This window comes from Hemicordylus capensis, chromosome 1 (assembly GCF_027244095.1).
Source record: "Hemicordylus capensis ecotype Gifberg chromosome 1, rHemCap1.1.pri, whole genome shotgun sequence".
NCBI lineage: Eukaryota > Metazoa > Chordata > Lepidosauria > Squamata > Cordylidae > Hemicordylus > Hemicordylus capensis.
The window spans coordinates 258,999,963-259,128,756 of NC_069657.1; the positions used below are offsets into that span (position 1 = coordinate 258,999,963).

At 44.0% G+C, this 128,794-nt stretch overlaps 1 long non-coding RNA gene across 1 annotated transcript; it reads left to right on the forward strand.

Moving 5' to 3' along the window:
• The first annotated feature begins 4,799 nt into the window (after positions 1-4,799).
• Positions 4,800-73,094, forward strand: LOC128351119 (uncharacterized). The gene is made up of 4 exons (XR_008319602.1): positions 4,800-4,958; positions 52,231-52,295; positions 56,075-56,201; positions 72,686-73,094. It is a non-coding gene; the product is annotated as an uncharacterized LOC128351119 (long non-coding RNA).
• Positions 73,095-128,794: the final 55,700 nt, after the last annotated feature.

Below are 128,794 nucleotides of genomic sequence, written 5' to 3' on the forward strand. Positions count from 1 at the left end.
CCAGATTTTCCAGGCTTTTGCCCCAGCCTACCCCCCCCCCCAAATCTGAAAGAGAAGAAGACTGAAGAAGAAAGAGTAGACCCAGAGACCAGACCACAGAAGTGGACAACTGGACACACAACGTGGGTGAAGCCCTAGACTGAGTGAGTGTACACACATTCGCTCTCTCTCTCTCTCTCTCTCTCTCTCTCTCTCTCTCTTTCTCTCTCTCTCTTACACACACACACACACACACACACACACACACACACACACACACACGTCTCTGTATACTTGGGTTTTTTTTCTTGTTTGGAGGAACGTTTGAGGATGCAATTGAATTTAAAAAGTTGTGTGTTGTTTAGTTTAGAAGAGGTTTAAACAGGGGTTCTGTGTGGGAGGGATCACCATTAGCTAGTACTAGTAGGTGGTTAGAAGGGTAGCGTAGCCTTGTGGTTTAAAAAAAAATTCTGTCTTTTTTTCCATTTTATAGATTTTTTTTTTTTTTTGGCATTTAAAAAAAACAGAAGCCTGACCTCCAGCCCTCTATGCCCATAATATATCAGTATTAATATTCTCTGCCCAGCAGCCTACAGGCTCTGAGTAGGCAGGAAGGCACAGACTCTAGCCTCCTCCCTGAGCCCATTTACCCCCCACCCCAGCATTCTGAGGCCATGGCAAATATTAACCCTAAATCCACTAACCCTTTCGCAGAGCACACACGCACAGATATACTATGCTTCCCCCCTACATAATTTCAAGTTTAGCAGTATATATATTATGCAATTCAGATGCCTTGGATCGTTTGTTGTTGTGCCTGTATTTTGGGGACCTCATGGATGGGAACAGGACAGGTTAGCTCTCTCTGTGTGTATGGACTTCTTTGCAATGAAGATTGGGTCATACTGTGACTTCTGGCATCATCATCATTTTGTGCTGGTGCCACAGGCACCGATCCATTGCAGAAATATCAAAAAATGCACCCAAAAAATTGTGTGCCATTGTTGTCATCATCACTCTTCTACTTGTGTAGGTGGGAGGGGGGGCCAAACCTTGCTGTTGCACTGGCAGAATGTTGTTTTGCATCCTTCCTTACTTAACCCACTTTTATGGCCGAGTGCCACAGATGTAGCTATGCCTATTGCTTGTGGATGAAAAATGCTTGGGAGAGGGAGGGCAGGGCACATGTGATGCTGTTGTTGGCCCTAGTCTGCTGCCCTAGTCTGCTGCATCTGTGATATCACGCTTGCTTGCTTGCTTGTTGCTGGCTGCTGCTGTTACCCTGCATTGGGAGGGGGTGCGTGTGTGGGGCAGTGCATTTCATTGTTGTTGTTTCACACTGTTATGTGTAGATCAACTGCATTTCTGTGGTGGGGGGATGGTAGGACACAGTGGATGTGGTAAGTGACACAGTGGATGTGTGTGACCTTTGGAAACCTTGTTCTTTGCAGAGCTCTGCTGTTGTTGTTGATGTGTGCTGCATCCACCCTATGAGACGATGGGGACAGACAGTGCCCATTTCTGCTTGTTCGTGCCTTCTAGGAGTGCCACAGTGGGTTGGGCGGTGGTACCCCAATGAGTAACTGCTACCATCCAGGTTTCAGAGTGATTGGGCAAAGTGCTGATTTTTAAAGAATTTCTGAAGTTTGTGCCTCTTTGGGGCAGATTCAGGGCAGAAAAGGGGCTTCAAGGGCAAAAGAGTGGGTCAGGTGGTAGTGCCCCAATGGGTGCCTGCTACCATCCAGATTTCAAAGGAATTGGTTAAAGGGGTGATTTTAAATGACGAAAAATTAGTCTCTAAGATGTATAAGCTAGGGGTGTGCAATTCGGATTTTCGGTGTTTCAGCTCGGACCCGAGCTGAAACACCCCCGTTCTGTTCTGTGGCCGAATATGGGCCTCCCGAATCACCCCCCGATTCGGTTCGGACATGAATTTATTCGGGTCCAAATCCGAATCGATTCGGGGCAAAAAAGCGGGTCCCAGAAAACCACCACTGAGGTTTTCTGAGTGTGGATTCTATGATAGCAAATGAGATTTTCAATGAGACACCATGAATCCACTCTAATTTGCTATCATAGAATCCACACTCAGAAAACCTCTGAAACAACAGAACCCTGTACTCCATGGGTTAGAAACCCATGGGGGTGGTTGGCACCCTATGTGCACTACACCACCACTCTCTCTGGGCCACCCCAGCACACCCCAAGTGCACTTATGGGGCTGCTGAAAGCTCCATTATAACTTATGAGGAAAAACCTTAAAGACGCGTGAACTTCAACAATTCCCCAAAAATCAGCCCTCTGCCCAAATCCTTTGAAAAAATTCAGGTAGCTTCTTTGCCCCTACCTGGCACTACCACAAACCCCACCCGGCACTAGGACACCCCTTTCCCCCCCTACGTGAAGCAATACACCCTTAATGGAGGGAAACCTTAAAGACGCGTAAACTTCAGAAATTCACCAAAAATCAGCCCTTTGCCCAATCCCTCTGCAATTGGGGTGGTAACCTCCACCCATTAGGAACTACCACCCCACCCCACCCTTTTGACCCAGATCCCACGTTATGCCCCCTATCTGCCCCAAAGACACTAAAACTTCAAAAATTCACCAAAAATCAGCCCTTTGACCAATCCCCCTGAAATTTGGGTGGTAGCCTCCACCCATTGGGCACTACAACCCCACCCCTCTATTTTGCCCCTGGCACCCATAATTCAAGCAGACATCACATCCAACCTTTTTGCATTGAAGTCAATGGGATGCAAAAAGGCGGGAAATTCAAATAGACGTCATAGCTCAAAACGGAGGGGGGAAAAGAAGGCAAAAAAATGGAGGTCTGATTCACCCGAATTTTCGGGCCCGAAATTCGAGTGATTCGGCTTGTGCCCGAAATTTCTCGGATCTTTTCGTGGGTGATTCGGTTCGGCCCCGAATCACCCAAAATTCACTGTTTTGGGCACATCCCTAGTATAAGCTGTTGCTTTTGGAGGAGACAAGAGATGAAGTGGTTAAAACGACTATGATAAAATGGGCTCAAGATGTGGGTCATAATATAGATATGGCAGCTTGACAAAAATTATGGAAAATGGATTTAAAGTTCACTGCATGTTATACTTTGATTATAAGATGATGTATAGGTGGTATTTGACACCCAAAAAATTAGCATTAATGTATAAAAATGTTCCAAACAAATGTTGGAAATGTGGACATTGTGAAGGAACTTTTTTTCATATGTGGTGGTCTTGTGGGAAGGCAAAGGCCTTTTGGGATATGATATATAATGAGTTGAAGAAAATTTTTTAAAATGACATTTCCTAAGAGGCCAGAATCCTTCCTGCTGGGAATAACGCAAGGAGAGTTTTCCAGAAGAAACTTAACATTTTTTATTTATGCAACCATGGTGGCCAGAATTGTATATGTGCAGAAATGGAAGGAAAATGAAATGCCCTCAAAAGAAGATTGGTTGATAAAAATTTTGGAATATGCTGAGATGGCAAAACGTACAATACTGATAAGGGATGAAAACTTTTTCTAATATGGACCTTTCAGCAGGGTTTGAAATTTAGTAATAATAGCAGGTTGGGTAGAGCAAAATTGAGTTTGCAATGTGTAGGATATATGTTTTGAATTACTATAGCAATGGTTGACTTGTATAGTTAATGAATCGCACAGATGGGTGAGCGGGAAGTCTTCATTTACTTAATTAGATGTAACGGGATTGTTAAGATATTGTAAAAACCAATAAAAATTTTAAAATAATAATTTAAAAAGAGAACTCTTCTTAAATGCTAATATTCTATCTGTTTGTCTGTGTCCAGCAGATACATTGGGCTTCAGAATGAGGTGGACAAAAATTGCCCCTCCACCCTAGCACCGACAGCATTAGCAGCATGAGTGCTGTGTTAGTGTGGATGTTAGATAATAACTAATATTATTATTATATTATTATGAGAAATTAAAATGAAACCACAACAATTCTCTTAAAACACTACTCTTAATCTTGAATGTATTAATAATGGACCTTTACATTGTGCTGAGAATCTTACCTTGTTACTGAAATCCCATCCCCACCCCACCCAATCACCGCTGAATTCTGAAATGTCATTGCTGCCGTCAGTTTCTGAGAATGTAACTTCCTGTTTTTAAAGAGTTAAATGTCATTGAAAAACTGCCTTTTTTCCTGAGTAAATTTCAGAAGGTTGCATCCATCTGACACTTTGCTCATTTCCATTCCTTATTCTCTCAACATGAAATCAGTCCCATCCACACTCCTGAAATAAATTAGACTTGATAATCTTCATCTAGCTTGCCATTAAAGAGATCAGAAGTGCTTCAGGCTAGAGATGGCCTTACTGCTGATGAAATGACCCTCACAGGTTTTAATTACAATGTGATCTAGATATGAAGTGTTAGATCACAATCATTTCCTTTTCAATACTGTTTTTTCAACACCCCTCATAACATAAAGTGATGAGACTCCCCCCTGCACCGTCTTTCAGGTTACCATAGCTGAAAAACTAGCTGCTAATGACATTTCACTGCTGTCAGCAAAAGGTTTTGTGATATATTTCTTGTGCATATAATGATAAAACTTTTGAAGGGCTAACCCATTCTGGGCCCTCCTAGGACATTTAGTTTTGTGAACTACCATTTTCAATGCCGTTTGTATTAATGCTGGCCCTAAAGTATTCATGAATACATTTCAAATTCAAATATACTTTTGAATACACTTCTGCTGTTTCCACTGCTAACTGCCGTTCTTTTCCTGGAATGCACTGGGGAATTATGACATAGGAACCTTCCCTGGTGCATTCTGGGGGAAAATGGCAGGGGGCAGGAGCAGGACACTGGGAAGAGCAACAGTGCTTCAAGTGCTGGGGCTGTTGCCAGCAGGAACACAGCATTTGCTGAAAAAGAAAGGAAATGGAGCGCTTCTGCAATGACCACCACCACATCAGTAAGCCTGCCAGTTCCATAAGAAGGTACTGAAACATTCATGAGTCTCCTCATTAAACTAATGTAGAATCCGTCATTTTTGCCATATGTAAAACACATAGTGAAAATGGGGGCAGGAGAGGTTCAGACCAGCACTACGTGTGCTTTGTTATCCTTCCAGCGTTATAATTAGGGCCTTGGGCCAAACCCTAGAACAGGGCTGCTCAAATTTGGCCCTACTGCAGATGTTGGCCTACAATTCCCATAATCCCTGGCTATTGACCATGGTGGCTGGGGATTATGGGAGTTGTAGTTCAAAAACAGCTGAGGGGCCTCAGTTGAGCAGGCCTGACCTAGAAGCATATCATCTTTAGAACTATTTTGCAATGGGCATGGGTATCTGCAGATGGGGCAGGGTTGGAACTTGGATTCTAAGTTCATTCATCATTTTGCACCAAAGAAGATTATGAATGAACAAAGATGAGCAGTGATAGTGGATTCTTAGTTCATTCATCATTTTGCACCAAAGATGATGAATGAACATCTTTGTTCATTCTTCTTCTTCTTCTTCTTCATCATCATCATCATCATCACCACCACCACCATTTCTCACCAAAGATAATCTTCTTTGGTTCAAAATGATGAATGAACTTAGAATCCACTCTCATTTCCCACCAAAGAATCTACTCTCAGAACACCTCAAACATTGAAAACAACAAAACCCAGTACCCCATGGGCTTGTGGTTTTGGGGGTGGTTGGCACCCTATGTACACTACACCACAACCCACTCTGGGCCACCCAAGTAAAATTATGGGGCTGCTGAAATTCCCATTATTCGCTATGGGGGGAAAGCTTAAAGACGCACCAACCTACAAAATATTTTAGAAATCACCCCTTGCACCAATTTATTTGAAATCTGGGTGGTAGAAGGCACCCATTAGGGTACTATCACCTGACCCACTCTTCTGCCCCCGGAACACCTTTTCTGCCTCGAATCTGCCACAAATAGACATCAACTTCAAAAAATGGCTTAAAATCACCCCTTTGCCCAATTTCTTTGAAGTCTGGGTGGTAGCTTCCTTCCACCCATTGGGCACTACTACACTCACCACAACCCACTCTAGGCCACCTTGGTGCCCCGCACATGGAGTTATAAGTAAGGCTGCTGAAATCCCCATTATTCCCTATGGGAAATAGTTTAAAGACTTCAAAAATTGTTAAAAATCACTGTTTGCCCAATTTCTTTGAAATTTGGCTGGTAGCTTCCACCCATTGGGCACTACCACCCACCCCACCTCTTTTGCCACCAGAACTCCCTTTTTGTCCCAAATCTATTTGGATTCAGAAAACTGAGGTACAAATTGAATCTGGAATGATTCGGGGGGGGGGGGGGTCAGATTCCGGGGGCGGGGAGATTCAGACCCAAAACAAATCAGGGGTGATTTGGTTTGGGTACAAATTGAATCAAAACATTGATTCGTGGACATCCTGAGTTAATTGTATCGATGTTTGGTAGTTATTTTATAGTGTAAACTGTTTTTGATTGACAGCAGCAGTGGACATACCCCTGCTGGTGGAAAGGAGGAATCTCTCTTGGAATGCTGAGGGAAGGCTGATGATAGTTAAAGAGAGGGACAATTAAGATCAGTTGGTAGGTGGAGGAGGAGTAGAGAGGAAGGGAATAAGGATCTGAAAGCTTGTTTTGAACCTTATATCTTGAACTGATGGGACTTCTCTGGTACTGAGAGGAGGTGGTGAGGAGTGGCAGGTGGTTTAGACTCCCCTCTGAAGCATGCTAGATCTTTGTTCAAGGAGAGCTCTGAAGGAAAATTGAAAAGAAAAGAAAAAATAGAACAAGCTACACACAATCCCAAAGAATAGAGACATAGAAAATAAGGCCTGGTTCAGACATAACACAGAACCGTGGGTCCAATGAACCTGCTGTTCCGCTCCCCCACCCTCCTGTCCATGTTCAAACATGCAGGAGAGCTGCCTCTCTGCAGTCAGCGAGACTGCAGAGAGCTGGGGGAGCTGGCTCTGTGGACTTCTTTCTTTCCTGAAGGACAGTCTGCACAGCAAATCGGACCTGAGGGAGGGAGGAGCTTCCTCCCTCAGCTATGGTTCCATGGGACTCAAACTGTGGTGCCAGCATTCATATGTAACACTGGCACCACAGAAATGGAGTTTGCAGTGGCAAAACTCCGCTCTGACCGAAGTTTCAGTGGATTTTGGAGAGGGAAACCATGGGTCGCTTCCTCCCACAAACTCTTTCCCCCCTAATTCAGACATTCAGGTTAGGAAACTAGAGGTGAAGGGACCCCCAGTTTCCTGTTTTGTCTGAACTGTGTGGAACTGTTTCTGCCAATGTATGTGTAACCAGAGTTAATGAAACAGTTATATGTGAACACCTCTTGTAAGTGTAACCATCAGGCTTGAAGTATTGTGATAAAACATATAAAAATCTTGTTGTTAAATTTCATCAAGAGCTGTTGATGATTCCACACCCATGTTATCTGAAGAGAAAAAACCTCTGCCATGCTACTACAAAGAAAAAGGGAAGGGAATATTGAACGCAGATACTGAGTTTCTTTGAAATCTGAGTGGTGGCACCAAAAAGGTTCCTTGGCACTGGGAGAATTGTCTCCACTAGCAGCACTGGAGATCCTCTGTGTAGTTGCCTCCTTGCAGCTACCATATTTATTTTCTTGCCATATTCTGGATTGCAACGTCAGTCCGGGGCATTATGGGAACAATGGCAGCTGCCAGAAAAATATGGAGGCCCACTGAGAGCTGCTGCCCACCCTCTCCTTGCAATGACAGTGCAACTGGGGCACTGGGGCCAAATACAGTGGCTGCCAGAAGGTGGCTGTGCAGAACACCTCTACTACCTGCCTACCATGGCCACACAGTGGCAAAAGCTGGTTTAAAAGGGGGAGGGGACAGAGGGGGAAAGGCATGAAAATGAATTTGATTAATGAAATGGGGAAAATTGTATGAATAAACAGCTATGTTAAAAATGAATAAGTAAATGAAAGTAATTTCAAATAAGAAAAATGAAAAGCATAGGAGCAGCAAGCAGAAATGGGGGGTCCCTCAGAATATGCACTGGAATGAACACTGAAGCTTTCCATTTTTTCAGTGAGATGTGCATTCAGATTCACATTTGCATGTTTGCCCCCTTCCAAGAGCATACAAAAGTTTGAGCATTCAGCCATTGATAATTTCCCCCCAATGTAAACTATATTTGATAAAACCAGGCAGAAGATGGTTTGTTTGCAATGGGAGAACTACAGTCTCTGCAATAGAACTTGGACTTGTGGATTTGAGTAGCACCCTTCTTTAGAACTCCAAGGCTCAAATCCATAAAACTTGCCAGACCCTCCAGTAACCAAATTCATTGAGCTCCTGGGCAATCCAATGCAACTGTAGAACTCTTCAGGCAGTTGGCAGGAGAACTGTGTACGTCATTCTGTCAGACCTGAATAAACGCACGTGTCTTGGCTTCAGCCCATGGTGACTGCTTCTGGCATTTATTTTTGGCAATTAGGGATGCTAAGACTGAGAGTGAGCAGTAGGAATTCTATGCAGAGGTCTGATGATTTGTGAGAAACTTATAGTGAAGGACTCGTGTTTACAAGACATTAAGTGACAAGACCTGGATAGTGGTGCAATGATATAGATTCATGGCATGAAAGTGGACATCTATGAAGCTTGAAGTATGCTCTTTCCAAAAGGTATCATATTTCTACTGTCTGCATAATTGTGAACATAATAAGAGACTGATTTACACCCACACTTCAGCCTCTGGGAACTCCTATAACCCTTTAATTATATATGATGTTGTGCAGTTGAGTCAGTGTTGACTCCTGGAGACCATAGAGCCATGTGGTTTTCTTTGGTAGAATACAGGAGGGGTTTACCATTGTAATGGCTCCAAAAATATAGGAAAAACTCTGCCTGGTCCTCAGTCCGCATATGATCTATCTATAGTCCTTGCCCTTAGAAATCTGAGTTGCTTCTTGTAACTCCGCTCCCCATCAAATCCTAACTCAAGTGTATTATGAATTCCAGTATCACATCTAGAACCAGGTCCCCATCACTCAAGGACAAGACAAATTTGTCAAAGACGGGTAAATGAAGTATGACAAATCTGTTCATGTTTAATGCCTGCAGTGGTGCCTCATGACAGTTATATCAGTGCCGCTAATATCCCCAGAGCTATGCTAAAACACTAATTTGGTGACATGTTTCCATCCTTCACTTTCAAGGATGACTGGATGTAGATTCAGTCCCCTTCTTACCTGGAGGGTGAAAATCGCACTTCTAAGACTGAAACTTCAGCAGATGGCCTGAATATCCCCCGACTCTGCCAGAAACAGCACAATGTATCTCTCTGAATGTCACTAAGCCTGAAGCAGCAGCCCTTCATGCAATATATTTCCTCTCCCTGGGAACTTGGGGCCCTTAACGAATTGAATAAATTATGCCTTACTTGAGCACTGGAATTAGACACTCTATAATTCTGTATGACAAATGAAGAGCTTTTCTTTGAGGACTACTGTATAATGTTATTGGTACTATTCAAAAACTAAGATTAAAAATATATAGGATAATCAATCCAGTGGCACTTGCACATGCTAATTCTAAGCCAGGGCTTCACAGTTTTGGCCCTCCAGCTGCTGTTGGGTTCCACCTCTCATCACCACTGACTATTGGCCACTGTGGCTGGGGATGATGGAAGTTGTAGTCCATTAACAGCAGGAGGACTGAGGTTTGTGCATTTCTAAGCATAACTGTTTGCATGGGGTGGAGTTTGAGATCACATATGTTTGTTTACTTCTTGTAGGTCTGTGATGTGCATAAACATTCCAGCATTACCATTGGAACACTGTTGCTTTCTCATGTAGAACCAAAATAATATTTTCCCTGTTTCTCTAATATTTTGTTAGTTATTTACATAGAGGTAGGCTTTCTGCAGTATCTCCGCATTCTTGGATCCCTACAACTCATGTCAATGAATTGTGAGTTTGTTCCCAAGTGATGGTGGAAATATTGTACATTAGTTAACTACTTGAAACTTGGGTCATCTCCTTGCAGCAGACTACACAGTTGAATATTCAACATTGGGTCAGTTCACACAATACTGTTTACCAGTCCTATCCACTAAGGGATTTTTAAAAAGCACATAGGTCCTGCCTACTCCACTTGGCATGCTGTTCCTCTCTGCACACTGTCATGTGGAAGGCAGAACATCTGACTGCCCCAATCCAATAGTTTACATGCTTTTGATACATTGAGTGCCTTGAAGTTGGTGTCAATTCTTAGCGACTTCATAGATAGATTCTCTCCGGGATTATATGTCTTCAACTTGGCCTTTAAGGTCTTTCAGTGGTGAATTCATTGCTGTCGTAATCGAGTCCATCCATCTTGCTGCTGGTCATCCTCTTCTTCTCTTTCCTTCAACTTTCCCAAGCATTACGGACTTCTCAAGGGAGCTGGGTTTTCACATAATCCGTACAAAGTATGATAGTTTGAGCCTGGTCATTTGTGCTTCGAGTGAAAATTCTCAATTGATTTCTTCTATGATCCATTTGTTTGTTTTCCCGGCTGTCCATGGTATCCTCAAAAGTCTTCTCCAGCACCAAAGTTCAAAAGCGTCAATGCTCTTTCTATCTTGCTTCTTCGGAGTCCAGCTTTCGCATCCATAGTGTGTCACGGGAAAAACCATTGGCTGAACGATTCTAATCTTTGTAAATATAGACACATCATGGCATCTAAATATTCTTTCCAAGACCTTCATTGCAACCCTACTGAGTGCTAGTCTGCAGCGTATTTCTTGACTGCTGGATCCTTTACTGTTGATGGTTGATCCTAAAAGGCAGAAGCTATCCATCACTTCAATGTCTTCATTATCAATTCTGAGGCTGGTTGCTATTCCTGTTGTCATTAGTCTTCTTTACATTTAATTGTAGTCCAATTTTTTCACTGTGCTTCTTGACTTTCATTACTAGAGCTTGCAGATCATCAACATTCTCAGCTATCAAAGTTGGGTCATCAGCATAGCACAGGTTATTGATATTTCTCCCTCCAACTTTAAAACCATGCTCATCTTCTTCCAATCCAGCTTCTCTCAGTATATGTTCAGGATATAAATTGAATAAAGAAGGAGAAAGTATACAGCCTTGTCTTACTACTTTGTCGATCTAGAACCAGTCTGTTTCACCATGTTCTGTCTGGACTGTGGCTTCCTGTCCTGTGTATAGGTTTCTCATGAGAACAATGAGATGTTCTAGGATGCCCATTTTCCTACAGATATTCCACAACTTGACATGGTTGATGCAATCGAAGGTTTTTCTGTAGTCAATAAAGCACATATTGACTTCTTTTTGGTATTCTTTGGCTTTCTCAATAATCCAGCATGCATCAGCAATGACGTCTCTTGTTCTTTGGCCTTTTCTGAAACCAGCTTGAACATCCAGCATTTCCCTTTCCACTTAGGGCTCTAATCTGCATTGGATGATCCTGAGCATTATTTTGCTAGCATGTGAAATTAAGGATATTGTGTGATGATTTGCTCAATCTGTTAAATCTCCTTTCTTTGGTATGGGTATGTAGACTGACCTCTTCCAATCTGTTGGCCACTGTGTTGTTCTCCAAATTTGCTGGCATAGTTAGGTTAGAGCAGGGCTGCACAACTTTGGCTCTCCTGCAGATGTTGGCCTACAATTCCCATAATCCCTGGCTAGTGGCCACTGTGGCTGGGAATTATGGGAGTTGTAGTTCTAAAACATCTGGGGGGCCTAAGTTGAGCAGGCCTGGGTTAGAGCCTTGACTGATTCTTCTTTTGTTGCCTGCCATATTTCTGTAGCAATTCCATCAATTCCTGTAGCCTTCCGACTTGGTAATGGCCAGAGTGCTGATCTAACTCCATCTTCCCGTACTAGAGGTTCTTGCAAGTAGGGAATATATTCTTGTATCTTGGATGCTGACGTCCCTGCCATACAGCTTTTCACTACTCCTTCCATCTCTGTTTGATCTTCACTGAATCAGTTACTACCTGTCTTTTGGCATTCCTTAACATACCAATTCGAGGTTGGAACCTCCTTCTGAGTTCAGAGATCTTTTGGAAAACTTGCCTTGTTTTTTTCGTGTCTATTTCCATACTATATTTAAATCACATGATTGTGGCAGTTTGGATATTCTGTCCCCAATGTAATTATGCAGAGAAGAACAGCATGCTGGGTGGAGTGGAGTGGGACATGCTGTTATCTTGTTTTTGATTGTGTGGTGGACTGGCCCAGCAGATGGTATTGTCTGAACTGGTCCATAAGGGATTGGGACACTATTTTATTGTAGTTGAAATCTATTGCAGACCACCATACCAAGGACACAATGTAATTTCAACATTTGAATGAGCTTCTATATATCTTTGCAGAAAGCATCATATCCCAGTGTAGTCCCTTGTTCAGAAGAACTAATTCATCTATACTCACCCCCCAGCCTTGATGAGATGCAGGAGTACCTTAAACAAACAAACAACAAACTTTAATGCAGCCACAGGGGGCTCTGGTTTCGATTGTAGCAGAGATGTGTGTGTATGTGCCTGTGTGCTTAACTTTCCACCTTTTAAAAAATTTGGATGCAAACTTGATATCCTTTAGGCAAAACTATTTAGTCCCTGTTTACTTCAGAAGTATTCTTATTAATTATTATTGCTATTTTTAACAGCCAAATATGTCTCCTACACAGGCATCAGGTAGAATCAGAGGGAGAGAGAGAGAGAGAGAGAGAGAGAGAGAGAGAGAGAGAGAGAGCGCACACTTCCCATGCCTGCCACCTTTTAAAACCTAAAATCTTCAAGCCTGGGGAAAGGCTGACCATGCATCCCTTATGAAATGGATCAATCAGAACCTTACAAAAAAGGGTGACCACCTATCCTTTATGAAATACACCAATTAGAACCTTACAAGTCATTCTAACTGCAAAGAGCGAATCCAGGGAGACGATTCAAAGACTAAGTTCTCATTTTACTTGCCACTGAAATTAATGCTTGCCAAAAGAACACCTAAGCGCTACTTCTACAGAGTTTGTTTGATCAGGAAATCCAAACAAAAAGTAGTTGAAGGGACCACCCAATCTGGATTGGGTGCTCCAGGGATACTTTGGGGCAGGTGATTTTTTGGCAGGAAAAGAGTACAGAAGGAAAGGATTAACCCTGATGGCATCAAAGATAAGAACTGTAGTTCAGAGGAAGAACATCTACCTTGTATACAGAAGGTCCCTGGTTCAATCTCTGGCATCTACAGTTAGGGCTGGGAAATATCCACCTAAAACTCTGGAGAGCTTCTGCCAGTCATTGTAGACTATACACTATAGTGTAGACTGTACTGAGCTAAATGGACCAATGGGTTGACCCAGTATAAGGCAGCTTCCTTTGTAACAGTCCAGATGCGACCCCACTGTGGCTGCTTTTGTTTAAAAGAGATAGTGCCAGAATGAAGCATTTAACATGGAGTTTGGCCTTAAGGTTTCCTAGTTTCAGAGTCTCCAAAATTGGAGCTTGGCCCCTGGAAAGTGGTAGTAGCCATGTCAGGCAAATTCTGCATTATTTCAGGGGGATTTGATGAAAACATGCAATAAGAAATGTTCATCAAACCTTGAAAAATTAATCCCATAAAACTGGAAGGTATAATTAATGTTGTTATGTGAACATTTCATGTTGTTATGTGAAATTTTCTAGTAAAAATTCATACTGTGCTGGCTTTAGCCTCATACCTAGTGACACCACCCTTTCCCAACCTGTTATATTTATATTTGGTTCATAAGAAGATTGACCAAGATCTAGAAATAATACAAATAAGTAATTATGGTAGATGCAATGCATTAGCCTTTTTATGGCAAAATCTGGATGATACTCTGAATGGCCAATCCTAAACATGTTTGGGAAGGGAGCGGGTACTCGGTACACATGTTCCCCCTCAACTCAGTGTGACACTTCCTAATCACTCAATGGCTGGTTCATCCAAACTGCAACAATGTACTCGGATTGGTGCCTTTTAATTTATTCATAAATGATCTAGAAGTAAGCAGTGAAGTCTTGGCCAAATTTGCAGATGACACCAAGCTATTTAGGGTAGTGAAATCCAAAAGAGATCACAAGTTGCTCCAAAAGGCTTTCTCCAAACTGGGGGAGTGGGACACAATTCCATGCTACAAATCATTAGGAAGGGATGGACAATAAAACTGCTAATATCATAATTCCCTTATACAAAACTATGGTGCAGCCACATTTGGAGTACTGCATACAGTTCTAGTCACTGTACCTTAAGAAGGACACTGTAGAACTGGAAAAGGTACAGAAGAGGTCAACCAAGATCATTAGGGGCCTAGAGCACCTTCCTTATGAGGCAAGGCTACGACACTTGGAGCTTTTTAATTTAGAAAAAAGACATAAAATCATGCATGGTGTGTAGAAAGTTTATAGAAATTTCTCTCTCACACACATAACACTAGAACCAGGGGTCATCCCATGGAACTGATTGCCAAGAAATTTAGGACCTACATACTTTTTCACAAAACACAGAAATAATCTGCGGAATTCTCTGCCAAGGGATGGGGTGAGCCTAGATGGCTTTAAGAGGGGTTAAATGGAGGACAGGTCTATCAATGGCTATTAGTCTGAGGGTTGTAGGCCACCTCCCGCTCCAGAGGCAAGAACCTCCCTGAGCCATATTTGGAAGGGCAGTTTATAATAAATAAAATAAAATAAAGATGCCTGTAGGTATGGGTTGCAGGGGAGTAACAGCAGGTGAGAAGATATGCCCTCAGCTTTTGCCTGTGGGCTGCTTGAAGGCATCTGGTGGGCTACTGTGTGAAACAGGATGCTGGACTAGATGGGCCTTGGGCCTGATCCAGCATAGCTGTTCTTATGTGAATCTAAACTGCAAACATGTGAATTAAAAACTGCATTAATGCAGTGTTTACTTCATGCATTTAGAAATAATGTGGGTGTGGTTCAGATCACTCACCCCCACACAGCTTGATGTCAGTGGAATGGTGCATTAGGTGAAGAAGATATTCATGCCCACACTCCTTCCCTGCATATGTAGGATGAGCTGGTCAGAGTGTTATCCGAATTCACGCACAGACATTTTACAGAAACAAGTTTGAACTATTGTCAATGAAATTACTGAATGTTTTGCTCTTTAGGAACATGATGTCTGACGGTGCAAGCACAGTTGTATGCACAAACACAATTTGAAAAAGCACCTGATGAAGTCTTTCCCTTCCTTCCTTCCTTCCTTCCTTCCTTCCTTCCTTCCTTCCTTCCTTCCTTCCTTCCTTCCTCAAGTACAATACTGTTGGGGGTGGCACACAAAGATAATAAAATGGTAAAACAGCTAAAGTCATGTAGAATTAATAAAAACTAGCTTAGCCCATGCAGAGCATCTGCATGCTAATACTTGATTGCTCCCCTCACCCCCTACCACAGCCCCCCTCACCTCAAAGATCTCGCCACCTTCACCTGAGATGCACTCTTGCTTCTCCTCCTCTGTCCGGTTGCTTCCATCCTCCTCACCCCTCTTGGTCAATCCTCTATCTCTTTACTCCACCCCCCTCAACCCTCTTGGTCGTGGCTGCAGTGTTGCTGACGCCTATTGGCCAAGCTGCAGCCCCCTATCCCCAGAGACCTCCCAACCCTCACCCGAGCCCTGCTCCTGCTTCTCCCCACAGGAGGATCAGCGGTTGACCGGCTCTTCCTCGCTGTCACCACTGCCATAGCTGCTCATTCCCCTGAGGCTGCTGACAGGCCCAGGTCTGTCCCTTGTCTGAATCCATCCCTCCACCAATGGCCTCTGTAGTCCCAAACAGTAGCAATGGTTGACTAGGCCCTTCCTTGCTGCCAATAGGTGCTGCTATGGCTTATTCCTCTCAGGTCACTGACAGTCTCGGGCTTGTCCTTCGCACTTCCTTCTTTCTCTCTTCCTCTCCCTTCTTTTTCTCTTTTTCTTTCTCCTCTACTCACTCTTCCCCTCTGTATTTCTTCCCTTTCTTCCCCTCTCCCTTCCTGAGTTAACAGATCTTGTTCATCTTGTTCCCTCATCTAATTCACACAATGGCAGGCTGCTCCTGAAGGGGCTCTTCCCCTCCCCACAACCCCTTTCTTTACAGACCCCTACCCACTATCCCTTTTTATATATGGATTCCTCTCCTCTACAATCAAGAACATCTTCCAGCCAGTAACAGTTGCATTCCAACTGTCCTTAACCATCACAGGCTCCTCCCTATCTGCATATGAAATCCGCACTGCCCAATCACCACAGTAGCACAGGCTCCTTCCCCTTATTTGCATTTGGAATCTCCACTACCCAATCACCATGGTGCTTCTGCTCTCACAGGCTCTTCCTCCCCATCTGCATATGGAATTGCCACTGCCCAGTCACCATGGTGCTTCTGCTTGCAAACTCTTGCGAGAGCTGCCACTCATGGGATTAGCCATGGGTACGCCTTAGAGAATTATATATAGAGATCAGTTCGAAGACATGCATGGCAGCATGCTGGCCATTGCCTGGAGTGGGAGGCCAGCACAGTACCAGTTCCCCCATCCATTTCTCCCTTTCTTATCTGGGCCTCTAGATGGGAATTTGCTTGAGTTGGAAGCTTGTGCAAGTTCACCTAGGAGTGGGAGGGTAGCAAGAAAGCTCCATTGGGTTCTTTGGTGACACCTCCATTAATAGCTGCAGTCACATAGGAAGGGGTATGTGTGATTAAGGATGCAGGAAAATGAATTCTTTGTTTTCTCCATATTTGCATTTCATATTTATACTTGACAGTTTTAATGTTAATGGGTAAGAATAGATAAGTGTTGATATCACTAACCACATGGCACGCTAATGAGAAATAATTCCCATTGCTGACAATCAAAATGTACAGAAGGCAAAGTAATGGGAAATAATTTACATGTATCTTAGAACTCTTAAACAAAGTGCCTTTTGAAAAGTAAATATAAATGTATATACACTTCCTGGTTATATTTTGACATGCAATGTGGATAATATGTGTTTTAACAGTTTGTAATAACAGTAAAGATTCACTGTCCACATTTTGCATTTGATCATCTTTTGCCATTCAACATTTATTTTTGGACACACCATCATCTTATGCAACTCTTCTGCAACAATTGAATTAATACAAACAACACAGCAAAGGGCACCTGCCTTAAATTCATTCATCCTTGTGGCTCAGGTGAGGACGTATCTGTCCACCATGTGCTGTTGTTTTGCTCTTTTTATAATAATATTCGGCATAATCTTATTTCTCCCCTATCACTGGCCGAACTGCTGAATTTTATGCCATATTCCTTCTTGTAGATAAGAAACCTTCTGTCACCCACAATGCCAAGTTTTGTGTGGCAGCTGTTAAGATCTGCCAGTAGCTAACTTCTAGTCCTACTTCCTAGATGCTGCTACAAGAGGCTTCTATGTTGGTGTACTCTGTATGACTGAATTCTTATCAATGTAGTATTATTTGTTTGTATGTAATCTGATCAATGATTGTAATAAAGCTATTCATTCATTCACATACAATTAATGCACAAACCAAGTGGTGTTGTATTTTTGAAAGTTTTTGACATGCTGACCCCTCAAATGCTACTGCGAGTGCACATTGGCTAGTGGAGTGGGCGAAAAAAATGAGTGGTGGAGTGGGAAAAAAATGGTTGTGTGCTCAAAATACTTTAACAGAAGGGCTGTGTTACTCTTGATACTCCCTAGAGGTGTGCATGGAACTGGCTGGCCCGGTTTGGTTCGAGTATGGACCAGAATCTAACCTGACTGGGCTGGTTTGATTCCTCACCCCCTCGATCCCCCCTGGTTCCATTCGGCTGGGTTCACGAATATTTCCCTCCGATTTCCCCCCCCCCATTTGAAGTTCCTCAGGGCAGTGGTGGTGTGAGGGGGTCCACAGAGGTCCATCCTCCCGCCAGGTTTTGAAATGCCCCACTCTGGCCTTTTCAGCTGGTTTTTCAGAGTTCGGTGCATCGCCCAAAATGGCAGCCACAGCGCATGCGCAAATTCTGTTGGTGTACCGTCCACTCCGCTGCCCAACTGACTCCCTAACTGAGCTGACGGAGCTGGTTGCGGGGTTGGTGTTGGAGTCTCCTAGACTTTTGGTGCTGGGGAACATCAATATCCACTTTGGGGCTGGCTTGTATGGTGCGGCTCAGGAGTTCATAGCGGCCATGACAACTATGGGCCTATCCCAATTAGTTTCTGAACCAACTCATGTTGCCGGCCATGCACTTGATTTGGTCTTTTGTTCGGATCAGGGGGGTGTTCTATGGGTGGGGGATCCAGTGGTTTCTCCATTGTCATGGACGGACCACTACCTGGTTAAGGTTGGTCTCACAGCCGCAGTCCACCCCTGCAGGGATTGTGGACCTATTAGGATGGTCCGTCCAAAAAGGCTGCTGGACCCAGTGGGATTTCAAAAGGCCTTGGAGGATTTTGATGTTGGTGTGGCCGGTGATTCTGTCGATGCCCTGGTAGGAACCTGGAAAAGGGAACTCAACAGGGCAGTAGACACGATTGTTCCTAAGTGTCCCTTCCGACCTGCTGCAAAAATGGCCCCTTGGTATACTGAGGAGCTGTGGGGGCTGAAGCAGTTGGGTAGGCGACTAGAGCGCAAGTGGAGGAGAATTCGGTTTGAATCTGACAGGATTCAGCATGTGACCCATTTGAAGGCTTATGTGGTGGCAGTGCGTGCAGCGAAAAAGAGATTCTGGTCTGCGCGCATTGCGGCTGCAGGTTCACGTTCGGCGGAGCTATCCCGGGTTGTGAGGAGTTTGGTTTCTGCTCCTTCTACTTCCAATCAGTCCCCGGAGTTGCTCTGCTGTGATGCCTTTAATGGGTTCTTTGCATATAAGATCTCTTGTATCCGGGCTGACTTGGACTCCACTATTTCTGCAAGGTCTATGGAGGAGGTGTCCAGCAATCCCTTTTGCAGTATTAGATTGGATCAATTTAAATCTGTGACTCCTCAGGATGTGGACAAGCTGCTTGGGGCACTGCAGCCTACCACCTGTTCTCTGGAGCCTTGCCCAACTTGGCTGCTTCTGTCTAGCAGGGAGATTGTTGGAGGTGGCCTAGTTAATATCGTAAATGCATCGCTGAGGGAGGGTAGGGTGCCCCCCTGCCTGAAGGAGGCAATGGTTAGACCACTCTCAAAGAAGCCTTCCCTGGACCCCTTAGCGATGGACAGCTACAGGCCAATCTCCCTTGGTTGGGCAAGGTGATTGAGAGGGTAGTGGCCGACCAGCTCCAGGCAGTCTTGGAGGAAACTGATTATCTAGACCCATTTCAAACTGGCTTTAGAGCTGGCTATGGGGTTGAGACAGCCTTGGTCAGCCTGACGGATGACCTTTACCAGGGAATCGACAGAGGGAGTGTGACTCTGCTTGTTCTTCTGGATCTCTCAGCGGCGTTCAAAACCATCAACCATGGTATCCTTCTGGATCGCATGGGGGAGTTGGGGATAGGGGGCACTGCTTTGCAGTGGTTCCGTTCCTATCTCTCAGGTAGATTCCAGATGGTGGAGCTTGGTGACAGTTGATCCTCAAAACAGGAGCTGTTATATGGAGTCCCTCAGGGCTCCATTCTGTCACCAATGCTTTTTAACATCTACATGAAACCTCTGGGAGGTTTGGTGCTGGGTGTTATCAGTATGCTGATGACACCCAAATCTACTTCTCTTTTTCATCTTCAGGAAATGGCACTCATTCTCTAAATGCCTGCCTACAGGCAGTAATGGGCTGGATGAGGGATAACAAATTGAAGCTGAATCCAAGCAAGATGGAGGTGCTCATTGTGGGGGCTCAGAATCTGAGGGGTGAGTTAGATCTTCCTGTGCTGGATGGGGTTACACTCCCCCAGAAGGAGCAGGTGTGCAGGTTCGGAGTACTCCTGGACCCAGGCCTCACCCTGGTATTTCAGGTGGAGGCCATGGCCAGGAGTGCTTTCTATCAGCTTTGGCTGATTCGACAGCTGCGCCCATTCCTTGAAGAGGATGACCTCAAAACAGTGGTGCATCAGCTGGTAACCTCCCGGCTTGTCTATTGCAATGCGCTCTATGTGGGGCTGCCTTTGTACGTAGTCTGGAAGCTTCAGTTAGTTCAGAATGCGGCAGCCAGATTGGTCTCTGGGGCAACCTGGAGAGACCATACGATGCCTGTTTTGAAACAGTTACACTGGCTGCCGATATGTTTCCGGTCAAAATACAAAGTGCTGGTTATTACCTTTAAAGCCCTGAACGGCTTAGGTCCGAGATATCTTAGAGAGCGCCTTCTTTTACATGATCCCCACCGCACGTTAAGGTCATCCGGGGAGGCCCGTCTCCAGTTATCACCGGTTCGTTTGGTGGCGACTCAGAGGCGGGCCTTCTCTGTAGCTGCTCCTGGGCTGTGGAATGCACTCCCAGCAGAAATTTGTAATCTTAATTCTTTACTGACTTTCAAGAGAGCCCTTAAAACTCATCTGTTTGGCCTGGCCTTCCAGGGTTTTTAATTAGTTTTAATTGTTTTAATGTTAACCTGGTTTTCAGGGTTTTAATTGTTTTGATAGTTTAATTGTTTTTAAGCTGTTTTTAAATTGGTGTTTATATTTGTATTTCTGTTTTAATTGTTTTTAATGATTTCTGTTTTTTAATTGTAAACCGCCCTGAGCCAGCTCGGAAGGGCAGAATAAAAATCAAATCAAATAAATAAGTAAATAAATAAATAAATGGTTTCTGCGAGGCCCTGGGCCATGCCAGGCCTCACAGAGGCCATTTGCGCATGTGCGGCGGCCACCATTTTGGGCACCGCGCCATTTTATGGAGGCCTGAATGGGCCAAAAAAACAGCAGAAAAGGCTGGAGGGGGGCATTTTGAAGGCTGGCGGAGGGAGGGGGATCCTCCGTGGACACCCCCCCACCCCAAGGAGCTTCAAACTGTAAAAAAATATTTCCCGAATTCCCCCCCCCGATGTCGAACTGGTTCGCGCATCCCTAATATTCCCCACTTATTTTAGTGCTAAATACTTGGATGTTAAATAGGTGTGGACAACACAATCTAGAAATGTTACTTGCTAGTACATGAAATCATGCAAAGATCAGCCTGCGTGGAGGATGTATCTTAGACTCTGCATCCTGTGCTCCGCTGCGTGAGCCTCTAAATACTTCGAAGGATTAGATGAACCAATTTTTGACTGCCCAGCTCTTCGTCCATTGTCATTTGGATGAGAGGTGGGGCTTTTTTGTGGTAGGGCCAAAATGGTGGAATTCCTCGGGGGGGCGAGCTCTCCCAAGCTTCCTCTGTCCCTATCTTTATGCAAGTGCTTCAAACCTACCTGTTCAAGCAGGCATTTTAATTTTCCAGCAACCTCCTATTTCTTATTTTCCTGTTGTGATGAGCTTTTTTGGTGTTTATATATTAGCTAATTATTTTATAGTTTAATTGTTCTTATATTTTTCATAGATGGATGTTGCATGCATTGTTCTTTGGATCTGTGAGCTGCTTTGTATATTTAAAAAGCTGGATAAAAATCTATTTTATACCTAAATAATTAAAAGAAGAAGAAGATCCTATTGCTTCATAAGGAGCTGCTATGACCTGGCGTGGTATCTGGCCCCTTGCCCAATTGACAAATAATATACCCTATCCCTTTCCCTTCCTTCCCACCTCGTTTCCCTTTCATGACCTTCTACAGTATCTCAGTATTCTTTTTCTCATCCTAGTTACTCAGATTAAAACAGAAGGCTGGATTTCCAATGACTATGCAGAGGCCCAAAGATGTAACAATAGGGACATGGTTGAATTATTAGGATGAAGCTTATTTTCTTCCTGATTAATTGTTCTGACACCCAAAGAGATGACAGATCTGTTTTCAAATATCAAAAGTTTTTGTTCTCATTTTATTTCATTTTTCTCTGCTCTATTTCTATTTCCTGTCAGTGCTATCGAAAATGAGAAATCTTAATAAACTACTGGCACTATAGTGAACATAAATGCATGCATTTTACCAAGGGAGTACAAGGACAGAGAATGCACTTAATGCACTTGAAATGCTACTTCCCTACCTGTCACTGTGGGGAGTGTAGGTTGGGGTAAGTTCAGGAAGACAATTTAGCAAGCAAAGCTCGAGCGCTGACAAGGTAATGACACTCTAATTACTGCAAATGCCATGAGATACCATGTGCCCAGAATGCAAAGGCAAAAATAAATGTGCATCTTTCCTGGCTCGCTGAGATCTCTACACTGCTGCACAAAGGGGATGGCTTCAAATGCCCCCTATGTAGGATGGCCAGCACTGTGATGATGATGTTCAAATGAATTCTGTTTTGTCTTTAATTGGGATGCCTGTTTCTTGACTCTCGACTATTAGTGGAAAAGCAATGATTGTGGCCTCACAGATTTCCTTGTCTCCCTTTATTTAAAGAATTGGGTGGAAATATGATGCCCAGAGCAACGCATGAATATCCATGTCACAAGCTGGTTTCAGCATTTTCTTTTTAGTTTAAAAGTTCAGCATGAAATAACTGGCAAAGAAAACAGGATATACAGGTGGAGGAATGTGTTGCTCACTTACACTTTTCACTAACTAGCACACAAGCACAAGGATTGCCCATTCTAACTGGAAACTAGTGATACCACTAATTAGAGCCATGCACAAAGCAAACAAATATAGGCCAATGGCCAAAAGGTCCTATGCAATGTCACAACAATCTACCCTTGATTCATGTTCAATAAAAGACTCAACAGAAGTAAAATAAATAAATAAATTCCATCTTACTTATGACTGTAAAGAGGTTTTCACAAAAACAAACAAACAAACAAACAAACAAGGAAAGGAAAGGAAAGATTCCTATAGCCAGATAACCCCTCTTTTCTTATCTAGTTGTAGTTGGTGGAAATCACTGCTGGCCACCACCGAAATGGGAACATTTAGACACAGAGATTAAGACTTAGGAACACTCTACATCAACCATCTGTTGCTGTCTTGTCTGGATTCAGTCTAGATTCTAGCCCTTTTCAGAAGCAATCCTTCTGATGTATTGCCAACCTGGGAGGGGAAATGGGAGTGAAGACTCGCTGTGCCCCCAGAAACTGCATATCTAGTTTTTGTTTGCACAGGATAGAACTCAACCTGCAGAGGATTCCTTTGTGCTTTTTAGAATCCTGGTTGATGAGGGTTCTAGGTTGTTCAGAGGAGTCCTCCACCTCCATGCATTTAGCTCTGGCCTGTGCAAACACCAAAGGCAAGGTCATCGGGGATATGGCCAATAGGTGCACTGGGATATTGCTAGATGGCACACTCCTAATTCCCCTGCAACTATTGGCTCAATGTGGGGAGGCAGGATAATTTCCAAAAGGGGTGCCTGTCATGGCCAGACAAAGGTAAGCACCGAGACTGCAAGACATGGATCTGATGAAAACTAGAGCTACAGCAATGGTACCTCAGTAAACGAAACAGCATGTTGGTTTCACCTAATGTCATACTTCTATAGACTTCTGCCCAGTGGAGGACGCCCAGTGGAGGAGGAGGGCAGTAAGAGGATCAAGATTAATACTTTATTATGTTTACATGTTGAAAGCAGTAGCCAAACATACCCTGACCCCTCCAGATTATTTCCGCAATTGTAATGGCTGAACAATTTGCCATTACACACATGGGCATACTTGATTTTAGGGGGTTGTGAGAAACTGCAAGTCCATGGAGGACTTGTGAGGTTCCACACAATTGTTGGTGGCAACCCGCTGCATTTGAGAAATGTCATACTAGCAGAAAAATGCTACATGCTCTTTGTGTCTCTACAGTGAAAGTGTATTAGTGTTAGAAAAGTGAGTTTCCCTTTTCAAGGATGGTGCCATAACTCTTTCCAGAGTCTGAAATTCAGAAGAATCCAAAATCATTGGGTTGTGTTCTCTTATATGATGTGTTTTGTTCCTGGTAAGAAAGATACAGCAGGCAATATTTGAACACAAACAAGTTGTTTCTTTATTTTCGTGTTGTGTCAAAGCTTTTGCCTCCTTTCTCTTTTCCTTTCATTCTACCTCTCCCTTGCTTCTCCTTCCTCTTCCCTCCCTGTTTCTGGCTCTTCCCTCCCTATTTCCATGGCTCTCTTGGGATAAACTTCTGAGAAAGAAACTGGAAAAGGACTATAGCTATAAGGAGACACCATTTGTCAAAGAACTGTCCCAAAGATTCAGCAGCAAGTGACCTCTCACATATTAGAGGTACAATTTTCAAAGTCAAAAAGAGACTTACCTTGGCTTTGAAAAATGGCCAAGGAAAGTTCTTAAGTCTGGTGCATTCTAAAAGGGAAGGCAAAATTGTATATGGATGTTCTGAAAGTTTAAGACTGAAAAGATTTAAGACATTGACTCTAAGGTTACAGTCCTATGTATACCTACCTGGGAGTAAGCCACATTTAGACTCAGTGCAATCAGTGAGCCAAATGCAATGATTGGCCTATAAGTTCCTGAAGTTGCTCATTAGTTTAGGGTGTGAAAATAAGATCAAGACCTAAAATGTACATTCAGATGAATCTGTGGAGCTTGCATCTGAGTACCTTGCTGCTGATTTGCATTGAAAAGAAACAGCTGCTAGGAATTTTTAATCACAGCTATTTTTCACCACCCAAATACAGTGAGCCCAGGTGTATCCTCTCATTATATGATATACTGTGACAGAGTCTTTTTGAAGAAGCGTCAAGCATCTGCATTTTAATTGCTGCAGCCTGTAGGGTCAGCTGCAAGGGCATACCCAGGGAAAAGATCTCAGTTCATATAAATAGAAGGCACACCTGGTTTTAAACTAATGCAGAGAAACCATTCTGCAGGTGAATGAATGTACCTTAAAATTGTCCTCTTAACAGTAAAGCTGATGGTCTAATGCCTCATCGGGGCAAAAATATACTAAAGAGACTTGGATAGAGGGATATCAAAACCCTTTTTTCAAACCTCCCATAATGTGTTCAATCAACATGTGGGGAGTACAGGGCTGGCATCAAGTAATGGCCAAATCAGCACTGACTGGTGGCCCACGACCATCAGAGGACCGACTTCTTACTGACCAGTATTCCCTCTAAGGCATGTGCATGTGCATGTACTCACTTTGTTTTTTGATGTCTGCTCAGTTAATTTTAGATCCCGCTGAGGTTGAATCAGGAAGGCTCCACTCTGATTGCATGTGTGCACATGCTGCTTTGATACTGCCACCCAGAACAAAACTCATTCCACACACAGATGAAAAAAATTAGAGAGAACACTGCTACTGACCCCTAAGGCCCACCTTCCCAGTGCCTGTGCCACTGCTCCAGCCACAAGCAGCAATGTTAAATTAGTAGCATCCACACTGCTGTCCAGTGACCTCTCTTTTTCTTTCCTCCCACTTTTGGCAAGCTTTCTGGGTGGTGGTGGTGGTGGCAGCAGCAGCTCCTCCTCCTTCGGTGCTGCCATACATGGTTGGAGAAGTGGCACCATTTTAGAAAGTGCAGATGCCCCTCACTCCTGAGGTACACCATAGAGCTCGGGTATCTGGGAATTCTAAAATGGCATCATCACTTTCAGAGGCACTGATTAGTATTGCCAGGTCCAGATGGTGAAAAAAGTCGATAGCCATCACACACCAACACTAGGAATTGAAGATACTTTTCACCAAAACCGTCTCCAAGAAGATTCTCTATTCCTTCTAAGGAAGAAGAAGAAGAAGAAGAAGAAGAAGTGGGGGGGGGGAGAAGTCGTTTGGTCTCCCAAACAGTGGTATGTCCTCTATAAAGGTCCCTAGTTGGCAACCCTAGCACTGATGGAGCTGTGCTGCCACAACTCGCCAGTAAGCTTAGCTTACCCCCAGTGTGTGGGGGTATATTTTAGAGGCAACTGCAGCCACACGTCACATGTAAAATTCTGGTTACCTGGCAACTAGGACATACTGAAGAAGAAGCGACTAGGGATGTGCAAGGAACTGGCTGGCCTGGTTCAGTTTGAGTCCAGACCAGACTCGAACGAGACCGGCCAAATCTGGTCTAGCCCCCATCGAACCCGCCCCCCCGTCTGGTCCGAGTCCGGACATGTTTGCAAAAATGATCAATTTCTCAGGCCTCAGCGGTGACTTCAGAGGCCAGTGGGGGGAAGGGAAACCTTCACGGAAACACCCCCCCCAACAGCATACAGGAAGCCCCCCAAAGGGGCTAAAGGTACTTTTAATTCATTTAATTTTTTTAAAAATCACAAACATGTCCGGAGGTTCGGTTCCAGTCCGGACAGAAACGAGGGGGATGGGTTTCAGTTCAATCTCGAACCCCTGAACCTCCAGACCAAACCTCTGGACTTTCAAACCACTGGACTGGTCCACACATCCCTAGGAGCAACTGCCACTGCAGTTGCCCAGTAACTTTACCCAAAGCCCAGTGTAGTGGGGGAGAGCTTACTGGGCAGTGCCACTGCCTCCCAGTAAACTCTGCCCACATTGGGTTTTGGGTAAAGTTGCCCAAAGTTTGGGGAATGTTTGGGCAAATGCAGAGACAGCAGCTCCTTCTTCCTTCAACCTGCCTGGTTGCCAGGTAGCCAGGATTTTACATATGGCTGCATTTCAAGAGAAGCACATATTTGAAGGCTACCCAGGCTTTGGGTTGTAAATGCAAAGACATGAATACTCTGCTGCTCTATACAGCTCCATCCCGCACTATGAGGACCATGAGGCTGGCAGGCAGAATTTGGCATGGTGCTTTCCATGAGTGTGTGTGTGTGTGTGTGTGTGTGTTGATTTCCCAGATGATCCGGTTCAAAGCAGAGCCTGAGCATCTTCCTCTCAGTCAAATTACTGCTATCCATCTCACCCCAGGTAACTTGGCTGTTTTTAGGGCCAGGGAAAGTGGCTCGGTGGAAACAGTGACTGCTTTGCCCCACTAGTGCCTCAGAGGGCTGGTCTTGTATAGGCTTGGTCTGCCCTGTCAGAGGTGGATCTCTTGCCCCCTCTTCATCTGGGTTGCAGGGCAGGGTTTAATCTAAGCTCTCCCGCTCCCCCCCACACCTTTTGTACAAGCAGCCACTAGCACTCCACCCATCCTCTTTCTCCACATTTTTTTTGTAACTGAAAGAAAGAGAGCAGGAAAGAGGGAAAGGAAAATGATGAGAACATATTCTTTTCTGTGTTTTGTATTGCTGTATTGTGGTTGTCTATAACCTACATATACTATTTAAGTAGTGTTCAGTATGAATCAATAAATGCCTTTGACCAGTCAAGTAATTAGTACTATAACATACTATTAGTGTAACATTATGAAGATCGAAAGAAAACAATATTCTCTTTCATTTTCCATCTATCTATTTATTCACTTACTTACTGCATTTTTATACTGCCTAATACTCTCTCTAGGCGGTTTACAAAATAAAACTCTAGCCCCCTAGAAAGAACTTTGCTTCTGTTAAACTCCATATGCCCAGCTGCACAGAAATGTATTCAACACTGCACAATATTTTGGTGACACTGCATAAAGTGTGCCTGTCTGAACATTAGAGTAAATGAATGGGATGAATTGGTAATTCATGCTGAAGTATCTTAAATATCAAAATCTCTGCACATGCACAATTTGCTATAGTTTCCATTCCTTCTCTCTGTCCAGATATGCACAAGCAGTGATGTAATGACATTGACGGTGGCCTGTGTCTAGGTTTTCTGGCAGCCTGCTGCCACCACCACCATCACCATAGCCACTGCCTCACACTGCTGGCCTCAGCAGCCCCCCACCCCACCTGCCATTGACCTCCATGACTCTTGCTCACCACTGCTATTGTGGTTGTCTTGCTTCCCTTTGCTTGCCACAGCATGGTATGATGATGTCATTGTCATGGTGCTGGCTTGTGCTGGAACTGTGATGTCATCATATTGTGTCATGGCCAGCAAAGGGAAGCAAGCTGGCCACAATGGTGGTGATAAAAGGGGGGTCACAGAGGCTAGTAATGGGTGGGTGTGACAGCTGCTAAGGCCAGTGGTAGGTGGACAGGGGGCTGCAGAGGCTAATGGTGGGTGAGTGTGGTGGCTCCCACACTCAGGGAGGAGAGCTGGTCTTGTGGTAGCAAGCATGACTTGTCCCCTTTGCTAAGTGGGGTCCATCCTGGTTGCATTTGAATGGGAGACTACATGTGTGAGCACTGCAAGATATTCCCCTTAGGAGATGGGGGTTGCTCTGTGAAGAGCATCTAGGTTCCAAGTTCACTCCCTGGCATCTCCAAGATAGAGCTGAGAGAGATTCCTGCCTGCAACTTTGGAGAAGCTGCTGCCAGTCTGTAAAGACAATAATGAGCTAGATCGACCAATGGTCTGACTCAGTAAATGGCAGCTTCCTATGTTCCTCTCTCCCCACTGCCTTGGCAGTCAATGTCCAGAGGACATGATTGCTCCATTGCAGAACTGTCCCTGTGCACAAGCACATTGATAATGCAGTGCACACTGATAACACAGATTTTTAAAAGACGCAAAGGAACAGAAGGAACCCAAAGCTATGATAAACTGCACATGTAGGCATTCCAAAATCCATTTTAGAAATTCTCCCATGTTAAATTGGAAGCAAGACAGAAAGGAATATGGGGCAGAGCCAACTCACAGAACAATAACAGATCATCATATTGGGGGGAGGGGATCTGTTCATCCCTTCCTCCAAATTGCTTTCAAATGCCAAGTTTTACCAGCTTGAAAAGGTGCTAACAAGGCCTTTTCTTTCAAATTGCAAGTCATCTTATAATGCAAGCATTAAATCAACTGTTTTGTGTTCCTCTAGGAGAAAATGAGCACATATATATATACAGACACACAGAGCAAGTGGGAGTAGGAATTTTTGTACTGTTAATTGTGCAGGATCACTATGAATGAAAAACTGAGCTAAAGATACAGTGATAACAACAGATTTCTTCCTGATATTTGTGTGCTTCTTTCTCTTTCTGATTTTCACTCCACAATCAAATACAAAATCAAAAATCATGATCTAAAATAAAAAGAGTATTGGGTTATGTTGCCATCAGAATCTGAACAGATTGGTGGCAGGGATTGAATCCACTCTTAGTTAATTGAACCCAGTATTTGCGACTTATTCCTTGCCATTCACCCAAAGAATAATGTCTAATGCACACAGTTACTTATTATTGCTTCAGAACATTTGGAGGCAATTTCACCTTTTAATATACTAAACATTAATTTAATGTTTAAAAGAAACATGTCTGAAACTGTTCTGAAGCAATAATATTTAACTGTGTGCATTACACAGCAGAGGACATTTTCTCGATGAATTGCAAGGAATAAGTAGCATATGCTGGAATGAATGAAGCAAGAGTGGCCCCAGCCTCTGTCACTACTCTGAACAAATTCTGGTGGTAACAAAATTAAAAGTTTCTTTTTATTTTGGATCATAATTTTCATTTTGTATTTGATTGTTGAGTCAAGATCAGAAACAGAATTTACTTTCTCGAAGGAAAATAAGAGAACGTATTCCGTCCCTAATCCTTCTCAGAACTGTCTCCATTTTTGGCCACTCCATCTGGTCAGAAGGCGAGAGAGAGAGAGAGCGCACAAGCATCCAAGCTGCCCTGACAGGGATCAACTGCCATTTGGCTCCTCCCCATCTGGAACTGTCCCCATCATAGGCCATTCCTCCGTACCTGGCTGCATCTAGAGAGACCATGAGGTTCCCTCAACTGGTCTGGATGGGATCACTGCTATTTCACTCCCTCACTCCAGGCACTATATCCTGTATTCCACCTAGTCATTATACACATTAATATTTGAATTTCTTTGTTTTCCTCTTCCATCCTGCATTCTTTCTTCCATTTTTGTTGTGCTTGTTAAACCATGATGGCTGAAGCCTGTCTATCCCCCCCGCGCCCCCCCCACATTGTAGAGTGCTTTGAAGTGCTAAATACCATACCTGCCAACATTTCACAGATGAAAATGGGGGCAGGCCTGTGAATGTGTCGGGGGCATGGCCAACCAACCTGGGAGATGGGGCATACAATTGTGACAACAAGCATGCTTCAAATGGAAAGCAGGTGTAATGAAGTGTATGAAGAGCACGTCATTCCAGATTTATAAAAGCAGATGAGCCAATCTCATACGCATCAACATTTTGCAGATGAAAACATGGATACACTTATGAGAATCAATTATCATAACAAGGATTAGTGCCTCAGCCTCTCCCCCACCATTACATATTGCTGGATTCAATCTACTATATGCTGGGCATGCATAGTGTCTTAGTGTTGTGTATCCATTTATATGGAGGTGTACTAGAGGCATGATGAATACACCCACCCACTTGGAGATTTAATTTCTATATACTCTAGAAAGGGAGCTGAGTCCTGCAGAATGACAACTCTAGGAACTCATTAAAAAAATTGAACCAGGCACCCCAAAATGCAAAAATAGAGACAGTGAGGTCATTCACACAGTGTCTGACCAGGAGAGGGATCTTGGGGTAATGGTGGACAGCTCATTGAATGTGTAGACTCAATGTGCAGCAGCTGTGAAAAGGCCAATTCCATGCTTGGAATCATTAGGAAGGGGGTTGAAAATAAAACTGCTAATATCTAATATCATAATGTCCTTATACAAAACTATAGTGTGGCCAAATTTAGAGTACTGCATATAGTTCTGGTCACCAGACCTCAGCCAGAATATAATAGAACTGGAGAAGGTGCAGAAGAGGGCAACCAAGATGATCAGGGCCCTAGAGCACCTTCCTTATGAGGCAAGACTACAAAACCTGGGGCTTTTTCGTTTAGAAAAAAGATGACTGTGGGGAGTTTGAGGGGACTAGATGGCTTTAAGAGGCATTTAGATAAATTCAAATTTAAGAGGCATTTAGATAAATTCATAGAGATAAATTCAATAGCTACTAGTCTGAGGGCTACAGGTAATCTCCAACCTCAGAGGCAAGATGCCTCTAAATACCATTTGCAGGGGAGCAACAGTAGGAGAGAGAGTATGCCCTCAGCTCTTGCCTGTGGGCTTCCCAGCGGCATCTGGTGGGCCACTGTGTGAAACAGGATGCTGGACTAGATAGGCCTTGAGCCTGATCCAGCAAGGCCGTTCTTATAATCTTAATCAAAAACTGTGCATTACCCAGATTTGAGAGATGTGCTCCCAATTTTCGATTGTGTTGAAGCAAGGTAGGAATAAAACCTGGCTAGCCGTTCCTTCTACCTTGCTTCCACACAATCACTTCTATCCAGGTTTCCTCCTACCTTGCTTTGACACAACTGACAATGGGCAGCACACACAATTCCCAAACCTGTGTAGAACACAATTTTTGATGGTGTGAATGACCTCAGTGAATTAGCAGGGACAGATTCCAGAAAGCAGGGACCTTTGCTGGTCAATAGGGACAACCAGAGCCTATGAAATACATACATACATACATGATCTATAGGTGAAGTGCCATAGTAAAGATATTCAAGTTTTGTTTTGTGTAAACTTCAGCAGGCGCTTGAGGATGGGAAGTAGGGATATGCACGAACCAGTTTGGAGGTCCAGTGTTCGGATGGTCTGGTGGCGGTGGGGGGTTACGTTTAAGTAGCAGGGAGAGTGCCCATCCCCCCACTGCATCTCCCTGCACACGCACATGCACCGGCACGATGGTACAGTGCTGACTGGGGCTGCAAGGAGGTATGCAGCAGCCCCGCTCCAGCGTTTTTGGCACCAGCACCGGCAGGGGAGATGTGTGTGGGGGGGGATGGGCACCTTCCCTGCTTCTTAAAGGTACCCCCCCGCCGCTGAACCGTCAGAACACCGGTTTGTGCACATCCCTAATGCAAAGGGGAGATGAGAGATTTTAGTGGAGAGCTAGTCTTGTGGTAGCAAACATGAAACGTCCCCTTTGCTTAACAGAGTCTGCCCCGGTTGCATTTGAATGGGAGACTACAAGTGAGGACTGTAAGATATTCGCCTTAGGGGATGAGCTCTCTGGGAAGAGCTGCTACATAGTTGCATGCAGAAGGTTCCAAATTGCCTCCCTGGCATCTCCGAGATAGGGCTTAGAGAGACTCCTGCCTGCAAGCTTGGAGAAGCTGTTGCTAGTCTGTTTAGACAATACTGAGCTGGATGGACCAATGGTCTGACTCAGTAGAAGGCGGCTCCCTATGTTCCTAGTGAAAATGCTGCAATGATGAACTGCTGCAATTTGCTACAGCATAAAATAATAAAAGCTTAACTTCAAATATTTTCCCTAGAGCAGGTGAGCAGGAACACTAAGGATTTAATCTCTGAGAATTCATAAAGGGGTTGCAAAAGACAAAGACACAAAATTTGTGTCTGAGGAAATTCAGCAGCTGTGAATTTTTTCTTTTTCTTTTTGTATGTAGCTCCTAAGGACTATGAGCTTTAAATGAGTGCCTATAAATATCAATGTTTTTAAACAACACTCCTGATAATTTACACGAAGGTAAAATATCTGCCTCTGAATGCAAATCAGTAGGTAATTAACACGCAAAGACTTGGGAAGAGTTTCTCTTCCCTGTTCCTAAATAATCTCCAAAGACATTGATGAAAGCTAATTAAATTAATCAGCTTTCTCATTCACTCAAACAATGTTGCAGTTTCCCCATATATATATAACGCATGCAATGTTTTCTTAAGAGATATCAAAAATCAAGATGCTCATTTATCATGTTGCCCCTTCCAGGCTACATCTGTTGTTCATCACCATGCCTTTCATTTGTCATCAGTTGTCACAATGAATATTCTCAGTACATTTGCACGTCAATTAATCAGTTCCTCATTTCCCTGTGTGGCTCCCAATGCAGTGGACGGAGTAATCCCAAAGTTATGAATGCTAAAGTGTTCAGTCTGGTTCTCTTAAAGGAAAAATAATGATGTTCAGATACTTCTTCCATAGGATGCACATGTCACCATATCCTGTCTGCCTCCATAATGCAGATGATTAAGTGTTTTCATTTCAGGCTCTAGAGAACATCCTAACGGGTTGCCTGGCAGATACAAGTAAATTGAGGGAGAGGTGTGTGCGCGTGCTGTGCATGTGTTCTGTCTAGAAGGACTACCAGTCCCCAGTGTAATCCCTTCACTTCATTACTGACAATTACCTTGGGATGAAACCAAACTAACCTACTTCTTCTAGGGTCAATGAGGCTTTTTGATGAGCATCAGCAGGAGTGCAGACAGAGGAAGATCTCAAGGAGCAACTCCTCAGTTGCCTTATTTTGGGAAGGAGAGGACTTTTGGGAGTAGATACATTGGTTATTAGGTTTGACGGGGGAGAAAGACCCTTTGCGGAGAAGATATGGCCAGGGGTGTAACTATAATAGGGCTAGGGGAGACAGTTGTCTGGAGGCCCACTGCCTTGGGGGGCCCCCAGAGACAAGTCACATGACTGACTCCCCCAGCCACACACCCGCCTGGGCTTCCTTCAGTTGTATTTATCCTCTGAAACTGATGTGAGTGTTAAGACCTGGAGCTACCAGAACAGCATATCTTTCTCTAGTACCATTAAATGACTTGCATCGTCCACAATTTACCAAAGCTTAAAAAAAAATAATTTAGGATGATCAATTGTGGCACATAGGAGATATGTGTGTGTGTGTGTGTGTGTATCTATCTATCTATCTATCTATCTATCTATCTATCTATCTATCTATCTATATATCAATAGCACTTACATTTATATACCACTCTATAGCCGAAGCTCTCTAAGTGGTTTGCAATGATTTAGCATATTGCCCCCAACATTCTGGGTACTCATTTTACCGACCTCGGAAGGATGGAAGGCTGAGTCAACCTTGAGCCCCTGGTCAGGATCGATATATATATATATATATATATATATATATATATATATATATATATAGCCTCATTTAAGATTTCTTTACTTCATGAGCTGAGCTTCAGTGGGGGGGGGGGTGCATTTTAAAATCTTGTCTCTGGGCCCACTCCAACCTTGCTACGCCCCTGGACATGGCTTATTAGGTTTGGTGGAGGGATTTCAGTAAAATGAAGCAAGGAGGCACTCCTCAGATGCTTAGGGGAAATTTGCACCCCTGAGCATCAATACAACCTGAACAGCAATAGAACTAACGCTTTGAGATAGCACAGAACCCACTGCCCATCTCCACTAGGAGATGCTCAATGAGGCTGGCAATAATTTTCACTTCACAACACTTCAGGCATCACAATGTATTCAATTTGCCACAAAGACTTTCCCTCTCTTATATTAACAAACACCATGAAACATCAACATTTTGGAAAATTAATAGACTATGCAAGCATTTATTGCTTTATGGTGAAAAATAAGCAATCCTTTTTGATATATTTTTGCAATATTTCGATAGAAAACCTACATACAAATATCCCCTGAGAATATATAATGGGGATATTTTGCAAAAGAATGCTCAGCACATGAAAATTAATTGGCTTCATTATACCTTGAGAAAGTTCATTCATGATGAGTTTTGGTGATGAAAACTCAATCAGCTTTTCACATTACAACCGTAGTTTACACGTAATGAACATTATGCATAATTGTTATGTGTTGCTATTTTATAGACAACACCATTTTATGTTAAAATCCATTACATGTTTAGTCCATATTTGGTGTCTCAGGAGTGACCTTCTGAGTAGACTTAGTTGAATGTAATTAACATAATTTACATATCATCTTCATGAACTCATGAATGCAAATTTGAATTTGGTTAGCTCACTGAACTTACTCTATACTAGTAAATCTGACTGGGAGTTCTTCACATAGCAGGCTTTACCACAGGTTTTCTGCATGACTTTACTGTGAACTTGAAGTTGTCCCCCAAAAGCAATGAAAAAAGTTGATTTTTTTACCTCGGGATATAAATCAGGCTGCACTCTTAATGTGCAGTGAAAAACCCAAATTGTGTGTGAAGTGCTCCTTGATAGCTTGCAGGGACTTTGGGGTAAATTTGCCTGATAAGTGAGTGCACACACTCCATTCCAGAGGAGATGCACGCTAAAGGGCTTTAAAAGCCCTGTGTGAAAAACTCCCTGGAGGATTGCATCCAAGGATGTGGCTGGCTATTTGATGACACTTCAGCCATCCTTATCTCTGGGTCTTCATTACTTCTCCTTTCTATCAATTCCGCTCTCTTTCTCCTCTCTCCTAGATTCCCTTTTTCTCTCCGACTCCTCACACTGGTTTCTTCTTCTTCCCTCTATTCCTCAAACCCAGGCATGGAGGGAGGCCACTGGTGGTCCAGGTTCAGCCTGCTGCCATGTCCCCTAGCCCCATCCCCTGCGTCTGACATCAGACACAGGGAGCAAATGTTAGCCACGCCCCCTGAGTCTGACATCAGATGCAGGGGGCACAGTTTAGCTTCCAAACAGGGCTGTGAGGCCCCATTTGGGAGCAAAATCAACTAGCACCATGTTTGCAGTGAGGCAGACTCAGGTTTGTTGTGGTCAAGAAATGGTTAATAGGATCTGCAAGCTGCTCTAATTGCAAACTTGCAAACAGCACAATAACTCTTGTTCACTGTGGAATGCAGGCTGGGGCCCCTCTGATATCTCTAGATAACAGGGCGCTAGATAACAACACCTTCAAGGACACATCTGGAAAGGGGAGTGAAATAGTTTTAACTGTGTGCAGAGAAAAGGAGGAGGAGAAATGCTTAATTATAGTTAGCAGAGAAAATGTTTGATTGGTATAACTGTAAAATGATGCTACTTATTAATGAGGATTTTATCTACAATATGTAAATTGCTATGTATACAAAAGGCGAAGTCATGATGTAAACGGGGCTCAGCCTTTGGAATTTATTCCGCTGAGTCTTAAATTGCTAGCAATACATTCTGCTTTCTCTCAAACTGCTGGTGACAATCTCTGTCTCAAGAACCCAGGGGGAATTTCTGCTACAGTAGCATGGCCGGAGCAGCTTTCCCTGCCTTTAAAAGGCAGGGAGAGCTTCTCTTGGCCATGATGCAAATGAGGCGCTGGTTGGCCATGATGCAAATGATGCAAATGAGGCGCTGGTTGGATTTAGCTCACAAACGGGGCCACATGGGCCTGTTTGCGAGCTAAACTACACCCCTGCGTCTGACATTAGACACGGGGCGTGCCTGGGGTGTGAGGCACGGCCCCTGAAGGGCGGCGGCCTGGATTCTTTGAACGCATTTGCGCAATGGTGGCTCCACCCTTGTTCAAACCAGTTCCACTTTCAAGCCTCTCAAATCTTGCTTACTTCCCTTTGCTTGCTGCCCTCTCCCTTCTCAGATCCAGGATTTTTCAACCCTCCTTCCTTATGTCCTTTTGTTTGTCCTGCTCCTCACTAGGATCTGAGTTGATCAGTCAGAAGCATCGAGAGATGCTTCTGTCCTATTCCAATCCTTCTATGCATTAGAGCAGCTCAGCCAATCACTGCCAAAGGCTTCATCGTCACCAGCAGTGCCAGCACTACACAACCCATTAGTGCATTACAGTATAGTTAATGGGGTTGTGGTTCTGTTAATTATTCAGGCTATTTTTTCATCATGCACACAATGCAGGGGATGGTCTGGATTGCACTGAGCCAATAATCAGTGTTAGCTTAATGCATCAGGATGCGGGCGGGGGTGGGGGGCAGGCCTTACTTTTTAATGAAGGAGGAGAAATGAATTTAATGAAGGAGGAGAAAGAAAGAAATTGTTCTTTCTCTGAAGAAATCAGCTGCTTCTGGCAAGCCACTGCAGCAACATTTCAAATTGTCACTTTTCCTTCCCTGGTCCTATAAGGAGGAAAGGAAATAATAATGTCACGATGCTGCATCCTTTTCTTGGTGCATTACTGGGGTGGGGTGGAGTGGGGTGGGGTATGTGCCCTATAGTTTCAGGGTGTGCCCTATGGCTGTGCCCTATAGTTTCAGGGTGTGGCCATTTCCCTCCTCCAGCAATGAACCAGGAAAAGGTCATAATGTCATAACGTTGCTTCCTTTCCTGGTGCATTATAGGGTGAGGCCAGGAAAGCCAAGGTGCCTGCCCAGAAAGTAGCCAATTTCTTCAGATAAGCCAAATCTTTATTAAACAGTACGTAAGCCCACACCTTCCAAAACTGTTCAATACAATATTGACATGATTTTGACTTGACTTGTGACAAAATTGCCCAAAGGGCTGGCTACCATGGTCCTTTTCTTCTGATCAAATTTCTGCTGCCCAAAGCATGTCCTGCTTTCTGTTCTATGCCACTGATTTACCTACTCTGAGAGCACTTGTTTTTTTAATTTGCTATGTTCTTTGTAATTGCCTCCAGTTTATTGATTGTTTAGAACAGACTTCTACAGTTCCTCTTATTCACTCTCTAAATGAGTAAATATTATTTGTCATCTAAGGGCATATTTTAACCATTCTAGAAATATATATATTTTTGTCAATACTTTGCTGCATAATGCATATGGGCTGCTCAGCCCTAATGGACTTATTCAAGTGCAGTCAGTGATATACTGTAAAAGGTGGCTGAGGAATCCAATGGGAGTTATGTCTAGCTACAAACCTATGCCATTTTTGCAGTTCCCGTGTTCTACTAGGATCTGCTTTCAGTAAGTGTAAAGTACACCATATATACCTGCATGCTATAAAAATCAAATATATAGGTGGCTGTGTTGAACTTTTGACTCTTGAGCTTGACCTTTGGAATGTCCATGCCCACAATGCTGCTCACAGGGTGGCCAATACTAGAATGTCTAATACGGCTAAAGGATGGAGGGTTCACACTGCCCTCTCCAATAGTTTTATGTGTTGACCTCTCTAAAATTTAAGAGAACATCTATTTCACCATGAGCCTCACCGCCTGTTAAGATCATCTGGAGTGGTTTGTCTGCGGGTGCCACCAACTCGTCTGGCGGCTACTCGGGAACAGGCCTTCTCCATTGCTGTCCCTGGACTTTGGAATGCACTCCCTGTTGAGATAAGATCCTCCCCATCTCTGGCAACTTTTAAAAAGGCACTGATTTATTCATCCTGACTTTTAATTAGATCTATGATTCTAATTTTTTAAATGTTTTAATTTGTTTAATGTTTGCAAATTTCGGGCGGTATAGAAATATTTCAAATAGATAGATAGATAGATAGAGAAGGAAGGAAGGAAGGAAATAACAACTCCAAGGAAGTGGTGGCGCCCCATAGCTACTGGTGCTGTCTACCTTGTCTTTCGTTTTTGACTGTGAACCCTTGGGGACAGAGGACCATTTTGTTATTATTTTTCCATATGAACTGCTTTAAGAACTTGTTTTGTTGAAAAACTGTATGTTTGCCTACTGGAGGCATAACACTGGCCTGGAGGCATAACACTGGCCTACTGGAGGCATAACACTGGCCTGGACTTGAAAAGGACTGGGAAGGCTTTGGACTTTAAAGGCTGTGTGGTGGATGCTGAGAACATGGTTCTCAACATCATCATGGTTGTGCAAGCAGCACTTCCACAGGTTTCCCCATTAGGGACAGTGGGGAAACTTGTGGATTATGCCTCTGTAATGCTGTGCATCATGCCAGCCATTATTATTGCTGTTGTTGTTTTGTTCTGAGCCACCTTTGCTGCTTTGGGCTCCTAAGGAAGTGTCAGCAGCCTTATGCAAGTGTGCAAATGCTTAAAACAGCATCTCCACATTTTAGGAGCACTACTTCCATTATTTTCAGACAGAACACAGTCTGCAACCAATAAAAAATTCAGTTCAAAATAAATGAGGGAGCTATATTTTCTGCCTTCAGAATAAGCTATCCAGTCTCCCTCTAAAAGTAAGTAAAGCAGTCACATGCATATGTTTTAATATCTGCTGTATCTCAAGACTGTTTCTATCCCTAAGGTCATAATCTGCAACAAGCAAATGAGCCCCAAAATGCATTCCTGGTGGCTGGTTCATTTCCTGTAAAATAATGCTGTGCTCCATTCAGCAAGAAGGAAGTGGGCAGCATATGGATAAGGCAGTTATGACTAAGTGCCATTGAAGTCAATGAGACAAGTTAGTTATGACTAGCTTAAATCCCATGAATATCAATGGAGTTTAGTCATGACTAATTAAGTCTGGATGCTGCCCAGCAACTCCAGGTGATATGATAACATGGACACCCTTTATATATATTATATTATATTATATTATATTATATTATATTATATTATATTATATTATATTATATTATATTAATTTGATTTATATACCACCCTTCCTAAAGTAGCTCGAGGTGGTTTACATTAAAATAAAAAACCCCTTTTAAAAGCAGATTAAAATTAAAACTAAAACAAGATATAATTAGCAAGCCTGGCTAAAAAGATAGGTCTTGTTTACTTGTCCTCTCCTTTCTATCAATTCTTCTCTCTTTCTCCTCTCTCCTAGTTTCTCTTTACCTCACAGGCTCCTCTCACTGGGTTTTTCTTCCTCCCTCTATTCCTAAAACCAGATTCACTTTATGGGATAGGAGCCCCCTCTATGAGTTATGTGATTATGGAGGTATTAGAATGCCTTTGCCAACACACTGCTTCATGTTTGTTACATTCAAGGCTCGGTAGTAACTTGCTCTCCTGGGGGGTCTGACATATTCATATCATTTTTAACAAGTTTCTTTGTGGGCTGGAATAGACTGGCTTGGAAGGGCTGCATCATTCCGAGGGCTTGTTTATTAAATAAATGTGTCTGCTTGATAAAATGGCTTCCTCTGGCTTTGACAAAAATGATCAATGAAGCTCATTTCCTATAGCAGCAAATTCTGATGAAATTCTCAGTCTAATCCACCTAAAATCATTTACTCAACGAAAATTCATGCGCTTCAAACCATTCTGTCAATTAAATGCATTTCATCAAAGCAATGCATGTATTTCTGGTGACAAAGTGATTTGGTCAACAAAATACAGCTTGGCACAAGTACAAAAAAATTACTTAGAGGAGAGAGAAAGTGAGAAAGCACGAACCTCCGAAGCAGATGTCAGTGTGCACAAATAATATTGCTGCAAAAAAAAAAAAAAAAAAAAAAAAAAGCAAAGGAGCAAGAGAAGGAACTTAGCCATGGTGCTTTGCAGAAGATTTTCATGGACAATAACCACCTAATTCCCATAGGCAAAATTTTACCTTTACTAAGACAGGGCAAGCTTTTGTCAGCGCTGATGTAGAATGCAAGTAGGGTTCAAGATCTGCTTTGACATGTGACTTGCCACCTTTGTAAATTGAGGGGAGTTTCCTGTCCCCAAACTGAAATCCCAGATAGCCATTCAGTTAAAGCCCTTCTTCTACCTTCTCCTCCATATGTACACTGAACATGTGGAGGGGGGGAGTGGGACTGCAGGCACTGGCCCCACCCTCAAATTGCTATCACCTGCTTGCCCCACCCTCCCACCTCAACATGTTTGGCTGAAAGCCTGAAAGGACCAGCTAGTCACACGCATGGAGCTGTATGGGTGCAGGTCTGCAGGCTCTCCATACATTTGGGAATCCTGTGTGATCAGAGTTCCCAACTGAATGAACAAGCCTACATGCCTAAAGTTGTATTTGTGTAGGCCCCCACTTTTAGAGGTAGCGGGTGGAACCTCTGAAGCAGATGTCTGAAGCAGGCTGGCAAAAGCACTGATGCCAAGGCATGGTCCCTCACTCTTCATGTTCTGTCAGATGAGAAGGTATGAACAGGGCTTTACGTTGTTAGTGGAGGCTACTAGCACTAACATTGCTAGCTGACATATCTAGGCCCTGAGTTTCCCACACCACGCCCAGGAATACTTGGTGAAGTTCTCCCACTTGGTGAAGAAGGAACAAAGCGATTTCTAATCTCACTCCAGCTACACACTAACTAGGTGGCCCTAAGAAAGGCACAATTCTCTCAGCCACACCTCTCACTCCCCACCAACCTGGAATATGCAGATAATAATGGAGGAGAACTGGTCTTGTGGTAGCAAGCATGATTTGTCCTCTTAGCTAAGCAGGGCCTACCCTGGTTGCATACGAATGGGAAACTTAATGTGTGAGCACCGTAAGATATTCCCCTCAGGGGATGGAGCCACTCTGGTTCCAAGTTCCTTCCCTGGCATCTCCAAGATAGGGTTGAGAGAGATTCCTGCCTGCAACCTTGGAGAAGCTGCTGCCAGTCTGTGTAGAGAATACTCAGCGAGATGGACCTATGGTCTGACTCAGTATATGGCAGCTTCCTATGTTCATATTTATATTTCTTATCTTATAAAATTATATCTTATCCCTGCGAGGATCCAGATTTCTGGTCACAGAAATGTGCCATCATGGTTGTGGAGTATCCCTCTTCACACATACACTGCCATTTCTGTGAGCAGCCACAGAAAGCCAATTTTGTTCTGTCGGACAAAGGAAGGTGACTGACATGCCAGGCTGAGACTTCTGATCTGCTTTCAACACTTGTAATTGTGTGCAGAAGCATATAACAGCTACTTTGTTCCAAATACATTGATGCTGTTATGCATCTGGGCTCAGTTCAAAGTTATGTTTCTGAAATCTGAAACTCTTTATGGCCCGGGGCGGAGTTGTCTTTAGGATCAGTTGCCCACATATCAGCCTGCCCGACCATTAAGATCTGCTACAAAGTTCTGCTCTCTGGACTGCCAATAGCTGAGACTTGATTGGTGGGGACCAAGAAGAAGGCCTTTTTAGTGGTGGCCCCGCAACTCTGGACCCTATGGAGATTTGTCCTCCCCCTCCGCAATTTCTGTTTTTAACATCTGAAGGCTCACCTTTTTTAAAAAAAAAGTCTTCCCCTCTGTGATAAGGTTTTATTATGGTTGCTCTTCCATTTGTTTTTACTGCTGGTCTGTTTTTGTCATATTGCTTTTATTATATTTTATTGTTTTTACTTATTCGAATTGCTGTTTTGTGAGTTGCTTTGAGATTTATGAAAAACTGGATATCAATTTATCAAATAAATAAATAGATAAATCTTTGAAATGCACCATTAAAATGCAACCAGCAGTTCATAAAGATATTTCTAATTTCGGTTCTAAGTGGTTGGCTTCAGGTATGTTGGTGTTCCTCAGGAATAATTTCTCTAAAGCCAGTAGAGTTACAATGTCAGCATGCAGGAGGTCAGTACACAGTCTTTGGACGGCTCGTGCCATTACTTAATGCAGCGTTTGCTGTTTTCCTGCATCATTTACAATGATGTATAGTTTTTTTAAGAATGGCTGTCAGTCCATCTGTTACAGTAAGCCCTATCTTTAGCTACTGCCTTAGGTTCTTAACTGCTATTTGAAACCTTTGAACAGTGCTTACTTTTATGAGTTTAGAACAGGGGCTATAAATCCCTCTGTCACTGGAGAGGAAAGCAGAAGGTTCTCCTGTGTTCAACTTGCTGCATTGAGTAAAGTATATATGGCAAACAGAATTTACATATTTAAGTAATGATAGTTCAGGAGCAAAATTAAATCATTCTCGCTTCTCCTTGCACTGAGGCACATGAACTGGAACTGTAATAAAAGAAGAATCTCATCAACTAACCACTGGCCACCAAAGTCATTTGTCCGTTATTGACCCACAGCATAATTTAATGGTGTGGAAAACTGATACAAACAGAGTCTTTTATTCCTCTCTCTGGATTAGGAAAGCCTTTGTATGTACTTGGGGCGGGGAAGGCAAGGTTAAAGTAGTCTTTTGTTATTTTCTAGACAGGATTCTTTGCAATTCTTTAAGAACTGGAGCACATTTTGCAAACATCACACAGAGGCCTTAACCATACCCATGGCTGTGTTACTGCTGGCTCAATTGTCACCTGCATTTTCTACTGCATGGAAGCCAGAGATGATATGCATAGGAATGGTAACTGACATGTGTTTCCTTTTTCTCTACTTAATTGTTCATCCCAGCTGTTTCTGCTTATGTGCTGTGCGGGTGGTTAAGTTGAGAGCCAGAGTAACCTAGAGCTTAGTGCTAGAAGCTCTGGGAAAATGTCCAATTCATCCTCTCAGCCATAGATAAGTACAAGTTGAGGGAGAAAGCAATAATTTGATTTATGACATGGATTCATGATAGAGCTGTGGCCCCTAGTTGCACCCTATGCATCTCCTGAGGTTTGCATTTTTCTTGACATGCACATATTTCTGGAAACAGCGAAATATATGCATTCCTTGTTTAAGAATCAGTGCACACATGTGATTTATTCAATTTCTATATAGTATTTATGCATTTTCTCTAGCAAGCTAAGATAATAGTTTTGAATTTAAAAAAAATATTGAGGAATGTGACATGAAGTATTTCTATCTGTCTATCCATCCCCCAGAAGACAAGGGTAATTTTTAGCCTACTTTCCAGCAGGTTTATGAGATCATCCCACATTCCGTGTGTTTGTGTGTGTGTGTCCCTATCAATTTAGCAGTGCCAGGACCAATATGAACCAAAGTAGATACAGTTGTAGGGATACATAGGGACACCTCAGTGACATAGTTTCTGATAATGTCATCCACCCCAATTCAAGATGGCGGATGCATAAACATTTGAAACTCCAGTGGGCTAACTTGTGAACTGTCCAGCTAATATGAACCAAATTTGCAACAGCTGTAGGGGCATATAGGAACACCAGAACAGTGTAGTTTGTGATGATGTCACCCACCCCAATTCAAGATGGCAGATGTGCAAATGTTTGAGGCACAAATGGGCTAACGTGCACCGTTTAACTGATTTGCACCAAAGTTGGTCCCATTGTAGTGAGTGACACACAGGGACACCTCAACAGCATGGTTTGTGATGATGTCATCCACCCCAATTCAAGATGGCAGACATGTGAACATCTGAGGTACAATTGAACTAACTTGTGAACTGCCTATTCTAATTGAACCAAATTTGCTACAGGTGTAGGGACACATAGGGATAGCTCAAGGGAGTAGTTTGTAATGATATCATCCACCCTGATTCAAGATGGTGTATATGTGAATGTTTGAGGTGCAAGAGGGAACTGATTTGCACCAAATGTGTACAGTTGTAGGGACACATAGGGACACGTCAAGCACATAGTTTGTGATGATGTCATCCACCCCAGTTCAAGATGGCAGACACATGAACACTTGAGGCACAAGTGGGCTAACGTATGAACTGCCTAACCGATCTGGACTACATTTAGTCCACTTGGGATAATGAAAGGAAAGTAGGCAGATTAGTTCTTACTAGAACAACTGTTTCACTTATCCATTGGCCATGGGAATGTGCTGGATCACTTGGGTGGGTGCAGATACCCCACCTTTTCAATTAAGATTTGTTCTGCTTTCATTCATAGCCTGTCCCACTTATTCAGTTTTGTAGACCTTGTGCTTTGTTAGGGAGTTACTCAGTCTTTTATTTTGTATTTTATTTTAAATTTAATTGCTGCATCTTGTTGATCTTTTATTCAGTTTTAGTTAGTACACATTCTAAAGCTTTTATTCTTGTTTCATTGGGTTTAGGGTTCAACAAAACCTCTTAGCAGTAGCCTGAATTCATGAAAATAATTATAATCTGGGTTACTACCATTAACTGCATTGCTGCCAGGAACAGCTGTAATGTGTAGTGGCACCATCATCCTAGCATTCTGGTGCCTAGCAAGAGAATTGTCATGTGAGTGGTACCACTTCTGGGAGGTTGCTGATGCTGGTGTGGAAACTGCCTGCTCCAGGTATCAGAATTACATGGTGGCTGATCACATCATTCTAAAGATAGCAGACTTAGCAGAATGAGTAATCACTCAGTGGCCATTTCTATCAATCTCCATCTGATGCTTGTGAGGTATCCCAACTCTAAGACATGAGTATTCACAGTTTTGACAATCAATTCCTATCCTACCACAGATAGGCAATTTAATCCTATTTTGCAACAGGCAGTATAGATGTTCTGTTAAACAGATAAAAAATCTGGGTCCTGTAGCATATAGAAGGGGTGGGAAGGCTACCAGGAGCTACCCCCGCCCCCCCCGGCACCTCTTTGGCGGGAACTTTGGGAGTTACCAGCATAAACCTGCATCTTGGGGAGGCAGAACCAGTAACAAAATAGCAGTCTGTACAAATATCTAATCGCCTTAATTCACAGATAATTTTCTTGCTGGTCAAGAGGGGAGCAAGAGACAGTGCTTTGTGGGAGAAGAAACTAGAAAGTAAAAGCAATCCTGGTTGGTGTGTGTGTGTGTGTGTGTGTGTGTGTGTGAGAGAGAGAGAGAGAGAGAGAGAGAGAGAGAGAGAGAGAGAGAGAGAGAGAGAGAATGAATGAATGATGCCCACATGTTCCCACTCAGCCAGCCAATAGGATTCGAAGTATTGGCTGGAAGGAAGGGAGGGAGCAAGTACTTCAGATAAACCTGGGAGCTACCAATAACTCTTGACCAATTCCTGCCCCTGGTGTGCAGTTGAAGCAGCATCTTGTATGAAGGGGGTCAGAAATACCTTGCATCAGGGGCATAGCAAGGTTGGAGTGGGCCCAGAGACAAGATTTTAAAATGCCCCCCCCCCGAAGTTCAGCTCATGTAGTAAAGAAATCTTAAATGAGGCTGAATAATGGTAACAAAAAGCATAAATATATCTGTATCTATATCTGTATCTATATCTATAGCTATAGCTATCTCTTATGTGCCACAACAGAACATCTTCCTAAATTATTTTGTAGAAGGTTTTGTAAATTGTGGACAATGCAAGTCATTTAATGGTACTAGAGAAAGACATTCTGTTTGGGTACCTCCAGGTCTTAATACACATATCAGTTTCGGAGGATGAATACAACTGAAGGAAGCCCAGGCAGGTGCACGACTGGGGGAGTCAGTCATGTGACTTGCCCCTGCCCCCCCAAGACAGTAGGCCCCCAGACAACTGTCTCCCCTTGTCCTATTATAGTTACGCCCCTGCCTTGCATACATTTTTTTTAAAGACCTTACCACTAAGGGACCCCACTACAGAATTCCTTCATTTTTCTTGCCTTCTGCAGAATACACAGGGGTGTAGTGAGAAATTCTTCACTGGGGGATACAGATACCAAATATTATATTATAATTATTTATTTACACAGTCAGGCAGGTATTATTTCATCCAGACATCGAGTCCTTCCCAAGCACCTGGGATGGCTGAATTTTATTATCAATGTTGTTGCTGTTGTTATAGATATCGTTGCAGAATATAGGCTGTTTCCAGTAAAGTTGCTTTTTGTAATTGGCTGATGGTGATTTCTGTGGCCCCTATGGTGTTGAGGTGCTCTTCAAGGTCTTTTGGAACTGCACCCAGGGCCCCAATTACCACTGGGATTATTTTAGTCTTCTTCTGCCACAGCCTTTCAATTTCAATTTGTAGATCTTTGTATTTTGTGATTTTTTCTATTTCTTTTTCTTCTATTCTGCTATCCCCTGGTATTGCTATGTTGATTATTTTAACTTGTCTTTCTTTCTTCTCGACTACAGAAGCTGCTTATTAGTTAATAAGTGTTGCATCACTTCATCTGCTATTATTCCAGTTAATAATTTGAACACGGTTGGCTGGCAGGTTATCGGTCTATAATTACTTGGAACTGCACCTTTTGCTGGGTCTTTCATTATGAGATGAGTTTTCCCAGTTGTTAGCCGTTGTTCAGTATCACCTCCTTGCAAAATGTGATTGAACTGTTTTGATAGTTGTTTATGAAGGCTTGTTAGGTATTTAACCCAAAAGCCATGCAGTTCATCGTTGCCTGGTGCAGTCCAATTTTTAATTTTCTTTGCTCTTTCACTTATTAATTCTGGTGTTATTATAAGATCTTGCATTATTATTATTATTTTACACAGTCAGGCAGGTGTTATTGGCTGGTTTGTTTTATCCCGACATCGAGTCCTTCCCAAGGACCTGGGATGCCAGAATTTTATTGTATTCTGCTCTTCCTCCAAAGAACCCAGAGCAGTGTACTACATACTGAAGTTTCTCCTCACAACAACCCTGTGAAGTAGGTTAGGCTGAGAGAGAAGTGACTGGCCCAGAGTCACTCAGCTAGCATCATGGCTGAATGGGGATTTGAACTTGGGTCTTCCCGGTCCTAGTCCAGCACTCTAACCACTATACCACACTGGCTCATCAACATATGGGTTATGTTGTTTCTTATCTTGTAATGTTATCATAGGAGCAGTAAAGGAGGTACTAATTAGGGATGTGTGAATTGATTCGGGTACAAATTGATTTGTACCCGAATCTCGCTGATTCGGGCAATTTGGAGACAAATGGAGACAAATGGAGACAAATGGGCAATTTGGGCAATTTGGAGACAAATGGAGACAAATGGAGACAAATCATCCCTGTGGTCCAATGGCAATTCGGGCAATTTGGAGACAAATGGAGACAAATGGAGACAAATGGAGACAAATCATCCCTGTGGTCCAATGGCTAGATTTGGGTCCAAATAGAATCATGCCAGATTCGATTTTAATAGATTTGAGATTCGGATTCCTTCTGTTAATTTCCCCAGATTCCCAGCTTTAATTTAATTTAATTTTTTAAGCTAAGCTCTAGTCCTTGTAGCAGTGGAGCTATGGAGCAAAATGTGTTCTCACTATTTTTCAATTTTTTTTATTCTTTGATGTATGATAACTTTTCCTTAATAAATCCCTATGAAGATTCATTACACACCTCCATTTCTTCTTTTCATTTTGATTGTCTTTGGACAGTGCCAACTGTCAACTGCCATGTGCCAACTACACCCCCTCCCACCTGCAAGGCAGTGGGGTACTATTCAGTATATGTTTTAGGAATTTTTTTCAAGTGTTTTGACTCTTTTGTGTCTAACAACTTTTACTCATAATGAATCCCTATGAGGATTCATTACACACTAAAAACCTCAAAAATTCCTAAAATATAAATTGAGTACCCAGTGGCTTGTGGGGTAGTTGGCACATGGGATGCCACAAATTCCCCACCCCCACCCGCAAAGCAGTGGGGTCAAAATGAACAGAAGAAATGAAGGTGTGTAATGAAGACAACAAAGAATCTAAACACTTCAAAAATTCCTAAAAAATAAACTGAGTACCCCAGTGTGCGCGTGCATGGGGTGGTGGTGTAGTTGACACATGGCAGTTGACAGTTGACACTGTCCAATGACAGTCAAAATGAACAGAAGAAATGAAGGCGTATAATGAATCCTCATAGGGATTCATTATGAGGAACAGTTATTAGACACACAACAGTTATTAGAAGTGTTTAGATTAAACACTTCAATATTCCCAAAAAATGAACTGAGTACCCCAGTGCTGCTGCATGTACACAGAGGTCAGAATAGTAGCATTTTGGTCCAAAAGGATGCTCGGAACATTTTGAGTGTTCCGAGCTGAGAAGGGGGGAGTGTTGCAGGAGGGGGGTTGTAGTTGGCACATAGCAGTTGACAATTGGCACTGTCCAATTACAGTAAAAATGAACAGAAGACATGAAAGTGTGCAAGGAATCCTCATAGGGATTCATTATGAGGAGAAGTTATTATACAGCAAAGCATCCAAACACTTGAAAAATAGTGACTGCACATTTTGCTGCATAACTCAGCTTTGAATCCCCATTATTTCCTATGGTGGAAATACACAAAATTAGTAAAAACTAAAATCATTAAAAATCAACCAAGTGCCCCACTGCCTTGAAATTTGAGTGGTAAATGGTACCCATGGGGACCTACCCACCACCAAAATCTGGTGCCCTTAGGACTTTTATAAGTGGTACAAATAGATCCATATAAAATTGAATCAAATCCAAATAGAATCTGGAGTGATTCCAGGGGACAGATTCGGACACAAAACAAATCAGGGTTGATTCAATTTAGGCACAAATCGAATTGAAACAATTGATTCATGCACATCCTTAGTGCTAATGGTGCTTAGGAAACACCACCCCTCCTGCAATGTATCAGCAACAATAGCACAGGAAATGGAGAACATATTGTGACTAGGGATGTGCAGAACGTTCCGTTGGTAGAATGTTCCAAGCTCAGTACAGGATGTTTTGAGTGTTCCCAGTTTGGAACAGAATGTCCTTCAAATTTAGGACCATTCCGAGCTCAGAACAGAACCCCCCCCCCACCCCCGGTTCTCAGCTCGAAACACTCAAAATGTTCCGAGCACCCTTTTGGACCAAAATGCTGCTATTTCTGACCTCTGTGTACATGCAGCAGCCATTTGCATGGTGAGCACCACCATACAAATGGCTGGCGCATATGCACAGAGGTCAGAAGAGCACCATTTTTTAGTCCAAAATGGTGCTTGGAATGTTCCAACTCGGAACAGGGTCGTTCCATTAGAACAATTGCTTGACTGGTTGTTCCGACAGAATGTCCCACCCATTTGCATTCCATTCCAAGCTCAGAACAGAATGCATGGGGAGTTGCATGCACATTCCTAAGTGTGACTCCTCTGACATGCAAAATAAAGCATTTAAGATTGTTTAGACCTTGATCTCTTGTATTTGTTAACTGTGTTCACATTTCCTTGGTACGACCAATTGACTTTGTCCTATGTTGTATACCTAAACTGTATTTCTAGAAGCTGAGGTTTTAAATTACTGAAATGCTAGGAATTTGAGAACTGAAAGAAAGTTTAATGGGGGTGGGGGGCAGAATTATCATTTGAGAGCACTATTTGCCCCCTTGTTCCTACACCCATGAGAATATACCCTGTAGGATATTACAGAAGAGGTGATCTAAGAGGGTACCAAAGACAGCTGCTGCAGTAGATCTGGGTTCAGGTTCAGGGCCTCAGCACAGGACACAGAAACATAGGAAGTTGCCTTTTACCAAATCAGACCATTGGTCCACTGAGCTCAGTATTGTCTACTCTGACTGGCAGTGGCTCTCCAAGTTTTCAGGCAGGAATCTTTCCCAGCCCTACCTGGAGATGGCAGGGATTGAACCTGGTACCTTCTGCATGCAAACACATACTCTACCACTGAGCTACTACAGGTCCATCCCCTAAGGAAAATATCTCACATGTAGTCACCCATCCAAATGCAAGCCAAGACAGACCCTGCTTAGCAAGGGGGCAATACATGCTTGCTACTGCGAGACCAGCTCTCCACCCAAATGATCATGATGTGGCTAATTGTGCCTGTGTGCCTACACTAGGACCTTTATGCCCAGTTTTATCAACTGCTGTCTCAGACTAGCACTCCCATTTTGTCCAGTGGGTTATTAACAAGTAAAACAGCTTATGGAACCATATACCAGAGAAGAGAGCATTAAATGAGTTGTCTGTAGGCCCTGGTGAACAAAAGGAACAACAAAAGGCAAAAAGAGATGAAGTCAAACAGGCTTCCTTAGGGGAACTGTTCCATTACAATGCCACTCCTACTGAGAAGGCTGTGTACATTGCCACTTGGAATTATGCTACTCCATCAACACTATGTGTGAAATATAAAATACCATAGCTACCATTTTGAGTCATACCTGCCCAACAAAAGTGCTTTCCTAACCCCACATGGCTTGGGTTCTCCTTCCTGAAAGTCTCAAAAACCTGATTACTACATCTGTTCCTTGCGATACGTGGTGACAGCATTTCTTTGAAGCCAAAATGGTGGCACCTTGCCACAAAATCCCCCAAGAGCTCCCTCTGAAATTTATGGCTGGTGTCATCATTTACTGGTAGGGAATTAAAAAGAAACACACACAGAGAAAATCAACCTTGGCCTGTTTTGCCACAGACACATCTATCTTTAGCTTAAAAAGTGCAGGACCCATAAAAGGGTTTTGCCTGCATAACCCGCAGCTATAAATCACAGCTGGCAGCACTACCTTGGCACAATGGCTAAATGATACGTGCAGTCCACAGTTTAAAATGGAGGCCCTCGGGGGGAAAGAAAAACTGGATCTTGATGAGGAAGTACATTAATAAATACAAACACAGGGATTTCAATGGAAGGATTTAAGCAGCAGAGCATGGCAGGAATCTGCAGCTAGTGCTGCCTGAACGACAGGCAGCGAGTTTTGATTGAAAACGGGCTATTAATGGATACGGTTGAGACACAGTTTCAGTTTAAAGATGAACTGGCCGTAGAGCGGCAAATTGTGGAGCACTTATCCTGCTGAGCCATGTAATCAGGGAATGAAGTTGTAATTGTTGCTCTCCTTGTTTTGCTTCTTCTGGAGAGCAGGATATAGGATTCAATTTAACAAACAATTTGCCACAGGGGTCATCCCTGCTGAGTGGCAAAGCAAAGCTTTCTGGGGACTTTTCTTGCCTGCATCTTTGTGGCTTTAAAAACCTGTTGCATACTGGGTGACAAAAGGAAAGCGAAAGCCGCAGCAAGGTGGCTAGCATTTCTTGATGAACCCAAGCAGGGGCTCATCATCGGCACTCTCCGCTGACCCCCGCTCCCATTTTCCTGTCTAGCTCTTTTCTCCAACTCTCTCACAGCAAATTGGGTTGGGGCACGACTGAACCTTTTCTTCTCTTGGGAGCAGGGGTGTAGGGAGAACATGCAGGAATGAAGCGTCAGTATTTCTTGGCTTCTCTGGCTGTCAGAGTGGGCATGGCCATGGAGACGATCAAGGAGAGCGCCTGCACTTCTGAATTTGCAGCGACACCACTGCTTGAGACTGAGGTTCCATATTCTGCCTGCTTTGCCACCCCTCAGAAACATTCTACTGGAAAGGATAATCTCACAGGAAATCCAACAAGAGCCTTGTCTCCCCCTTCTATATTTTCTGCAGTGGTCACAGCCGAGCAGCCAAACTCAACTACTGCTTTTGAAAAATATTCAGCAGCATGCCTGTCAGGTCAGGGCCAATTCATACAATCTTTGTACTTGTGGCAAGCCCATTTCCTTTCAATTTAACTCAGAATGTGCTCAGATAAACCAGTTATCTGACTAAAGAAAGGCAGAAGAATAAAATAGGAAGGAGAGGGAAGTAAGGCAATGGGGCCATTCACACAACCTACTGGGCAGGTGGAGCGGTGTTGGGAGGCTTCTCAAACGTTGCCTTTCCCCCAGATGATCATTGTTTAGCTGGTGGGAGCGAGGAGCATGCTCCCACACAATCCCTGCTGCTCCATACATTGTGCAGCAGTGAGGATTGCTCTGAGTTGGGGATTCATCAACCTGGCCTCCGAGAATCCTACAGTGCACCACACATTAAGCTTAGTGCACTGTGGATTTCCTCAAGAGACGAGTGCTCTAGTTGCCCATCTCTGTGTCAGTGTGAGCTGCAAGCAGCTCACGCTGACACACGATCTTTGGAGCCAGGTTAAGGATGCGTTTCACCCTTAACCTCAGCTAAGAGCCGGGCCATGGGACTGGGTTTAGTGCTGCAGCACCACCGGGATCTGTGCCGGTCCCAGCGGTTCTTAAGCCTGGGCTTGGCTGCTCATGAGAACAGCTTCAATATGTATTTTGTCTTTTTGGCATTATTTGCAGGTCATTCAAATTCAGATTCAAGCAAGCCCAACCCTGTAAGCTCAGGATGAATAACAATAGAAAAAGTAAGTCACCAGGAAACAGAATAACATTTCCACCATGTTTCAACTTCATTGACATTTCCCTACCTGCTCTTGACTTAAACCAGAGCTCTGAAGACCAGCCCCAATGGGTAGGTGATCACAGTTGGTTTACAGTAGGAGTCAGTTCCATAAGTGGTAGGTGTTGGGAGTTGCCAGGAATGCCTCTCTGTGAGCTCTCCTCTCTGCCTGGACCTGATGCAAAGTTGGTATCATGAGGAAGGCATCTTCAGTGGTTCTCAGAGTGGTTCATAAGGGAGGAAGTGGTCTCTCAGGTATGTTGGTCCTAAGCCATTTAGGGCTTTATAGGTTAAACACAGCTCCCTGATTTTCTTCAAGAAGAAAACAGGAAGGAAGCACAAATATCAGAGGTCTGATGTAACATGCCCTTGGCAGCCTATTTTTATAGGTGGTAGGTCACTACATTCTACACCAGTGGATACTTTCAAATGGTCTTCAAGAACAGGCCCCCATCAAGTACTTTGTAGTAGTCTAGCCTTGAGGTGACAGAGGCATTATTAATTATGGTCACCAGGTACTTATTAGACAGAAAAAGTTACAGATTTCTCCTTTGGTAGAACTGACAACCCCTGACTTTTCAGGCATAGCTAAGAATCCAGAATCTCTTTAAGTTGCAGATCTTACACACAAAAAACAAGATCTTACAGATTAGTTTTAAGCTCCTACCCACAAAAAAGAGAGGAATTCCCTTGCAAGCATTTCAGTGGGCTGCATGGTAGTGTGGCAGATGACAAGCTGTGCTGAAATGTTCAGATGACCAGTCCTGATTCGGAGGTAACTGTAAAGGTGGAAGCAAGTTTAGTTGTATAGTGTATAGCAAGTTGTATAGTTTAGTTATATAGCAAGTTTAATTGTAAACCGCCCTGAGCCATTTTGGAAGGGCGGTATAAAAATTGAATAAATAAATAAATAATAGTGCTCAGTGCCTCAGTTTCCCACTTGTTCAGTGCTGTTAGCACAAAGTATTTGCATACATGCAGCAATATCTACTGTGGTGGCACAGAGAGCTACTAGGAGCTTTGGAGAAGGTTTCATATTTGCAAAGCCCTGAGAATCTGCTCATGCTTAACTAAAGGGCAGATCCATTGTAAGCATGGAATCGCAATGCAGAACAATCCCTGGTGTGCATGTTGGAAATGACTTCTGCCTGTTGTAATGGACGTCAATGTGAATCCCTTGATGTATTGTGCTTATTATAAAGCCCTTACTCCTTTTAATGCATTCCCGAAGCAAACACTCTGTAGGGGAAATAATCTCATTATAGTGAATCACTGTGATTTTAATGGGCATTTTACTTTTTTAAGAGGCCAACATCTGTTCTGCCTCTAAACTGAAGCCACAAAAAGCCCACGCACACATTTCAGTTTTATAACCAGCAACAAAACAAACAACTGAGACAAAGAGCACTCCACCTACAAGAATGATTAAATACATCCTGTGCAACGCACTGCATGTAGTTGGTACGATATTGCCCACATCTCATTTTAGCATTTGAGGCTCTGACAGGAATGTTGGCATGTAAGTGAGCAATAGTGTCTGAAGGCCCTCTAACAGACAGACTGTGAGGCTATTCTTACCATCGGCTAAAATTGGGCTAGGGGAGCCTAGCCCGATTTTAGCGGACCGTGAGAACCACCGGGCTCACAGGTGAGCCAGGTTGCCTCACAGTGAGTAACCCACTTCTGCAGCCTACCCCTTAGCCCAGGTTAGCGGAGTGAGTGCTCCACTAACTGGGTTTTCTGGATAGTGTGTTGCCACACTGCAGCACCTCATGAGGAGACCCCTGAACAGGAGGCTAAAAAGCAGCCTCCTGGCTCGGGGGTCTCTCCAGCATGTTCTGTGCACTTGTGCAGAGCATGCTGGAATTCCTGGGGGCCACGTGGCCCCCAAACTCCCAAGCCCCCGCCGGCTCCGTGATGGAGCTTGCAGTTGTGTGGGCGGCTGATCCAGCCACCCGGGGAGGGCTTAATGATCGCCTGTGGGGAGAGCGGGCTTAGCCCACTCTCCCTGCAAACCCTCTGGAGGCGGGTCTCACCGATCATGAGACCCGCCTCTGTGTCTTTAGCACAAATTGGTCAGTGATGGGCACCAGTGTTGCGGGGAAAACCCCTCTAGAATCTAGCCTTCCTGTTTGATTCAGCCACTGGCTTTCATCCTTCTATCGCCTGGATAGAGAATGGGGCATCTTGCCAGAACCAAAGAGGATTAGGCTCAATTCTCGCCGATATACTTGCTGTCCAACTGAATGGAGTCAAACAACAAGGGTGCGTTGCTCAAAAAAGCTTTTATTTCATGTCATGAAAGGCACAAGTATCATCAGAGAGCATCTGGCTGATACTGCGTGCCCAAGTCAACTGCTTGGAAGTTTTTATAGGTCTCAAACATACAAGCATATCAACAAAGCGATTAATACACGTTATTAGTTATTAAACTTACATATTTCAGAGGTGTCATCTAGAGCCTGAGAAGATGAGTTACTACCTGGCTTTTATGACAACTTTAATCCCTATGGTATCTCTTCGTACCAGCAAGACCCTCTTTCTGCTGACTGAGGAATTTAGCTAGTGCCGTATGTTTGACCACTCCTGGTACCTGTTATCTCTGGTGGGCCTCTCAACCCACATTCTTGAGAGGGGGCCTCCCGCTCTTGACTTTGGCCTCTGTTACCGAGAGGCTTCTCAACTCTGAATAACCTGCTAGCTTCATATTCCATTAGGGATATGAACCAAACTTTTGAGTTATACTTTGATACACACTTTTATATACTTATTTGTAGGCCTGGATTAAACAATTCGTTATAACCAGGAGCTGGAACCCTGACTAGGGGTAGTATATTTTCAACTTGAAAAATAAGATCACCTTTCCGATAATTTTAAAAAAATTAAATAAAAAGGAAGGAGGTCAGGTCTACCAGTTGATTTGAATGGGGCAGCCATGGGGATCATGGCAGTAGACCTGGCTGCTGGCACAACAGAGGCCAGGTCTACTCAGGGTCTTGTAGGCATGGCAGGTAGATCTGGCCTCCTGTGCTACGGTAGCCCTGGCTATTGGCAGCACAAAGGTAGCCAGGTCTATCTGCTGGCTTTTTTTCTTGGACTGCTAGCCCTGGTCACTGGCTTGAAGGTAGTGGACAAATGCTGGATAGATGGCCTTGCTTCAAGGGCATTCCTCTTTTTCATGGAAATGAGGACATGTCCAGGGGAAATTGAGACATCTGGGAGCTCTAACCCTGACTGAACATAGCCTTCCCTCACTAGATCAATTATCTGCATTTTCCTGTATTCCCTTCCATGTGTAAATTGGCTACCCAGGTTCCATCCTCTTATCTTTGTTGCATGTATGTCATGGTTGTACTACAACTCAAGTTGATGATTTGGAAAAAAAGTGGGGGAGGAAGAAAGCACAGATAGCTTAACTACTGCAGTATAGACTCTCCCATGGTTTCCAAAGCAGAAATCTAAGTGTTGGTGGTGGATGTACCCTGGAAGTTGGATAAACAGCCATTTCAATAGACCTCCTGCCCTAGACAGATGTCTTTTATGATAGATAAGCCATCCCTGCCTCTATCTATATTTATAGCAAGCTAGGAGGTTACCATCTGCTTTATTAACATTTTCCTGAAAGAGCCTCTTGCTTAAAAATCCCCACGTTCTTGCACCTCAGTTGGAAATTATTATTCCTAATAGCACTGAGCCAGCAATCAACATCCTCATTTGTGTTATCTTTCATCCTTTCCCCTAAAGGTTGACTGAGCTCTGTGTGGCTCAGCTGTTTCTTCTGCCAATAAACAGTTCCAACTGCCTCCAGATTTGTTGAAGTTGGCAACATCCAGCCATGGTGAGCACACAACTGAGGAGAAGACTGAACCAGGTAGAGTGGTCTGTTCCTAAAATAGAAATTGAAGCCACCAATGGTGGGGAGTCTATAATGACGTTATTGGAAGGTATGCTTCAAAATGAGAAACAGTCTCTGCTGACCAGGCCCTTTCCAGACTCTGCATTGTCTGCATGGGGCTAATTTATGTTCTAGACTTGCCATATTGCCAGTAATTTTGAGTGTTACCCAGTTCAGGATTTGACCTGAAGTTTGGGGGTTTTAAGGTCCTTCTCAGAGTCTCTGGGGAAGGAGCAAAATATATTAAAGTAAGGGGACAGAACTAAGGGAGGCAGGCTACTCTCTGCTTGGCTTGAGGAGAGTTTTTGCTATTAGCTCCACCTGATATGAGGCACAGTCCAGGCACTGCCCTCAGAACCACCAGGTGCCTACGTGGGGCACTACCCCACCCTATCCCATTCTGTTCCCTGACCGATGAGACATTACCCTTTAGCTCACAGTTTCTGCTCCTCAGACTGTCTGGGGACCTAATTAGGGGTGTGCAATTCGGGTATTCGGTGATTCGGTTCAGGACCCGAACCGAATCACCCCTGTTCTGTTTTGTGCCCGAATATGGGCCACCCGAATCACCCTTGATTCGGTTCGGATTTGGATTTAATCTGAATCTGAATCTGAATTGATTTGGGGGGTAAAAAAGGAGCCCAGTGGCAAAATTTTGGGGTGGGGTGGTAGTGCCCAATGGGTGGAGTCTACCACCCCAATTTCAGGGGAATTGGGCAAAGGGCTGATTTTTGGGGAATTTTTGAAGTTTTAGTGACTTTGGGGAAGTTCGGGGGCATAGCATGGGATCTGGGCAAAAGGAGTGGGGTGGGGTGGTAGTGCCTAATGGGTGCAGGCTACCACCCCAATTTCAGGGGGATCGGGCAAAGGGCTGATTTTTGGGAAATTTCTGAAGTGTTCATGTCTTTGGGGCAGATTGGGGCAGATTGGGGCAGAAAGTGGGGCCTGGGGCAGAATAGTGGGGTGGGGTGGTAGTGCCTAATGGGTGGAGGCTACCACCCCAATTTCAGGGGTATTGGACAAAGGGCTGATTTTTTGAGAATTTTTGAAGTTTTAGTGACTTTGGGGCAGTTTGGGGGCAGAAAGTGGATCTGCCCCAAAAGAGTGGGGTGTGAATTCTCATTCTATCATAGCAAATGAGATTTTTTTCAATTAAACAACTCTCATGACCCCACTTTCACTTTTTCACACTCTCAATTACTATGAATATGAGGAAGTAGTCAATTTAGCACACTTCACCTTATGAAGACAAACCTCAGAAATTCACCAAATTCACTGCAGATGCAGTCCAAATTTCTGAGAGCGACCCTCCAAGTGCCTTGCTGTGTCTCAAATGCTGCACTACACTTAGGAAACAGGCCTGATAAAGGTTGAGGCCAGAGTGTGGATGTCTTAACCTCTGGCTTAAATGATCCCTCAACCCTCAGGCTTGGCTCCTCTAACCCTACAGGACAATTTCCTATCTTCCTGGAAAAGGGCCGTGTGGAATGAATGGTCACTCCTCAGTTTTAACCCCTCCACCCACTTGCTATGGACCATGACCAGGCGAAAACAGTATAATGGACACTGAGCGCCAGGCTGACCTAGGCAGGGTTCCATCTTTCCTGTCCCCAGAAAAACTCAGGTACTCTGCCTCCCCCACCGCGTACCTGTCACAGCTAGAAATCCAAAGCCACAGAAGGGCTTATACTCTTGCCCGTTGGCATGTCCTTCCCTCCACTGTAATGGAAGGCAAATACAGAAAGATCCCAGTTGCAGTGAGACTCTGTCCCTGTGACACTGGGGAGGTAGAAACCACAGAACATGTATTCCTCTTTTGCCCCTTTGACAGAGACATTTAGCCAAGCTTATATTTCCGCTACTTCACAAGTACCCTGGCCACCCTAACCATGTCTACATCTGGCTGCTGCGTTCGGATGAAGACCCGGCCTTCACGTATAACACCGCCGAATTCTGAGTGGCAGCTTGTAGGATCCGCTGGGTCGTGACTGCCAGGCCGTTCCCTTACATCAGTTCTGCATAGTTTTAAACCACTATTTTTTCTTTTTTAGTGTTCCTATTTAGATGCCTTATTTTATATACTCAGTTTTAGCTTTTGGCATTTTATTATAATCTCATAGCTACCTTCTTGTCTAAGGATAGCAGCTTTATAGTATTATAATATAGCTTTATACTATTAGAGTAGTAATTTTAAAGTAATACAGTTTTATGGCTCCATAATTTGTTTTTGAATCACACTCTACTGTTCTTTCTTATGCTGGTCTTGGACCTTAATAAAGATGAATGATTGACTGACCACCACTCGCACTACTGCATCTGTGTGAACAGCATCAGTGGAGCTGCACAACAGGGCTGTTCTGCTTGGTTAGAAAGTTGCACAAAGTTGTATGACAGGATGCCAGTTATTAACATTGGATGTCCCACTGTGCAGCTGTGTTTGTTCAACTTCCCAACTGAAAAGAACAGCCCTGCTGCACAGCTCTGGTTAACAGATGCAGCAGCAGAGGCAGTGCCCCAACCACCTATGCTGCATTGCACAGTATGTGAGATGATAATGATATTGATAATGATAATAAATAATGCATTGAAATACAAATTTAAAAGGTCTCTGCCTACGAATGTGCACAAAACAGGTTTTCCTGGTTCAGTCCGAGTCTGAACTGGCTTGAACTGAACTGGGACATTTTGGTTTTGGCAATCCCGAATGAGGGGTCTGGCTTAGCTCGAATTCGAGCTGGTTTGGGACCAGTTCAGGAGTCCCAAAGAGGTTTTATTTTGTGTTTTTAAAATGGCAGACTTACTTCCTCCAAGGCCTTTGGGGGGTGCTGCTGGCAGCTGTGGGGGGAGGTCTCTGTCAGTTCCCTCTCCCGCTGCTGACCTCTTCTCAGTCACCCCTGGGCCATTTCAGCCCATTTTTCCAGCCGTTCCGGAACTTTCTGATGTGGCAGTGGCCATTTTAGATGCCACCGCACATGTGCCCTGGACATTTGCCTGGCCGGGTCATGACCCAGGACATGCAAATGGCTATAGCACATGCAAATGACCCAGGACATCCAAAATGGCTGCTGCCACATCAGAAAGGGCCAGAATGAAGATAGACACCAGGAACAATCACTGGAGGTACTGTGCGGGGGGTGGATAGCGCCAGTTACTCTCCCCCTGCTAAATAAAGAGAATCACCACGTTAAAAGGTGCCTCTTTGCCACGTTAGCAGGGGTTGGCAGTAGAAAAACAATTAAGGGAGGAAAAGGAAAGGAAATCCAAGAACAACAGAGGGTAGGATAAGAAGAGATGTATATGCGCAATACAGTCACATGTGCTTTGGTTCATTTGATTGTGGATGAGGACTAAGGGGTAAAGTTACCCCTGCTAACTGAGCAAAGAGGCATCTTTTAAAGTGGTGATTATCTTTATTTCGCAGGGGGAGAGCAACAGGCCCTATCCAGCCACAGCACAGCATCCCTCCAGCTGTTGCTGGGGTTAACCTTATGTTTTATTTTAGATTGTGAGTCCTTTGGGGACAGGGGACCATCTTATTTATGTATTATTTATTTTCTATGTAAACTGCTTTGAGAACTTTGGTTGAAGAGTGGTATATAAATATTCATCGTCGTCGTCGTCGTAGTATTAGTAGTAGTAAAGCCAAATTGGAAAAGGCAGTTCTGATGGGAGGGATTTCAACAGACACTTCCTATTGTCTTCCTGTTTGGGAAACAACAATCTTTTCCACATTTGGACATGCTTAAACTGTGGGTTTCAGCTTTTGAAATGGTTTGCTTCACAGGAAGCCCTTGCTGTTTCAAAGTAGAGGATTTGTTGCCATTATGATCTGGAGAACATCTTAAATTGTGCGGACAATTGCTGTGTTTTAGCAAAGTTAGTGGAATCTTTCCGACTTCATTAGAGTTGGTCAATCCATTTGTTACTCACAGCTAAGGTCAGGTTTAACCTCCAGATTACAGGAAAATGAGATCAAAGTCAGAGGTTTGGGAACTAATATTATAAAACTCTCTTTAAATTGGCTCAGAGTGTGCTTGAATTATTGAAAGAAACAGGAGAAGGGAAGGACTTCTAATTCTGGCTCTTTTACTGCTTTCAGGGAGGAAAGAAATCAGTGCAGGAATTTTCCAAAGGGAAGTGTGCTGTTCCAAAATTGTGCCCCCAAACAGCCTATAATTTGAGGTTCCACCTACCAGTTAACATCTTTATTATAGTTATTTATAGAGCTTGGTAAAAATTTGAATTCATTATTTTTTGGGCTTTAATTATGGCATGTTGAGGAAAGACAAAACTCTCACACACAGCCAAGCTAATGAAAAAACAGGTATTACCACTTTAACAACAACAACACTTTTCAAATGGCTGGTGGGCTGGGGATTGAATTATTCGTTTAAAGTGTCTTTCCATCTGTAAGATTGTTAAATGAGCCCAGTGATGGTGGTATTGCTTTTCATTAGGCATGTACAGAAGCCCTCTAAAATATTTTAAGCTAAGTTTCTGTGACAATGTCTAACTATTATATAATGTTACATATGGCTGGCAATGCAAGAGTCAATGGGTATAAATTATTTATTTTTATTTTGTTTATCAAACTTATATACCACCCCAAACCTACATCTCTGGGTGGTTTACAAGTTAAAACACAAGTTAAAACACAAAAGTAAAAACCTTAGAACAATTTAAAACACTGTTAAATAAAAAAAGTTTGGGTGAAAAGATAAGTCTTTAGGGACTTTTTAAAAATTGTCAGAGATGGGGAGGCTCTTTTCTCAACAGGGAGTGCATTCCAGAGTCTCGGGGCAGTAACAGAGAAGCCCCATCCCTTACTTACTTACTTACTTTATTTATTTATTTAATACATTTCTATACGGCCCAAAACACAAGTTCTCTGGATATTTCACAAAACAATGATAGTTGATTTCTAGTTGATCGTTCTTGCAGTACTGAGCTAAAGCCGTTAATGCTCTTCTGAGACTTATGGGGTCCTAGAGAGGATTGCAACATCGTCGGCATAGAGCAGGGAGGAAATGCTTTTATCCATCAGTTTGGGAGGTTGAAAGTCTGGGCTACTAAGGTGTCTCACAATGTTATTGATGTAAAAGTTGAAAAGGAGCGGGGCCAGGGTGCATCCTCTATTGACTCCCTTCTGTGTTGGGACAGGGTTTGTGATGTGCCCTTGTGGGTTGCATCTTACCTTGAGGGTCGTGTCTGCATGAAGAATACGGATCAGGTAGGGCAGACTTTGGTGGATAGAGGAGGCTTCCAACTTCTCCCATAGCTTGACTCGGGAGATGGAATCAAAAGCGGTCTTAAGATCGATGAAGGCAATGCAAAGGGAGGCTGAGTTGCTGGAAGAAAATTTTTCAATGAGGTGCTGAAGCACCAGACATCGATCAGTTGTGGATCTACCCTCCCTAAAGCCGGTTTGCTCCTTTACAAGCAAATTTTCTTGGTCTAGCCAGTCCTTAAGTTTCCCATGCAGATGTCTAGCACAAAGCTTGCTGATAGTGTTGAGCAAGCTGACAGGTCTATAGTTGGTGGGGCCCTCATTTCTTCCCCTTTTATAGGGAAATATAGGGAAGAATGAACAAAGATGAGCAGTGATAGTGGATTCTAAGTTCATTCATCATTTTACACCAAAGGTGATGAATGAACATCTTTGTTCATTCATCATCTTCTTTGGTGCAAAATGATGAATGAACTTAGAATCCACTCTCAGTTCCCACAAAAGAATCTACTCTCAGAGCACCTCAAACATTGAAAACAACAAAACCCAGCACCCCATGGGCTTGTGGTTTTGGAGGTGGTTGGCACCCTATGTGCACTATACCACAATCTGCTCAGGGCCACCCTCGTGCCCCCCCCGCAAGTGGAGTTAGGGAGGTGCTGAAACCCCCAATATTCCCTATGGGGAAAAAGCTTAAAGATGCACCAACTTCATTTTTTTAAAAAATCACCCCTTTCACCAATTTATTTGAAATCTGGGTGGCAGCAGGCACCCATTGGGGCACTACCACCCAACCCATTCTTCTACCCCTGGAACCCCTTTTCTGCCCCAAATCTCCCACAAAGTCATGCCAACTTCAAAAATTGTTAAAAATCACCCCTTTGACCAATTCCTTTGAAATCTGGGTGGTAGCTTCCTTTCAGCCATTGGGCACTACCACCCAACATAACCCACACTGGGTCACCCTGTTTCCCCCCCTCATGGAGTTACTGTATAAGGTTGCTGCAATCCCCATTATTCCCTATGGGAAAAGCTTAAAGATGCGTGAAATTTTTTAAAAAGTAAAAAAATCACCCCTTTGCCCAATTTCTTTGAAATTTGGGTGGTAGCTTCCACCCATTGGGCACTACCACCTCCCACCTTTTTGCCCCCACAACCCTTTTTTGCCCCAAATAAATTCAGATTCAGAAAATGTGGTTACAAATCGAATCTGGGGTGATTTGGGGGCAGAGATTTGGACCCAAAACAAATTGGAGGTGACTAGTTTGGGTACAAGTCAAATTTAAAAAATGATTCATGCACATCCCTAGTGTCAAGTTAATTAGTTTTGAGACCATTGCTGCATTTTTAAAGGTTAGAAACAGTCTTTTCACGTTCAGTCTGGAGGGGAGATAGTAGTATGAAACTAATCCGATAGTTTCTGTCTGTGCATTTGAGAGACAAGACAATGAGCTAATAATTGCCTGGCAGCTAGGCAAGTTGCAATAATCATATCTGGGAAATTCAAGAACAATCTGAGATATTTGTAGAATTGTATGGATATTTGATTGCAGAGAGCCCTGGAGGTGTCTTACATGTGGGGAATGAGTCAAACACAAGGGGACAAGGGGAGGGGCTGTTCAAGAGTTATTGAATTCAACTGTATTTTTAACCCTTTGTTGGTTCTTTACAATGAATTGGTCAAAAACCTGTCTTAAACTGTCCGTTTTTCTGCAATGACATTCAACTTGCCAAGGATAATGATTAAGGATTATGCTGAAATTAAACAGGCATTGCTGAGTTGCTGAGTGATGAGGTCAATCAACCAGTGAGGTTCATGGCTCGTGAGTTGAGCTGTTAACTGGTCACCATCTTGGCTCCGCCCTCCAAGTGGTGGTCCATGTTGCATTGCATAGTATGTGAACTATCTCCCTCTCCCTCCCTCTCTCTTGGCATACCCATTGCTAATACCATGTGTGGCAGCTCTCGTGAGCTGCCGGCAGGGGGAGAGGAAAGCAGTGGCACTGGCGGACAGGCGGGCGAGGCGGGAAACAAAATGGCAGTGCAGTGGTGGGGGGGAATAGGATGGCGATGGCGGCACCAGCGGACAGGCGGGCGAGGTGGGAAACAAAATGGCAGTGGAGGGGATACGATGGCAATGGCGGCGGCGGCGGTGGGTGGGAGAAAATGGTAGCAGCTTTGGTGGGTGGGTGGGGCGGGGGGAATGGTGGCAGCAGGCGGGTGGGTGAAGGAAATGGCAGTGGTGTGCAGGCAGGGAAACTAGAGGCGCAGATGCTCTGCGCCTGGCCCAGCTAGTTATTATTATTATTCAACTCAGCACAGAATGATGACTGCATTGGCTTATATTACATTGTGATGCAAAGATGAAGACAAGTAAGTATGTGCAGAGCACTTTCCTTTATTGTTTAAAAATGTTTTTAAAATGTATTTTGAATTTTATTTTGTTGTAGCTGTTTGTTTTTAATTTGTTTTTTTAATGTGCTTTCAATTGCATGTTTTATTCTATTGTTTTTTTGTTTGTGAGTCACCCAGAGAACAATTCTTATGGGTCAGCCAATAAATAAAGTTGTTTATTTTTATTTATTTATTTATTTATTTATTTATTTATTTTTGCATTTTTATACCGCCTCTCATTAGAAAATAACCCCAAGGCGGTTTACAAAAGTTAAAAACATACAATAAAAAGACAATTAAAACATCATGCTAAAAGTTAGTTAGTTATAAGTTTATTCGGTCATTGACCAGCAAACATTTACAATAAAGCAGTACGTATTTTACAAATAATATAACAAAACTTGGCCATAACAGAAATAATATCAGTGTCCTCATTAATTAAAAGATAATTTAAATAAAATTCATCAGACCGGCCAGGCAAATTGTCTAACATAGGAGATAAAAGTCTTAAACGGGGTTCCCTATAAAAATCACAATAAAGAATAACGTGCGAGGTGGATTCTATAACCCCTTTGCCACATGGGCAAAGACGTAAAAATAGCGGAACTCCCTTGAACCTGCCATCCAATACTGCTGTAGGAAGAACATTTAAACGTGCTAAAGTGAGGGCTCGTCTAAATTTAGGGACAAGCACCACATCAAAATATTTAGCTGGTTTAAGATTAATAGCTTGACTCCCTAAGTATAAGCCCTGCTTGAGCCATGCACCTTCTTGTTGAACTTCTATATCCAGGACACGTTGCTTAACTAACTTCCTGGCTTGCTCAATTCCTACAGTATGCAAATCCTCTATGGAGAGGCCAAAAGAGGAAAATCCATGCTAAAAGTATAAAAACATATAAAAACAGGCATAAAACAATACAACAGATAAAAACACCCACAGCAGCAGTAAAAATGATTATGTAAAAGCCTGGGTAAAAAGCCAAGTCTTTACAAGCTTTCTAAAAGCCGTGATGGAGTCTGAGGAACGAATGGCCACTGGGAGAGCATTCCAGAGTCTGGGGGCAGCAACAGAGAAGGCCCTGTCCCGAGTGCACGACAGCTGGGCCTCTCTCATTGTCGGCACCTGGAGCAGGGCCCCCTCAGATGTCCTTGTCAAGCGGGCAGCAACCCTTGGGAGCAGGCGGTCCCTCAAATACCTCGTTTATCATCATCATCAACAACAACAACAACAACAACAATAACGTAACTACAAGTAGCTCTCACATATCTGGGACTAGGGGTACTTGAGGTGGACCTCTCTCCAGGTCCACACTAAGTTGATGTCTGTCATCATTTTACTTATTAACTCCTGACTGTCAAGACTAGTACTGAATGGAGCAATAGTATATTTTTATCATTTTTTTGAAAAAATGGGAACAGAAAAGTTAATCGTTTCCAAGAAAGATGACAATCCCTAATCACATTTCCTGTGAAGAAGAGGAGATTCTAGACTCATTTGTAGTGGGAGAGGAGAAAGTAAAAAACACCCCCTCCCCAGAAATGTGTCCTGTGTCTCTCCCACTCAAGATTTTATTGGGTAATTATATGAGATGCTGCCCACATCTTGGATAAATCCATGAGTATAGGGATGTTCAAAATTCCAATAGGAATTGTGGTTCATCTTGTTTTTTTTTTTTATCACTATCCATTCTTCTGTCCCCACAGAAGTTTCTCCTTCAGGAATTCATGAAGAACTAGTTTTGTTTTTCAAAATGTGTAACTGCCTGTGATTGCTTCCATTAATTTGGCAAGTTGTAATGTGCATTTTGGGATACCAGCCGAGAATTTATGTGTGGAATAAAATAGTCCTCATAGTTGCATGCAATAATGTCACTAAATTAAAAAAAAAACAAAAAACCATCTAGAGAATTTTATTGAACACAATGGAAGAAATGCCTCTGGAATGTGTGGCTGAATGTTTTGATTAACAGTAGTTAATCAAGCCTTGCTTGTATCTTGCTCCAGGCTGTGATCAATGTCAGGCAGTTCTAATGCATCTAGTGCACTGCCTTAGTAATGTATACTGGAAAATTTTGCCCAGATACATAAAACTATTTTGAACATCACCTGAGATAAATGCAGATGACATTGAAATCCAACCCACATTAGCTAACCCCTTAAGTGCTGACTTGTATTTAACTCTCTTCTCTCTTTTACTTTTTAGTCTTCAGAGATAATAATTAACCAAATCCAATAGTGAGAAGATATTACTGGGAGCAGTTGATATTACATAATTAAAAGTATTGATGAATAGTTTATGCTTTTGCATGAGATTAATGTGCTTTTGTGCTTTGCAAGATGAGAAGACAGAGATATAGTATTTCTCTCTGTTGATTTCAAATCTTTGATCTAATGAGATCACAGCGATGCTCAACAGAAAGTTAATATAGGGAGGTTTCATAGTGTGGCAAGTAGACAGGATTTCCCAATTAATTTCAAGCTTGTCTACTAAGTTATTGGGAAAATCATTTCTACTCTATTCTTTTATTGTAGCCATCCTCATTATGAATGTATACATCAAATCAGAATGCTCTTGGGAGAGAGGGCAGTTATCTTGGCGGTATCTCTCCATTGTATCCAGTAGGTAGGGATGTGCAGCATTGGCCAGGATTTTGTCTTGGCGTGGATCCTAGCTATAGTTATTTTATGGGTGGATCTGCTGCAATTCAGAATTTGGTGGGGAGCGTTTGGTGAGGAGTTTCCCCTCTAACAGGGATTCCTAGATATTGTTCACTACAACTCCCAGCATTCCCAGCTGCAATGGCCTTTGGCTGGGGATTATAGGAGTGGTAGTCCTTTCTCCCATAAGAACTGGTTGTGTGTCTCTTTATTGTGCCCTGCACTGGGAGGAGTCGGGCAAATAGACACATGCAAAACAGTTTTAAAATTATAAACCAAAGAAAATAACTTTATTGTGGTACAATAGCTTCAGTGGTTTCTATTCTCTACAATCCAGGATCACATGTGTAATGGTTTCTGAAACAAAGTAACAACTTTTGTATTTACTTCCAATTAGTAGTACACCACTTCTTATATTTCAATCTGGTATTCAAAACTCTGGTACTTAAATAAGATTGTGTCAGTGTGTCAACGAAGGCTTTACTGTAAAGATATGGAGATATCTATTAAGGTAAAACAAACTTCTTTAGACTTTCAACACCTTTCCTGGGACACAATCTCCCTAGCTGCATAATCTGTATATTAAACCATACACTCCCAGAATTCACAAAGTGATAGTCAAGCTTGATTTGCAGAGGTATTCCCAGATATGTATAACCTAGCCACCAGCCTCCCAGTTCGACCCTCAGTCCTGCTCTATAGACCCTAACCAGAGATCCTCTCTCTAGCCCTTAACCATCCCAATCCCTGGCTCATCCAAGGCTTATCTAACTCTGGCTACCTCCAGCCCTATCTGAGAATGTCAGTTAGCTCCAACTGAATTTGACAGATACCTGTTCACTCCATTCCGAAGCCTAAGTTTAAGTTTCTTTTGATTGACAGTGTGCACTAGCCAATCACCACAGTGACTCACAGAGAATAGATGAAAGGAGAGGGAAACTGGATGGCAGTGAATAGGCACAGCATGAGAATGATATGGCAGCTGATAGGCACAGCAGCAGTACCATATGAGCGAGAAGAAGGCAGGAGAGAAGGAGAGTAGAAGGGGGCACCCAACATTTATGCAGGAGCTGTTGAGAGCAGAGATAGGATATGTGAGCAGGTGCAGAAATGTTCCCCTCGGACTTGGTAGTTTGTTATTCACCCCAGGTCACAGGGTAGCTAAGGGAAATCTCAAGAATGGGTGATTAAGCTTCAAGAACACAGGGGTGCACCAGAAATCTTTTGGCTAAAAAACCAATGGCCCACATGATGTCAGGGAAGATGAAGGGTGCTGCCCTTTCAGAAAGGCTGAAGTGCAGCTGTGGTGAAGGCTTGTTCCTCAACCCAACACACAGAGGGGGATGGGGAAGAGGTAGCGGCCAGCAGCGGTCCGTGTCTGACTGCCGCGGTGGTCCCGCTTGCCCCGCCCCTACACCTGATGTCAGACGCAGGGGTTAGCCATGCCCCCACATCTGACATCTCTGTGGGCCACAGAGCCCCATTCGGGAGTTAGATCCAGGCCAGTGCTGTGTTCGCAGCGTGGCCATCTAACTCCCACATGTGGCTGCACGGCCCCATTCAGGAGCTAGATCAGGGCCAGTGCTGCATTCACATCGCGGCCAGAAGCGTCTCTCCCTGAGAGAGAGCTGCTCATGGCCACACTGCGAATGCAGTGCTGGCCATTTAACTCCTGAACTGGGCCCCATGGCCCCACTCGGGAGCTAAACCAGCCCCCCTGCATCTCACGTCAGATGCGGGGTGTGTGTGTGTGTGTGTGTGTGTGTGTGTGTGTGTGTGTATCAGGGCCGCGAGGCATGGCAGTGGCCCGGGTTCTTTGAACCCAGTTGCCCAATAGTGTCTACATCCCTGTTGGGAAGTGATTTGCACTTCTCTTCCCTCTCTGCAAGAGCCCTATTTTGCTTCCAGAAATATGTTCCTGAGGGCTGTGCAGGACCTAGGTCTCTTAGGGGCTGTTCACTTGGAATCAGTGGCCTCTGGCCTTCTTATCTACATAGATGGGAAGACATAACCAACATCCCTTTGTGGGTTTCAGGGAAAACTGCATGAGCCAAACAGTGTAGGAATTATGTGGTAATTCCCCTATTAGTTTCCCCCCACAGTCTTACATGGGCAGGGCCTGGCTGTTGGGATGGATCCTATCCTAGTTGGTTGTCCACTGAATGGGAGATGAAGCACAAATTCAGAAATATGTTTGAAAAGTTTATTTAAAGCTTACCAATTCCAGCACAGCAATTGCAATTGTAGATTAGACAAGCAACAAAAGATTCACAACAGCAATGACAGACATAATTGAGGCAGACATTACCTAGAATTCGCTGGCTAATAGCTAGTCCACAATGCACAGCATATTAAGACACTAGCATAGTAAGATGTTTGCCAATGAATAGTGACCAACCTCCACAAGACTCCCAAAGGCCCATGTAGAAGGTGGTGACCCCAATTGCTAATATTCAGGAGCTTTTATACAATCTTGTACACAAATAATTCTTATGCTTTCTGTGATTGGTTGCATATCAAGAAGCTGTGTCAAGATTTTAGGCATTCACATGATTTAACTGTTCTATGATAGGTTCTTACAAAGGAGAAGCCCCCGAACCTCAAAATACTATTCATCCACAATATTCCTGATGTTCTGAAAAGTTCCTCCCAACTGTCAGTCAGGCTCATCTCTTAATTTCAAGCTGTCACTAAAGCTTATTTGATTTTCTACTCATGCCAGATTTACTGACATGTCATGGGTTACCTTATCTGGGCTATGAATAGACATGATGGCACTCTGACTTAGATTTTCTTAGAAATTACTTCCCTTACTGATGACATCTGTGTTCTAAGTTTAGGACACAAGACCCACACATGCTTGAAAACCAGGAAAAAGGGTACAGACATTGCTGAGAACTAACCAGCTACAATGATGTAACTCATGCACAGTCCTTGTGATAAAAATGGATCACACTAATTCCACAGCTTTTAATCAATCAATTTTTCTAACAAAAGACACATGGGATAGTGAATGTCCTTCAGAGCATTTAAACACACTATTAACCCCACATGTTAATTTTAAAAAAGGTTTTATTACTAGTTTAGGAACAAGGATCAGGAATAGAGGAGGAGGAGACTAGGCATATAAGAAAGTCAAAACTTGCAAATGAGCTCCTAGTCTTACAGGCCTAGTTTTCAGGAATACTAACAGGTTAGTGTTTCTAGGCCAGCTTAATCAAGGAGGAACAAACAGAGCTGGCTGCAGTTCACCAGAAGGAGAGTGAACAATGGGGAAGAGAGAGCTAGTTAGTTGTTTATTTACAATCTTAGATCAAACAGCAATAAAAACAAAATATACTCAGTGAAGAGAGAAAAAACAAAAAAAAAAACAACTAACATGTTATCAGATACATAAAATCAAGAACCTTTGGCAGTAGCTGATTGCTGTGCTCTAGCCTCTCTTAATTTGATCAGTGTATAACAGAATTTGGCCACCGCCAAGGATATTGTTGGGTCCCTATCTGGCAGAGAGAGCTGTGACTTTACCAAACCAGGTTGGACTAGGCAGAGCCAAAGTTATCATTACATTTAATCTGAGATGACATCGTTCAGATTCACAGAGCTAGGAACACAGTTGCTGGAGGGAATCAACCCCATTGGCAGCTTAATTGACAGACAAGGTTCTGGTGTCTCTGAGCCTTCTTGTTACATCTCCAAACAAAAAGGCTGGGGAAAAGAGGTCAAAACTTATTGGCTCTGGCAATCTGGACTGTTAGACCTATAGCCTTGCATGAAATGAGGTTGTTGTCATGCACAGCCTAGGGACATCCAGCTCAGGTTAGCTGCACATGAGAATCACTGGGATTGGGCCTCATCTCAGTGGGGGCAGTGATGCCTAGTCCCGCTGTTTGCCTCAGCTGTTAGCTGAAGTTAAGGGAGCAAGTTCTCCCTTACCCCTGGCTACTTGCTCGTGTGTGAGCATGAGCTGCTTCCAGCCTGGCCACACACAGAGATGGACGCCTAGAGTGTCCATCTCTTGGGGGAGTCTCTAGATGCAACATACGTGTCACTTGTTGCATTGTGAGATTCACAGAGGCCAGAACAACAAGTTCCAGCCCTGGATCCCTCCGCCCTGCTCTGTGCTTCATGAAACAGGACTGCTCTGGGCGTATGGAGCACACTTCCACCACTGATCCCTCGATTGTGGTGGAAGTAAGCTTTTTGGAGCCTCCCTCCCACTCTCAGAAATCATGAGAATCACCCCAATGCCTAGGAGAAGGCAATAGGAGGTGGGAGGCAGGTTACCTAGGTAACCAGGAGGAGCAGGGGATGATGGGAGTTGTAGCCCAACAACATCTGGCAATCCAAGTTTGAAAACCTTTGCCTTTCACAGAAAAAGATCCATTATGTTACATTTCCAGATCCAGAGTAAGAAACTTGAACTCTCACATCATTTAGCAGCGGAGCTCATGGGGCTGGACAATGAATTCAGCCCCTGGGGTGCTAGGGCAAGCCTCCCTGCCTGGGATACCATGTGACCCCCTTCAACTGCCGGAGCTGCATAATTCTTCTCATCCTCTTTCTTTGGTGCTTTGTGTGCCAACTGAGGTTTTAAAAACAGAACTGGAAAGGACCTGAGACCATAGAAGATACTAGTGACTCTAGCATCTTCTATAGTGTATGGGAACATCTTCTACATATTTAGCATCTTCGAAGTCTATAGCCCCTGGTGGCGCAGTCTATGAGCCCCTGGTGGCGCAGTGGTCTAAGTCTATGAGCCCCTGGTGGCGCAGTGGTAAAACTGCCGCCCTGTAACCAGAAGGTTACAAGTTTGATCCTGACCAGGGGCTCAAGGTTGACTCAGCCTTCCATCCTTCCGAGGTCGGTAAAATGAGTACCCAGAATGTTGGGGGCAATATGCTAAATCATTGTAAACCGCTTAGAGAGCTTCCAGCTATAGAGCGGTATATAAATGTAAGTGCTATTGCTATTGCTATAGTCTGTAGTTACCGCCTTAAGTGGCATAGCAGGGAAATACTTGACTAACAAGCAGAAGGTTGCCAGTTCAAATCCCCGCTGGTACTATACTGGGCAGCAGCAAATAGGAAGATGCTGAAAGGCGTCATCTCATAGTGCGCAGGAGGAGGCAATGGTAAACTCCTCCTGTATTCTACCGAAGACAACCACAGGGCTCTGTGGTCGCCAGGAGTCGACACCGACTCGACAGCACATTTTACCTTTACCTTTAAGTCTATAGTCCCCAACAGAAGAGAGACAAGCCAGTAATAGAGGAGCATCTGTTAAACTTTCTGTCTGAGTTTGGGACCAGCTCCGGATGGTGCTGCCCTCCAGCTTTTACTAGATAAAACCTCCTTTCTGTTGAGTCAGGATATGAATGCTGAAGGGTGCTAGAAGAGGGCCCCTCCCCAGCTGAACCTTTCCTGAAAGCTAAGATGTAAACAACAAACAGGCATGGGTCAACTCACAGGAGAATCCCTCTAGCATACAGATGATTCATAAGGCAGTGCAGATGTGATGGATTGAATCAAAACTTCCTGTCGTACTTGAGGTATATCCTTCCATGAATGAAAGAAGAGTTGTTGTCACGGTGGGGGCCTTGCATGAGTGCAACTTTCCTTCCATTCATGGACAGTATAAATTTGGATCCACCCCCAAGAATGTAAAACGAAAAATTAATCACCCTTTTATTCTCATTGATCTTTTAGAACACTCAGTACTACTTGTTTTTTGAAAGCCAAACCTGCATTCTGTACATTTACAGAGCCATACAAAAGAAGATGTTTTTCGTGCCTCATCTCTTTTTACCTCTGGGATGCCTCATTTACTTGACCCTGCTCCTGGTTGCTTCTCTAAGCCTTGCAGACACCCCCAGCGGTATCCAGGAAGACAACTGGCAGAGTAATTTTGTAGCACTTTTGAAGGTGTGATGGAGAAATATATTTTAAAAGCTTGTCTCATTAAATGACAGTTTACAGCAGTCAGGATAGCTGTGGGGCTTTGGATGGTGACAGCAACACAGTTTGGAAGAGATGGTGAGGAGAAAGGGGGGAAAAATAAAAGGATGCTTTACTATTCATATGTCAGCAGTAGTGGGTGCCTTCTTGTTTTGTTTTGTTTTGTAAAATAGGTCTGCACACTGATATATTCTCCTCTTTCGTGTTCTTCTGTTTTCCAGCCAGCCTGGCAGTATTATTACTGAGTGCTGATAGGAAATCCTTCTTTCTTCCTGGCAAAGGCCTAACAATGATGAGTTACTGCCAGACAACAGCCTTTCATCCGTTTTTGGAGGAATAGACAACAGCTCACCTTTGTCTGACTGCTCTGTTTTCTGGCAAGGGAAGACAATTTATGGAGGTTGCGACAATGGAAAGTTCAAAGAGCAGTTTTTCTTCAGCTGGAGAAGAATGTCTCCTTCATAATATGGCACCCGTACATCAATTAAATGGCTCAGAGGGGACTAAGTGCTGAGGTGAGAAACTGAATTTCCATTCTAAGGATGGATCATCTTGGAGAGAATTGAGGGTTTTTTTGCCCTGTATTCTCTGCATAAACATACTAAGTGATGATTGCTTAGAGACGGTGTGTCTGATTGCCTTGAGGTTGGGTGGTAGTTGGCACCCATGAGTGCCTACCACTCACCCTGATTTGAGTCCCCATTATTCTTCTCAGAACCTCTCAGAACCAGTTTGGGTTAGTTGCAGTTTTGTATTGATTCTCCTTCCAGCCACTTGTTAGTGCTGTACAATGTTTATTTGTCTTCCAGATACTTCTTAATCCAGTTTCACACTATCAAAATTTCTGCATTTCATGTCTTTCTTTGCCATTCCGACCATATTTTTCTTGGCTCTTGTTGCTTCCATTTCTCTATTTTTTTTATTTTAAAATCAGCTCTATCTGATTCACCAGCTGGCTGTTGTCACACTGCAGAACATGTCTGAGTAACTGAAAACTCCAGTTTGATCTTCTTCTGTTGGTAGTCTCAGATTCTTCATCTTTTTGTATTATTGGCTCATGAGAGTATCAATACCCTGCAGCAGTATTTCATTTGTGGCTTTATTCTGCCAAGAAGAACTGAGTGTTTGACATAAATACTTATTCCCAGCTAGATGAACCTTCATTGCCACCTTTAGTCAAGCTCCAGCTACTTGAGCCAACAGCAGTTCAGAATGAATTGTAAGCATATTTGTTCACAGTTTAATATATTTGCATATGTTGGTAGATTACTACAATGGACTGGAAGCAATGGACACTTTGCCAATTTTCTGTTCTCGATCTTCTTTCAATTCTCCAGATATGTTATTGCTGATCCAAGATAGCAGATTTGGGTCATATTCTCCAATGGCTTGCCACATACGATGTGCCAAATGCAGAATTGTGTGTGAAGTGCTTCCCGATAGCTCGCAGGGACTTTGGGGTAAATCTGCCTGATATGTGAACGCACACCCTCCATCCCGGAGGCAAACGGGCTTTAAAAGTCCTGTGTGAAAAAATGAGCTGGTGGGAAAGATATGCAAGATGAGCTCCACTCATGAGGCTGTATCTTTCAAACACAACCCACAGTATTGATGGCTGATTCAAGCAATTCAAATTTGAGCCCTAGATTTGAAGTTGAATCAAATCAGCTTGATTCAAATTGAATCAATCCAAATCAATTCAGCCTATATGGGTGGAGTGGGGAGAGAGGGAGAGCAGAGCCTCAATTCAGCATTGTTTTTAAAGAAAGAGGTGCTGGGGCACCAGGATATTAACTTTGATGCAGAGGAGGCTCATCCCTTAGGGCAGAGTGGGCGGTGCCCCCCACCAATCAGGCCCTACCAATTTTGGTTTACTTTATCTCTGTACTAACCTCCTGTCCTTCCCTGCAGCGTGCCTAGCCAAGCTGCAGTGTTTACATAGAGTGGGTGATGGTAATAGGCTCCATTGAACAAGCTGAGCACCTGTCAATCATAACTTACATATTAATGAGGCAGCAGCCAATGGGAAGGCTTGGCTTTGTTTTCGAAAGGTGGGCTGGGCTTAAAATGACCTAGAAGGACATTCTGAAGGCATCATGCTGATTGACAGCTCTGCCAATCAGAGTGGCCAGGGGAAGTCTTTGTCCTCATTTCCAAAGGAAGAAGGCAGCCATTTTCCTCACACAGCAGAGTGAGTTCTAATGTTCCATTCACTCTCACATGGCTGGTCAGTAGGCTCTGAACTTGTCCTTTCCCCACTCTGTGAGAAAAGACTGCTATGTTTGCTGTAGCCTGCAAAAATAATCACTTTTTAATTGTGAGTGAGTGAGAATAGAGTAAGTAAGGGGCTGTTTGCCTGCCTTATCTTGTTTCTCTTGGCTTCTGGCTGTAGGGTCTTTGTTGTTTTGTGGGGGCAGGCAGAGTGAAAAGGAGCTAGGAGGGGCTGCTTCCTGCCTGGCAGAGCACTTTTCCTTTACCAGGCTCAGTTGCAAAATTTTTGGTCTGGTGGGAGGAGAGCTGATCTTGTGATAGCAAGTATGAATTGTCCCCTTTGCTAAGCAAGGTCCATCTCCCTGGTTTGCAGTTGAATGGGAGACTACATGTGAGCACTGTGAGATATTGCTCTTAGGAAAGAGCATCTGAGGTTCCCAGGTCCTTCCCTCCCTGGCAGTCTCTCCAGATAGGACAGAGAGAGATGCCTGCCTGCAACCTTGGAGAAGCTGCTGTCAGCCAGTGTAGGCAATACTGTACTGAGCCAGAGGGACCAAGGGCCTGACTCAGTATAAGACAGCTTCTTATGTCGTATAGCAATACTGTCAAGGAGGTGATGCTACTGGTGACGTGACAGATCTGGAATGGAACAAGTGGGAAGAGGAAAAAGGTGAAGGGGAATTGTGGTGTTGAGGCAACAGGAATTAGTAGGAAGGCATTGTTGGGGGTGAAGTTTTATTTTGTGGAGTGAAGGAAAGTTGCTGGTTTCTTTAAACTTAAAGGAGAAACTATGAGGGGACTTCATAGTCCCCGGGAACCAAGCAATCAGTGAGAAAGGGTTCCAATCTGCAGGGGAGGAAGCCTTAAAAATGCTTACCTCTTTGGTAGACAATCGAGGGCCCCCTTCCTGGGTGGGTGAATCGCCCGCCCAGACAATTACAGGCTACTGCCAACAGCATGGAGGGTTGTGTGGGGGGGTACACCTTCCCAGCTTCTGGAGCTCCTAGAATGTATCATGCAAGAGCGTGGTGCATTATAGAGATCCTCCCGGCACTGGCCAGAAGGCTACTTGTGTGTAGGTGCTGCACAGAGCTGCGCAGCACCGACACATGATGAGCACTAAGCCCGGTTTATGGGTGCCCTCGTGCCCCAAACCCAGACTAAGTGGTGGACTTCCTAAGTGGGTTTGCTGCTGTGCCGCCACTGGGAGCCACACTGGACACCATTACAAGGATTTAGACAAAAGTCAAAGGAAGTTAAAAGACATCTCCGGCTAATTCACATTACTTCTTGCCCTTGAAATTACTTAGTTCTGGCAGTGCTCACATTGGATACGTTAACTAATCAGGAGTTTATGGTGCTAGGATCTGGCATGAATATTGACATATTCCTGCTATCCCGTCCATTCACATCTTCTCCAGCCAGCAGGACATTATGAACCACCCCACCCCCGCAATTCCCAAATGATCTCTACTTGATGAATTAGATGTGGAAAAACTAGAAGTGCAGTGTACAGCAGTTACTCCAAATGTTTATACCCATGCACTAAAATTTATCCCAGTGTGGCATGCCCTGATGAAAAGTCACATTCTTTGACTCCACATGTCTGCTGTCTAAATGATTTGAGCCAGTTTGTAATGGTCCATTTCAATAATTTATACATGATAATTTTGGAGATGGGAGATTTCTCTATAAGTAAATGTATCCCAGACTCAGAGCTCGTACACTAGAGATGTGCACAAAACTGTTTTGCCTGGTTTTGTTCGAATTCAAGCCAGATTCGAACTGGACAGACATGTTCAGTTTTGGCTCTTCTGAATGGGGTCCCAGTTCAGTTTGAATTCAAATTGCTTGGGCCCAGTTCGGGGGTGCCGGGTGCTGATAATTTTTTTTAAAGGTTGACTTACTACCACTGAGGGCTTCTGTGGCCTTGGGGGTGTGTGTGCTGCAGCTCTGGGGGGTCCCCCTCCCCTGCGAGCTTCCCCCATCTCCACACGGGCTGTTTTGGCTCTTTTTGTGTGTGCTGTGTAGTGGTGTGCCCGAACCGGTCCGGCAGCCATTCCAAAGAATGGCCAAACTGCCGGACCGGTCCGGCCCTGCCTGGTCCGGGTCCGGGTGGGGGGTATGTCTTTAAGGGCAGGGAGGGCTTGCTTAGCCCTCCCGCCTCCTTGCCCCCGCCAGCGCCCGTATTGTACAGTATAGGGGCGCTGGAAACCAGCCGCCCCCCCCCGCCGCCGCCGCCGCGGTGAAATAACCCCTAAAACCAGCCAGCCCTCCCTCCCTCCCAGCTAGCTGCCCGCCCGCCCACCCACTCACCCAGTCGCTCACCCGGTCGCTGGATAAAAAGCGAGAGGAGCTCCGGCACAGAGCTCCTCTCGCTTGGAAGGCCTCCAGCAGAATGGTGGCTTGCGCGCGCGCGCATGCGCGCGCCGCAAACCACGCCGTTCTCCGGAGGCCCGGTCTACCCGCCGGGAAAGGGCCGGGTAGACCGGGCCTCCGATCGCTGGGTAGACCGGGCCTCCGATCGCCGGAGGCCCGGTCTACCCAGCGATCGGAGGCCCGGTCTACCCGGCCCTTTCCTGGCGGGTAGACCGGGCCTCCGATCGCTGGGTAGACCGGGCCTCCGATCGCCGGAGGCCCGGTCTACCCAGCGATCGGAGGCCCGGTCTACCCGGCCCTTTCCCGGCGGGTAGACCGGGCCTCCGGAGAACGGCGTGGTTTGCGGCGCGCGCATGCACGCGCGCGCAAGCCACCATTCTGCTGGAGGCCTTACAAGAGAGAGGAGCTCTGTGCCGGAGCTCCTCTCGCTTTTTATCCAGCGACCGGGGTGAGCGACTGGGTGAGTGGGTGGGCGGGCGGGCGGGCAGCTAGCTGGGAGGGAGGGAGGGCTGGCTGGTTTTAGGGGTTATTTCGCCGCGGCGGTGGTGGCGGCGGGGGGGGCGGCTGGTTTCCAGCGCCCCTATACTGTACAATACGGGCGCTGGCGGGGGCAAGGAGGCGGGAGGGCTAAGCAAGCCCTCCCCGCCCTAAAAACAAGGCCCCCCTTCGGTGCCGGTCCGGACTTCTCCGGACCGTGCACATCCCTAGTGCTGTGGCCGTTTTTGGGCTGCTGTGCATGCACATGGGCCATTTGCATGTCCCAGGTCATGACTTGTTTATGCAAATAGCCCCCGCGCTTGCACGGCAGCCCCCCAAATGGCCACTGCATGTACAAAGAGTTGTGGGGAGATAGGGGAAGCCGGCGGGGGGGGGGGGAGGAAGAGGGAACCTCTGAAGATCTCCCCATGGACCCTGCATCACTCCCCTCAAGTCCATAGAAGCCCTCAGCAGCAGTTAGTCATCCTTAAAAAATACAAATGTTTTGGCATCTGGCACCTCCAAACTGGGTCCAAACCAGCCCAGGGTGGTTGGCTCGATCTTGAGCCAAGCTGGGCCAGAGATCGAGCTGGTTCACACATCCCTGTCATGCACACCACTGTTTTGGGGTGTGAGGGGGAAGGCCGGGATGAACCTACCTTCCCCCTCCCCAGACGACCTTCTGGCCCATCTTCTGCATGCTGCCATGCGCCCACACGATCCATGCTGCTCTGTGCAGCCTGGATCTCTGGAGGCCAGGACTCGTTTTCCCGGCCTCCTGGAATCTCTCAGTGCACCACGTGATGAGTGCAGTTCATGGGGGGATCCTCCTGGGAGTCCGGTGCTCTAGGTGCCTGACTCTACGTATGATCGGGCAGCCCTTGCATACACACAACCCCAGTGCCAGGGTTCAGGGTGTGCTCATGCCCTTAACCCTGGCTAAAGGCCTGGGAAACAGTAGGGTCAGGCAGGGGAGAGCCCCATGCTCCACATGAGCAGCCTAACCCAGGCTTGGGCTGCCCTTTGTGTGAACAGCTCTTAAGCCTTTTTAGTGCAGTGGTATTATAATAGCGCGATTATCCACTTAGGCGGGTTTTTCTCTTCCTTACCAATTTATTGTACCACCCTGAATAACTTCCTGGTTGCTGAAGAGATCAACAATCTAGTATATTTGGCTTAGATTATTGGTGCCTAGTTGTTTTCCTGCTGCTTGATTTCTTCCGCAGCTCCACATCCTGTTATTTCACATTTGCTGGATACTCTTCACATCCAAATGTAATAATGGTATTGCAATGAAGGCTGGTTCAGCAGTTTACTAAAGTAGGCTCACCATCTCTGCAGGCATGTATTCTTTTCTAATTGACTTTGACCAACATTCAAGATTGGATAGTCCCATGTCCCTTTTGATTTATGCATTGTTCAGAGGTAATTGGCTACTCAGGCAGTGCCTGCCCCATTACAGTGGTCCAGGATGTCTGTAAGTGGCCAGCTTTTCTCAGTAAAAGCTGGTATGGGTGGGGAGTGGTTGCCAGCTTTTGAAATAAAAACATTCTGCTACCTGGGAGCAGAGTTCTCTGGGCCTGGCAGCAGGGTGGAGTCAGGGGGCAGAGCTCAGCAGTTGAGCCCTTGTGTGTGTGTGTGTGTGGGGGGCAAACTAAGTAGTTTTTGGAGAGCCTGGAGTGGATCTCAGTGGTTTAGCATAGGTCCACAGGGCAGAACTTAGCAATAGCTATATTTTTACCTAGAATGCATAGTTAAAAACAAACACCCACCTGAGGAGGGGGGAAAAAGGCTTTGCCCCTTGTCTTTTCTGGCTATTAACAAAGATAATTGTTATGACTAATTAGTTACCTTTTAAAACAAAACCTATAAGGGTCCCCCCCCGCCCTTGATTGGTTGGCAACCTTTGTGAGGAGGAAAGTTAGACCAGAGTAGAAAGCACCATACATGATACCCTTAAAATAATGACAGGGAGAAATGTATTGTTGATAACCCAACCAGCACTCTCCCTCGCCCCCCTCAGTTGACTTTCACAGATCAGGACAGGGATGGTTCAAATCACAGATAATCACTCACGTGACATAATGCACAGCTTCTACACTAGTGATACCAGCTTACATACCACACAGCCAGTTGTGCACCCAAGAAGAATGCAATCTAGCTTGCTGCATGGGACTCACCAGCACATGGATGCTCCTGCCGATGGTGCGGGAGGCTCCCTGCATCCTAAGCACTGCACCAGAGCAACTGCAACCAACCAGTTTTTCTTTTTTAGTTTAGAAAAAATGTGACCGTGGGGAGACATGATAGAGGTCTATAAAATCATAGATGGAGTGGAGAAAGTGGATAGAAAGAAATTCTTCTCCCTCTCACATAACACTAGAACCAGGGGCATCCCATGAAATTGGTTGCCGGGAAATTTAGGACCGGCAAATGGAAGCATTTTTTCACACAATGCATAATCAACTTCTGGAATTCTCTGCCACAAGGTGTGGTGATAGCCAACAACCTGGATGGCTTTAAGAGGGGTTTGGATAACTTCATGGAGGAGAGGTCGATCAACGGCTACTAAGTTGGAGGGCTAAAGGCCACCTCCAGCCTCAAAGGCAGGATGCCTCTGAATACCAGTTGCAGGGGAGTAATAGCAGGAGAGAGGGCATGCCCTCAACTCCTGCCTGTGGCTTCCAGCAGCATCAGGTGGGCCACTGTGCGAAACAGGATGCTGGACTAGATGGGCCTTGGGCCTGATCCAACAAGGCTGTTCTTATGTTCTTATACCAATTCATACAGACTGAAATTCCATCTTTGTCATCACACTAGTGCTATAAATATGAATAGGATGCAAATGATGTTAGCATCATTCATGCAAATGAATACAAGGTAGGGGGGAAATTGCTCAGAAAAATCTCTTTCCTAGCCTGCTTTTATAGGCACATTCAGGCTAAGGAAGAGTTCTTTGCAACCCAAAAGCTCCCACAGCATTTTGAATGCTGCTGGTTCTAATGAAAAATGTCATTGTATTGACCTTATCTTCTTGACACGTATGCCTAAATCATGTTGGTTTCAAATACGGAATACAGATAATGAAGCAAAGGACTAGAAATTATTATTATATTTTAGGGTAGCCCTTAGTACTGAACAAATGTTCCTCTCCAGTGTAGATTATAATTAACCTTTAAGGGATGAGCCAGAATTATGGGGGGAAGGAAATGTACAAGAGTGCCTATTTAGAAACAAATACATATGTTCCCAGTTCTTAATTCAGCTAAGGAGATGGAAATTGGATAATTTAAAAGCATAGAGTTCTCTAAATGCAGCAGAATTATTCTTGATACCCAGACAAGTGTTTTTAGGGAAAGCAAGCCCATTTTTTATGATGATTATGACAAGGAAAGCTGTTTTAGGACTCCAAATTGTCTATGATGAAGAACCAACAGCGTCCTCAAAAGATTATTTAATTGCCAATTCTACTTACTGCAGAGGCTGTGATTTTATCCTGGTTTGCAGATGGATGGTTTGCTTTTATCTCTGGCTGCTCCCTTTTTCAAAATTGCCATAATTTTTTAATTGCTGCTATTTCTGTGATATTGATTATTGATGTAGCTGTTCCTTTTCTGTAGCTGCTCCCTGTGTCATCTGACATAAGCTTTCTGTGAGAATCCCAAGTGCTATAGCATAGGGATTTGCCTTCTTTCTTTGCTCTCTTTATTAAAAGCTTATTGACAATACCTATAAACAAATATTTTAAGTCTATGTTTAAATACCAACTTTCAGATTTGCTCTCATGTTTTTTCATGGCTTTGCCACTGCTTTTTTGATTTTTAATTAAAAAGGAAATCCATGCATTAACGTTCAAAGTCACTTGAAGTGCCAGTCACAGCAGAGGTGACTCTACAAAAAGTGTTTGGGTGAGTTAAGAGATGGCATAGGCAAATATTAGGGGAGCAAGGGGACTAATGTATGTTTTATGCATATTCAATATATATTTTATAGGACAGAGATAAATAATGGCTGATATCCCAACTAATGCAGCATTGGCGCTACAGGGGAAGAGGTGATTTTTGCTGATCTTCCTTCCCCTCTGATGCCCACTGTGCCTCCTGAAAATGTGTCCCAGAAGATCATGTGACCCTTAGGGACATATTTTGCAGTGGGGGTGGGGGCACAGTGGGCTTCAGAGGGAAAGGAAGATTGGCAAATACTCTGTTTCCCCGAAAATAAGACAGTGTCTTATATTAATTTTAGCCCCCAAAAATGCACTAGGGCAATTAGCAGTACATCAGAAATTACTGCTAGGTCTTACTTTCGGGGAAACAGGGTAGCACCCCTCCCTATAGGTTAGTCTGGCTGTCAACTTATGTTATTAATCATTTATTTAACTTCTTGATAAAGCTGGATACACCTGTTGTGAGAACCAGCAAATCTGTCTACAACACTCTTCAGATCAGGGGTCTCTAGACAACATTTTTTTCAATAGTCAAGAATGTCGCAATAATTATTCTCCATGATACAGACTGGTTCAGATGCAATACTAAAAAAGCAATCTGATATTTCTGATAGAGGGCAACTCTGCTGAATTTTAAAGTATTTGCTTTTCTTTGGATTTTGTTTCTGAGACAGCTTTGAAATTGCCAGTGGTTGTTTGCTTGCTATTTGAAATATAAAGATATTTTACTTTTTATTCACAGAAACAGGACTAGATTTCTCTGTTATACAACTGCTCCCTTAGATTAGGCCTAGCCTTCTACTCTTGGCTTCTCTGGATAGTTTGTTTCTGTTCCTGTTAACAGCTATGAGCCAGGGGCAGCAAAGGCTTTTGCTCTTCGCAAACGAGACATCTTTAACAGCCACCTCCAGGCTTTCTAACATTTTAATCCATGCTATAGGATTTTAATATACTGTGACTGAAAGCTGGGTAGCAGGAAATATTTTGGAAGCGCACCTGATACCCTTTGGAGATATCACAAAGCAAGTTGCCAGGCAGAAGCTAGTTAAAGATTTTTGTTCCCTTTCAGCGAAAAAATTCCAAGCTCCAAACTTATGCATGATACTGTTCACCTCACCACCTTCCTCACCACTCCTTTAGCCTCCCTGTTTTAATAAAGGTGCTTTAATAAAGAGTCGGATATAGATACATCAATCAATCAGTCAGTCAGTCAATCAATCAATCAATCATTCATCCATTAAATAGTGATGGTGGGGAGGCAGACCTCCTAATGTCTAAAGGTACCACCACACCACTGTGTTTTGATTGGAGCCTTGCAGAGCTGCATTTCATTTAAACACACCGTCCACAAACATCTCCTCTGTAATCACTGTGGCCCTTACTCAGAACTATGCCTCATTGGCATCAATGACACTGACTTCGAAGTACATCATGACCATGAATCAGTGAAAGATTAACTTAAAGCTATTCAAATCCTCACGAAAATGTGCAAGTGACCTTATCAGAGAAGGGATTATTTAAGGTGAGGGGGTTTCAAAAGATCCACACTGTTACATTAATCATTTTATTAAATGTTTGCTTGGCATGTGAAACATATCCCCAACAGAAGGTGGGAATGGAGTTGGAACAAAACTCATCTTGGCTGAGCAAACATTTGAAAGTGTTCTGTGGAAAAACCCATCTGTCCTAGGAGGTATCAAACTGCATGCATCAATGGTGCTAAAAATAATGTGATAGCTCCCTAATCTCAGAGTATTTTCTTTTTAGTCTCACATATTTAATATTAATAGAAAATCTAGATACAGATAATACATTTAATCTTCGTAGAAATATATATTGGTCATGATCCAGCAAAATCTAAGCATTTTCAAGACCCATACATTCAAATGGGAAAGGTAAGCACACACTTAAATCTCACTGATACCAGTGAGACTTGAAGGTGCTTTATTTTGGCAGGATTGTACCCATCGTGGATTGTACCCATCATGTTTGCTAGACTGACAGATCTTCTGTTCCCCAAGTGTCTATTCCTGCTTGATCCTGTATTGCCACTATGGACCCACAATCTAAAATACAGTTAGTGTGTATCTGGTCCATCTCCAGTTGCCACCAGTACGTCTGCTGGTGACCTGGAACTGGGCCTTTTCTGTAGCTGCTCCTGGCCTATGGAATGCACTCTCAGCAGATATCCACAGTTTAGGCTCACTGTTGGCCTTTAAGAGAGCCCAAAAACTTGTTTGGCCTGGCCTTCCAAGGTTTTAAAATTGGTTTTTAAAGTATTTTAATTGATTTTAAAGGGTTTTGAATTGTTCTTAGATTTGTTGTTGTTGTTTTGAGCACTGTGTTTTAAATGGTGTGTGTTTTTATGTTTTTTTTAAAACTTGTTGTACACCACCAAGAGCCTTTGGATGGGGCCGTTTATAAATGTAATAAATAAATAAATATGTAGGAGACAGTGGTGATTTTAAACCATATAACTCTCATGCAGCATCCATGAGTCATAGTTTTCTGTGATGCACAGACAAGTATATAGGCCAGGGCTTGAAAGATGCAATTTGGCTTCTTGATTAGAACCACAGAAGACAAATGGCATAGGCTCTGTCTCTAAGGAGGAATTGCCCAGAGGGTGACCGCAAAAGCTGAAGATCTGGGTACTGACCTTCCATCTCTAGCAATGACATTTCATCGGCTTGTACTTTCAAAAAGAACAGACTGGTAAAAAGATCTTTTACATTGGAGTAACAGGGGTATAACTGTTAAGGTCATATAGTAGCTTACATAAATTTGTCCTGTAATGAATCATTTGTCCAGATTTTCTAAAGTCTTATAAAGTGAAAGAAAAGTTCTGCAGCCTTTTATTGGTTCTGTTTCTGTTCCTTAATTTATTTGACCACCAGCTGGAGATGAGTGAACAGCATCACCAATCAAACTTTCTTTACTTAGTCTGGGTTACAGCAGGGAGATTGGGAAGGGTGCTATGGGTGAGGGAACTGGGGCTGGCCCTGCCCCCTGTTGCTGGCATTGTCATCAGAGGCATGGCCAGTGGCATCTTGGTGTCCTGAGCAGCACCAGTGCTTGAGCTGGCACTGGAGCAGAGTTTCTGATCATTTGAAGAGGGCCTTCCATATATCCACTACTTATAAGCATATGTGGAGGTTGGGTGTTGTGTGGTCCTGTTCCCCTCCATGTGTTCAAACAATGGCTGACATCCAGGTTAATGTTGCATGCATTGAAAAACACAGTCCCTCCTTTTCTCTGCAGATCTCCTGAAAGTACTGTATTATTCTAAGGGATGCAGGACCCTCATGGACATATTGAGCACAATGATCTGTAGAAGAAAGGAGGATGGGTAAAAATGGTTGGAAGTGAAGGATTCTGCACTGCCTCATGCCTCAATGACAGAGGGGGACAGACTAGTGAGTCAGAGGTCTAGAGGGGTCAAGACATTGGTCATTCCTCCTCTCTACTGCTCTGACACTATCCCTTTGATATGTAGATTGCTACTCTCAGGGACTTACTTACTTCCCGCCTCCCTTCCTTCTTCCTCCTTATTCCCTCTATCACACACGCTCGCCCCTCTCCCTGCACCATGTGTGCAGAGATGAAGAATCCACCTGCATCCAGCTAGCTAGCTAGATTAGAGATACTATCTCTCCACTTTTCTATCTAGAATGGAGTTCTCCAATAAAGACTCCTTATATTGATTTGAAACTATGAACTGGCTCCAAGTTTCTTTTGCTCTCAGCAAACATGCATTCTTGGGCAGACTCCACTGTGTTTTTCTTCTGTGCACTCTGCTGTAATAGAAGGGTATTTCTTACCAGAGAGAATTCCCAACAAAAGTAGCCTTCCCTTCATTGCATGTATGAAATGTCTTTGGAGATATGCAATGTTCATTTGGAATTGGATATCAGCCACTGTCTGTAAAGGGTTTGTGTGTAAGAGAAACTGTTTTCCCCCACCGACTTCTGCATACCAGGGGTAAGAATCCTGCTCTTGTTTGTATGGTGCCCATGCAGAGACGTATCCAGGGGGAGGCAGGCAGGGCACGTGCCCTAGGTGCCAGTTGAAGGGGGTGCAGAAATGCCTGTCGATCACATGCGCTATATATATATATATATATATATATATATATATATATATATAAAAATATAAATAATTTTATTCCCCCCCAGTCAGCCAGCGGGTGCCCCCCCAAAGATAAGTCACATGATCCCGACATGATTCCCAACTCCCCAGCACCTGCGCCCACTCATGGCCCGATTGCTACAGCAAGACCTGAGGAGCTGCGCCTGCCCTGCACACCCTTTCTCTCTAGGCTCCTTCCCCTTCCTGGCTGCTGCGTGAGAGGAAGGGGAGGTGCCTCTGAGATGGGGGCAGGACCGCGGGAGGGGGGCGAGAGAGCTGGACTTCGGCTGCCAAGGTGTGTGCTGCAGCCTGCGTGCAGGGCGTCCTCCTCTCCAACTCTGACAAAAATTTTAACCCGAAGGAGGGGGCAGAAAGTGACCAAGACCTACTCAACCCCACCCCGAGCACCATCGCTTATCCCACGGTCTGCCCCACATTTACAAATTGGACCCAGCCATCATAACAGAATGTTGATGCGCATTTTCCTTGAGAGCAGGTACACGTAAGCTAGCAGGGCGGGGCGGGGGGAATCCAAATATTATTTTTTGAAAACAAGAGGATCCGTGGTGTTTTTGAAGCACTTGGGGGAGATGATGAAAGGTCGCCTCTTAGCAAGATTCTGTTAATGGGGAGAAAGCAAGATTTCCTGCTCTTCCCCTCCCCCTTCCTTCCGGTCAATCAAATCTTCCTGGTGTTGACCTGAAATTCCCAACCAGTCCCCATCCCCGTTAAACGCAGTTCCTGCCGTTCTCAAGGAGTTTTATAGATCTTCGGGAGATTTGAAAAAATGCCAGGCTTAAAAGAAAACCGATCTCCTGGAAACTGAGTTTAAATGGATGGGATCTGAAACTAGTCAGTGTGTTGAACTGCTCCGAAAATGCTTTAAATTCAGGAGCGTTGTGTTTGCCCCCAACTACTCTTTGCTAAATGGGCATGCCTAGTTCAGGGTGGGAGAGAAATCCGCTCACACGCCATGGCAAGCAAGCAGCGCTCCTCCGCTGGTGACCATCTGTGTGACAAGAAGTCTCCGCTGTGGGTCACTACGCCTCACTTCTCCCTCCCTCCTCCCTCGCTCGCTCCTCTCAGTGCTGCTTGCTGAGTGCAAAAGCCGCCACCTCCAGCAGGCCGTCTCCACCCTTTTCAGACTGAGCTGACTGGTTTGGCTGGCTGCGCAGGCAGGCATGCTGCACAATGGGCAACAGCACTGGAGCTCTTCCTCTTGCCAGATGGGAGAGGGAGGAGGAGGCGACCACCTGCCTGCTTCTTGCGTTAAGGGGCGAGAAGAAAGAAAGGGGGAAAGGTGGCTGCCCGCTTGTAAGAGCTGGGCTGCATGGGTGGAGGGCGGCGGCAGCGCTCACATAGAGGGGAGGTGTGAGGATGGGGGAGAGAGGCATTTTGGGCTGTGGGGAGGGGAGATGATGACTGAGCTCCAGAGGCTCTTGCCTTCGGAGTTCAGTATGCTGTCAACCCTCCCCCCCCCAAGGCAACTCTGAGGACGGGAGCAAACACCCCCTCTAAGACAACTTCGTTTGTTTCACAAATCTAACATGGACCACAGCAACAAGTTGAGCTCCCATTTTCAACCCTTTAAATATGACCCTATGGTGAATCTCGCCACTGATCCTTTGCACACAGTCAGCTAGGATACCCGAAGAGGAAACTCCCATCCCTCATTTGCCTTTACTGACGCCACTCCCGTACAGCACAATCTAGGCTAGAATTTTCCACTTCTAATCCAGTTTGCTTTCAAGCACCAGGGAGCCCACTCCTGCAAGGTCCTTCAGCCCCCCCCCCCCCGCTGCCATGCTGGGCTCCAGTATGAGCCAGAGTATCACCTGGAAGGTGGCTGCTGTTGTTTTTCACGCTTTCTCCTGCTTTCCCCATCCCCTCATAATCTAGTGGCCAGTTGAATTGTACAGTTCATTTGTTCAATCATTCTTGTCTTAATTGCCTAAACATTACATGCCCAAGTACAAACAAAACATTAGGTTTTAGCCTAGGAAGACATTTGGAGAGGGGAGGATTAAAATGGTAGTGGTAAGATGTGGGTGATAAAAGGAACGTTTGAACAGAATTCTGCGGGTATTGTCCAAGTATCAAAATGTCATAGAACTGTTCAGAGTGAAAGTGATAGATTCCTGCTTGTAATCCTGGAGAACTGCTTCCAGTCAGCTGGATAGACTAATGACCTGACTTGGTACATGGCAGCTTTGTGTGTGCTTAAAGTCTGACTAGAATGCATATTTCCATAAGAGCATTTGAAACCTTTAAAGGATATAATGGTGTCTTCTCACATACAGAAGTTCCTAAACTGAAATGATACAAATATAAAAACTGCATGTGAGGTGGCCTTAACTTGTCTCCTTTAAATGTAGTCCATAAGTTACAATTTGCATGTAGTGCCATAATTTGCTAATTAAAAGATTAACAAGCTTGACTTGTATTTTTTAGCTGGTATTATGGTAAAGTTATCTGAAAGATGGGTGTCAGATATTTGGACAGGGGCGCAATTTCAGTGCTTGCCCTAGGTGCTATTTTCCCTAGATACGCTTCTGTGCCCATGTACCTTGTGAAACTCAGCTTCTTTAATAAAAGTCAAAGCCATTCATTTTACCAGAAGTTGCGTCTCTTTTAGCTCAGCTTCTGATTAACTCTTTGAACATGTAAACAGATCTGGGTGAAGTGAATGTGAGAGTTTTTATGCGAGGGATAACTAATTTAAAAACAAACCTTCAATTTCACATTCTTATGCCTTCACAATTACTCCTGGAACACCTTATCCTGTATATTGATGGATAGGGTTTATCTGGTCCTATAACCCCCTATAACTACCTAGGAGAACTCCATTTAGTTTGGCCCTCTCTTGCCAGTTTCCTCCAGAGGCCTGTCGGATATTCCTGTCTATAACTTGCTCTGGAACAGTTACATTCCAGATATCTGTAATTAAAGTGTCACCCTGAGCTATGGATCTCTCTTCTCATGCTGTGACTGTCTGGTCAGCTGACTCTCTGTTGGCTTGGTTCAAAGATCCTAGCCTTAGGAGGGAAGTTAACTGGTGATAGCTGAGGATTAACCAAAACACATTTGAAAACAGTGTGCCTATATTATATGTTGCTCAGTCATGCTTCGCTGCAAAGGTCAGAGGCGTGAAAAATAGCTCTTAAATGTCACAGTGAATTAGAGAAAGAGAGATGATTTAAATCAGGCGTGCTAATGGGCCAAAAGTTCTGATCAGCACATAGGAGCCCCATTAGAGAATATAAAACTCAGTCAACCAATTGATCCAAGCAGCAGCATTCTAGGCCTGCATCCTGTCCAATCCCCACCAAATAGTCCCTAGCCTCTCTGTTTTCTCTCCTCTAAATTATTTCAAGCCATATTCTGGCCTACATGTGCAAATCCACTCACATCCAGTTCCCTTTTTAAATATCTTTCTATATCTTTTCTGCCATCGCCTGTTTTTATAGCATAATGATTAAGAGGCTCAGTTACAAATCAGGAAACACCTGGGCCAAATGTTACCTCAAAGAGATCTTACCAGCTGGCCTAGGTAAGCCACTTGCCTCTCAATGCCTCCCCAAGCACTGTTTCTTGGCTGGTGCTGCACTGAAAACCCAGACGTGATAGTTTGCTGACAAGACAACCAGGGTTTCTTTGGCTGGAAGACAGACTAGAATGTGGAATAGCTCAAAAATGTCAAGCTCTCTTTCTCCTTACCTGGCCTGTCTTCCACATCTCTCCTGTCCATGATATTCATACAGTTGTGCCATTCCCCACCCTTCTCTTCCCAAAGTCCCCCCGAACAAATTAAAACATATTCCCCAAATAAAATACCAGGAAGTATAGGTAGCAGTTGACCAATGTTATGTAAAAAGTAACTGATGTTAAAAGAGCAATATGTTAAAATATTACATTAGCCCATCTTGGCTGATTAAGTTGGTGAGATCACAGTTAGAACATTAGGTCATAGAGGTAACTTGAAACACCTTTAAAAAAAAAAATCACTTGTCTCACTTCATTTTAACAACTACCATCTTACTAGCCTTATTTTGGCAAGCTGCTTAAGAATGTGGTGGCAAACCAGCTCCAGCATTTCTTGAATGAAACCAGACACTTTCCTTTTCAATTTGATTTCCAAGCTGGTTTGGAATCTAAAGCTGTCTTCGTTGCCCTGGAGACTTTCCAGACATGGCTTTTAATTCAAATCCACTCTGGATTAGAGTGTGCCAGCCCGCATATTAGTTTTGTTTACCTCAAGGTCCCTGCAGGCTATCAGGGATGAGTACATACCCTACTCTGCTTCACCCCCCCCCCCCAAATTACTGTTAAGAATTACTGCACATTCTTGTATGGCCCGAATTATGTCCGGGGCGGGGGGGAATCCTCTAATTTCAGTAGCTTCTTTTTGTGTGTGTGGAAAAGCTGAGCTTTCTGATATTCCCTGCTGCTTGTGTGGAGTGGCCATTGGCAATCATTCAGCTTTTTTCAAAACACAAAGAAGGGCAGTTTGACAGCTGCGTTGTCTGCTCTGAGTTATTTGCAATTGTGAGCATGGGGAACTCTGGGGGCGGGGGACACAGAATTCAGTTTGGGTGCCAGCTATCATTACTTCCCATCTCCCAAGCACTGAGCAAAACGTCATCTGTATCTAACTGAAAGTGAAGCAAGGGTGCTGGGAAAGGGGGAAATGTCCCCCCTCCCTCCTCAGAGGATCCGCTGCCACTGCCGCAGAGCAAGAGAAGTGTTGGAAGTTAAGGACTTTGCGCTGTCTCTTGTCTCAAAGACAGTGGAGAACAGACTTGTGAGTCAGAGGGCTAGAGGGTCAAGACATTGGTCATCCCTTCTCTACTGCTATGACACTATCCCTTTGGAATGTAGATTGCTGCTCTTAGGGACTAACTTCCTTCCTCCCTTCTCTTCCTGGTTCCTACTACCTTGCAACATGCAAGCAAGCTCCTCTCCCTGCACCATGTGTGCAGAGAAGATGCAGAATCCATCTGCATCCAGCTAGATAGATAGATTAGAGATCCTAACTCCTCACTTTCCTATCTAGAATGGAGTTCTCTAATAAATGCCTTATATATTGATTTGAAACTATGAACTGGCTCCAAGTTACTTTACTTTCAGCATACACGCATGCCTAACTAAATCCGCTGTGTTGTGGCTCTGTGCACTCTGCTATAATTGAAAAAGGGTTTCTCTACCAGAGATAATTCCCAACAAGAAGGAGGGGAGGAGCATGTAGGATGCTGGTTGTGCATAAGGGGGGGGGGACAGCCCCCTCCCTCCTCAGAGCATCTGCTACCGCAGTGGAGCAAGAGGAGGAGTGGAGGAACAGGCAAGATGCTGGTTTGCATCACTAGACAGTGTGTGATCACTGGGCAGGGGAGGCGGGTTGAATTGGAGACACCAGGGGAAATGCAAGTTTTCTGAAAAAGATTCAGTGGGGGAGCAGCTGCTTCTTCCCACTAAAGTCTCTGAGCTCTAAATAATAGACCTTTGTCCAGCTGGGATGTGCGTCTATGTCGGCTTCTCAGTTCACAAGCAGAAAGTTCCTTCATGAAGCTTCCTCCTCCTCCTCTCCCCAGCCTCATTCTGCTCCACTTGCAGTAGCACAGGTAGAGAGAGGCAGAAAGAGAGAAAGCTGCACAAAAACTTCAGTAAATTTCAGCAGCCCCTTCTCTTCATGACAAGCCACCTGGGATGACTGCTTCTTTATTTATTTTTATTTTATTTAATACATTTCTATACGGCCCAATACACAAATTCTTAACCCTCAGTTTCCTCTGCACTCTCTCCCTTTTGCTCCCTCTGTCAAACTAACAACAACAACAAAAGTATCTCGCCTGTGATTGGTTGGAGAAAAAACCCCTGAAGCCAGCTGTAGGAACTCACATAGGAAGAAGATCACAGCAACTGCAGAGAGGAGCTGACCTCATGCGGGCTGTCCCATTTAATCCCCAAAGTAAATATCTTGCAAATCTGCTGCGAAGTCGATTCGCTCTTCAGATACCCCAAGGCATAAAGCCATGTGTGAAAAACCTCCTGATGAATGACCTGCACTGGGAGATAGACAGAGAGAGTGTGACCCCTATTGATTTTCCTGCATCTTAGTGGGCAGTGAAGACTGTCTTATTTTAGCAGGTTTTCTCTGGCAGCTGCTTTGAAGAGTGACTGCTGCTGGTTTTGCCTTGATTGCTGCTTTAGCTTTGTGTGTTCATGCTTTTGTTGTGATTTTATTGGTATTTATTGATGATGTGGAGGTTTTTTGGTAGCTATCTTGATGATTTGCATAGAAAGGCAGGATATAAATGCTTGGCGTGAAAGCTTAAAAATAAATAAAAGTTGACCTACTTTTCAGGGCTGTTCTATAGAGCACAACAGCATAATGCATGTGAAGTTCTCTGAATGTTTTTTGAAAGCACTGCACAACAAAGCAGGCATGTCTTACAGGCCCTGCCTTTCCCTGCTGCCTTCACAGGCAGGATAGAAGGAGAGGAGGATTGTTGATTAAAGTGCTGGTGCCAGATCCTGGAAACCTTGCTTTAAGACACACACTATAGCAGGGCTGGGCAAACTTGACTCTCTAGGATGTTGTTGAACTACTGGAGATGATGGGGGTTGTAGTTCAACAGCATCCTGGAGGGCCAAGTTTGCCTGGCCCTGCTCCACTATAGTCACAGTTGGCACTTGAAAAAACAAACAAACAAACCTGCAATCATAAAATCTAAAACATGTAGAGCAGTGTTTCTCAACCTTTTTTGAGTCAAGGACCGCTAAATTCTTCGTGCAGAGTTTCAAGGACCGCTACATTCTTCATGTGCAGTTTCCCGGACCAGCAGTTAGTAAAGGGGTTTCAAATCTATCTATCTATCTATCTATCTATCTATCTATCTATCTATCTATCTATCTATCTATCAGACTTCTATACTGCCCAAAACTTGCATCTCTGGACAGTTTACAATTAAAATAATATAAGCATTAAAATAATTAAATTTGGAATCTTTTGCAAACATGGAATATTAGGGATTCTCAACCTTGGGTCCCTCAGTTAAACTCCCATAACCCCCAACCACAATGGCATTTGGCCATTATTGCTGGGGATTATGGGAGTAGAAGTCTACCAACGTCTGGGTACCCAAGGTTGAGAACCCCTGAATCTAAAAGCCTGGGTGAACAAATTTGTCTGCAGTATGTCTTCAGTATGTGCGGGGTGGGGGTGGAGGTGCTTGTGATTACTCAATGGAGAGGGGATGTTGGGCCATTAGAAAAATTCAAAAGCTACATTGGGCCAATGAAAACAACACACAAGCAAGCTTTTGAATTCCTCCAAATGCTTCATCAGGCTGGATGTCAAGCAAAGCAAAAAGGAGGTGAGGAGAGTAGAGCTGGGCAGGTTCAGTAGAGCCGGAAATCTACAGTTTAGCCCTCTCATGATGGAGGTGGAGTTTTAGCAGGAGTTGTGTACTCGCAGGGCCGGATCCAGACGACGTTAGTCACGACCACCCACTGAAATTAATTTAGTCATCTCTCATTTGTGTCAATGCTGCTTGGTCATGATCACCTTACTTGATCTGGATCCTGCTCTTAGATGTGCACTTTGTGAGGCGGACCTAATGAAACCCGTGCAGCTCCTCCAAAACTCCTTAAAAATGGTTACATGACAGGTGCTGGGAATTGTTTTTTTTTTAACGGTGAAAGAAAATGTGAAGAAGAGCGGTGGGGACCTGGCATTAAAGGGAAGGGGGTGATTCCGAGATGGCGGAGGGCGTGGGGCGTTGTAGTGGTGGATGCCTCATTTTCCTTGCTGGGGAGATGAGGCACTGTTCAGGGTGGGTGAGGCAATGGTGCACCGGACCGCACTCGGAAGGTCGCCTGGGTCCAAGAGCTGCCACCACTGTGCTTGCGCACCAGAGTGTAGCAGGTGTTCCCCCATCCTCTCTCACAACGCGCGCTTCTGTGTCCCCCTCCCAACTCCCCTTCGTGTGCCAATCACACCAGCCTGCCTTTGGGGCCACGCAGCTCATGTGGTCCCACATGCTGCCTGCGCATACCTGCGAGGTGAGCCAAGGCAGCCCTCCTCCCTCCCTCCTCTGCTTAGCCCTCACCATGGCATGATCCCGGCCAGAGGTTGTCCCCTGCACCCGTCGAGGTCATAAAGGGGACCGCTGTCTTCCACCAGCGGTGCAGACCAGGGGGTTATAGGGGCCGAGGGGCCACAACACCCCACCAATGCAAGAGGGAAACAGCGTTTCCTCTCAAGGTGCCTTGGCCGCAACAGGCAGCTGGTTTTAAATCGGTTTGGATCAGACACGAATCGTGCTGGGCATCAAATATCCAGGATCACTTCATTCCAGTGCCATTCATCCAATGACCCTTTTGCATGAACTCACAAAATGGTTAATTTGCCTGTTCCCCACACCATGCCACCTCCCTCCGCCGCTTAGCCCTCCTTGGTAAGCACGCTTGCTTCCCCTCCCCCGAGGAAGGTCCACCTGGACTCCCTTTCTGCAAAGGCCGAGCCAAGGCGGCCCTCCTCCCTCCCTCCACCACTTAGCCCTCAACACGGCATGATCCCGGCCAGAGGTTCCACCCCCGGCGAGGTCACAAAGGGAACTGCCGACTTCCACCAGCGGTGTAGACCAGGGGGTTACAGGGGGCAAAGGGACCACAACACCCCACCGATGCAAAAGGGAAACAGCGTTCCCTCTCAAGGCGCCTCGACCACAACAGGCAGCTGGGTTTCAATCAATCAACCATTGGCTGCAAACAATGAGCATGCAAGAACCAGCAGCCCTTCAAGTGGCGCCCACTGCCATACCTTTTCCTCCATGCCCCTGCACCGCATACAGTTTGAAGCTGTAAAGATAGGGAATAAGATAGCTGTAGGAAGATCTCAGCAGCCCATGGAGGCAAGGCACAAGAAGGTGATACTCTTCCTCTTCCGTGCCATGTGCAAAATTGAGGAAGTGAGTGCCTTGATTGCAGTTGGGGGGGGGGGCGGGGGGGTTGACTCCCAGTCAGGGACCGGCACTCAACCCTTCGGGGACCGGCAGCGGTCCAGGGACAGGTGGTTGAGAAACTCTGATGTAGAGTGCTTTTTTAAAACAAGGTATCCTAGGCCAGATGCTCACTGAGGTGAATGCATGAATAAATAGCTTTATTATGATCATTGATCAGTTATACATACAAGCAGATGATACTGCATTCAGATAAAAGCTGTGATACAGAATACACCAGCCTCTTGTAGCAGCATCTAAAAAGAAGGGCTGGAAACCTTCCTGAGCCTTTCTGGAAGGGCGGTATAAAAATTGAATAAATAAATAATAAAAATTAGCCATTGGTGGATCTTACAGCAGCTGCACAAAATTTGGCAACATGGTAGGAGATAGAAGGTTTTTTTAATCTGCCAGAAGAAGTGTGGCGTAAAATTCAGCAGTCTGGCTGAACGTGATAGCAGGGAAGAAATAAGACTGCCCCGGCTATCATTATAAAAAGGACAAAACAGCAGCACATGGTGGACAGATCTGACCTCACCTGAGACACGGGCAAAATCAACTGGCCAGAGGGGTTATCAAAAACCTTCCAGATAAAACTCCTGATGGTAAGGCATCATATCTTGCTCTGAGGAATACCCTTTGATGACTTGGTAAAGAAAGGGACAATAAGTAGCTAGCAGGTTCCCGGTTAAAGTCACCAAGGCGCCCTCTTATGGTTTCTGGGATGGAGCTTAAATCATTCTGATATTCAATGTCCAAGACCCTCTGAGGATCTCCTTGACTTGACTGTAATCTAGTAATGACAAATATTCAGTAGAAAGGCCAAGTGATGACAGTTTGCCCAATAGTGCTTGTGTCCAGGTAGATTGAAATCTGTCGGCCAGCATAAGAGGGATTAGTCCCGGAGGGGAGAAATTGATCCTAAGCCAATAACTGAGGAGTAAAATCCATGCTTTTGTTTCCACCCTCTGGAGGCCCATTTCCATCCTCAACACTACATTGGAGATACTGTACAACGAGGGGCCCTAAATACTGCTCTGATAAACTTAGATTGGATGATCTTCTATGGCCTATAATTAGGGTAGGGGCTCAATTGTGTGCTGTATAGAAGTTGGGCCAATGATTTAGCAGCAAATAGCTTTAACACTGCAGGGATAACCTCTCCACCTTTGGAGCAAAAGAATCTTAATGTTGCTGAAGCGCTCCTTTGTGCCTGTTGAGCAATGTGGACCATGTGGGCCTTCCATGACCCAGTAGCATGAAAAATCACACCCAGATATTTAAAACTATTGACCTGCTCTTTATGCCAGTTAAAACTCTTACGTCTCTTGGCAAAGACCATCACTTTGGATTTCTGGAAATTAATTACCAAGTGATTGTCCTTGCAGTAAGTAGCCAAGAGCCTAAGTGCTCTCCTAAGGCCCACTGGAGTTCGACAGATGATATCAACATTATTGCATACAGCAGGATTGGGATAGCTGCACCCACAGTAGTGGGACTCACTGAGGTGGTCAGTCTACAGTATGCCTTGGCTGCCCCATTTCAGACTGAGTTGGGGACTTAAATGATGGAGTACTCCTCCATACAAAAATAAATAAACAAACAAATTCCTGCACGTAGCAAATTAGCTGTTAGGGCAAAACCTTCTAGCATAGCTTTCCACTGATTTGCTAGATTTTGATGAAGAATTGTTTTTTTGGCATGCTAATATCCACCAGGGAGGTCCATCAGGTGAGTGTGGTATGGGCCACACATAAGTCTAATGTAATTAATTGTAAACCTCCCTGTGCCATTTTGGAAGGGTGGTATACAAATAAAATAAAATTTTAAAAAAAAATGCCTCCGCGAGGAGGACTAGATCCTAGATAGTGTGGGTAACAACTAGAGATGCTTATGAAATCCACCTCTATCAGATTTTGCTCTATATTTACTGAATATGTTTACTGGGGCAGAACTCAAAATGTTGGAACCATGGCTCTTCTGGGGTTGTATTTTGTTGCCAAACTGAAAATATATACCACAGTTTTGAGTAGAAAGGCCGCGGCAGGTATGTTATTAAAAGTTGTTTATTGCTGCCTGTGGCATTTACGCCAATGTGGCATTCATGCTAGCATTTAGGATCAAGCTTTAGTAAAATTTTAAGCATTCAACTCAACTGAAAAAATAATACATGATGTCCCTCTCTAACAGTGGCATTTAAGTTGCTGTGGCGTTTCTGCTGGGTTTCTGCAGTTTTTCAGCCTTTTTTTCCTTACTGTGGCTTTTACGCCAATGCGGCCTTTCTGTCCAAAATAACGGTAAATGAATATTTTTTTCCTTTTTATAATACCCAAAACCTCTTTCTTGGGTTTGTTTTTTGGATGTTTGCTGTTTTTTTACAACACCTGGATTGAGACATTTAATTTTATTTTATTCCTACAGCAGCACAAATGTTTAAAGGTTATTATTATTATTACTATTATAGTGGAAGGTCACATGCACATAATCCATTACTGACATTCCAAAATCCATAATTCCTATTGGAATTCAAAAAGAGCAGAAACTAATGGATATCAGAATGCTGAACAACAACCATGCAACAAGAATCCACTCATTCTAGTATATATGCATGTCTGCTTAAAATCAGCATGGGGAGTTGTGGCATAGGAAGATACGAGACAAACTGCATAGATATGTGATAAACTACCTTTCATCAGTTCTGTGCCTACTGGCATAGGCATGTTAAAATATTCCAACAACAAAAATTGGTCCTTAAAATGTAGTTAAGCCTTGCCACATGCAATTACATCTTGTGACAGTGGGAAAAGATCACTTGGATCATGGGGGAGGGGAGGGTAAGTTTTCTTTTGATAGGAGAATAACAACTTTCCTGTCTGTTGATTACCTCTTGGGACAATTGACACAGGGAGAGCAGAGGGCATGGCTAAAGAGTGTATTGATACTGGGGCCACTGAGGGACACATGGCTAGCCAGCCTGGTCCTATTCCTCCTATAATGGCTACAGAATACCTGGTTGTAGAACACTTAAAGAAGACTCTTGGATATTCTCCCAATTGTCTGTGTTCTCTCTATATTTTAACTCTTGTGCAAAACCATCTCCTACAGTCTGGACAAAGGACTTCTAGAATAAATGCACTTCCACTCTATTATGAACACTACAAATCCCATTATACAGTGTGCTTTTAATACGCATTTGAAGCATGTGTTGTGCCATGCAATAATGGATCTACTGGGGTTCCAAATATTCAGAACAAAATCTGTCATGTGGTTCCAGTTCAACCTCATAGATAACACCCGCTCCCCCCTTTTAAAAGGGGGATGTTGTTTTTTAGATCCTACTGCTTGGGACTACATAATGGCTCTGGAAAGGGAGAAAAGCCAGTAAGCAACCTGGGCCTGTCTGATAAGCCCATGCTGTTATCAGTGTTATTAGCCTTGCATTGCATTTGTTTGCATGACAGCTCAGTCATCAGACTAAAGTATAGGCAAAGGCAAAGTTGCATAATGTGCATCAAAATGGCATGGAGTTCTGCTTTTCATTTTGTGACATGAGTTTCTGAGCTAGGCAGGCAGGAGAGATGTGAGCAAAGAGTATGGTAATTTTAGTGTGAAAATGTACTAAAACTAGAGAGGATGGATCTCTCTGTTTCTGTTTGATCCAAATTTTGCTCATTTCTCCTGTTTCCATTCCATACTCTTCCAGTAAACCCCCCCAGATTTGTTTCTATTACTGCAGGAGAAAATCTGCATGTAAATATGTATTCAAATATATATCATTTCAAGTATTTTCACAAATTCCCTATTATTTTAAATGTTAAGCTGGTCTAAGGACCGTAATAAATTACTTACAAATTCCCTATCCAAACAGTTGGCATGATAATACATTGTGAAGTATGCACTTAAATGCGTGTTTTTTCACAAATGTATGAAATGCATAGTCTGTAGAAATTGACATATTTTATATAATCCAAGCAAGAAGAGTCCAGAACCACATGTTTCCTTGTAAATTTTGTCAAGAGAGGAATTTGGTAACCCCTAACTGAAACCTCTGGTTAAAGATTTACAAACAAGCTTAGGACTATAAAAATTACTGGGTTCCCGTTAGGGATGTGCCCGAATCTTTTTGGCGCCTCTTTGAAGAGGAGCCTAAATGATTCGGCTCCCTGCAGCTGAAATGTTTCGGCGCGGGGCAAGGGGTCCCCTTAAGAGGAGGCAGGCAGGCCCTACCTGCCCCTCCTGTGAGCCTCCGCTGCCCTGTCATGGTGCTGTACTTCATAAAGTTCTACCGTGACGCATGTGCTGAAACCATTTGTGGGGCCAGCATGCTGTTGTGGGCCCTGCAAATGGCATCAGCACCATTTGTGTGCCGATGCTGCGCGAGGGATGCTGGGAGCAGCATCCCATCACCGCAGCAGGCACCTTAAAGGAGAGAGCAGCATGGTAGAACTTTATGGAGTACAGTGCCGCGATGGGGCAGCGGAGGCTCGCAAGAGGGACAGTTAGGACCTGCCTGCCTCCTCTTAAGGGGAGCCCTCCCTGCCCCCTGGGATGTGCCCAGAATATTGCATGCACATCCCTAGTTCCCACCCACACATGAATGACGGAATAGCTTTATTACGATCACAGATTAAATTACAAAACATTCAGAGAAGAAATCTATCATACAATACACCAACAAAGTAAACATTTTATGGTAAGATCTAAAGGGTAGAAACTGTTTGTTGGTGGATCTTAACAACGGCTGCACAAAATTTAGCAACCTGGTGTGTAATAGAAGATTTCTTGCCTGCAAGGAGAAGTGTGATGTAAAATTCATCAGTTCGGCTGGGGTAATGTAATAACAAGGGAGTAAAGAGACTACGTTGACTGTCATTATAAAAGGAAGAATATAGTGTGGAATTAAAATAGTAATATAGGGTCGGTGTGCACATTAAGGCCTATGTTTGTCATGATGAGGTGTCCCTGTCAGTCCCTAGATGCTTTACAGCTTGGGGAACACTGGCTGGGGACTTCCTCTAGCTTGCTGACGCATCACCAGTCTTAACGGCTTCGCGGCTTGTTGTTGGGGGGGTGATGCCTTATGCAGATGCCTTGACATTAGAAGGGCAGCATTAGCTATAGGGCTGATGCTGTCTGGAACCAAGTTGTGTTGCCTTAAGCATCCTCGATGGGATGTGCATCATTGGGAAGTGAACCTCTAGTTACTGCACTGTAGCGGGTGGAGAGCCAATCCCCATTTTTTACTGTCAGCTTGACAATCAATAAAGTTCTGGCACTTTGACTCCACTAATGCCTCATGTCTTCACTGGTCTTGATGCAAATGCAAGTTTGCTTTCCAGTGAGAGAGAGTCTGTTCTAATCAGACCATGAGATATAGCTCCCCTCTTCACTGCCTCTTGGTTCTCACTACCTAGTTATGGCTTCCAGGTCAGACCCTGCAAGGAACAGCTGTACTTGCAAGAACTGCATAGAAGGCACAATTTTATCAAGCAATTTTGGACAGCTTTTAGTGTTGCAGTAATGGGAGAGGTTATAAAGGTAAAGTTATACGGTTGAGTCGGTGTCGACTCCTGGTGACCACAGAGCCCTGTGGTTGTCTTTGGTAGAATACAGGAGGGGTTTACCATTGTCTCCTCTCACACAGTATAAGATGATGCCTTTCAGCATCTTCCTATATCACTGCTGCCCAATATAGGTGTTTCCCATAGTCTGGGAAACATACCAGTGGGGATTTGAACCAGCAACCTCAGGCTTGCTAAGCAAGTCATTTCCCTGCTGCTGGTAGAATTTCCCTTGCATGAATCTTTGAAAGGTTTAGGAGCCTTCTCAGAGGGTGAATCTGGCAAGCCTATATTGACTTCTGGAGAACACTTCTTCCAAGGCACCTTACCTTTCCACTCCCTCTTTGCTAAACAGTCCACAGCCTCCGTTAGATTATATTAGTTTTGCCCCCAGCTCTACCTCTACTTGGGTCTTCCTCTCCATGAGGTGGTTCCCACAATCAGCGGAAACTGCCAGATGGGGTTAAGCGGGGAGAGCGGGCTTAGCCCGCTTTCTCCGCAGACGACCCTGCAGTCTGTCCAGGGCGGCCGGATCAGCTGCCCACATGACTGCCGGCTCTGTTACGGAGCCAGTGGGGGCTTGCAAGTTTGGGGGCCATGTGGCCCCTGGAAGTTCCAGCATGCTCTGTGCAAGCATGCAGAGCATGCCAGAAGGACCCCTGAGCCGGGAGGCTGTTTTTTAGCCTCCCGGTCAGGGGTCTCCTCGTGAGTTGCCGTGGCGCAGAGCCACGCCACAGCAACACACGATCCTTTAACCCCAATTAGTGGAGCACTCGCTCTGCGAACCTGGGCTAAGGGGAGGGGTAGTTAGGGCGGTTTGCTGCCGGGAGTCGCTCGGCTCCCGTGGCAGCACACGACCTCCAAAAACCAGGCTAGGCTCCTTTAGCCCGCCTTTTGGCGGTCGTGAGAATCGCCTCTATGTCTCCTCCATTCATTGTTTCTCTAATCTTGTTTTTCCTCACATTTCCTGTCCAGTCCTACTTTGTTCAACCACTCTGGTTCCTATAACACAATAATTTGTAGTTTATCTTACCTTTAGGCTCTGTGTGCATTTTTCTTCAACTTTCTATAGACCCTTCATTCATTTTCTTGTGTCTTTTCTCTGCATGCCTTTTCTTCAGGCCGCTGCCTCTTCCCTGTATCTTCCTGTTCCTCCATCTGCTGCTGACTCGGCCACTTTCCACCCTCTCTCTTGGCTCCCTGGCCCTTAGCTTCCCTACCCCTTAGGATCTCTTCCCACTCAGCCTGCCTAGTATCTTGCCCACAGAGCTGCTATTGTCCCTGCCAATCTGACCCTTCAGGTCACTTATAGTCTGTCAGACACGGTTTGTGAATATTTGATGTGTGTGAGCATTTCCCCATCATTTTGAATGTCTGCAAACATTCCAAGATATCATATCAAGAGAATCAATAGGTGCCCGAGGCTTCAGGAATGCTGCTTCTGCCACCACCATGAAATCTTTTAGTATATTACAACAGAGATAGAGCTGTTTGCTATTGATATTTACTTGAATCTAGAAAACTATGCCAGAAATGTAGGTCCCAAAGTTCAGACTCCAAAAATAAACATCACTCACATTGCACACGTTTAGAATAATTATTACTAAGTAGATGCAAAAGGTGCTGTTTTAAGCATATCTGGCACATCTCTCAATATCCTAGAGTCAGCAAAACCGACATATTATCATTTCAGTGGGCAAAGAGATTTTTATGCTTCATTTAAGCATGCAGCTTAGTTTGTCAAGTAACAGGAATGTCAGTATATTTTTAGCAATATCTAACACAGAAAGGACATTCGCGTAATCAAAAGCTGGGTAGCACAAGTGTCCTGCCCAGGTTTGGGAGCTGTGTGCACTCCCAGTTTTTCTTTGTGTGGGAGCAAGCAATAGATAATAGGGATGTGCACGGAACCAGGCCGGGGTGGTTCGATGTCGATGTGTGTGTGCTGCTTTAAGAGCGGGGGAGGGTGCTTATACCCCGCCCTCCTCTCTTCCCCCACTGGTGCTCCTTTTTTCTAAAGTCCATCAGGGCAGCAGTGTACCTCCCTGCCACCTCATTGCCCCCATTTACCAGGTACAACCGGAAGTATCCAGTGTGCCTATGCACACCAGCCATGTGCACGTGCGTGCAACAGCGTGATGTGCATGCACCCGTGCCTGGTGTGTGCAGGCACGTTGGATACTTCCAGTTGTATCCAGTAAATGGGGGCAACAGGGTGGCATTGAGGTACACTGCCCAGGGGCGTAACAAGGCTGGAGGGGGCCCAGAGACAAAATTTTAAAATGGGCCCCTCGCTGATACACACACACTTCACAATATATAGTGTACTCACACTCACATCCCCATTATGCCAGCTTCTCTAGAAAACTCCACTCCCTTGCTTTCACCCCGTCCCTCCACCCTCCCGTGGGGAAGAGCGCTCCCTGCTCAGAGTTGCTTCTGCAGACAAGGACTTTGCTGCATGCATGCCGCCTTTGCTCCGAACTTGGGGTTGGCTTTTCCACGGCACCGAAGCTCTGTGGGTGTTGGGGGCCTCTGGGGGGCCCCTCGAGGTGTGGGAGCCCCCAGGCAGCCGCCTCCCCTTGCCTAATGGTAGTTACGCCCCTGACACTGCCGCCCCAATGGACTTTAGAAAAAAGGAGCACCAGCGGGGGAAGAGCGGAGGAAGGGGTAAGTGCATCATCCCCTGCTCTTAAAGCAGCACCCCCTGCCATTGAACCAGCGGAAGTGGCCGATGTTAAAACTGGTTTGGAGGCCTGAACAGGTTCCATGCACATCCCTAATAGGTAGGAGGAGGGGGAGTGATTGTGTGTGAGGCAGGAGTTGAGTAGGACAACTTTTCTTCCCACTTTGATAAAATGCTGGGCATGAAAGTTGGGCAGGATAGCAATGTCCTACCCAGCTCCTGCCTCACACATGATCATCCCCCCCACACACACCTTGTTATTTGCTCACACACAACCAAAAATTGGGAGTGTGCCCACCTCCCAAACCTGGGTAGGATACTTGTCCTACCCAGTTTTCAATTGTGTGAACAGTCTTAGTTCATTTATTTATTTATTTATTTATTTATTTATTTATTTATTTACCGCCCTTCCAAAAAATACATTAGTTATGTATTTAACTCTGTGCTGAATAGTGGCCTTTATATCTTTGGACATATAGTTTATTTATTGCTGTGCCCATTGCTTTGGGTAAGCATGATGATGGGAGAAGATTATAGCAGGGAAAATACATTGATTTAGGTTAAAAAGAAGAGGAGTCCAGTAACGGTGCAGGAGTCTGTGCACATGTCTGTCCACTTGCCAAAGACAATTCTATGGAAACAGGGACATGGAGGTGAAAAATTAAAAATGGCATACACTGACCAAAGTTGGTGGCATTTTGTAGAGAGATGTCTGGAGGTTGATAATTCATGCATGGCCAAGCCATGCCTTGGTTACATTAGTGGCCAGGAAGTCTGAAATGTCTAACAAAAATGCAACATTTATTGACAACTTACTGTATTAAAATATGGATAGTGAAGATAAAATACGTAGATTACACTAAATGTGTATGATGTGTCCTAAAAAGGGTACTTAAGACTTTATTTTTATCCCATTTGCAAGCTTTAAAAAAAAAAAGAAAAGAAGGGTGAGCACTATGCATGCCATAGTTAATTAAGAGTTTCCCCAGCCAATTGCAGTCAGCAAGCCAGAAAGCAAGGTTGGAGTGGCCCCAGGACAAAAAGTGAACCCTGTTCCCCCATACCACCCCTATGGAGAGCAAAGAGCAAGCTGTCACCAGTCTGGTGGGCCCCCTTCCCTCAGGGGCCCAGAGACATTTGTTCCCCCTTGCACAATTATAGCCACACCCCTGTGGGCAGCCATTTGATCCAATTCAGCCATGTCTGAGACTCCTTCTCTAGTGTAAATTGGTGGGAGAATGAAAGCTTTGTCGGCTGCTCACCATTATAATGGCATTGTAAACAGAGGGAAGTGCCAGACATCATGGTTACAGCGTTTCTCTCTGCAAATGAGCCCTGGTGGCGCAATGGTAAAACTGCCGCCCTGTAACCAGAAGGTTGCAAGTTCGATCCTGACCAGGGGCTCAAGGTTGACTCAGTCTTCCATCCTTCCGAGGTCGGTAAAATGAGTACCCAGAATGTTGGGGGCAATATGCTAAATCAGTGTTTCTCAAACTTTTTGGAGTCAAGGACCGCTAAATTCTTCGTGCAGAGTTTCAAGGACCGCTACATTCTTCATGCGCAGTTTCCCGGACCAGCAGTTAGTAAAGGGGTTTCAAGTCTGTCTATCTATCTCTCTATCAGACTTCTATACTGCCCCAAACATGCATCTCTGGGCAGTTTAGAATGAAAATAATATAAGCATTAAAATAATTAAATTTGGAATCTTTTGCAAACATGGAATATTAGGGGTTCTTAACCTTGGGTCTCTCAGTTAAACTCCCATAACCCCCAACAACAATGGCATTTGGCCAGTATGGCTGGGGATTATGGGAGTAGAAGTCCACCAATGTCTGGGTACCCAAGGTTGAGAACCCCTGAATCTAAAAGCCTGGGTAAACAAATTTGTCTCCAGTATGTCTTCAGTATGTGCGGGGTGGGGGTGGAGGTGCTTCTGATTACTCAGTGGAGAGGGTATGTTGGGCCATTAGAAAAATTCAAAAGCTACATGGGGCCAATGAAAACAACATACAAGCAAGCCCCACTGATGCAAGAGGGAAACAGCGTTCCCTCTCAAGGCGCCTTGACCACAACAGGCAGCTGGGTTTCAATCAACCAACCTTTGGCTGCAAATAATGAGCATGCAAGAACCAGCAGCCCTTCAAGTGGCGCCCACTGCCATACTTTTTCCTCCATGCCCCCGCACCGCATACAGTTTGAAGCTGTAAAGATAGGGAATAAGATAGCTGTAGGAAGATCTCAGCAGCACATGAAAGCAAGGCACAAGAAGGGTCCCATGCCTCCGTGATACTCTTCCTCTTCCATGCCATGTGCAAAATTGAGGAAGTGAGTGCCTTGATTTCAGTTGGGGGGGGGGTTGACTCCCAGCCAGGGACCGGCACTCAAGCCTTCGGGGACCGGCAGCGGTCCAGGGACCGGTGGTTGAGAAACACTGTGCTAAATCATTGTAAACCGCTTAGAGAGCTTCGGCTATAGAGCGGTATATAAATGTAAGTGCTATTGCTATTGCTAAATGCCAATGTGACTGTGAGGTGGATGGGGTGAAGGACATGCCAGGGTGGGACATTTGGCCTGCTTCAGCATCAGGAGGCTTCCCCCCCCCCCCCCCAATATCTGAATAGGGCTGGAGAGAAAGTGGTGGAGAAGATCCAGGACTGGGACAGAGTGAGTATATACTATGCAGTGGACTGAGGAAATCGTACTAACAGAAGATGAGTTAAAAAGAAAACAGTTAATATTTTTCTATGGTTAACATTGCAATGCAGCCCTCTTGAGTTAGCAAAAGTGACCCTCAGAAAGGCTTGAGCTGTGTATTGGCTTACTACAACATCTGCAGACGTGTATAAAGAAGACATCTAAACCGAACATGCACAATGTCAATGAGACCATTTGCAATACAGCTGATTTAACATAAGAACTGTGAAGTGTTCCTTCCACTAAAGGGTTTGCAGATCCCAATTGCCTAGGAAATACATTAAATCTGATTTAGTTAATTCTAGAAGCTAATAGCAATCCTTCAGAAACACCCAGGGGGAGCTGTGTTAGAATTAACTATTTCTATTGTATTAGACAACAATATACATTCACAGCACATTCTCATAATAAGCAAAACATCCACTAATTTTAATAGAATCTTTTTGGCAAACTGGTCTAAGGACCAGTTCATACATACCCTGTGTTTTCTTATTGTTCAGTTCTTGAGGACTTACAGAGACAGCTGAATGTCTGAATTTACTCCACTGATTAACAATGGGTAGCATCCATAGTTTGGTTCCTTAGTCTGGAACAGGACTTCTTAATCTGGAGTAAGCACTCCTGTTCCAGACTAAGGACTCCTGTTCCAGATTCAGGACAATGGTGGAGACAACCTATAATGTCTGAGGTGAGGTGAAATTACAAGGAAGTTTGGATTTTGGTATTTGATCTCTGACAACTCATGCACATGCATCATTATCACTTGATGCTGTAGTTGTGAAGTGACAAAAACCAACCATATCTGAGGCCTCACTGAAGTCATACAGGTAAATGTGTGTGTGGGCTATACTACTTTAGATTACACATGTCTAAATGCTCCTCTTAAAAAAAAGTTCCCTCCATATTAAAAAGAAAAACAACAACACCTGGATGGCTTTAAGAGGGGTTTGGATAACTTCATGGTGGAGAGGTCTATCATCGGCTACTAGTTGGAGGGCTAAAGGCTACCTCCAGCCTCAAAGGCAGGATGCCTCTGAGTACCAGTTGCAGGGGAGTAACAGCAGCAGAGAGAGCATGCCCTCAACTCCTGCCTGTGGCTTCCAGCGACATCTGGTGGGCCACTGTGTGAAACAGGATGCTGGACTAGATGGGCCTTGGGCCTGATCCAGCAGGGCTGTTCTTATGTTCACCTACATATCTGGGAGAAAAGCTCTAGCTGTTATGCTAGCTGCATGTGAATTGTAACTTTTGGTGAGATAAACTGGAGACGGTTTTGCATAAAAGGGTCAAAAGATTATGTGAATGCAACTGATTTGGCACAAAAGTGTTGAAGCACTGTGAGAATGAAAATATTTGTAAGAATAAATCATATTTGATAATATCTGTATGACAATGACTAATGTCGTGGGCCAGTATGAATTTGTGGTGAATTTGTCAAAAGCATGGCAGATTGTAAATGGCTGCCAGCATTTTTTTTTAAGCAGGACTCATAAGTACTGGAACTGTAATATTCATTCCAATTCTGCTTTCATGTGAATTTCAGAAGCAAGTCTAACTGCAGAGGCATTTGCAAAGACATACAGGATGAAATGTTTGTAGGATTGCTTTGTTTAGGAATACATACACTGAGCAGGAGCCCGTCTAATACTGTGTGAGGGGAAGAACATTTCACGTATGCAATGGGGGTATTTTTCAGCAATTCCCCTTTCTATCAGCAGCCCAAGGGCAGTTTCAGGGGGAGGGGGGCTTGCCACCCCTGCCCCCAACTTCTGTTTCAGAAATCTAATATGTGGGACACAGCTTGCCCACTCATAAATGCATTTTGCCTTTTCTGTGCCGTCCTCAATTTTTTTCTGGTGCTGCTACTGTTGCTGCCTCCAGTGCCACCCCCCAATATGTATCTGAGGATCCCCTAATCTTCAAGGCAGGGCTTCCCTTAGGACAGGACAGGTAGGGTGATCACCCCAGGCCCTGCTTTTTTTAACCCCCATTAAAATTTACTGGAAGGGGGTCCTGCACTGGTTGATTTGCCCCAGGTTCTGCACCCCACCGGGGCTCTATAAGGATAGCCCTGTTTCAGGTAAGGGGGAGGGGCAGCAGAAAGAAGGGGAGATAACCAAAAATCATCCCTTCCCCATTGCACAAGAAACATATTCTCCTGTTCATTGCATTGGAAGGTTGTGTGCTACCATGAAATGAGAACCATGGACATTACTATAAGGTAACCATCCTCCCTGTGCAAAACTAAATCATCACTCCTGATCACTCCCTGAGAGGTTTAGAAAATGATATGGGGCTACAAGTAATGTTTTCATGTTCATACTTGAGGGTGTTGAACATACCCTACTACGTTTGTATGTTGTTGCAGGAACCAAGTGGATAGCTATGACTGGTTTTTAATTTAATATGAAGATCATCTTGACAAAGCAGAGAATGCATGCATTTTAAGAGGCAGTCTCATTTTTTGTCACAGAAAATCTATCACTAGCATTGGGTTGATACGTTAGTGAGACACAGTGACAGTGTATAATAGATGTCTAGTGTAAAGATGGCTTCTTGTAAAAAAAGTCATTTTCAAAACAGAAAAAAGTGAATATATCAAGCACTTTTTGAAATATATCAACTATTCTTCAGATATATCAAGTACCCTTCAAAGTACTGTTGGTTCACTGGGGTCAGGATCAAGTCAGCAAAGAAAGAAACGGAAACTTTAAATATTTTAATGTAGTGCAATTTTAGCCTACATAAAGACATTTTTATATTTTTAAATTATCTCCAGCTTTTGGAATGGGCACATAACTATCTAAATAAAAATAAATAAAAATAATGAATCTCAAAAATCCAGCCACAACCAGAATCTAAACAGCCACACACTAAATACATGAGTTGCCACTCAGATGCCAACAATATCAAAATGGATGGTAAATTTCAGTACTTTTGACTAATGAAATATTAACAAAACAATTTTTAAAATGACTCCCTTTTAAAATTCGGATTTTAAAAGCAGGACTAGCATTTTCCTGTGGAAGTGTAGTCATTTTTGTGCCAGTTCTAATTTAGATGCGCTGCAGAGCTGTGGTCTAACAGCTCTAGAAATCTGTCTTCCTCCTTAATAGCAATTCTCTAAAGCAAACACTCTCATCTTTGTTGTTAAGAAATACCTCCCAAGTTACTTAGATCTACTGACTGAGCATAATCACAGGCACATCCCCTGTAGCTACATTCCAGCATATCAGAGAAGATGGATAAAAGGTCAACAAATCCCACTTTAGAAGGACCATGGGAAATGCAAATTCTAGTGTGAGCATACTTAGAGAGGCTCTGGTGGAAGCAAAGACCACCTGCTCCATTTCCTTCCTGCTCAGCTACATCACAAGATTTCAGTCTGTCGAACGCAGCCTGGGATGACTGCCACCAGCACTCTAGCAGTCTTCCTTCATGCTTCATTTAGCAGAGGCCATCTGTATATCAAAGCTACTTCTGAGGCTAAAAGATGGGAAGAGAGCATTGGGAGGAAACTGGAGTGCTAACTCGAGTCCAAAGATGTCTATCAGGCTGCTGAGAATGTGGTCTGTTAGCTTTTTATTAGAGCTCCCAAACAAAACTGAGTCAGCTGGCTTTATTTTCAGGGAAAGTTGATAAGATATTTTCCCTAGCCTACATCTTCCTCAAAACAAAATTATCTGCAGACTGTCTGTGAATAACAATTTAAGCCCTGGTTCATAAACCAGAATAGATATGCAAGTCATAGCAGATATCCTATGGATAGTGAGGAGAGCTGGTCATGCAGCAGCAAGCATGAATTGTTCCTTTTGCTAAGCATGGTTTGCCTTGGTCCGCATTTGAATGGAGGACTATAAGTGAGCATTGTAAGATATCCCCCTTAGGGCATGGGGATAAAGCTCAGTGGAAGAGGAGCTACATGAGGGCATGCAGAAGGTCAAGTCTTCTGCATGCCCTCATGCCCTTTCTCTCTCCAAACTGGGGGAGTGGGCGACAAAATGGCAAATGCGGTTCAATATTAGCAAGTGTAAAGTGATGCACATTGGGACGAAAAACCCCAACTTCAAGTATATGCTGATGGGATCCGAGCTGTCGGTGACGGACCAGGAGAGGGATCTTGGGGTCGTGGTGGACAGCTCGTTGAAAGTGTCGACTCAATGTGCGGCAGTTGTGAAAAAGGCAAATTCCAGGGATCATTAGGAAGGGGATTGAAAATAAAACGGCTAATATTATAATGCTCGTATACAAAACTATGGTGCGACCACACTTGGAGTACTGCGTACAATTCTGGTCACCACATCTTAAAAGGGACATTGTTGAACTGGAGAAGGTACAGAAGAGGGCAACCAAGATGATCAGGTGCCTAGAGCTCCTTTCTTATGAGGCAAGACTACAACACCTGGGGCTTTTTAGTTTAGAAAAAAGACAACTGCGGGGAGACATGATAGAGGTCTATAAAATCATGCATGGTGTGGAGAAAGTGGAGAGAGAGAAATTCTTTTCCCTCTCACACAACACTAGAACCAGGGGTCACTCCATGAAATTGATTGCCAGGAGGTCTAGGACCAACAAACGGAAGTACTTTTTCACACAACGCGTGATCCACTTGTGGAACTCCACAAGCCACATGATGTGGTGACAGCCAACAACCTGGATGGCTTTAAGAGGGGTTTGGATGACTTCATGGAGGAGAGGTCTATCAATGGCTACTAGTCAGAGGGCTGTGGGCCACCTCCAGGCTCAAAGGCAGTATGCCTCTGAGTACCAGTTGCAGGGGAGTAATGGCAGGAGAGAGGGCACACCCTCAACTCCTGCCTGTGGCTTCCAGCCGCATCTGGTGGGCCACTGTGCGAAACAGGATGCTGGACTAGACTTGACTTGGGCCTGATCCAGCAGGGCTGTTCTTATGTTCTTAGGTTAACTCCCTGGCATCTCCATTCATCCAGGTAGGGCTGGGAGAGACTCCTGCCTGTAACCCTGGAGAGTTGCAGCCAGTCAGTGTAGACAATACTGAGCAAGATGGGCCTATGTAGGCTCTTCTCATGTGCAGGCAAAACTGGGCTAGGGGAGCCCAGCCCAGTGAGAACTCAGGAGCCATGTGGCTCCTGATGGTGGTGCAGTGGCAAACCCACAAGGGAGCCCTGACGGTTAGCCAGGGTTAAGGGTGCAAACGTGCCATTAGCCTGGGTGAACAGACCATGTGTCAGTTCCACGCAGCTCAGCGCAGCACTCACACACTAGCAGCCTCCTGGCCGGCATAGATTAATTCCCCATAATACACTACACACTTGTGCAGTGCATTGTGGGAGTTCTGGGGGCCTTCTGGCCCCCAAACCTCTCTGCTGCGGGCAGAAGCCGGCAATCGTCTGGGCACTGATCCAAGAGCTCAGCCACAAGGAGAGGATAGTCTACAGGGAAGGTAAGCTTTCCAAGGCTTCCTCTCCTCACTCCATTAAACCCTTCTCATGGATCGTGAGAAAGGGCTCATGGTCTGACTTTGTATAAGGCAGCTTCCTTTGTTGCTATCCTAAATCCAGAAGTATCTCACGTACTTGCCAGTAAATTAAGAGGCCAGTGGGGGAGGAGGAACCTTTGCAGACTCCCCCTTGTGGCCTTTAGGAAGCCCCCCAAAGGGGCTATAGGTTTTTTTTTTTAAATTTTAAAAATTAATAAATTCGCAAACTGGGGAGGAGGTGAGAAGCAGCATGGCACTGGCACCCCCTTCAAGTGGTGCCCAGGGCACGTGCCCTGGCTGCCCTACCCTAGATATGCCTCTGAAACAATAAAACATGAAGCTGGGGAATGGTTGCATTCTGCAGTGGAGAACCCAAGCTATGATAGGGAGGCAGGCATCCTCCCCCTGTGGTACAATTTAGGCCATCCCTTTGCAGCCTTGTCTCTGGGAAGTCAAGCAAGGGTGCCACAGGAGTTTGGTCCCTGTTAACAGGTTGCCTTGTTTCTGCCATATATTTCCCTTTCCTTTTTGCTTCCCTTTCACTTGATGATGCATTTGCTTCCCTTTCACTTGGTGATGTTGGGTTGGATGTCCAGGGTGCACACCCTCTCTATGAGATAGGCCATTGCACAACTGGCGCCCCGTATCACCTAGAGATGGTGGGTGGGAACCTATCTATATCCAGCCTGTTCAAGAAGCTTCAAAATATCTGAGCTGCTGCTCCCTTTTGGCTCTACTGATGTAAATCCCAAGTCAGTGACTGAATGTATGGCCATTGAGACAAGCATTTACTGAATGCTTTTTGCTGTAGCCAAACATTTCAGTATGAGCATTTCATGTCATTCTATTTTGAAATGCTTCAAGATAATGTGACATGCCGAAATAGCTTAAGGAGAAATAGACTTATCCTAAGCATGACAGAACAATAAAACATTCTCTTTCTTGACATGCAGCCTAAATTACACTTCCAAAAAACACTATTGCTTTCGAAATAGTGAGCATGAAAAGTTTGATTTTTTTTGTCTTAGAAAAGATAAAGCATTTTATTGTGAATTTCCATTTTAATTTAAATGAATATACCCTTTCTTATCATTGCTTGCTTGAAAAACCAAAGGTATTGCGCTTTTCAAAGGTTTTTAGAATGCTTTCCCATTTACCAAACAAAGCATCCTACCTGTCTGAGGCATAAAGGCTGGCAGTTGCCTATTCATGATTTATGCCCCCTCAAAATGCCACCCCCCAACCTTCAGATAGTCAAACACCATGCATTGTGCATTTGTATATTCCTCCTGAACACTCATAATTTCACATTAGAGCATTGATGTTTGCTTTCTCATGATTTGTCACTGACATCCTACCTGCCTGAAGAACAGCTCCAAGATGAAAAGGAGAAAATCTAGTAAAAACTCTCCATGAGGCTGCTCATGTGGAGTGCCAGGATACGTGTGGATCCCGATACTCCTGCCCAGCCAAACCTTACTTTTAAGCCTGGCTCTTAGCTGAGGTTAAAGGGAGTGAGCGGTCCCTTAACCCAGCTGCCAGCATCGTGTGTCTCCTCAGATTGCACGCAGCCTGAGGAGACACAGAGACGGGTGCCTAGAGCATCCATCTAATGGGGGAATTCTCCAATGCACTGGGCAGTTTTTAACTTCTTTTGCACCAATCCCTGAAAAATCACTGAGTGGGTTTCCTTTTGAGTCTGATGAAACATTTTGTGAAAGCTTCTCCCATTGTGCCTCAGCACAAGGATATTTGTCTGTTTGTCCCTATCCTCTACTTATGAACATCTTGCTATATTGCCTAAAGTTGTGGTATACTTTGTTGTAGCTGTTAAAACAACAACTTTAATAATAAAAGGCCTTTCTATTAAATTGGCTTAGTGCTGCTTTACATAACCTTTTTGTCTAAGAAGGATTTACTGAAAATATTTAATGTTGGCAGGATACTTAGGTCAGTTTCTTGTGGGAAAAGGTTCTCCACATGGATCCTATGACCTTGGCTTTAAGTAAAATTGTACGCACTGTATCAGCAGTGCTCTATGCCTTGGGGAAGGTAATTTTGCTCACTAAGTTTGCTATGCTCTGCAAGCATCCCAAGGACACCTTTAGTTTAATTAAATAATTTGGCTACAGGGAAATACGAATAATTCAAAGAATTCATCTTCCTTGAATTATTTGGAAATAACATATGCATTTGTGATTGGCACAAGCATGGTAGTCAAGAAACTAGAGTTAAACTCAGGTTCACTTTTGTTGGTCGCTATGAATTCTTTTTCCCAATTCCCAAGCTGGAAATGAATATCCTTTCAGTTACTCATTTGGACAGTCATCAGGATTATGTCGGGGAGGGGAAAAAAAAATCTTACAATGGCAGCTGTCCATAGTGCCCCAGGTACCCAGGGGAGGTGGGGCGGTTCTACAATGGCAGCTCTCCATGGTACTCCAGTTGACTAAAGGCAACCAACCCTCAGGCAGAGAATCAGCAGGTCACAAAGTTTTCATGAGGCATGAGTGTGGATTGTGGTGATAATCATGGGATTCAATGCCACATGGAAACCAGGACTGTGGGAGAACTGAGGTTTAGCTGAGGATCCTGTAGTTGAGAAGTAGGATTAATGGCTGAGGCTTGGTGGGTATGAATGAAATTGAGACTATTGGGGGCTTCTAAGGCTGAAGCGCTCAGGGTTTTTGGAAGCAGCAGAAAATAGGGAAGGGAATTAAATGGTGTCACAAGTAATCATGAAGAACTGAGATTATAAAAAAAGGTCTATATCAGATAAGAAATGACTACAGAGCACAGTTGTGTTAGAGGTTGTTGATTTTTACCCACAATAGGTAAAACAGCAGAGCACTAAGGAATGAGCACACACTCCAGTTACAGAGTAGGTAGCAGAGGATGGTTTGGATATTACAGCTATTTAGAGAAAACACGTGGAGATCTTGTATGACTAAACACGAAATATTTATTGGTTAAATATACTTAGATAGGAAAGACCTATATCTAATCTAAAGGACTACATAATGGATAGGTAAGGAGAGATATATATATATATGTTTCCATCTGCTCTCTAGGAAGAAAGGAAGGATTGTGACTCAGCACAGGAAGTGCTGCAGAGTCAGTTCAGGGGTCATAGAGTAGGGACAGATAGGGAGACCCTGACTCACTGTCTCTACTCCCATTGCCCCTAGTGGTCATTAGGACAATTGGTGCAAAAGGTCGATGCACTGGAAGTTCATCTCCAACAAGTTGATCTCAGTAGCTTATGTATTCTAAACAGAGGAAATATCCTAAAATAGATACCTAGATTTTCCTCCCCTTGAAAATAGTTAGCAGCCTTTGTCACAAGCTGTATTTAAAGTCTTCTTTAAATTTGTATGCTACAGCGAATGTCAAAAGAGAACCTCAGGAGAGGGATCTTGACTTTAGGTATTTGATCTAGCCTTTTTCATTTATTTTTCTGAATCCAGTTATTGTGCAGGTTCTTCTTTCATCCAAAGATTCCCTTCTAATCAAACCAAGCCCCTTTTATTTAATCTGACACAACATCTAGCTTGCCTCTTCACAGAGTTCAGTGCTGGGAGATCTGAAAAAGTGGACAAGGGGCCACATCAGTTCAGCTCTCAACTAGATGCATATTGTGAAAATAGCTTGCTTTTTCCAGGAAGAAAGGACAGCAGGGGGGAGTGGAGGGAGGAATATCCTTGGGTTTGAGGACAAAGTCGCTCCTCCTACTATAAAATGGCTTATTGCTTCCACTTTATAGAGTCGGAGATCAGAAAAGCACTGGATCATCTTGTCTAAGCTTGTGACACAGCTCATACCCACTGCTCCGACATGTTTAAAACGAAAAGACTTCACTCACATTGATTAAACTAATCCGAAGTCCTCAGTAACCAGGCACATGTAGAGATCAAGAAAAATGTCAACATTAGAAATGATCTCAAGGAGAGGCACAAAGACGCTAAAGGTCTAGAAGCTAAAGCTTATGAGCATATACTGAAAAACCTAGTGTAGTTTAGTTTTAGTTTAGTTTATTACTATCAACGATCAAAGATCAGCAATACAATTTAAAACTTTACAGAAAAGTATGAATAAAAAGAATACATAAAATAACAATAATAACAATCAGGACAGCAAATCCTATTTGCATATAAAGATAGCTGTTATCCAACATCCTAACTGAGCCAAGAATCTAGAAGACAGGACAGGAAGTTAGTTGCTGTCAAGTCCTAATAGCAATAGAGCAGAACTTAGCCACTTTATACGTAATGGAAGGAATTTTATCTGCAAGCAAAAAAGCAACATAAAATTCTTCTGAATGACCAGGTAAAGATAATACAATTGGAGTTAAAGTCTGTCGTATGTCCCTGTAGAATAAGCAATGCAACAGAACATGTTGTACATTTTCAACATCCCCTAGACCACAAGGACAAAGTCTGTCACTCCTTGGGACCTTCAAAAATCTCCCAGAAAGCACTGCAGAGGGCAGTACATTGTGTCTCGCCCTGAAAAAAGTCCTTTGATGGCGGGGGTCAATTAAGGTTTGTAAATAAAAAGCGAACCTCCAAAAGGAAAATCAAGTCTCCTCAAATCTAGTGTAGAGAGAAAGAAGATTATGGGGAAATATTGAGAATTTGGCTTCAGATAAAAGGTTCCAAGATAGAAAAGGGGAGACAATTTGATTTCTTATCCACCAAGCATAGAACAAGAAGCAGTGGTTTTAAAAATACGTTTAAGAGCATTTCAGCACTGGAGCAAACTACAGAGATTTTCAGGTAAGTATTGGGCAGCTGTCTGGTGAGGATCTATCTATTTCAGGGTTTTTATCTGACCTTTCCTCTCAAAGAATGTCCAGGGCAACATATAATTAGAATCAACGTACAATTAAATAAGAAAACCAGCTACAAAACAGTAAGACATTCCGTCTTCCTCCTGACCCTTGGTTGGGTTCCTTCATCTCAACAGCAACAGAGGAACAGGGACTTGATGGTGAAAAGTCTCTCCTGCTTCTGCTGCCTGCTGGGGTGGCTGGGTCAGGCCTCGTGCTTATCTCCCAGCCCTGAAAATGGCTGCTCAGTCTTCAGGGCCAGGGCCAGGACACACAATCCTTTATGACCCTCTGATCAGGAAGTACCCAGGTCACACTCCTTGCAGTGAAGAGTTCAATTGCAAGGAATTTACCTGGCAAATGTACCCAAGTGAGACAAATAAGCAGTGCTGATGTGACTAACACTTATTCTTGCTTCCTACAATAGCATGCAGTTAGAGCAGCATCTAGAATCCAAGCCTCTGGCAGCTTGTCAAAGCAGAACAGTTTGTAATGAGGTCTTTGCCAATATTATGATGGTATGTGCCATGTACATACCCAACTACCTATAGTGGCTAACATCCAGAATAATGCTGCACCAGTGCAAAATATGTTGCACTAGTGCCAGGAACTTGTGTTAGCTAATCCTGCTAATCCTACTAACATTCTAGACTAGTGTTGTGCCGGTGCAACAGGGTGTGCTTGCGTGAATTGTGGTGCCCCTCCTGCTGTGAAATCTTTTCCACAGTTCATATATGTTGATGGGATTGATGCGAAGTTATCTGCTCTTCTTCTTGTGCAAGAAGAATGCTTCTGCAAGCAGATTGAAACCACAAGAGATTGTGCAATTTTGGCTGTGCAATTTAGATCAGCTATGCAACTTTCTTGCATGTATTCACCTTTGTTTGTTGTACTAGTACAGTGTTAATCTGGCTGTCAGCCTGTACATTTCTGGAAGCATGGAAAATGTGACATGACAACTTCTAAGACATAGATGGAAAAATGACTTCTTATTTGAAAATGTCTGGGACATTCTACTGATGATCAGTCATATAATAGAATTCTGACTGACACTGTTGATTACTTTGTGCTAGCATATCAGAAAGAAGTGACCCTGTTGCAGAGAGCTTCTGGAGCAGGGGAAGGGAGTGATTTTCACTGATCTCTCCTTCCTTTGGAAGTGCCGTGTGCAACTTGAAAACATGTTCCTGAGGGTCATGCAGCCCTCCGGGACATATTTCCAGATGGCGCAAAGCACTTCCAGGAGAAGAAGAGATTGGAAAAAATTGCCCCCCTTGGCCTCCAGCAATAAGAAGCTCTCTGCAGTGGGGACATTTCTTCCTATTGTGTGGGCACATGGTTTGTGAGAAACAGGCCACTGTGTTTCTAGAACCTTCATCTCAATAGGTCATTTTATGTTGATTGTTGGGCCTTTTTCTTTTGTTTTACTGCCAAATTATTTGCTTTTGTTTGATGTTTTGGTTGTTATTGTATTTTTCTATTGCAGCAAACTGCCTTGATTGATGATGAGAAAGACAGAATATAAGTTTTAAAAATAAAATAAATTTCTAGAACACTGCAGGTGCCAGGGGGAAAATCACTTTAATAAATATTAGTACTAAATTTAATAAATATTAGTAGAGCCACCATTGTGTAGTGGTTAGAGTGCTGGACAAGGACCGGGGAGACCCAACTTCAAATCCCCATTCAGCCATGATACTTGCTGGGTGACTCTGGGCCAGTCACTTCTTTCTCAGCCTAACCTATCTCACAGGGTTGTTGTGAGGAGAAACTTAAGTATGTAGTACACCACTCTGGGCTCCTTGGAGAAAGAGCGAGATATAAAATGTGTAAAAAATTAAAATTAATTAATTAGTTACAGTAGACTCTAAATCAGTAGACTACATTTAGTACCCTCTGATTTAGATTTATTATATAATCTGCCATATGAAAAAAATCTTGTAATTTTTGGAATATGACTATTTGTTAGGAGATAGGATGCATGCCACACTGAAAACAAATGAAAAACAAGTTGTTCTAGTAAGAACTGATCTGCCTACTTTCCTTTTAATATACCTACAACTGGACTAACTTTGGTCCAAATTGGTTAGGCAGTTCACAAGTTAGCCCACCTGTGCCTCAAATGTTCATGCATCTGCCATCTTGAATTGGGGTGGATGACATCATCACAAACTATGTATCTTAGGTGGCTCTATGTCCACCAGTTCCCACTTGCACCTCAAAACAGGGTCCAAATCATTCATTCATTATTTATGTATTTATTTATTTAGTTTCTATATCGCCTTTCCAAAAATGGCTCAGAGTAGTTTACACAGAGAAATAACAAACAAATAAGATGGAACCCTGTCCTCAAAGGGCTCACAATCTAAAAAGAAACATAAGATCGACACCAGCAACAGTCACTGGAGGTACTCACCTCTAACATTTACATGCCTGTCATCTTGGATCAGGGTGGATAACACACACACATACATATATATATATATATATATATATATATATATATATATATATATATATATATAAATTATCCTGGGTGTGCTTGGAATGTGTGTCCCAGCGCCCAGCTGATTGGCTGGGTGGTGGACAGGCCTGATTGGCTGAGGTGCACGCAGGAGGATTGGTTGCTGTGGCAGTGGTGGGCCTGGCCACAGAGGCCAGAGGCAGTGGTGGGCCCAGCCCTGCCATGGAGGCAAGGCCCGGGGGGGGGCAGAAGTGGCATTGGGGAGGAGAGGTGGCTGGCCTGGAAGTTGAGACTAGGGCAGAAGGTGGGGGGGGAGAGGTAACTGCTGGCCCCAAAGAGCGCACAGATGCTCTGTGCGGGGTCGGCTAGTCATTACAAACTATGCAATTGAGGTGTCCCTATGTGTCCCTAGACCTATAGCAAATTTGGTTCAAATTGATTAGGCAGTTCACAAGTTGCACCTCAAACGTCTCCGTGTCTACCATCTTGAATCGGGGTGAATGACATCATCACCAACTATGCCCGAAAAGTGTCCCTGTGTGTCACTCACTAAAACTGAACCAAATTTGGTTCAAATCGGTTAGACAGTCCACAAGTTAGCCCAATTGGAAAGTAGGCTATAAACCCCCCCCCCCCCACACACACACACAGACTTCACCATTTATTGACTCCAGGGTAGCTAAAGCTGAGTTGGCTAAATAATAAATGTATATATGGGGAGTGCTTTCTTCTATATGATTCCCACCACACGTTCAGGACTCCAGAGGTGTATCTAGGGAAAATAGCACCTAGGGCAGGCATTGAAATTGCACCCCCTGTCCAAACATCTGACACTCATCTTTCAGATAACTTTACCATAATATCAGCTCAAAAATACAAGTCAAGCTCGTTAAACTTTTAATATTTCAAAAAACTATTTAGCAGTGGATGTAGCCAGACCAAAACATGCTGGAAAACTACAAATTTCAGTATGCTGGGGCTCATGAAATACCCAAATACTATGTCGAGGTGTAGTTGGAAAACTAAACAGAAGTGCCTGTCTAATTCTCCACTATGCATTGTAGCATCACTATTACATAGGTTTTTAAAATAAATGGAGAATTTGACTTTTCCCAGATACTCTGAAAATAAGTAAAGGATATGCAGAGTAAACTGTGTCACTGCTTGGAATATATTCTAGTGTTTCAGAAAGATAGTTGAAATGAGAGAAAGAGAGCAAGAAACTCCCAGTGGGCCTTAATACTAAGGATTTCACACTGATTCAAAGACAAACTCAACATTAATAGTCATATTATTAAGACATCACATTTAACTCACTTATCACATCCTAGCTCATAAGCTTCAGCTCAGTATTCACAAGCCCTGATTCTCTGTACATAGTGCCAATCTGAATATGTGTACAGTGACTTATATTATATATTTTTTTTTAAAAAATGTTTTGCCTGTAGCCCCTTAGAGGAGCTGCCTAAAGGCCCTAGGGGGGTCTGCAAAGGTTCCCCCTCCCCCCTGCTGGCCTCTAGGGCCTCACAGGGACCATTTGAGCATGCACGGTGGCCATTTTTAATTTTTTTTTTTAAAGGCCGCTGAAAACAAAATGGCCACTGCACATGCTCAATTGGCCTCTGCGAGGCCTGGCATGGCCTACGGCCTCACAGAGGCCATTTGAGCATGCGCGGTGGCCATTTTGGTTTTGGTGGCCTTTAAAAAAAATTAATTTTAAAATAATGGTGCCTGGGGCACGTGCCCTGCCTGCCGTACCCTAGATATGCCCCTGTTCAGGTCATCTGAGGAGGTCCGTCTCCAGTTACCACTGGTTTGTCTGGTGGCAACTCAGAGGCAGGCCTTCTCTGTAGCTGCCCTGGGGCTGTGGAAGGCACTCCCGGCAGAAATCCGTAATCTGGATTCATTGCTAGCCTTCAGGAGAGCCCTTAAAACCTATCTGTTTGGCCTGGCCTTCCATGGTTTTTAATATGTTGCAAATTGTTTTTAACTGCTGTAATTGTTTAGCCTGATTCTCCAGGGTTTTTAATTGTTTTTATTTTGATGTAAACCACTCTGAGCCATTTTTAGAAGGGCGGCATATAAACTGATTGATTGAATGAATGAATAAAATAAAATAAGCCCAACCTCAGATAAACAGTAGCTTGGCCATGATAGTTATGATTTATCTCCAGCTGGGGTAGTTAGGGCAATTTATTTTAAAATGTTTCCACATGTACATGGTCTATTCCAACAGAGTTGTTTTGCATATGATTTGCACATATTAACTGTACAGCAAATGTTTCAAGAGCATTTTTTTGGACCACCATCCACACTTCATGACTGCCTGAGCACTATCTAAAGTATCAGCACAATATTGGTCTCAGACTGGCCTTTACAATTGATTTAAGCTTTGTGAAAGTACCCATGGAAAAAGCATGCTGAACCATAGTTCTAGTAAACAGAGAGGTGAGAACCTGTACATATCTTTCAAAGCTGTTGAAACATGGCAGAAAAACAGTGATAAAAATCAATGAATAAATCAAATGGTTTAAATAAAAGAAAAACCCACACTCAAACAAGTTACCTTTTGAATCGGAGAATCGCAGCTGGTGAAAAATGATTGTGGAATATGTATGGAAAAATGTACAGTCATCATAACAGTGATAAGCTGAAGAGGACAGATCTGTCTTTTTAGAGTCCCAAATCATGCAAATGGAAAGCAGAAATCATTACACATTGGATCCCCAGCAGTAACTGAGAGAAGAGAATGGATTTCAAAATAACTTTTCCCGTGAGATGAAACTGTATAATACAATTGAAAATTGATTTGAAGGCACCTGCACACAAATGTAGGACATTTTAAGAGGCATGTATCCACTTTGCTTGCTTTTCCATTTTGTATTTTGCTATCCAAGAATGGAAGAGCATTTTATCCTGTGGATATATTGAATATTTTGAATCAGTAAAGTTTTTCGTTCTGACTCTCAGTTTGGATTTCCTGTATGGATACTGGGAAGTTACTGGTCACAAGGAATGGTGATTCGATAGAATATTATCTGAAAGGAAAAATCCTTCTTGTGCTTCATTCTATCTCTGGTTTCTATGAATACATAATAGAAGATTCAGGAAACCAGAACAAAATATCCAGCAATATAGAACATTTCAGTTCCGCACAAAAACAACTTGCAGTGCTGTCAAATCCATATTAATGGAAGAAAAATTGCTAATAGGGTTGAGCCCATTAGGAAAAAACAAAAACAAAAGTAACACTAGAATAATATCTGCATATAAGAAAATGTATGAAATGTAATAGACACACAGCAAAGCTAGTTTTTAAATTACTGGATTGATATTATAAATGGTACCAGAGACTCTTAGGTGGGGTGCGACAAAAGAGATCATTGTACCAACCTCAGTTGGTGGCCAGGGCTGCCGAGAGCGGGTTTGAGCCCTGGTGAGAATTTTTTGGGGGGGACCTCTGCCACCGCATCCCCCCCCTGCTGCCACTGTTGCCACTGCCACAAGGTTGAACCGCTGATCTTTAAAATAATTCTAGCTGCCATGTGTGCGGCCCCGGGGTGGGTGGGTGGAGGGTGAGCTGAGCACCCCCCTGTGGCAGCCGCAGTGGGTGGAGCAGGAGCGACCGCTGAGCCTGACCATCTGGCCCAGCGGCCCTTGAGAACTGCAAGGCGCTCCGGAGCACCTGTGCAGTTTTTTTTTTAATTAAAACAATGGGCTGGTACACCAATTTTTTGAGATCTGATCTGGGTTTCAGGATAGCCATGGCACACTAATCTGTATAAACATGTTTTATTTATTTATTTATTTATTTATTTGTTAAATTTATATACCGCCTTTCATTAAAAACAATCCCAAGGCGGTTTACAAAAGTTAAAAAACATATAATAAAAATGATAATTAAAAGTATTCAGCTAAAAATATGACAACAAATCTGATTTAAAATATATAAAATACAAACATAAAAACTGTACACAGATAAAAACACACAGAAGCAACAATAAAACAATCATGTAAAGGCCTGGATTAAAAAACCAAGATTTAACAAGGTTTCTAAAAACTGTGATGTTTAAATCAAGCGTTGATGCTCTGTTCAAACTGCGCAGGTGCGTTGGAGCACCTCACGGTTCTCAAGGTCCACTGGGCCAGACGGTCAGGCTCAGCAGCCTCTCTCACTCTGCCTGCTGCCACCACAGGGTGTGTGTGCTTGGCTTACCCCCCATCCCTGGGCATGCACATGGCAGCTAGAATTATTTTGAAGATAGAATTATTTTAAAGACCGCCACCTTGTGGCGGTGGTGGGGTGGGTGCGGGGTGGTGGCAGGAGGCAAGAAAAAACATATGCAACATAGTTGGGCTCTGGGCCCCCTTCTGGACTGCTGGGCCTTGGTAATTTGTACCAGCTCCCCCCCGCCCCCGCCACCTCATTGGCCCTGTTGGTGGCTGGATGTGGTGATGGCCACCAGACGGTTTTAAAACGGGATTAGACGAATTCATGGAGGATATGGATATCAATGGCTACTAGCCATTGTACTGTATCTGGCAGGGTGCACTGGGTGCAATAGGTGCTAGCGAACACCAATGTGAGGGGGTGGTTGCCCTCTTTTTTTCCAGTTTTGGGTTCCCAGATTTGCCACTGTCTGAGGCAGGATGCTGGACTGGGTGGGCCTTTGGCCCGATCCAGCAGGGCTTTTTCTTATATTCTATCCCCACACTTGGATGCAGCTACAAAAGCCTTTGTCTGATCTCTGTAGCCAGGAATAGCTTTCTAAGTGGTTATGGCTATGTCCTAACCCTATGTCGATGCGCCTGGTTGAAAAAAGCAGAAGGCAGAAAATGTGGCAACAGCAAGTCTTAAAACTTCTGTCTGGCACATTTCTAGGACCACTTCTGAAGCATGATCATGGAAATCATACATCACTTATCACCCAGGAGAGTGAGGTTAGTTGTCTTTCTGTGGGTTCAAGAAGATAAAAACATTATAGGGCTTTCCACTTTCCCCCTACTCTGGTGCACTAGGATCCCTAACATAAACCCTATTCAGACATTAGATTGTAAATGTGTACAGCTGTCTGTACATATGTACATGCTTTTGAGTGGGTGAGTGACTACACATACATTCATAGTAAAAGGGGTACAGACTCCCTCAAATGCAGCATGCAGATGGAAGTGTACTGCTGTATGCCTTGATATGTGAATAACTGTATGTGTGTACAGATCTGTATGTTTGTACACTATACACAGATTTTATGTTTATTGAACGTATTATGTGAACAAGGCCATAGTGAACCTTACAAGCTGAGAAAAGGGAGGCAGGAAAACATTGAGGCTGTTCTCACACACAGTCTAATGTAGGCTAGGGAAGCCCAGCCTGTGTTAGGCTGTGCATGGGAACCACTGGGATCAGACCCACTCTCAGTGGGGCAGTGCCACCTAGCCCCGTTTTTCAACCTGGCTCTTCGCCATGGTTAAGGGCTCGAGTGAGCCCTTAACCCAGGCTCCGGGATCGAGTATTCACTGGGGCTAAGCCCCAGCAGACACAGAGATGGTCGCCTAAAAATATATATTCTTTTTTAGAGTTGAAACAAATTTGTTTCACCCCAAATTCCTCAAAAATAACTCCTGCAAGTTTTGATGTTGAATATTCACCCAGTGTTGTTTGTTCATTTGACAGATGTTCCCTGCCTGTATTTGTCATCCGGTAGTAATTGACTTGGTATGTGACATTTAATATTTGACAGTACTTGCTAGCTAACATGTAATTGTAGTTATGGTGGTATTTGACAGTATTGGCTACTGATACACAACGATATATCACAACAGTGGCAAAACCTACTGCCTTCAGGCAATCCTTGCTCCATTCATTTGTATGCCAAGGGACCCCTGTGTGTTTCCCACAGAACCCCTGTGCTTGGCACAGGCTTCTGGGGCAAGTTATAGAGCTTACACATGCGGCACTGGGAGAACTCACTACAGACCATTGTGAATGAAGAGTGTGTGAACACACCCAATATTGCCTTCTGGCTGCAAACTGTAGAGGACTGTATTTATCTGACAGTATTCGATAAGTAGCATGCAATGATAATTAGTTTTTGACAGCTGACAGTTTATGACATTTTAATTGTATCTGAAGCCAACCAAAGAAGCAAGAGATGCCAAAAAGTCTCAAGCACTGCAGTTCTGAGGTAGACCTTCCATATTCAAAAATGTGACTTCAAAATGTCTCATTCAGTATTTGAACAGTCACAGTGGAAAATCGGCCAAATTACAAACCTCTGTGAGGAGTCATTTCAGCTCTAATATGTTTTCAAGATTTAAACTTCGAAGCACAAAGACTTGGCAAAGGATTTGAAGGAAAAGTGTGACTGAAACTAGATCTACAAAGAAAACAAAATCTATGGAAGGATTTAGCTCCCAATCTTTTCAAATTTCAAACACTTGACTCTTATTAAATAGGATGAATGAGCTAGAAAATACTACCTTCTGATCATGTCCCACTTATTCCCTACTGGCAGCCTGAATTTAATATCTCTCTCTGTGTTAAAATGCATACCCAAACATCACAGAACATTGGGAGAATTTCTGCTTTTGGGAGAAGGTCAAAATATGGAAACGCAGATTTCTTTGCTTTCAAAAAATGAATGATTACTATCTTGTTTAACACAGTTTTGCAACTCTGTGCCAGAACTTCTCATTCACAAATCACTGAAGAGGACAAAGGAGGTTATTAGTGCACTTTGAAGTAAATCAGGGGTTAGGCTCTAGGTCTTTAAAAACTTCATTCTGGAAGAGATGAAAGTGCTTACCAGCTAGAAAAGTTTAATATTTTTGAATCTGGTGATGAGAGTTCTGTGAAATGAAATGAAAAGGTATAAATCTCAATAGTAGGAAAATATTTCAAATGCACAGTGCAAATGAAACTCTTAAGGACAAAGTGAATAAGGAATAGATTTTATTTGAATGGTCTCCATACTGATGTGATGATTTCTACTGGCTTAAATTCCATCCATCAGTTTTTTCCAAGGAAGAACTCACATTGATGACTGACATGTTCCACCGTGTTAGAAGGGTGGAAAAGGAGCTGCTTCAGAGCTCAGCCACAGCTTTATCAAGCAACTGAATGTGTGCAGAGGGAGAGGGAGGAATGATGTTCGCTAATCTCTCTCCCTCTAAATGTTGCCTGCTAGTTGGCTGCCAGGAAAATGTTCTTGAGAGCTGCGCAACCCTCAGGGACATTTTCCTGGCAGCCAAATAACACATTTAGAGGGAGGAAAGATTAACAAAAATGCCCCTCTCCCCACCTCATGCAGGTGGGAAGGTGATTTGTCCCAGCACTGCACGAGGCCCTAGAAGATTGCTGTTGGGCCACAGGCTGTGGGGGACAGGGCTTAAGGGCAGCTTTGGCGTCTCCCCGCCCCAGCATTTCAGTCCAGAGGAAGATTCCCCCACCCTCCCTTCCCTGGAAGTCGAGTGGGCCTAGAGGCTGGTCGTCCTTTTGGGGGCCGAGTAGGAATTTTTTGCTCCCAACGCATTGGCCTTTTGGGGTTTCCCCCCTGCCTATTCTGTTCTTCTTCCTTAGCGGAAGCCATTAGATAGTTAAGTCATCGCTTGGAAGGGACAGTGCGGGTTTGGGTGGTAAATAGATGGGTTGGAACATCGGTGAGCACCCTTGGTTAGTTGAATGGGTGATTGGTCAATCACTTCCTTGTGGTTTGTGCAGCCCAGGGATGACGATTTGCCATGAAACCGTCTTCAGGACTTCGCTAACCCTTGGGCTGCGCGGTCCGGGGTGTGCAAAGACCTAGAAGGATCCAGGCCCCCTTTGGGGGTTGGCAGTGAAGGGGAGGGACCAGGCTTGCACCTGATGCCTTCCTGGGCCAGGGTGTGTCGCCCAAGCAAGACGTGGGGGAGGATGAGGGAGTCTGAACCCAGCCGTTGCTAGGCCTTGCACTGTCTTGGGGAGGTGGGCTTTCCCTACCCAGTCTGCTTGCTCATTTACAGTTTTTCAATAAAGCTATGGCCCTTTACCCATTAACTGTTGTCTGTGTCTTCTTGGGCCGGGGTCTGGGGACAATCACTCCCCCTACACCACATACATTTGGCTGCTCAGCAAAGCTCTGGCTGAGCTTTGAAGCAGCCTCTTGTGGGGATACAACTTCTGTTCCTTCTAATGAAGTAAAATGTGTGAGCCACTATTTCTTTTTCTTATTCCAAGGAAGAGTTTACAGTTAGCATTTAATGACGTTTCTGTGGTGACTTGTGAAATCAATAATAACCATACTCTGTGTGTGTGTTTGTGCGTGCGCATGTGTGCACACATGCACATGTGTTTGTGTTTTAATTGATGCATCTGAGGAAAATGTATAACTATACAAAATGCCCATCTTTATGACATGTGACATGTATGTTGAGGGAGGGCTCTTATATTATAAAGATTTCTGGGAAATGCAGTGCCTCTTTTGGGATTCCTGTCAATGTGGGTGGAACATCCAGTAATTGACAGAAAGGTTTTGCCCTCATTGCAATGATAGCCTAACAGCCTTGTTTTACTTTGAATAAATGGCAGCCATTCACTTATATGGGATAAAGTAAAAGGATGCATTCAACTAAATCTGCATCCTGCCTTAGTGACCACAGTGACTCCAGCTACCAAGTACCAAGTCTGCTTCTGTCTACTTAGCCCTAATTTGGATTCTGTTTATTAGTTAAATCAGGTGATAAACTGTTGAGGGACTGGCTTACACACTTTTACTCACACACACACACACACACACACAAGTGTGCGTGCATGCACACACACACCAAATTTATTGCCACAAGAGTCTTTAAAAAATCACAAAAAGTCTTTAAAGATGCATCTGTTCACCCGGGCTTTTACTGATACTGTTTTGATTGTTTTTAATGTTGTTTTAAAATATTGTTTTAAAATTTTTAAATGGTTGTGTTTTAAATTTCTTGTTTTTGTTTTTAACTAATGTTTTAATGTTGTTTTTATCTTGTTGTAAACCGCCCAGAGATGTAAGTTTTGGGCAGTATAAAAATATGTTAAATAAATAAATAAAATAAATAAGAGGTGATAATGGCCACTAGCTTACATGATTTTTAAAGAGATGAGACAAGTTCATGGAGAATAAACCTCTCAATGACAATAGACAAAAATGGGTCTTCCACATTTAAAGACAATATTTATTTATTTTTATTAGCAAATTTATTGACCACCTGACTTCCTCAGACTCAAGGCAGTTTACATACTGTAAATTAAAACAACAGCCAGAGGGAAGGAAGGAAGGAAGGAAGGAAGGAAGGAAGGAAGGAAGGAAGGAAGGAAGGAAGGAAGAATCCTCACCCCACTACTCAAAACTAAAAGCCTGGCAGAATAGATAAGTTTTCAGAAGCTTCTGAAAGCAGCCAGGCCATGGCGTTTTGAACCAGCAGAAGTTTCTGAGTCATCTTCAAAGGCAACCCTAGGTAGAGCGCATTGCAATAGTCCAACCGAGAGGTGACTTGGTTGTGTGTGTGTTACAGTTGTCAGGCCTACTGTGTGTTACAGTTGTCAGGGCCTACTGGTCGAGGTAAGGCTTCAATTGGCGCACCAGACAAAGCTGGGCAAAGGCTCTTCTGGCCATGGCTTCCACCTGCTGTTCCAACAGGAGCCGTGAATCTAGGATGACCCCCAAATCATGAGTCTGCTCTTTCAAAGGGAGCTCAACCCCATCTAGTAAAACACTTGAAACCAGAACCTGGCCAGATCAAGAACTGAACAATAACAACTCTGTCTTGGGGGGGATTAAGCCTGAGCTTGTTTTGGCCCATCCAAACCCTTACAGCTTCCAGACACTGGGTCAACACATTCACTGCATCCTCGAACCAGCCTGGGGTGGCGGTGTACAATTGAGTATCATCAGCATACTGATGATACCTCACCCTGAAGTGACAGATGATCTCACCCAGCAGCTTCATATAGATGTTAAAAAGCATGGGAGCGAGGACTGAGCCCTGCGGCACTCCACAGAAGAGAGGCCATGGGCTAGAACACTCACCTCCAATGCAAACTGTCTGAAACTGTCCACTAAGGTAGGAATGGAACAAGCCTGATTCTCAGCCCCTGCTGATGATCCAGAAGGATGCCATGGTCGATGGTATCAAAAGCTGATGAGAGATCTATTAGAACAAAGAGAGGCATACTCCTCTCATTGAGGCTCTGATATAGAGGTAATCCACCAGAGTGACCAATGCTGTTTCCATGCTGTGCTGTGGCCTTAACCCCAACTGAAAAGGGTAGAGAAAATCCAGTTCATCCAGGATTCTCTGTAGTTCAGCAGCAATGGCTTTCTCCAAAACCTTCCCTAAAAAGGGAAGTTTGGAGATAGGTCTAAAATTATCTAATATCTCTAGATGCAGGGAAGAAGACTTCAGGAGGGGGCAGACCACTGCTTCTTTCAAAGCTAGAGGAACCTCTCCCTCCCTGAGTGATTAATTCATTCACTCCTGGACCCAGG